Below are 144179 nucleotides of genomic sequence, written 5' to 3' on the forward strand. Positions count from 1 at the left end.
AAATCTGATCATAATACAAGAAACATGAAATATATATATATATGTAATTCCTACTTCAAAATCTTTCAGTGAAATTTAGCTATGACTGTGATACATGTTAAAGTTTTCAATCTGAATTAAACTCTTAAATGCATTTTCTAACTAAATCTAATAATCTTATATAAACATTTCTGTAATTATTTAAATTTCATAGGCAATAACATTGAAGCTAAGAAAGTTTAAGCAGTATCAAAGTTACATAACCAGTTAATAATGACTGGAACTGAACCGGAGATATATAAAGTTGAAATCTAGGAGAATATAAGACAACATCACTTTGCCATTGTTCTTATTGTCACCCCAAAGACCCATGGTCCTCTGCTTACATCATCAGCCTCAACTTTCTCTGCTCCTGTTTGTTTTGTGACTATTCCATTACTTACCGTATATGGCCTTTTGTTTGTTCCTCGGCTTACAACTTCCTTACTCTGACTAAATCCAATTTTTCAGATACAGTCATAAATACACCTTCCTTTTTTCCATTCATCTCAGACTATTGCAAATCTTGATCTTATTATTTCTTATAATTTGTTAGATTAACTTTCTGTGTTTTTTCATGACACACATTGAATTGTATTGAAATAAGTCCTTAAGTAGTTGTTTAACATCTATTTTTTACTCTTAATATAAACCTCATGAAAGCAGAGATTGCATAGAATTGTTCACTGCTATAACCTTAGTGCCTGAAGTACTACTTGGTGAAAGAATTAATATATGTTAATAAATGAGGAAATCAATAGATTACTTAGCAAGATATAGAATAATTTTTGATATTTAAACTAAAGAGACAGTATTAGAAATGTGCACAGTAATTTTCTAGAAGTAGATAGAGTATTTCTCAGGCTTGTGAGATGCGCTTGAATGCACTAATAAATTTGGAAAATATTCCATTCAATCATAACTGGAACAGAAGTTTCTTGTAAGTAAAAGTAGAAATGGCAATTATTTAAAATTTTGAAACTCCATACTATGGGAACAGAAAAGTGATCAAATCTCCCCTGGAGGTTGGGGTTAACATACAACAGTAACTCTCCAATATAATTAAAATAAATAATGACTTCCAAATAGGAACCCATCGGATCACTATTTCAATGATAGCACCCTCTGCTAAAGACTGTGTTACTAAACTCAATTTGATGACATTAAAATTTGAAATATTTTCCCATTTTTCTTCTTTCTAACCACACACTCTTGAAGAAATGAACTAGGGCTAGATAATTTTTCTCAAACTTATTTCATCATACTTCCCATGCTTAAAATACTGCAAATACATCAAAATACGAGGTTTGTTGGTACAAAAATCAACATTCATAACATTTCACCCCGTGCTTGCCTTGGCTCTGTGTGCTCCGGAAACCATGGCCTTTCCTAGTTTTTCTAAATCCCTTCTGCCACTAGACCTATGCACCTATTTTTCTTCTGCTTAAAGTAATTTCCCTTCCTCATCCCATCCTCTTTAGCTAGCTAGCTAGACTTCCTTCTTCTTTGCATCTTCACATCTTCCTGAATGCTTTCTTTGCTTTCCCTAGTAACTCAATTTCTCCAATTTTAAAACTTTGTACATTCCCTACATTTACTATAGAGGTTACTTTATTTGTGTATATGTTTTTAAAATAACTATTTGTCTCCTTCACTTGAATATAAGCATCATGTACATAGAGATTGTCTTTGTTTTCTTGCCTCCTTAATGTTCCTCCTAGCATAGTGCCTGGTACACAGCAATGTTAATATATATTTGTTCAGAAAATAAATTAAAAAGCTGACTATGATATTTGAGCTCCATGCAGTTCAATCATAGAAGGAGAAGGTGCTCTTTCAGTTTTGAGATTCTTTGGTCTACTGGAAAATTGTCTTGGAAATGTTAGCTATACTTCCAGTCAAAAGTAAATTCCCTTTCTAACTGTGATTCTCCTACACAGAACCACTGTCAGTGAAGCATAAACTTGTTTCAGCTTGAGGGAGAGTCAGGACAGCCATCAAGAGGCAGCCTGGTTAGTATCCAAAGAAGCTACCAATTACACAGGACTTTATGTACTAGAGATGCTGGAGTGATGCTCTTTCAGTAAAACAGTCAGGTTCTCTACCTCCTATATTTAAAATGCAAAATACAGAAAGGAGGAGAGAGTTGTATCCTTGAAATTAATAGGTTAGACATTTTAAGAGAAAAGAGGCTCAGTGTGAATGACAATGTGAAATACATGGTTAAGGCATAAGGCTACCAATAATAACAAAAATAATAGTAACTAAAAAGTATTGAATATTCTTGAAGCAACCTGCACTGTGCCAAAGAAAGTAACTCATCTCCAGATTAGAATAGAATCTTATCAGACTTTCAGCTCCAATTTTAATTCATTCAGTCTGTTTAAGCACACTAGAGTCTATAAACTAACCACATAAGTTTACAGAGAGGATGGATTTACAGAGAGGATGAAAATGAGAAAACAATCATCTTTTCTTCTAAAGGAAGAACAACTCTTTTAGCATTCAATAATGAACTCCATTTTATGTAAGAGGCCTAAATGGAACTTTTCTCTTTAAAAATAAAAGATATCCTTATAGAAATTTAGAAAGGAGCTCTGTATGTGTGTGGTGGGGTTGGAGGGGTAGAGGGGGAATTCAGTTTCTTACAAAACAGGTAGAAACACCTCTCTTGAATCAGATCAATTGTGATTGGGTTTCTAGACCAAAAATTGAAGTGATTTGCCAGCAGTTGAGTCTTTTTGGTAACCAATAGTCTACCTTCATAATTCAATAAATGTTTTGAGTGTCTCTCACTTTGTGTTGAAGTGCTTACAAGTGACTCACTCATAAATTTCACATATTGATACATTGGAATCTAAATATTATCAGAATTTTTACTCATTTTTATATTAATTTTATTTTTTTGAAGAATACAAATTTCTTAATTTTTAAAAGTGAGTATCTGTGCAAGCTCCATATATGTAAGGAACTGAAACTTCACCAGCACACAAATAAAGCCTTTGTTACACTTCTCCCAAACACTAGACACTATTTTATTCCCAAAGTAATCACTATCCTGACTTCAAATCTCAACATCATAGCAGGGTATCAACTATTTTGAATATAATTGCATGGCTTACAATATATGCATTATTTTGTTTGTTTTCTGTTAATCTATATTGTTTCAGTGATCCATGCACACTGTTACACATAGCTGAAGTTAATTTATTGTTATTACTACATAATATTCTATTTAATGCATATTATAGTTTAGATATCTATTTAATTCTTCATGGATATTTGTGATGTTTCCAAGTGTTTGACTAATAAATCACATTGTTATAAATGTATTTGAAATAAATCCATTCATTGAGTTAGTTTTAATTACTTAAGTCAATATTGTTTTTTCCCTATTCTCTCTTTAACCTCTGAGATACCAATTAACCTTATATTTTGACCATGTACCATGTATCTATTTCCTCATGGGTGCATTTTTCTAACTATATCCCAGTTCATTATGTCTCTCTATTTTGTTTTTAAATTTTCTTTTTTTAATTTAGTGAGAGGAGGGGAGGCAGAGATAGACTCCTGCAAGCACCCCCACCAGGATCCACCTGCAAGCCCACTGAGGGCAATGCTCTGCCCATCTGGGGTGTTGCTCCATTGTTCAGTAACTGAGCTCTTCTTAGTGCCTGAGGTGGAGCCCATGGAGCCATCCTTAATGCCTGGCACCAACTTGCTCCAATCAGACCATGGCTGCAAGGGGAGGAGAGAGAGAGAAAGAGAGAGAGAGAAAGAGAGAGGTGAGAAGGGGAAAGAAGTGAAAGGGGAAGGGGTAGAGAAGCACATGGGCACTTCTCCTGTGTGCCCTGACTAGAAATTGAACCTGGGACATCCACAAGCTGGGCTGATACTCTACCACTGAGCCAACCAGCCAGGACCCATTATGTCTTGTAATATATACCTGATCATTGCTATCTTCTTAAAATTCTGAATCACTATTTGATTCTAGTTTGTAGTTTCTAATTCTTTGTCAATTTTTTTTTTATCTGTGAATATATATCATTTTAATATTTAGTCAGATAATGTCATTGTTGACTGCATCGATTTCTATTGCCTTTCTCATTTGGTTTTATTTATATGTTTTTACCTACTCATATACATATTTATTTTTGATTGATTGCTAGATCAGATTTATTTTTACTCATGTCAGGCAGTTAGACTATAAACAAGAGCAATAATATAACTTAAATTCCACAGAGGTAAAAAAAAAAATTCCAAAGAGGTGATAGGTGAAAGTGATATTTATGTTTTATTAGTCCTGGAAATACTGTCATTAATTAAAATATTTAATGTGGATTTACTATAAATATTGAGAAGTATGAATTATTTAAGTTTATTATTTTATTATTTGTTAGCAATGTGTTTATTATTTTATATTGCTTTATTTCTCATTTTGTCTTTTCTGATTAATAAAGTATTTTCTACTACTGTTTTCTCCCTTCTATTAACTAGTGAGGTATATACATAATATACCAGAATATGTGGCTTGCATTCTTTATTTATTACAATAAGTAAATAAATTTCAAGATAACAAATAACCTTAAATGTTCTAATTCCTCTATTTCTTTAATATTGTTTGAATAATTCTATTTCTTCATTTATTTTAAACCACTATATATCATAACTGTATTATATTGTGACTATTCATTTTAATTTACCTATAAATGAGTGTTTCTGTATTATGCTTTTTTAAAATTTCTTTTCTATACATGACCATAATTAACCAGCCTGAAAACTGCTGTTCAATTATTTTAGTAATTAACAAATAAAATCTTTAAAAAAGTAAATTATTTGAATAAGAGTCTGATAATATTTAATTAACTCAGTTTTTGTTCTGGATCTTATTTCTCATTTCAGTTTTGAAAGGATTTTTTCTGGAAAGTTACATTTTCATGTTGACATTTTTTTGCACTTTAAAGATGGCATTCAATTGTTTTCAAGTGTCCACAGTTTCCAATAAAAATAGCTTAAACTCTTAAGGTTATACTTTTGAAAAAAAATTTTTCCCCGAAATATCTTTAGAGGTAACATTGTCTCATTGTTTTTGTTTTTAAGTGTTTTACTGTGGTGTTCCTAGGTAAGCCTTTTGTTGTTGTTATATATTGGTAGTTAAAGGAGTTCTTTTTAGTACTGATTGAAATTAAATGTATATTTTGAACCTGTCCCTCCATGGCTCAGCAGCTTTGGAAACTTCTTGGGCATTATATCCTCAAATATTATTTCTGGACAATTGACTTCTGTTCTTATTATTGGACTCTATATTACATTTATTATAGAATTTTTCACTCTGACTAATTTTTATACATACGTTTTATTAATCATCTTTGGCTTTGTCAGGTATACTGTCAAACCCATATATTGAGCATATATTTTCAGAAATTTTATTTAGTTAATGGATTTTTGCTTATATGTTTATATTTCTGTTCTGTGATAAATTGTACTTCATCTTTTTTTCTTAGTTATATTATAATTTGATGAAATATAATATGTTGGTCTGTTTCTATTAAATTTTTTTCCCACTTACTCTTATTTATTCATTCATTTATTTGACAGATTGCCTTATTGCTCTAAATATGTCTCCCCTGTCAGCATCAAGACTCTCTGCCATGTGACTTTAAAGGTTTTCCATTAGAAATTGAGTATAATTCCTCATTCTATTGATTGAGGGGTTGTTATGTGCTTTATTTTGGCCAATAAATTGTCAACAGAAATGACAATGTGTATTCTGAGCCTAGACCTTGAGACATCACACATATTGACTTGCTCCTCTGGTAAATTTTTAACTCAGTTATGAAAAAAGCAAACCTTTTATTTTAAGAGAATGAAGGACATGTGAATCTCTGACCTAATCTCCAGCAAAAACCAAGCAAAGATCACACTTACCAAGATTATCTGTAACAGAGTTAAAGGAAGAAAATTAATAACCTGTTTTAAACCATGGAAATCATAAGGATATTGCTTAAGCAGTGCTACTGTATAAATAGTTGACTGAGACAAAAATTAATACCTAAAAGTATGGTGTAACTGGAAGAATAAAAAATAAATAAAAATAATATATATAGTAGTGACTTTAGGACTAGAAGGCAACAGTAAGGAAACTTTTTGTTGAAATTGGAAAAGTTTAAGGCAGTGATTCTCAAAGTGTGCACCATGGCACACTGGTGTGCCTAGAAGATTTCTGGAATACCATTTCCAGAGAAATATGTGCCTGTTGGGGATCAAAAACCAACAGAGTTTTTTGAGTTTAGATTTTTGGGGGACAGAGGTGTGGGGAATTAGCTGTAAGCTGACAGTCTGCCCAACCCCCACCTCACTTGCCTGATTAGGTTGCAAAAGGCTGTTAAACTATGGTGCTGGATTGTTTACACTACCCCTCATGTCCCCGGAAAGACTGGAGGCAAGTTTCTTCTATCCTTTGTTTGGTGTAAAGTTAAGGTGATATGTATAGTGGGGGTTTTGGATTGATGATTTAACATAAGGAATTGTCTCTTGAAACTTTTTGGAATTCTATAAAAGAAGAATATGTGGCAATATCTAAAAAACTTTGAACATTTTACTACAATTTTCAACATCCTATTTATGTTTTGTGAATTATAATTTTCTACCCTTAACATAATTAAGAGTAAAAAGAGAGAAAGTCTTCAATGTATTGATGAGGAAATGAGAGTTTGCCTTTCAAATGTATGCTGAAACATTAAAGAAATCACTAGGACACATCAGGCTCATGTGTCTTATAAACAAATGAATAAAAACCTTAACACATTCAAGCAGGAACCTGCCGAATTTACAAAATCTTACTAAGAATGTATCTATATATACAAAAAGATAACTTTTTGTCATTTCTTAACCCCCCTTTTTTATGAATTCTAAAAAGTGTAACTCAAAAAATGTAGCATAAAAATCTTTTTTAATGTCAGAATAAATTTAATTTTGTCATATTTATTTAATTTAATTACTATAAAAGCATGTTTGGACTTTATAATTTTTTCTTTAATATTTGACTTAATTATTATAACATATTTCTCAGAAATTTGTATATAGTGCACCTACAACTATCTGTAGGATTTTAAATGTGTCCCGACTTCAAAAAGTTTGAGAACCACTGGTATAAGGAAACTATTATAGATGGTTGAAATATATGATAATCTTTATTATGTACTGTCAAATATTTGATATAATTGCCACTTGTGGTAACCTAAAAGAAAAAAATATATATACCTAATTAATTTGTCATATAAGGTGAGAATATTTTGAGGTAGACAGTTGAATGAACGTATAAGTTGGTTGTTGCTAGCTGCATTTCAAAACTACAAGAAACTTATGAGGTAAGGAAGAAAAATATCCAATTTGAAAATAAAATTTAGAAGGAATAAACAGTGCCCAGAAGATACACTGGAAAATTAATTTGTGTTTGATAAGATCAATGTACTGATGGTCTCGGTGTGTTCATGTGTGTGTGTGTGTGAGGGTGTGAGGAATACGTCCATAGGGCTCCATCACTGAGAGATGTTTTGAATTAAGTGGTTGAGAACTAAAGTGTGTGACTATAAACCTCTTTATTAATACCTTTGAGAAATTGGAAGTGATGTTTCAAAATTTTTAACTAAGTAAATTTTCTAGAAAGATAGATATGATCAGACTCAATCATTTTTTGCCCAATTTATCTACAAATAAATCTAGAAGGAAAGGAAGCTTGAGAAGAATTTTGCGTGTGGCTTTGACACATTAATTTAACTGAAATCTGAGGAATTAAAAATAATTATATTGGTACTACATATTAAAAAAAAAAACAGAACATGACTGAGATATAAAGAGATCTTCTGGAATCCTTCTTTAACAGGCAGGCCGCAGACTGACAAAAAGCTGTTAAGGTACCAAGCAAGGCATTTCCTTTCATGACAGTTCGGAAGTAGAGAAGGATAATGGTGGAGAAGGAAGAGTGGGTAGAAATAGATGGAAAAACAACTGGAACAAAAGATTTATTTTTAACTCCAGATTAGAGTACCAGAAAATATTATCACAGAAAGATTAGAATTGCTATTGACCAAGTCTGCTTACATGCTTCTCTTTTTTATTTCTTGCAAATCAGATTGTTTGTTACAGGTATCCTTTTTCAGTTCTAGAAATCTATTTAGGGGTGTATGTTATGTAATGGATACAAGCTTTCTTTTTGAGTTACCAGTTCTCCAGACTGAGAAACCTCATCCAGATCTGATATAAACCACAATATTCTGGAATTGAAGCATGATACAATGATCGAGTGAGATTTTTGAGGATTTGGGGATGGGTTTGAGTAAATTTTAATTGTGTCAGCATGGGAACAATTATAACTAAAATGACAGATGGTGGTAGATGAAATTGCTTTCCCCATTCTTTACATTCTCTGAATCCATGTCCTTAATCACTTGACTTCACACTTCCCCACGTTTTGATAGTAGGCTTGCTTTGTTACTATTTTTAGCTAATATATTTTAAGTAGAAGTTGCAATTTGCAGTATTATAGCCTATACTTTAATAAGCAACCTGGGTATCTGCTTGGTTATCTGGTAACTTTTTGATTTTACCAGGATAAAAACTTCCTTTGGGTAGATAATACTCCTTTATCATGAGCTCCAGTACAAACTCACATGTTGTAAAGACGTTCTAACCAAACATTAGACTGAAACACTTTGTCCGATTTGAGCCATTGATCAATGAACAAATGATAAATTATTATTGTGGTATGCTACAGAGTTTGGAGTTCCTTGTAATTTAATGTTTTGTGGATTTGTTGTTGAATACTAGAAACTGTATATAACAAATTGTAAGCCCTCTGAAGATACTACTTTATTACAGAGTAGGTTCACCAATCCTCTGATAAATGCCAGCTACCTTAATCTAATTAAATAAACTGCCTTAAACTAATTAATAATAAGATGCCCAATGATGGTTTTCAGTATTTGTAAGGTTTCACGTGTCTTTGGTTTGCTCCAAAGAAACATACTTAGAACCTGGAGAGTATCATAAGGGCTTTCTAAGTTTCTGATTTCTGTTGTTTTCTAAACCCATTTTTTGTCTCTATAATGAGAGTATAGTACAAAATTCTACTTTGCTTTTCAGTCTTTTTTTTTTTCTTGGTTTCTTACATTGTTATCAAAGTAAGACTACCTGCCTATGAATTCAGAAAATGCTTGAGGTAAAATTGAGTTTCATGCTTCTCGCTTTTCTATAGAATCAATGACCTCCAAATCCTGGCACAGTGAAAGTCAAGAAACCCAAATTTGTCTCCCCAGTCTTACAGAATTGTTAAATTTTCTGTTGCTTTCTCTCTTTTTTACTAGTTGTCCTTCTGTGCAGTTCCAAGAATCAGCAGATTCTTCCCCACAAAATGACACAAAGAGGAAATTGATAGTTTAGAATACTAGCTCACTTTTCACAAGTTTTCTTCTCTCCATGATGTCTCCCAATGAAATTCTGCCTAACTTGGCAGGTCTTTGGTGCCCTGAAGCAAATATCTTTGATATTTCATCTACATTTCTACTTGTTCTAAGAGAATTAGTCTCTAAAGCAGTTTTATCAAAGCCAGAAGTGATAACCCAAGTATGTTTTGTTTTTCTAAGTTTATTAGTTTTAATGTTCTTAAAGTTTTCATAAGGAAATTGTACCTTTAATTAGAAACATATAAAATAATCACTTATTATTATTATTTTTAAATTTTTTCTGAAGTGAGAAGTGGGGAAGCAGAGAGACAGACTTCTGCATATGCCTGACAATGATCCACCCAGCATGCCCACTAGGGGTCAATGCTCGGCCCACCTGGGGCATTGCTCCCTGCAAATGTAGCCTAGAGCCTGAGGCAGAGTCTATGGAGCCATCCTCAGAGCCAGGGCCAACTTTTTTTCTCCAGTGGAGCCTTGGCTGAGGGAGGGGAAGAGAGAAATAGAGAGATAGGAGAGGAGGGATGGTGGAGAAGTAACTAGAGACACTTTTCCTATATGCCCTAGTCAGGAATTGAACCCAGGACTTCCACAAGCTAGGCTGACTCTCTACCACTGAGCCAACTGGCCAGGGCAATCACTTACTTTTATATGTGATTTTGGAAAAATATTACTTTTTAAAATTAATGCGTTACAAAATTTAGTTATACCATATTTGAATATTCAAAAATAGTTATAGTTTTGTTTAACTTCCTTTAGCTTCTACTTCTAAGAGCTGAATTGTCATTAAACATAACCAAAGTATATAATATCAACTAAATTCTAGTCATATGATATAGTGTTCCAACTCATTCTAAAACATATCTGCATACATGTATTATATTTTTAACCTAGAATACACTATAATATTAAAAATATGTCATTAACGAGTTTATTAATATACTAAAAGCTAAATTCTATTTTTTATGATGTTAAAAGTTTAGAAATGTTTTTATGTAATTTTAATATTTAAAAGACATTAAAACCTGTCAATAGCAACGAGAGTCCTATCTTTCTTTCTCTCTTTCTGTAGTGAGGAAAATGGCACAACAGAAATAATTTCTATTTTTGCCTCAGAACAATATAAAATACTTATCCTATGAAGAATACTGATGAATATTTATTATGTCATTCTACATGCTGTTCTTTATCAGGAAGAAGTTTTTTGCATGTATACTGAAGCATTATGTAAATAATAGGATTTCATTACTGAAATCTCTGTAACCATATTGCAAAGAATTATATTATTATAATGTTCAATTTAAAGTTAATTTAAAGAAAAACTAATACCCTCATTTAACTGTATTTTCAAATCTAATTCAGTTTTTTCTTAAATAAGATAAATTCAAAATCTGTTTTTATTAGAAATGGTGACATGTTTTTTTTGTTTTTTTATCATGTTTGATTTTCTTTTCAATTTATATTCAAAAGAGCTCAGAATAAAAGTATTATAAACTCATCTTGAAATATCACTTGGTTATCTAATTTTATATTTTTCTCACAAACCAATGTCAAAAATATGCTTTGATTCTAATACATATTTAGTTAAAATTGAAAGTGTAAGCAGTACTCACATGTAATGACTGAAATGTCACAACGGTTATTTCTTGGTTATTTAAATTACACACATAAAGAGGACATTGACAGTTGAATTTATACACAATTGTGACTTTTTTATGAAATAAATTCTGAGCACTCACTGGGTTTAAGAGTACTTGTTGATCTGAGAATAATGGATATAAAGAGAAATAATATTTTTATTTAGCTTATAATGTATCATATCCAATTGAGCATTTAAACTAATTTTTCTTGGCCCGTGCCAGTTCGCTCAGTGTTCGAGCATCAGCCCAGCATGTGGATGCCCTAGGTTCCAGTCAGGGCACACAGGAGAAGCAACCATCTGCTTCTCCACCCTTCCCCCTCTTCGTTCTCTCTATCTCTCTTTTTCCCTTCTGCAGCTATGCCTTGGTTATAACAAGCTGGCCTGGGCACTAAGGATGGCTCTATGGCCTTACCTCAGGAGCTAAAAATAGCTTGGTTGCTAAGCAATGGAGCAATAGCCCCAAATGGGCTGAACATCTCCCCATAGGGGCCTTGCCAGCTGGACCCCAGTCAGTTGAGGGGCATATGGGAGTCTGTCTCTGCATCCCTGCTTCTTACTTAAGAAAAATCAATCAATCAATCAATAATTTTTATTTTCTTTTTAGTGAGGGATACAGAGACATGGAGGGAGAGAGATAAGAAAAATCAATTCGTACTTGCAGCACTTTAATTATTCTTTAACTGCTTCTTATACATGTCTTCACTGGGGCTTTCAAGGGTCTCTAGCCAAGAAAGTAACCCCTTGCTCAATCTAGCAATGTTGGCCTTCAAGTGATTAACCACTAGGCTCAAGCCAGTGACCATGGGGTCATGTCTATGATTCCATGCCCTGGCCAGTGAGCTTTTGCTCAGGCTGGTGAGCCTGATCAAAGCTGGATGAGCCCATGCTCAAGCTGGTGACCTTGGATTTTTAAACTTGAGTCTTCAGCATCCCAGGTCAACACACTAGCCACTCTGTTACCACCTGGTCAGTCTAAAATAATATTTCTTTTCTTTACCAATACTAAAATTATAGCATTACTCACTAATACTCACCATTCACATGATTCTATTTAGCCTATTTTTATTTCTAATGTAAGTCTGGAGAAAACATGGAAAGATTTCTGAACTTCTAAATTAAATTAAATCCCTTCAAAAAATTTGAAACATAAAAAATAAAATGTATGATATTTTGTTCTCCCAAGCCCACAAGAATAATCTACCCCTTGAAGTTTTATTATCACCTTTATTTGCTCAGGTGAAAGAAAAAAAAATAGGACTATAATTATAATGCCATTAAGGTCTTATTTATGAAAGTTTAGACAAATATAAGAACTACTCACAGATCTTCACAAGGTATTAATATTTTTAAAGTTAAGCATACCTGCTTAAACGTTGTTATTTGAGGAGAATTATATGAGCAAGATGTCAAAATAGGGAGCCCTAGACTCTTTCTCCCTACAGACACAATTCAACAATACATGGACAAATTTCCTAAATTTCCTCTGTGAAAAATCCAGAACCTCTTAATCCAGTTAAGAGGCTCCATATCTTGGGCAACCATGAAACCAGACACATCAAAGCTAGTAGAAAAATTGAAAACACCTCTCTCCATAATCCCTACCCCCAGCATAGTGTCATACAATTGAAAAGAAATTTCTAGCTTCCAGCTTATCCCTAGAAATGGAAAGAAGTGAATTGCAGGTCCAATATTACAACTTTTTCAGGGTCATCCAAGGGATTTGTTTCTGTGATTTTTGTCTTGCTGAGATGATGGACCCCAACATACTCTAGCATTCTAAGGATCCTTGAAAACAAAAATAACTGAACTAGCATGCAAGCAATCACTGTAGCTCCTTCACCCAGTCAGTGCAGAGTCAGTAAATGAAAAATCATAGATCACAGTTCTACTTAGAGAAGGGAAAAGTTGGACCACGTGTTTAATACTGCAACTTCCTTAGAGGATGGTTAAGGAGCTGGCTTCTATCTTATCTGAACCTGAGCATTGTTGAGATGTGGCATGCTCATGACTCTTGGTAGATGCTAGGAATAAAAGCAATAGTTTACACTTGCATAAATGAGAAATTCTCAGAGTCTCTAGAGAGGGAAGTGAGTGAGAGTCTTCTGTATGGGATCAGTTTATGAAGACTAAGAGAGGAAGCTGTTTGCTTTATTTTCTTCTAATATACAGATACCAATACAGAACCTAAAAAAAATAGAGATAAACAAAAATATGTCCCAAACAAAGACACAAAATAAATCTCCAGAACCCAAGAATAAGGAAATACAAATATAGGATTTACCCGACAGAAAAAAATTACTGTCATAATGATGCTTGATGAGGTTTGAAGAACAATGCTTGAACCAAGGGAGAATTTTAACAAAAAGACAGAAAATATTTAAAAAGTTCCAGACAAAAGTTCTGAAACTGTAGAATACAATACTAAACTAAAAAATTCACCAGGGAGTTTCAAAATCAGACTACAACAAGCAGAAGCATAAATCAGTGAACTCAAGGACAAGTAGATGAAAATTATCTAATCAATGGAGAAAAAAGTTAAGAGAATAAATAACAGTGAAGAAAGTTTAAGGGAGTTATAGAACACCAGCAAGTACATAATATATGCACAGTGGGAGTGACCATTCAAAATATATATATGTTGGCAAATAGTCTTAAAATAAATGACCAAATATCAGCATACACAGAATTTAAATGAAAGCTTCACTATATTAAAAATATTTTATAAATATATCTAGATTTATTATGATTAAAATATCTTATGTTGATAAATTATACTATCATATATTTATTACATAAGCTACATAAGCTATAAATCTGTATTTCAACACTAATTTTTCTTTTTTCATACTTTGTTCAACCAATCACTAACCAAATTTACCAAACCATGTCACTTGTCCTGATAAGTTTTTGAATTGTTTCTTTTTCTTACATGTGTCTTGGTGAGTGAGTGGGTGTGTTTGTAGTGAGATATGCAGAGGAGGTTTCTTATAAATGAATATAGGCATATAATAGGTTGAATAATGCACCTTCCCAAAATATCCAGGTCCTAACTACTTGAACCTGTGGGTATTACATGATATGTCAAAAGAGATTTTAAAATATAATTGATTTAAGGATTCTGAAATGGTGAAATAATATGTAGGTGTACCATAAAAGTAACCACAAGTGTTCTTATAATAAGCTTTAGTGGGAAATTTAACATAGAATAGGATAACATGATATGAGTGGAGTACAGAGTGATGCACTCAGACATCAGAGGAAACACAATCCAACCAATATAGGCAACCACTAGAAGCTAAAATAAGGGAAGGAAATAGAGTTGCTCCACAGAGACCCTGAAGGTGCTGACACCTTGACATTGACCCAGTGCAACTGATATAGGACTTGTAACTTCCAGAACTGTCATTTCATTTATATTGTTTTAAGCCAATATGGCTGATAATTTATTAAAACATATGTATAACTAGTAGTATAGCAGCAATAGTAAAGTAATACGTTTCTTGTCTTAATTCTTAATTTTAAATCACTCTAAAACGCAAATTTAATCATTTAATAGCTTTCAATTTTCTAGCAGGAAAACATACAAGATTCATAAACATGAATTTTCTGCCTCTCTAATCTCATCCTTATGGATCCTTATACCTTACCGTTTCACAACACCAACCTGTAGGAGTCTTTGAGCTTTTGCACACTTCCTGAAGTTGCTTGGCACACCTTTCTCTCTTCCCTAACAGTAATTGCATCTATCTACTATAGTAATTTTCACTTGGTCCTATAGTTTATTTGTTTTTATCCAGTACATAGTCATACTGGTGGTGACTGCTTTGAATTTGGCTCATTTTACAGAATTAAAAAAATTATTTCTTTTTTTGTATATATATAAATACAAAGTGATTACCCCAATAAATTTAGTATTCCTTTAATACCATACATTATAATATGATTATTATTTTTTAAATTTTATTTAGAAAATCAAATTTAATGGGACGACATTAATCAATAAGAGTGCAGAGGTTTCCGGTAAATATTTCTATAGTATTTGTTTTTTTGTTTGCTTTCTTTTTTTACAGGGACAGAGAGAGAGAGAGGGATAGATAGGGACAGACAGACAGGAACTGAGAGAGAGATGAGAAGCATCAATCATCAGTTTTTCGTTTTGACACTTTAGTTGTTCATTGATTGCTTTCTCATATGTGCCTTGACCATGGGCCTTCAGCAGACCGAGTAACCCCTTTGCTGGAGCCAGCGACCTTGGGTCCAAGCTGATGAGCTTTTTGCTCAAGCCAGATGAGCCCGCACTCAAGTTGGCAACTTTGGGGTCTCGAACCTGGGTCCTCTGCATCCCAGTCCAACGCTCTATCCACTGTGCCACCACCTGGTCAGGCTCTTAGTATTTGGACTGTTGATTTTATTATGTACCCTTCTCCTAAAGTCAAATTATTTTATGTCACCATATAAAGTGTGTCCGTAAATTCATGGTGCACTTTTAACCAGTCACAGGAAAGCAACAAAAGACAATAGAAAGGTGAAGTCTGTATCAAATAAAAGGAAAACCCTCCCAGTTCCTGTAGGATGATGTGGCAGCATGTGCACATGCACAGATGATTATGTAACACCATGTATACAGTGGAGCAGCTCACAGCTATGCCAGTCGAGATGTGGACGGTACAGAGGAAAGTTCAATGTGTTCTATGGCTTGCTAAATTCAAATCCGTGACCAAAGTGCAACGTGAATATTGGCACATTTATAACGAAGTGCTACCACGTAGGAATAACATTACTCGGTGGGATAAGCAGTTGAAGGAAAGTGGCAGTTTGGTGGAGAAACCCCATTCTGGTAGGCCATTAGTCAGAGACGAGTCTGTAGAGGCTATATGGGATAGGTACCTAAGGAGCCCTAAAAAAAATCTATGTGTGAGCTCACATCAAACTGCACTGATCAGATATGAAACTGGGAGAGTTTTCCTTTTACTTGGTGCAGATTTCACATTTCTATCACCTTTTGTTGCTTTCCTGTGACCGGTCAAAAGTGCACCATGACTTTACGGACACACTATATTTAACCTTCTTTACTCCATTTTTCCTACCCGCCTCCCAGACAAGCCCTCTCTCTGGTAATCATTTAACTTTTACCTATGTCCATGAGTCTCATTTTTATATTGCATCTATGTGTGAAATCATATATCTCTTAACTTTTTCTGATTTACTTATTTCAGTCAGTATAATGTTCTCGAGGTTCATCCATGTTGTTGTAAATGGCAATATGTCATTATATTTATGGCTGAGTAGTATTCCATTGTCTATATGTACCCCTTTTTATCCAATCCTCTATTGAAGAATACTTTGGTCATTTCTGTGTCTTGGCTACCTTGAATAATGCTGCAGTGAAATGGAAGTGCATGAATCTTTGCATACCAATGTATTCAAGTTTGGGGGGTAAGATACTCCATAGAGGAACTGCTGGGTCATTTAGTAGTTCTCTGCTTTTAATTTTTAGAAGGACCTTGTTGGCAGATAAAATGTATTATGCTCACTTTGTTAAAAATAGGCGCTGCCCACGTGAGGCCGTCGCCCAGGTGATATTAATGTGTGTTGAGAATCCTTGTAGCCTGGGGCTTGGTTTTGGGATTAAGCCTTTCCCACCCTTTTTGATGTTGGGTGGTACAATCCAATCATGCCTCAGAGAAGTGACTTTGTATTAGAGACTTCCCTATTTTGTATATTGGATTAGACATTAGAGGTTGTGAAGCTACAATATAAAATGGGGGCAGAACGAGAGTTGGCCCTCTTGGTTCCTGAGATTATCATTAGAGGAGAAAGCAGAAGGAAGCCACGTGGAGTAGGCCAGGAGAAGCAGCCAAGATGGCGGAGTGCTGAGTGAGATGCCAGTTTGTGCAGAGTTTGTATCTAGGATAAGGAAGGAGATGGGAACTGAGGAGAATAAGGCTGGTGAGCTAGAAACCTTTGATTCTAGGAAACTCGGATAAGTCAGAAGCTTTGTGAGCACTGAATGTGACTGGGTTTTGGAGCCCAGTGTGTATTTTTACTTGCCCGCCAGGTGCAAGCTAGAATTAAAGACTATGGCCCACCAGTTTTTGGCTCCGCTGTTTCTTTACCGACTGTCTGAATCCAATGCGAACCTGCATGGGTCAGGCTGCTCTGATAGTGGCCCTGGCCGTAGCTCCTGGCTTTACAGACCTCCACACTTTCTTCCATAACAGCTGTACCAGTTTATATTCCCACCAACAGTGTTATTTCTTCCCCACTGCCTTTCCAACACTTGTTATTTCCTGTCTTGTAGATAACAGCCAATCTAACAGATGTGAGATTTTATCTCATTAGTCTTTATTCTTTCACTCATTTATTTAAATGATATCAGATGATATCATCTCCTTTAAACTGAATTTATCTAACACAAAAAAGAAAAATCAGTCATTTTTATAATTTTGTACTTATCTGTATCAATAATATTTCATATAAAATATAAACATGTTAATATACTCTTATGGAAAAGTAGCTTTTTAAACATATTATTAAAAACTTTATCTTTTCATTAAAGGAAACTTTCCCTGATTTCACAGAAAATACCACATGTAGGGAATCACCCATTTAACCTTGAACCATCTATACCAGGGGTAGTCAACCTTTTTATACCTACCACCCACTTTTGTATCTCTGTTAGTAGTAAAATTTTCTAACCACCCACTGGTTCCACAGTAATGGTGATTCATAAAGTAGGGAAATAACTTTACTTTATAAAATATATAAAGCAGAGTTACAGCAAATTAAAGCATGTAATAATAATTATTTACCAAGTACTTTATGTCAGATTTTTGCTAAGTTTGGCAGAATAAATCTCTATAAAACAACTTACTATAGTTAAATCTATCTTTTTATTTATAATTTGGTTGCTCCACTACCACCCACCATGAAAGCTGGAACACCCACTAGTGGGCAGTAGGTACCAGGTTGACTACCACGGATCTATGCCTTGGATTAGGGAACTTGAGTTAAAACTGAGTGAATGTCTCTTGGATGCAAACACTAAGAAGCTGTGTGAGTGACCTTTGTGCAGACACAAAGGGATGCATGTGAAGGGGCTTTAGAGAATTAGCCTGAAGGTTCTAGATTGCCCTTCCTCTGTGCTTGTTAATTAGCAAAGGAAAGAAATGTACTGACAAAATTAGTCTTTTCTCCATGTCAGCAAAATGGTCATTAGTCATTCATTCCCCTTATCGCTTGATCTCCCTTCCTTATAATCTGTTATCTCTGTTCTGCTTCTGATAGTAAAAGCTAAGGGAGAAGAAGATTCAAGAGGTCTCTCTTTGTCTCCCTTGGCAGGCCTCCCCCTCTCCCTCTTTTTTTTTTATTTATTCATTTTTAGAGAGGAGAGAGAGAGAGAGAGAGAGAGAAACAGAGAGAGAGAGAAGGGGGAGGAGCTGGAAGCATCAACTCCCATATGTGCCTTGACCAGGCAAGCCCAGGGTTTCGAACCGGCGACCTCAGCATTTCCAGGTCGACGCTTTATCCACTGCGCCACCACAGGTCAGGCCCCCTCTCCCTCTTGACATAAGTTTGTGTCTTGAATAGGTTTCTTACACACAACACTGGTAGTTCCCAGCAGGCTGGAGTACTACAACCACATTCAAAGATGTTTTTTATTAAAATTACTTTTTCTTGACCCATTGTTTAAACAGACTAAAATACTTCTTAGATATATCATTAAACTTTTTCTGTGATACAGGAAGTGGTTATCATTATCCTCATTGTATAGAAGGAAGAAGAAGCATAAGAACTTAAGAGGTTTGACACAGAGAAGCAGCAGAAAATCAGAGATAAAAATAAGATCACTGGACATATTTTAAATAAATATGGATCTTTCTCTTTGTTTTCCTTTTATATATGAAAACCATACAAAAGTACTAAGAATATTTTTAATAAAGCACATGAAATATATGCCTATTCTCTTTAGAGTTTCATTAGTCCAAAATATTTCTAATAACTTAATCAGAGAGGTTGATGACTTTAATAACTATGGGATTTTGAAAAAATCTGCAAACACTTTAGCACAACATTGTGCTTTTTCTTTGATTAAAAGAAAGGTAATTGATGTTTATCAAAGCAGTGACAACTATTTGATCTCTGCTACTTGAACTAGGTTAAAAGTTAATTATAAATTATTTTAATATGATCATGTAATTGAACACATGCCAAAAGAACATTCATTTGGTTAGATATATAGGTTAGAGTAGGTAGAATATGTGGTTAAAAGGGTATAACTACTGAGACCCCTTCCATCTCCTGGGTGATGGGGTCTGGCTTTCAATGCCAGAATTCTAAGTATTCTAAAATGCTCATTCAATAAGTGCATAAATGTTAAAAGCAGAACAACAAAGCACTTTAAAAGGAAAAGGGAATTTAAGGACTTAGAGAATATTGCAATAGTTTATACACCTTACATCAATAACATTTTTGTACCTCTCCTTTGCTTTATATCTTGCCATGTATTATATAATTAGTTGCATGGTCTTTATTATATCCACAGTTTATTGAATATGAAAGGTGATTAATAAATATGTGTTCCATTTTGACTATTAGAACTGGGGTAAGACCTAGGGGTTTTGTCTCAGGAAATGAGTCCTTAGTCTAACCACTAAGGCAGTGGTTCTCAAAGTGTGTGCCAGGGCACACTGGTGCACCTAAGATTTCCAGGTGCTCCCTATAGTATTCCAGAGAAATATGTGCCTGTTGGGGACCAAAAAACCAACAGGATTTTTGGAGTTTACATATTTTGGGGACAGAGGTGATGGGAGCTGACTGTAAGCTGACAGTCTGCCCAACGCCCCACCTCAGTTGCCTGATTAAGTTGCAAAAGGCTGTTAAGCTGTGGTGCTGGATTGTTAATAAAATTATATTGTAAGCTTTGTACTAAAAATATTTTTAAATTTTAAATCTTAACAGAAAAATTTGAATAAAAATATTAGTAATAAATATCAGCATTTAATTGTTTCAGTCAAGCTAAAATTATTTTCGTAGAATCACTTTCACTTAATGTCTGGGTAAAGAGGAGTAGAGGGATTGAGCAAGAAATGGACAAAAATAAACACCTCGTGGACGTGGACAGCAGCATAGTGATTGCCAGGGGGATGCAGCTGAAGGAGCATATAAGGGGGATAAATGGCAATGGACAAAGATTTGATTTGGGGGTGGTAGGTGACACATAATATGGTTTATAGAGTATGTTGTAGAATTGGACATCTAAACTTTGTATAATTATATTAACCAATGTCACCCCAATAAAATCAACATATATATATTTAAATATATACACACATACATGTATACACACACACACACACACATATATATACTTATATATTTGTAAGTACATAGCAAAGTATATAGTACTTTATTTTCCTTATTTAAGATATAGAAATGGGGTCCTACTCTTTCTAATTTGTTGGAAATTAAAACTATCTTAGCTATGTTTTTTTTTCTGAGAAAATAAGGTCTCACATATAAGGAAGATGTAATATTTCTAAGAATGCTATCAATAAAATTAGAGATTTGATGACAAAAATTAAAATTTTAGAACATAGTCGATGTTATCCAAAACTGAATTAAGTTGCATTAAAGTTCAACCTTCTTTACCTAATAAATGATTAATCAGCTGATTTTACTTTCTCTCCAGCCTCATCTTTGTTATTTATTTATTTTTACTTTCTACTCTAGACTCCAGAAACATTGAGCCCTAACAGTTTATCGAATGTTCAGATGCACTGCTAATGTAAAAGTGAGTGCATAGGCCATTTTCTTAAGACTTGGGGTTTTTGCATACGTTAAAACTGCAGTTTCACCTGATCAACACCTTTACCTTCTCATTTCTTGTTAGTTTAGTTTAGTTTAGAGATGTTACTTTCTTTGGGGGATTTGCTTTGACTCATTGGTACATTAGTAGTTATTCCCTGCATCTGTTCTCAGACCACATAGTATTGTGATTACATCCATGTTTTCTTATTCTTCTTCATAGAATAAGAGAGCCTCAGTTGCAGGATCTCTGACTGTCATCCCCAGTGCCTAGTGCAGTACATTATGTAAGGCACACAAATAGGTATTTGATAAATGAATGAATGGTGAATATTAATTCTTCTGTGTATGGTTTAAAAGCATGTATTGCCAATCAAATTTGTGAATTAAGTTTTTAATTTATACTCCTGCTATGACAGTTTAAATTAAGTTAAATGGATTGTTTATAAGTGCATACATATGAAAGTACTGTTATTTGTTTTTTATTTATTTATTTATTTATTTATTTATTTATTTATTTATTTTACTTTTATTAAGTGAGAGGCGGGGAGGCAGGGAGACAGAGAGACAGACTGCCGCATGCACCCTGACCAGGATGTATCCGGCAAGCCCACTAGCGGGTGATTCTCTGCCTATCTGGGGCCGCTGCATCATTGCTTGTAACGGAGCTATTTCAGCACCTGAGGTGAGGCCGTATAGTTATCCTCAGTGTCCAGGATCAAATTGCTCGAACTATTTGAGCCATGGCTGCGAGAGGGAATGTGAGAGAGGGGAGAGAGAGAGAGAGAGAGAGAGAGAGAGAGAGAGAGAGAGAGGCAAGATAGGGAGTGATGGAGAAGCAGATGGGCACTTCTCCTGTGTGCCCTGACCGGGAACCAAACCTGGGACTTCCACATGCCGGGCCAACTCTTTACCACTGAGCCAACCAGTGAGGGCATGAAAATATTTATTGAATCAAATGCTTCTTGTGGCAAAGAAAATTTCATCTTAGACTCTACTCATACAGGAAACTAAATTTCCCAGCCTTCTTCACAGTTGTGTTGGGACCATAATAACCAAATTGTTGTGAATAGAAAGTAAGCAGAATTGAAATATACCACTTAAAAGCCTGGCCTCTAAAACATCCTTTCTTTTTCTTTATTCTTTTTTTTTTTGTTATTATGATTATTATTTCTTTTATTAAGACAATTAAATTTAACAGAGTGACATTGGTCATCCAGAGTACATAGATTTAGAGAAAACATCTCCACATCATTGGGACAGTCAATTATGCTCTATATCCATCACCCAAAGTCACATCATCATGTCATCCCATATTTTGTTTCTCTTTAAGCTCCTCCCATACCCCCTACCCCCTCCCTCTCTACCCTTCCCCTCCCCCAGGTAACCACTGCACTTTTATCTAAATCCATAAGTCTGAATTTTGTGTCCCACATATGTATGGAATCATACAATTCTTAGCTTTTTCTGATTTACTTATTTCACTCAGTATAATGTTATCAAGGTCCATCGATGTTGTTGTAAATGATACAATATCATCATTTCCTATGGCTGAGTAGAATTCCACAATATATATGTAACACATCTTCTTTATCCAATCCTCTATCAAAGAATATTTCAGCTGCTTCCATGTCTTGGCCACTGTAAACAATGCTGTGATAAACATGGCAGTGCATGTGTCTTTACATACCCATGTTTTTCAGTTTGGGGGGTTTATACCCAGTAGAGCTACTGCTGGGTCATATGGTAATTCTATTTGTAATTTTTTGAGGAACCACCATACTTTCCTCCATAATGGCTGTACTAGTTTACATTCCCACCAACAGTGGATGAGGGTTCCTTTTTCTCCACATCCTCTCCAACACTTGCTATTACCTGTCTTGTTGATAATAGCTAATCTAACAGGTGTGAGGTGGTATCTCATTGTAGTTTTGATTTGCATTTCTTTAATAGCTAGTGAAGATGAGCATTTTTTCATATATCTGTTGGCCATTTGTATTTCTTCTTGGGAGAAGTGTCTGTTCATGTCCTCTTCCCATTTTTTTATTGGATTGTTTGTTTGTTTGTTGCTGAGTTTAATGAGTTCTTTATATATTTTGGATGTTAGCCCCTTATCTGAGCTGTTGTTTGAAAATATCATCTCCCATTTAGTTGGCTATTTGTTTTGTTGACAGTTTCTTTTGCTGTGCAGAAGCTTCTTAGTCTGATGTAGTCCAATTTATTTATCTTTGCCTTTAATTCCCTTGCCTGTGGAATCAAATTAATAAAACATTCTCTACTGCTAAGGTCTATGAGTTTAGTAACTATGTTTTCTTCTATGTAATTTATTCTTTCAGATCTTATATTTAGGTCTTTGATCCATTTTCAATTAATTTTTGTGCAAGGAGACAAACTGTAGTCAAGTTTTATTCTTTTGCATGTGGCTTTTCAATTTTCCCAGCACCATTTATTGAAGAGGTTTTCTTTTCTTTATTGTGTGACTCTGGCACCTTTATCAAAGATTATTTTACCGTATATATGTGGTTTTATTTCTGGGTTCTCTATTCTGTTCCATTGGTCTGTGTGTCAATTTTTCTGCTAGTATCATGCTGTTTTGATTATCGTGGCTCTGTAGCATAGTTTGAAGTTTTCAGTTTTTACCATTTAGCTGATGGTTTGTCATAAAATGGCCTTCATTATGTTGAGGTGTTTTCATTCTATACTCATTTTGTTGAGTGTTTTAAACATAAAAGGATGTTGTGTTTTATTCAATGCCTTTTTTGCATACATTGATAGGATCATATGGTTTTTGTTTTTTATTTTATTGATATGGTGTATTACATTAACTGTTTACATATGTTGAACCATCCTTGTGTTTCTGGGATAAATCCCACTAGATCATGATGAATTATTTTAATGTGTTGTTGTATTCTATTTACTAGTATTTTGTTTAGGATTCTTGCATTTGTCTTCATTAGAGATATTGGTCTATAGTTTTCTTTTTCTGTGTTGTCCTTGCCAGGTTTTGTTATGAGGGTTATGTTGGCCTCATAAAATGTGTTTGGAAGTATTGTTTCTTCTCCAATTTTTTGGAAGACTTTGAGAAAGATAGGAACCAAATCTCATTTGAATGTTTGGTAGAATTCACTAGTACAGCCCCTGGTGCTGGACTTTTAATTTGGGGGAGATTTTTAATAGTTGTTTCTATTTCCTCCCTGCTTATGGGTCTATTTAGGCTTTCTACTTCTTTGTGATTCAATCTAGGAAGATTGTATTATTCTAGGAGTTTATCCATTTGTTATAGATGTTCATTTTGATAGCATATAGTTTTACATAGTATTCTGCTATAATCCTTTGTATATATATGATATCTGGGGAAATTTCTCCTCTTTCATTTTGGATTTTGTTTATATGAGTCCTTTCTCTTTTTTCCTTAGTAAGTCTTGCCAGGGGTTTGTCAATTTTGTTGATCTTTTCAAGAAAACAATTCTTTGTTGTATTAATTTTTTCTATAGTTTTTCTGTTCTCTATTTCATTTATTTCTGTTCTAATTTTTTTATTTTCTTTCTTCTGCTGATTTTGGGTTGCCTTTGTTCTTTTTCTAGTTCCTTAAGATGTGATGTTAGGTTGTTTACTTTGGCTCTCTCTTGCTTTTTTATATAAACCTGTAATAATATTAATTTTCCTCTATTACTGTTTTCGCTGCATCCCAGAGATTCTGATATGTCATGTCATTTTCAAAACATCCCTTCTGATTCTCCTCAATCTCTCTACCATTTGAAAGGAAACAGTCTATGTATATTTATAACCAGGTTAAGTCTCCCATATCCAACACTAACTTGAATTGGATGGTAACTGAATGGATTAAACTTTGTGTTTAGATACTGCAATCTTAGTGTGATTTGTTATATGAATTAGTTAGTTTGGCTAAAAGTTATCAGTAGATTGCAAAGTTCTCTGTAATGCAAGAAAGTGTGTTTACAATACTTGCAAGGAAATGTTGATATTTATAATAATAGAATGCTATCAAATGGGTTTAAACTATAAGATGCTTTTGAATTACAACTTCAACAAAAGTTAGAGATTATATTAAAAAAATTAAAATTTTATAGAAAGAATGTTATACCGACATTTCCTTTATGATTCTGTGTAAATTCATAAACATATACAAACTAGAAAGTGTTTTAATACACCCTCATACCTATTAAACAGATTCAACAATTATTAATGCAGTTTGAACAGTGTAGTACTTATCCTTTTTCCTTCTATGGTGGAATCCCTTCAGCAAGTCTAAGATTTCCATATGCCATTTTATTCATAAATACCTGAGGTATGTATCATCTTGACAAGTCTTTTTTGTGATATAAACCATATCATATTTTCTTTTTGAAAGAGAGAGAGGCAGAGAGAAAGAGAGACAGGAACATTGAGATGAGCCTGTATGTACCCTGACTAGGGAATCAAACCAGCAACCTCTGCATTCCTACATGTCACTCCAACCAACTGAGGTTGGGTAGAGAATAATTCTTCAAGTCATCATTATCATCATTACCATATCTTTGCTTCCTTATCCATTCACTACTTTCATCAACAGATCTATTTTAAACAGAATTAACTCTTTTGTTTTCTGGTTGTGTGTGTGTGTGTGTGTGTGTGTGTGTGTATATATATATATATATATATATATATATATATATATATATATATATATCGGCCCTGGCCGGTTGGCTCAGCGGTAAAGCGTTGGCCTGGCGTGCAGGGGTCCCGGGTTCGATTCCCGGCCAAGGCACACAGGAGAAGCGCCCATCTGCTTCTCCACCCCTCCCCCTCTCTTTCCTCTCTGTCTCTCTCTTCCCCTCCCACAGCCAAGGCTCCATTGGAGCAAAGATGGCCCAGGCGCTGGGGATGGCTCTGTGGCCTCTGCCTCAAGTGCTAGAGTGGCTCTGGATGCAACCGAGCAATGCCCCAGAGGGGCAGAACATCGCCCCCTGGTGGGCATGCCGGGTGGATCCCGGTTGGGCGCATGCGGGAATCTGTCTGACTGCCTCCTCGTTTCCAGCTTCGGAAAAATGAAAAAAAAAAAAAATATATATATATATATATATATATATATATATGCATTTGCTTTATACTGTATTTATTAATATATTTTAATTCACTACTTTTTTTGCTTTCCTCACTAGATTTTCAGTGCAGTGCCAGGATAACAGTAATTATTTCTCATCACTGTATATCATCATTCTTTCCAGAAATCTAGTTTTAGAAAATGGAATCATAAAAACACTAAAATTAACACATTTCATTTCTCTAATGCACTTGCTAGATATCTGATACATTCACTTGTTAAGTGAAAATAATGCTCATGGAAAGAACTTAAAATATAACTTTCCTTCATGAAAATTTTTCTGTATATTTTCCTGGAGTTATGTTTCTTGTCTTCTGGAGCTGCTGTGTTTCCAATGAAGCTAACTGGATTTTAGATTGTAGTGTGCAATCCTCGGAGCAAGATGACAAATGTGTTATGAAGGGATGCTGTTTACCAGAGGTAATGGAAAACTTCACTGAGAGGATGGTCTTAGAAAGGATAAAATATGAAAATAATTCTAAAACAATAAAAATTTCACACTAAAATGCCAGGGCATGACTCTCTTACACCAACTGATAGGATAAAAAATATTTACTAAAGTATTTTTTATATATTGTACAACACTTCTAAAAAACACATTGGAGTTATGTTGAAAACTGCATTACAAGTTATTGCTTCCCTGAGCTTCAATAACTTGTAAAATGTCAGCATGCACCTACTATAAACACATTAGAAAAACATCTTAGTACATTACTGCCTCCAGGAGTGGAGACCATGTTTATGGAATTGGGAAGTTATGACCCCATCTGTTATATAAGTTGAACAGCTTCCCTATTGTACAAAGACTGCCATGCAACTCCACACATATCATGCAGGAATAGTGGTAGTTGGCAGGGGTGATAAAACAACAGCATTTGTTTCTTAGCTCATTTTCATCACTCAAAATCTAGCTAATATACTACTGTTAAAATAACATCTCACGTAAAATATTAAACCTAGACAGTATTATAATTAAGTCAAATGTAAGACACAAGTAAATGAATCACTAATAAATAAAGAAGGGAGTGTTTCTTTTACAAATTTAAAATATCATTTTTTTTCTAATTTCTGTTTCCTGCTACTTCCTGTGGTTAAAACAACTGTGTTCTATGTGAGTTGCATTTTATCTTGTAATGTAAGTTATTGATGGTCAAAACTGTCCACAGACATACTAACATGACCTGAGAGCTAATTACAAATGCAAAATCTTGGCTCCATTCCAGACTTGCTGAATCAGATTCTGCAACTCAGCAAGTTCCTTAAGTGATCAATATACAGATTAAAATTTGAAGACCACTGCTCTACTGTTAAAGTAAAAATAGAAAAATTAACCTAAAATAGTTTATCACAATCTGTGCAGAGATACATGTTGGTATTGGTTATGAAGTGATGTGTGGGTGTGTATGTATATGTGTGTGTGTGTGTGTGTGTGTGTGTATTTAAGCATTTAAATGTTTGTGAAATGCTAGGTTAATGGAATAAGCAGCTGTCAGTCTCTACTTCCAGACTACAGTTCATAATCAGTCCATATGCACTGTCAGTCTCTTGGTGGGGCATTATATAGTAAGCAGGTATTTCTCTTCCAAAGAAATATCCAGTCATTCAATCAAATGAATTGATACTTGCAAATATATACTAGGAATAAATTAGTAAAGAATTTACTTTGAACTTATTTTCATGATTTTTAAAAATATATCATTATATAAAAATGTATTTATGCTACTGTTTTAGTAATGTAGACTTCTAGATATCTAGTCCATTAAAATAAACTAGATATTTTTATTTTGTGTTTGTTTGTTTTTTTACAGAGAAAGAGAAAGAGTCAGAGAGAGGGACAGATAGGGACAGACAGACAAGAAGGGAGAGAGATGAGAAGCATCAGTTCTTCATTGCAGCACCTTAGTTGTTCATTGATTGTTTTCTTATGTGTATCTTGAGTGGGGGGGCTACAGCAGAGTGAGTGGCCCCTTGCTCAAGCTAGTGACTTTGGACTCAAGCCAATGACCTTGTGGTTCAAGCCAGTGACCATGAGGTCATGTCTATGATACCACGCTCAAGCCAGTGACCCCACACTCAAGCTGGATGAGCCCTTGCTCAAGCTGACGACCTCAGGATTTCAAACCTGGGTCCTCCATGCCCTATTCCGACACTCAATCATCTGCATCCCCGCCTGGTCAGATGATATTTATGTTTTAATGTGAAACGATGTTCATGATATATAAAGAGAATAAAAAAATCTAAAAAAATTACACTATACACAGTATGAATCTATTTTATAAGGAATATTTTCAATATATTTTATAAATTATGATATATATACAGTACACATGCACACATACATATGGACAAAAACAAGTATAGGAATAGAAAATATATACAAAAATATTAATGGTTATCATGAGGGGTGCAATGAGATACTTAGAATGGGACCTTTAACTTCTTAAAATTTCTTAGCAATAGTATTAAAGGTAATATCTACTTTGTGGAGGTCTCAGAAGTTAAAAAAAATGCTTTCATTACCTATGCCACTATTTCTATTGTTAAGAAGCGAATTTAACTGTTTGCCTCTTATCTGTTTAGCAAGCCTTTTTTGCCTTTCTCCTGGGAACCATTTCCATTAAAAAAGATAAGTAATAGGTGAAAAACAAAATAAATTACCTCTTGATAACAGCTTAGACATATTTGTTAGAAGTAATATTCTAAATAGAGTTTCTGAATTCTCTCTATGCATAAATTATTTTATCATTTCTTGAAAATTAAAGTTAACACCATGGACTTTTAAAAAGCTTTGGTTTATCAGGATTTGTGCCAATAGGTGTTACCACCCTTTCTCCATGGATTAGTCATATTCCTGAAAATATTGGGGCTTTTTTATAAGGCATAGCAGAGCTGTCCTGGTTGCTATGGCTCCCCCTGATGGAGGAAAATCACATAGACTAGGAGAACTGAGGAGTAACCCACCAGGAATCTGTTGTCTGGAAGATAAATATGTGGCATCTTTCAGGTAACTTCTAAGATTGGAGCACTTTGGGATGAAAGTACATTTCAGTTACATTGATTGAGTGCTATAGCCTTCCGATAAAGGCAATGTCAGGCCCTCTGTGGTTCAAGCTTCTCTGTGCTTCCTGTGGGTTTTTAATATTTAGTAAAGCAGCTGTGCATAGTGAAGTTCAATAACCAGAGATATAACAGATAAGGTCAAAGAAAATTTAAAATGCCAAACTCTAGCATTAGGTGTGTGTGTGTGTGTGTGTGTTGACTTCAAATTTAAAAATTTTGCCCTATAATTTGTGATGTAATCTTACAGTCTTCAGAAGAGGTTACAGAAGGCAGAATTGTTAAGTTGCTACAAGCTCAGGCTTTGAAGTCAGACAAATGTAGACTGTGTGTTAATACATATCTTGATATTTTCATCTATGAAGTGCACAACTGAATCAACAGTTCAGAGAATTATAAGGTTTAGAGGACAATGCATATAGAGCACTTAATACGGTAGTGATACACAAAGGTTTTCCTTAGAATGCAAGTAAAATATTTTTTTTAATTTTCTTTAGTTTTAATACAAGAAAACTGAAAACGTCTCTCTTCTAATATATGAAAAATCAAACTGTACTAAATGGTAAAACATATAGAGAGATGTTTCTGTCAAGCATGTAATGATCATTTAGCAGGTTTTAAGTTACCCAAATTATCAATGGCTTAGAAAAGACTGTATTCTGATGATTAAATAGGGATCTACTGTTTCTCAAAAGAGAATGTCCCCCCTGTATTTCAATTTGTCCTACTTGGGGGCAGGATAGACATACTTTTAAAACCTCTCTCAGTTTTGAGATATCTTCCTGACTATGTTTCTGGGTTTTCATTCAAGTAGGTCAGGGAAGGGAGCAGCCCATCTCCCAAGAGCCAGGCTTATGGTTTGTGGCTGCAAAGCTCTAGTAATTGGAGTCAAAAAAGTACTGAATCAGCCCAAGTGGCAGACAAGGAGTCTCGGAGTATGGCTCTCCAAGCACCAGGCCAGCACGGTTAGCCATCTGTTGCAATTATATTGACAGCTGCAACCTCTTCACTGAAGAACACCTGAAAAGTCGCTCCTAAGGGGGCCAGCTGCATCAGGTTCTGCTGCAGAATCTTCTGAAAGGATGTTTATCCACGTTTCAGAAATGCAGTTTTTACTTTCCTTGCACAACCTTTTGCTGTTCAAGCACCCCTGTGTATGCTAATAATACTGGGGTTTTCTCTAAAACTAAATCAGGTGTTTCTGAACTGAAGTTATGACCTCTGAACTGAAGCACTGTTTTAGGGAAGGCTTTTTTTCTCAGTATTCAGATGTTCAAAATTCAGCAGTATGTTCTATGGATGAGCTAAAGCTCTCAACAGCTTTCCATTATAAATTACATACAGGACGGGGCAAAAGAAGGTTTATAGTTGTGAGTATGCAAAACAGTATATATATTCATGTATTGTTATTTATTAATTATTGTATTATTTTCCCTATGAACTGTAAACCTACTTTTGTTCCACCCTGTATATAGATATATAATATATATGTATAAATTTATATATATTTATATTTTAATTATTTTATATTTAAAAATATATATATTTTAATGTGTTTGTATAGTCTCCACTATACATAAGGCATATTACATCTGAAGAATAGGAACAATTTTTACATATATTTCCTATCAACATTCTTGGTTCCTGGCTCAATTCTTCCACTTTCTAAGCCATCAGTGACTATTAATATCTTATCATGCTGCATCCCACCCTCATTCTCTGCTTTCCTCACATCTCCTCTTCTGACTCCCTTTCTATTTTACTTCTACAGATATCTCTCCATCTCAATACTCTTACTCACATTTGCAAAATCCCATTTGTAAGGTAGCATATTCATGGATGTGAATATCTTTAGAGGGGTGGTTATTCTGCCTTACCATACCTGCTATCCTCATTCTCATTTTACATATGGGGAAATGGACACAGAGATGTAAGGCATCGGTCCAAATTTGCACAGTTAAGTAGTGGCAGAGTTTGACTATAAACACGGGCAGTTAGACTTTATGGTCTGCACTGTTTAATAATGGTGGACTGAAAAGGAGAAGAAAAGAAAAACATAGAAAGGAGTCATAGATATCTTTTATCTTTACAATAATGCCAGCTGGAATTTAAGACTTAAATTGTATTACTTTCAGTTAAATAATGATAACAACAAAACACTCTAAGGAAGAGAACTTAAAGACAAAAACAACAATGCCCAAAAATAATGAGTATGGGCTACTAAGACTGATCATGTTCACTGCACCTACTGCCTGAGCAAGACTGAGATACTAAGACAAAGGATCACAGTAAAAGGGATGAATGATATGTAATAACTTCGAAAAGCCGAAGAAAGCTAGTAGGATTTGAAGGGTAGCTCAGAGTTGCATAATAGAGTGTTGTATGTATGTATGTATGTATGTATGTATGTATGTATGTATGTATTTATTTTTACAGAGACAGAGAGAGGGATAGATAGGAACAGATAGGAATGGAGAGAGATGAGAAGCATCAATCATTAGTTTTTTGTTGCAACACCTTAGTTGTTCATTGATTACTTTCTCATATGTGCCTTGACTATGGGGCTACAGCAGAACAAGTGACCCCTTGCTCAAGCCAGCAACCTAGTGTCCAAGCTGGTGAGCTTTGCTCAAACCTGATGAGCCTGTGCTCAAGTTGGCAGCCTCAGGGTCTCGTACTTGGGTCCTCCGCATCCCAGTCCGACACTCTATCCATTGTGCCACCGCCTGGTCAGGCAATAATAGAGTATTTTAATTGACAGTCCAGTGATACATAGAAAATGGGAATATCTTAATCTACAGTTTCCATTGCTGAACTATACAATTGATTTCATGTGTGAGACTCTTCTGTGTCTTTGTTATAACATGTTGGAACTCCAAATTGAACTTGGAGTATAGAGATGAAGATAATAAACTGAAATCAGAAAATCAAGTGAGTAGCTAAGTAGCAGAACTCACCAGTGACATTAATAAGTTTGAAATGAACCTCATTAAAGTCAGAATTTAAATTCATCCTCTCCAGTTAACTAGAGGTAAAGCCATGATATATAAACCCAAATAGGAGAGCATTCCAGGCACCATTATGAGGCTGATATTTGTTACATTCTCCAATTATGTACCCATTTTCAGAAAATAAATAACAATCACTTTACCAAATGTATTTCCATTTATTCAATAATACTTAGGAAATCTTTTATATAGTAAGAATTGTGTTAGGATGCATAGATAAAGAATGTCATGTTCCCAGTTACATGCATATGTTTTAAACATGAGAATATTATTTCAAATAATATAAACATTTATGACATTGGTTTATTTCCAAAGTAATATGTATTCACTGTAGACAACTTAAGAAATATACATGAGTAAAAAAAAATAGTAATAATCTATTATTCTTCCAATCAATAACACATCTTGTTAATAAATGCTAATATTTTGAATTATTTCTATAGAGTTTTTCTACATAAATTTATCAGCATTTAAGAAAAAAAGAACTTGAACTTTATAAACTACATTTTAACAAGATATTTTGAACAAAATGCTTATGGACATTTTCCTTTATCATGAAATACTGCATTGTCTAATGGTTACATACTAATCCATTGTAAATGTACACCATAATGCATTTAGCTAAGCCAATTTTGTTTGCACTTTAGTGAAGAATTCAGTAATGGAATTGTAAATTTCTTTATACTGTTTGCTTCACAAACTCTGCAGTGACACAGTCCATGATATTTATCACTAATTTTTTCCAAACTGTATTGCAGCTTTTCCACTGTCTTAAGATTTCATTGCAATGACTAATATCTTTTTGTTAAAAATTCTTCCTGGCCCTGGCCAGTGGCTCAGTGGATAGGATGTTGGCCTGGCCTATGGATGTCCCAGGTTTAATTCCTGGTCAGGGCACACAGGAGAAGTGACTGTTTCTCCTCCTCCCCCTCCCCCATTCTCTCCCTTTTCCCTTCCTGCAGCCAGTGGCTTGATTGGTTCAAGTGTGGCCCCGGGTGCTGAGGATAGCTGTGTTGCATCACATCAGCCTCAGGCACTAAAAAGAGCTCAGTACTCCAGCATAGGCCCCAGATGGGGTTGCCAGGTAGATCCTGGCTGGGGCAGATGTGGGACTCTGCCTCACTATCTCCTCTCCTTTCACTTAAGAACTCTTCCTGAGTTCTATATCTAAAATCTTATTTTTAACAACTTATGCCCAGAGATATAATAATGATCATTTTAGAAAAGATATCTAAGATGTTATTTTTCCATTGTTTCTAAACATTGTGTTTGCATGATTTTTCTAAAATTACTGGCTATAAAATATACTCCAATATTCTTCCCCTCACCAACACTACTTTTTCCTCAGACTAATGAAAGATAACATGAAAAATGTGTTCTGAAACCAACAAGACAGATAATTTGCCACGAAAATATCTTTGTAGTACTCAACTATAGAATTCTTCTAAGCAGTAGTCAGAAATGAAATGTATCATGTGAGAAAAGCTTTAAATCATTAAATATTGATACTACTGTTACTGATTCATGTTGGATAGGATGGGAAACTTATCTTAAAATCCAGAAAAGAGAATCAACAAATGAAATTTTTTTGAAAAGAATTCCTCATTTATTACTGCTTGCCTTATAACCACAAGGCAATTAAGACCCATAAGTGAACATTGCTATGACCCTAGTCTATCTTTTTTAGAGCAGGAATATTCTATACACACAAAAGCCAAGTGTGTGTGTTTTTGTGTGTATATGATTAAACCTGACAGTTACTATGTATCAGACTTAGCATTTTTTCTTAAAAATACATGCATTTGGTATACTTATTTTAGACTAAAACTTAATTTTCAAAAAAATAAAAAAAAAAACATATTAACACACAATAAAGAGCCCTAAGTACTCAAACTTAAATTTGGAATCAATAATAAAAACTTTTAAAAATGCAAACAAGATTAAGATCTGTTTGCCTTTACAGATTATTTATATACCTACATAAAAGATCTTAAAATATAAGGTTCTAAAATCTCTTAGGAAAAGAAATAAAAACTCTTCAGCTCATAAAATCTATACTCCCAATATCAAATTATTTCATAGTCAAGTACTTCAAAAAGTAAAATTAAGATACATAATAATGGTAATAAACTGCATTTAAAAAAACTATTCCTGATTGGATTGCTAATAAAAGCTGCAGATGGTATTTCACTATTAAAGAGTGAGGACTAGGGATACTGGCAATGACTTTCAGCCACTTTTACTTGCTCTTCATATGAGAACAATCCTAGAATAGGACCAAGCTGAAAATTTGTTTTGTGTAAATGAGTAGGGTAGATGTTTCCCGAGTCCCTGACTGTCAATAAATGCATACTTCACAAAGAACCAGAAAATAATTGGTCTTTTGCTATATCAGAGCCTAGTGTCTGCATATTTTTGTATGTTTTATTTTTTGATCCAAGAATTACTAAGAAGATTTTTGACTCCTGAAAATCCTGTTTTTTCTTCTAATAGATAGAGCCTAATCCTTTAGTTAGCCATTCCCTGGTTCCAAGTATGTTTCATTTCATGAAAGCCCAAACTCCATGCTCAAATATCTCAGCCTCTGTGTCCTTGTTTAAAACAGTATGTCTGGACAGCTTAAGTAAGGACATTATTTACATATATCTTAATCACTAGACAACAGGCATCATCTACGTGTAAGTAGAAGTGGGCATCTTAGGGCAGATTTGGTGCTGCCACAGCAATGAGCTCTAATGGACTTTGAAATCAGGACCTGAGTATACAAAGAGCAGAGAACTAACCCTCTTTATATGCATTTAAAAACTAAATTAAGCACAATCTCTACTCAGAGAAATAGCCGTTGTCACGCTTTAATACTCCAAGATTCTGAAAAAAGCATATATTTTGTATAAGTTGAATTAGCTTTCCTTCTAGTATTAGGCAGGCATAGAATGATGACATGGTTTGGCTAATGAATTCCAAGGGACCACATAATATCACTCTGCCAATGCAGCTATGGCTACTGCTTTTGCTAATACTCAGGTTGTTATAAATGACCTCCATTTCTCAGATGCCTCTAATGCAACAGACGCTGTGCTAAGTGCTTGATATGCATTATCTCTGATGGATCTACAACATCAACGAGAGCTCTAAGTGCATTCAAAACGAAGGCTTCTAAAGGTGTTTCCAAGGCCTGAATCTGTTTCCAAGGCCTCTTTCACTTCACTAGGCTATCCCATCTCTGTCCACTTATACAAAACATGTGCTGTGCTCATTAATGCAATGTCCCTGCCCTTTTTTACAAATGGAAATCACCCAGCTTTGGGGACCTGCCAGGGCCACCATTGCAACCACACCTCTCCCTCTATGCATCGGTCACAAGAAGTAACTTGAAAGTCTAAATCTTCAAAGTTTCCTCATAGGGCCTTCTAGTCAAAACTTCTCAACTTCAGTAATACCTTATACAGTTTTCAACTTCACATCATTTATATTCCTGTCTTTATGTTAAAATGCAGGGTACATTTTAACATAAGGCACAATGATTCGTGCCTGTCATCCCTGTGCTCCTGTTCTTGATACATTGACTGGGAAAGAACAATTGTTTAAATAAGTAATTTTTGAATGAATTACTGTGTCTCCTTAAGGAAAATGGCTTACTGTGGAGAGATACGGGATGCCCCTGGCACTTCTAGTCTAGAAGGGATGTCTGACATTGCAAATTGTTTCTTAGAGCAATCACTTAATTTTGTGTAATTGTTTTAGAATTTCCCATTTAATTAATATTGTCTAACATATATATTACCTAATCTAATCTAGTCATCTCAAGATTTACTTCTGATATATCTCTCCTTGAAAATACCACATTTGAAGATTATAGAGATGGGGATTTGATCCCTGTAAGTCAGGGTCTGTGACGGTCAGAATTAATTGGTAGAAGTCCAGGAGAGCAAGAAAGGATGAAATTAAATTGTCTAAGGTTTTAGGGTTTATTCAAATGCAGTGCTGAAATATGTCTATGTGTATATTTGAGAGGGAGAAGGAGACAAAGAGAGAAAGACACCAGAAAAAGAGAGAAAAGGGGAGGGGTCAGGGAGGGGGAGAGACAGCAAGTAGTAAAACTTTTCATAAATTTTCCTAAGAATTAAGAAGTCTTGTAATAGTGAGAAAACACAAAAAAGGTAAAGTCTCCAGTAAAAGACAGTACTTGAAAAAAACATGTAATCAATTTACAAAGTTAAGCATGACCAGTAATGGTGCAGCGGATAGAGCATCAACCTGGGACACTAAGGTCCCAAGTTCAAAACCGCAATGTTACTGGCTTGAGGGCAGGTTCACTAGCTTGAGTGTGGGATTATCTAAATGATCACATGGTCTCTGATTTGAGCCTAACCATCACTAGTTTAAAGCCAAAGGTCACTAGCTTGACCTAGAGGTCATTGGCTCAGCTTGAGACCTTGATGATGGTACATATGGGTAGCAATCATTGAACAACTAAAGTGAAACAACTACAAGTTAGTGCTTCTCACCTTTTGGTCTCTCTCTATATAAAACAAAAAGAAATCGACAAAATTAATGCTGATCTAAACTAACTTCTGGAGTGATTAGCAACCTTGAGAGAAGTATATTTAATGATATTTATCATAATAAAACAAAGACTTTCTTAAATTATGAAATACATAGAGAATATTATATTTCTAAGTTTTTTCTATTTTTGTCATAAGACAGTATTTAGTTATTCTCAATTTAAAAATGTGGCACTATAGTTTTAATTGTATTAATTACTTTTGTGATTTGGGAAGGCAGAAAGATAGAAAGAAACCAAGATAGTTAGAATTATATAAAATAATGTCCCCTAAGCAGCTCTACTGTTACCTCTACTTTTGTTTTATCTATTAGACTTCCTGGTAAGTCTTTGTTTGAAGAAAGAAGAAAAAAAGATACTGTTGCCAAAACAAACAAAAAATAAGATCTAAAAAGTATATCTCTCAGCGTTCAAACAAGAAAATAGGTGGGAAGTGGGGGGAGAAAAAAAAACCTTTGAGTGTTCAAAATAGATAGAACAGGTATTATTCAGTAGGTGGATGCTAAGAAATCAACCAGTTTCAGGGAAGCAGCCGTACAGCTGGGAGGACCAAAGGGAAAAAAAAATGGGCTGAGAGAACCCACGACCTCGGACACCTGATCCCTTCTTCCACTTTCTGCATTTTCAGACTGGCCTTTTGATAAATCATTAAAAAACCCTTGTGAAGACTCTGATGAAATCAAATAAGCTTCTCTACCTGTCCCTGAAATCAGCACTGTGATAAAGAATGGGACTTACTGATAATTAAGGCTTAGGTCATGTGCCATGTGCTTACATGGACTCACAGACTAGAAGTAGATTATGTTTAAAGATAAGGGTATGCAATCCACTTTAACAATCTGTTCAGTGTGAGGATATCATGGTGTGGGGGTGGGTGGATGGAAGTTTTTCTCCAAAAGAAAGGGTTTTCATTACCTTTAGAAATATTAACGTTCACTGACCAAAGCTTAGATTACCTGAGAGTTATATTGTATTTACAGCACAAAAACAAAGTCAGCCCACTCAAAAAGCATATTGAGAAAGGAGATATTGAATGACTTTGAGTCCCCCTGACATGTATGTAAAAATCATTATAAACTTCTGCTTTTGTTGGTAAAGCTTTGTGACACTTGTATGTAACAGGTACCTGTGTATTGAGAACACAATTGAAACTTGATATTCTAGAAAGTCACAGTTGCAACCCAAGTCTTTTTGCAGCAATATCATCATTATGCAATGTTTTAAATGCATGGTGTTCAAAGTGTCAGAAATTAAGTACAGGGTACTTAATACTAGTACTTAATAAATAGGGAAATGGGAAGAAGTAGACTCCCTGGCTTACAGCTTGTCTTCAGCAAGCAGCAGCATTTACCAAATCAGAAAAAAAGAAGAGGGAAAAGATGAACGTAGGGAGAGTCATTCCTAATGTCAATCAATTGTTTGGAAGGGGCCACCTTGTTGCTCTTAAATGGAAAAAGAAAGAAGAGCTTTCATAAATGCATCAGCAGAAACTGGGTTTTCACCTAACTGAACAGTTATATAATATTTATGTGAAAGATGTTTACAATTCTGGTGATATATGCTGTAAATTCTGGTGATATATACTGTAAATAGCTGAATTAAAGCTTTACCTCTGAAAAATATGCACTATATCCAGTTATGAAATTATAGCTTATTTTCTTATATTGCAAAGTTTTCATCTTTAACAGTATTAGGAATTAGGATAAAAAAGCTGTAAAGAAGCTTCAGAAACAAATTAAAAATCAATGCTGTTACAGGAAAAAGCTCACAAAATTTGCTAACACTTTTTCATCACCTAAATCATACATAAATACTACAATAATAATACATATGGCTGAGAGCATCTGCTTAATTATCATCATGTTTCAATTTTCATAAGTTTTTCATTCTAAATTTTATTTCAGAGGAGTATAAAAATAATAGAGCAGTGAAATTCAATAGTAATGACAAGTATTGAGAAAAGAAAGGCATTAGTTCTATGAGCAGGAAAGTGTTAGAATGCTTTTTAGTGAGATCAAATTTGCAGCACATTGAAGATCAACAAGGCAAATAGGAAAAAGTTTTACTAAAAACATAAATTTTAATAGTTCATCAACCTTTTTTTGGTAGGTGGACAGAATGAAATATATAATTAAAAAATATAGGAAAAGAGAGTGATTATGTTTGAAAGCATATGTTGACTGCATTTACTAGCATTTCAAAAATAAAAGCTATTTCCAAAAATGAAATTGAATTCATCATCATTAATTACCTATAGTGTAAAATATTTTCAAATTAACAATTATTTCTCTATATTGCCTAAGCCACTGCCTACAGGCATTCACCTAGAATCATGCTGTAGAAAAATATGTTTTAATTCATAATCCATCCTTAACTTTGAGCTTCCACAGTATAGTATTCAGACATTGTTCATGAACATTGAGAGACTGAATTATTTTCAATACTTATTTGAATTGATACTGTTTGTTGCACATTGAGTTATTCTAGAGAAAGAGAATTTTATTCACATCTAGGGAACTAGTGAACTAATACTAAAATAGAAAGACATTGGTAACTAAAAACCATTTGCATAAATTTTGATGCCTGACTTCACACATACAAAAAATGCAGATCATAGTATACCACACTTTGAATCATATTTGAATTTGTTCTCTGAACTGATAATAAACTCTAGAAATAAAACAGATTTTTATGATTGAGCTCCAAATAGGATCAGCTATACTATTTTTATTTGCTTCAAGATATAGTCATGTTCTTATTTATTTAGTTCATATATTCAAATCAATATTTATATATCACATGATAGAATTTTAATTTTAATCAAATAAGATAACAATATTTGACAATTTTTTTGTCATCTAAAAGTTCACTTATTATTTCATACAGAAATCATCATATTAGCCTTTTCTTGGAATAAAAGATTACCCAAGTTGAAAATGACCATGAAGCTATTTCTCTTTTTGTTTTGCATTTGTTTTTGCACCATTACTTTCACCAATGAGGATCTAGTCTCCTTGACAAAATGTTCAGACTTCAGATTAAATCCCTCACAATAAAACTTCTCCCAACCTACATGACTTGTGGAAATGTTTGATATTTTTTACACATAGAATTGAAAATAAAACTAAATTTTGATTTATTTATTTATTTAATTCCAAAGAAACAACTGCCTATTCCAAAAAGTAAAGTATTTTGATCTAGAATTTTATTGTCACCATGAGAGTACAAAAAAACAAATACAGAATATGCAAAAAAAAAAGTACAAAAATATAAGAAAACATCAAAAGAATTTTTGAAACAGATTTACCTTGGTGAAATATTTGATAGAATACAAAAAAAGACTGTCATATTTCCTAGAAAATTAGATGCAAGTTTAAGCTGTCACTAAATTTGATTTATATTCATTTGATGTGGAAATTATTATAATGGGAAATTTCATATAAACAAATAACATTTCTGATAGTGCATAGTTATTTTCCAAAGGATGTAACAAAACTAGTTTCTAAATAAAAGAGTGAGCTACTAAAGATAATAAAGTACTAGAAATGACTTTTGTAGTGTGAACATATTTTCTTTAATAGAATAAACAAATATTTGTATAACACTAGCTTGGATTTGATAAAAAATAAAAAATCTGAATGAATAAAATGTAGAAAATGAAGACTGATTTGTAATTAACATAATTTAGGCTGTCTTGAAATAGAAATAATGTTATTATGCTTTGCACCTAGAGTTAAGCAATTTAGGTATTTCCCCATATAATATTATTAAATTTTAATTATTGAGTATTTGATCATTGATTGTTTATAAAGGGCAAATAATGCCATATTACCTAACTAAAGTCAAGAGAATTATATAGATAATTTTTGGTATTGCAATTTTACAAGTAGAAGTCATTTTGAGAACTGTTTAGTGGGTTAACACAAATAATTTACAATAAACTCATTTATTACATAAAGAGATATGTGTTATGTCAGGTGAATATTTTTGAAAGTTACGGGAGTATTTTAGTTTTGTTTTACCTGGGCATTGATTTAGGTCCTGAAAATATGAAGGTAAACACAGTTAAAAATTTTTTGTCAATTAGGTGGGTGAGTCAGAAAATATATAGTAAAAACATGTATACAAGTAGTGACAGATTATCTAAAAAACTAATTTTGGTAATTGAATGAAAGTAACAAAGTGCTAGATAAGCTACTTAGGTGACTTTTGAAGACTAGACTACATGAGAGAGAAAGCTATACTTGACACGCAAAAGCACACACCATGAATCACACCTGTTCCATGATGCTGAAGACCTCACTATCTCACTTACCTGAGTAGACCTGATAAGTGACAAAAAGGTCAGTTAAGGCCTCAGAAGAGATATATGGGGTGCAATAATTTTCATTTTGAGAAATGGAGGATTTTTATAGAGAGTATGGCATTGGTAAAGTGTACTGAAGAACATATGAGTGGAATCATTAGGTGGAAAAAGCCATATGGAAAGAAATATAGATACATAAAATAAAATATAAAGTACTATCATTAATAGCAAGCCAGTGCTGTAGACTACTGATCTCTTTTTTAGAAATGGCCAATATGAACCAGAGCAGTTCTAGCATGGTAGAATTGCTTTAGTCAAAATGAAAATCGACGAAAGCAGAAATGAGATTTCTCAGGTTGTTTTTAAATGGGTATAACTACGTTCCCTAATCATGTACTTTTTGTTTTTGTTTCCATTACCTGGACAGAGTAATCATGATGAAAAAAACTGTCACATGAGTAAAGAAAACGAAACAAAAAAAGTAATAAGGGGATATTTTCTTGGTAGAACCGTTACAGAAATAACCGTGACTATGAAGATATGTACTTAGGTTTTCTTAATGGAAAAAAGGCATATAGTTAAGGAAATTGTACTCAAAATTATGTTTACTTCCTTCTCTTTTTTAATAATTTATTTTTTAATTTATTATTATTATTATTATTATTATTATTATTATTTGCAGAGACAGAGAGAGTCAGACAGGAATGGAGAGGGACAGACAGACAGGAACAAAGAGAGATGAGAAGCATCAATCATCAGCTTTTCATCACAACACCTTAGCTGTTCATTGATTGCTTTCTCATATGTGCCTTGATTATGGGCCTTCAACAGACCAAGTAACCCCTTGCTCAAGCTGGTGACTTCGGGGTCTCAAACCTGGGTCCTCCGCATCCCAGTCCAACGCTCTATCCAATGTGCCACCGCCTGATCAGGCTGTTTACTTACTTCTAACATTAAATGAATGTATATATCTGTTTTCATGCTTTCTAGATTCTGGTCATAATAATTAACAGGAGTTATAGAACTTTTTAGGAAAAGACTAAATTGTACCCAGAGTTAGGTTTTAACAAAGATATCCAGTTATAATAAAGATATAGGTACTTGAAGTCAGGAGTCTCTCTCTTATAACACAGCCCAGTGCACGTGCAAACACTCACTTGAGGAACTTGAGCAAGGAGAGCTATTGCAAACATGCTGGTGATCATACTGTTTTCTGTACTCTGAGTAACAAAGTTCTCGTCTCTGACTCAGATATTATGGTATATCTTTTTTGACAGTATTCATGAAGCTGTGGCAGGTTAACTTGTAGGTAAGGTAAAATATCAGAGCCTTCACAGTTCTTGACATAAAGTTGAGAGGATACATGAATGGGTTCACAGAGTTACCTGATACACTAATACAGACCCACAGATCGCAGTCTCTAGCCATAGAGTCTGAAAATCTGAAATATTATCAAGCTTCTCAACTAATTAGTACAAATATACTCTTTTAGAAGCCTAATTTTAATGCACTGTTTTACTCTATCAGATATTTAAACAAGTTCAATGTCTTTTTCTTTTCAAAATGTAGAAAATCAGTGTGCAAACTGCACAGGGGTTGGCATGGCAAAGTGAGCTCTTTGTCCCAGATTTTAAGAATTTGGTTAGATTTTTCTCTGAACTAAAATGCTAGTTTTTATATATGACAAGCTGATGGCTCTCATTAACTTTGACCCATGAACCAGATGACATGAATCTGATAGACTCAATGTTTTTCTGACTTCATTTACTCTTGTTTTTCCACATTTTTTTCTTTTCTCCATTACCTTCTTTCACATACCCCTGTTTTTCTGGTCTAGAGTTAAATCATCCATTTTTCTATTTTCTCCTAGCAATTTTTATATCCATTACTTTTGTATATCTTTGTATATCTGTTTTTATACATTATGCCTATTTTGTTCTTGTTTACAGAAGGGAACCACAAATGTATATAAATAAACACAATCTATTCATCAGAAGGTCTATAATTTAAGAAGGAGTAGGAATTTCTCCTACCTATCAGAAACTTATTTGGAGAAGGTGAAATTAATGTTGTGGAGTCATGTGTAAAGTTATTCCCAAATGAAGACTTGGGAGATAAATATTGCCTATTGCTCTAAGAGAAAATCAATCTACTTAGTGCTCTAGATATTCAAATTGCTTATTCCAGCAACCTGGGCTGTCACCCCAAAGCCATTCTTCTATAGTTCTTTATGGCTTCAGTGCCTTTGAAATTAATACACTGCTAACAAAGAATATATTTACAATCTGCAGTGGATAAAAGGGAATCATTTAAATAGGATATTTTGGGGTAGAACAGATCGCATTTAATATAGTATGGTAAAGTACCACTAACGCATATCTCAATTATTCTTGGCAATTAAATTGGTAGTAAGGGTCACCAAGGTCTATTTTAATACCTAAAGAATTTTTAAATTATGGAAGGCATTATCTGATATGATCAACCTTCACAAAAATACTATAAGTGAATTAAAGTGAAAAAAACCCTGGAATGAATATGACTTTTAAGGTAAAATTGTTTCTGATAAGCTCAATTATGTATTTCTTTTTCAATACCAACCAGGTTTTGAAGTTCAAGACATGATTTTTTTCAAATTAATGCCTCATGAGGCTATAAATAAGAGTGAAAAGAAATGTAGATTTTCTGTCTTTTTTCAAAAGATTGCTGGAGCTTCTTTAATCATTCATGAGCCATTTCAGCAGTTTTTATCAGCTTTGCAGAGAAAGCAACATGCTTTGAGTTTAAAAGTAATATTTCAGGGGAAAAAAATCTTTAGCCATCTTTTCATTCTACCTAGCTAGGTAAAAGGATAAAGAGCACATGATTATTAATATGTGATCTGACGAAAGTTAAAGCTTCCTAACCTAGTTATAGTCCTAGAGCAGAATGGAACAGATTATGGTGTATTTAAAAGATTCTATGGAGTTTTTATGACAGATTAATCACATATTCTCAATTAGGAAAGGGAGAAAATAAAATAGGGCTTACCCTAAAGGTTAAGGAAAGTAACATTTTGTTTTCATTGCTTTGTAGTTGATGACTCTTTATATACTTCTAAATAATCAAATATAGAAATGTATCCCAACTACCTCCATGTAAGAAATCTTTTTCCTCCCTGGCCAGCTGGCTTAGTGATAGAGTGTGGGCCTGGTATGTAGAAGTCTCTATTTGGTCAGGGCACACAGGAGAAGTGACCATCTGCTTCTCCACCCTTTCTCCTCCCCTTTCTATCTTTCTCTCTTTCTCTTTCTCTCTATCTCTCTCTTCCCCTCCTGCAGTCATGGCTCAAGTGGTTCTAACAATTTGGCCCCGGGTGCCAAGGATAGCTCCATAGCCTTGCCTCAGGCACTGAAATAGTTCACTTGCCGAGAAATGGAACAGCAGCCCCAGATAGGCAAAGCATCGCTCTGTAGGGGTCTTGCTAGGTGGATCCCAGTCAGAGGCCCATGCCATACTCTGTCTCTGCCTCCCTGCCAATGGCCTTTAATAAATAAATACATAAGTAAATAAATAAATGGAAATATTTTCATTTACTTTATATGATATTATTACCATATGTCTATCATGTCTTCTACGAAAAACAATAATTGGAAAATGCTCCGATCAGTTTTAGTCAAGATGTTGATGTAGATAAACACAGTACTTGTATTGTCCTACAACCACATCAAAATTACAGATAAACTACAGGGCAATCACCATTCTGCACAGCCTGGAATCTAGTTGAATAGAAGTTCTATGACTAAGAATTTAAAAAGGAAGCCACATTAATCTAGAAAAAAGTGTAGAGGTGCAGATGGGATGATCCCACTCCCACGAATGGTCAATAATGCCTATCTGAGCTGTAGGCATCCCACCTGAGAGTGAGAGGTCTAAGTTCCTCCTCCCCAGCCCAATGTTTAAGGCCAGGAAGGGAAGTCCCCATAACTTCTGGCTGTAAAGACCAGTAGAAATTATGGCTAAGTGAAAGGGCGGGTTGCTGGAGTCCTGGGTATTCCTGCCAGAGGGTCCATGCATGAGCTTACTTGGACTTATGTGCTCTGAGCTCCAGCACTGGGTAAGCAGCTCCAGAGGCACCAGAGACACGTGGAGAGGAACTGGATTATCAGGCATTAGGACAATAACTGGAGGGGCACTTCTCCCAGTCAGAAGTGCTGGCAAAGGCCACTGTTTCTTTTCTAAGCCTGCCCCCCACAAAGCTGGCAGGTAGGCACCATATCTGCATCTTCATCAACCAGGCCTACATTGCCCTGCCCTGCTGATTCCCTGAGGCTCCGCCCCACCCAAGCTATTTCCATTGGCTTTACTGTACAAATGACCTGTTTAAGCTCATGCTTCGGATTTTCCTAAAATCTCTCAAACAAGCAGCATCTGGCCTCAGCATACCCAATGCCACTTACTGGTCCCCAACCTGGCATTAATGGCAACCTGCCTTGATTCACAGATTGGCCTCTCTTTAGCACCTCCAAGCCCAGCAGAAGTAACAGCCAGCTGCAGATTGTTTTGTAACTCCAGCCAGATGGCCCAGGTAAAACACAGGTGGTGGCTGACCTTGGCCTGAAACTTCCAAGAGACCCAAAGCCAGCATACCCTGCGGACAACTTCACACCATGTTGAAGCACCACCCAAATACATCCACAAGTAACACACTAAAGGGAAAAACCTAGTGGGCACCAGGCTTCTGTTGAGTAAGTTCTGCTCTTTGAGGTCAGCCCCTGTACAACCAATCACTCATTATAGTTGCAGCCAGTCTCTACAGTCAGTCCACCTGGGGATAAATCTCTCCCACTGGCATGACAACAACAATCAAAGCTCAACTACAACAAAAGGTTGTATAAAGCCCATATAGAGGTGGGGAGTAACACCTGGAGCACCCAGCTCAGGTGATCAGGGAGGCTGGGCCACTGGATCCAAAGGATGCTTACAATAAAAGGTCATTATACCAAGTCCAAGAGAAATAACAGCTCAACCTATTACATAGAAACAAAGATAGGGAGGCAACCAAAATATGGAGACCAAGAAATGTCCCAAGTAAATGAACAGAACAAAAGTCCAGAAAATAAAATAACAAAATGGAATTAAGCAATATATTATATTCAGAGTTCAAAACACTGGTTATAAGGATGCTCAGCAAACTTAGGGAAAGAGTAGATGAACTTAATGAGAACTTCATCAAAGTGATTGAAAATATAAGAACAGAACTGGAAAACATAAAAAGAGAACCAGTCGGAAATAAAGAATAAATTACATGGAATCAACAGTGAAATAGATGAAGCAGAGAATCAACATGGAGATTTGAAGATAAGAAAGCAGAACATACCCAATCGGAACAGCAAAAAGAAAAAAGAATTTAAAAAGTGAGAATAACCTGACCAGGCAGTGGCACTGTGGATAGAGCATCAGACTGGGATGCAGAGGACCCAGGTTTGAAACCCCGAGGTCACTAGCTTGAGCGCAGGCTGATTTGGTTTGAGCAAGACTCACTAGCTTGAGCCCAAGGTCTCTGGCTTGAGCAAGGGGTCACTCTGTCTGCTGTAGCTACCCCCCCTGGGTCAAGGCGCATATGAGAAAGCAATCAATGAACAACTAAGGTACTGCAACAAAGAATTGATGCTTCTCATCTCTCTCCCTTCCTGTCTGTCTGTCCCTATCTGTTCCTCTCTCTTACTCTCTTTGTCCCAGTCACAAACACACACAAAAAATGTGAGTATAAAATAAGGAGCCTCTGGGACAATTTTAAGCATACTAACATTGCATCATGGGAGTGCTGGAAGGAGAAAAGAGGGAAAGCAATGAACTGCAAACCTATGTAAAAAGTAATAATAGATAACTGTCCTAATCTGGTGAAGGAAATAGACATACAAATCCAGGAAACACAAAATCCCAAAAAAGATAAACCCAAAGAGGCCTACACTAAGATACAATGTAATTAAATTCCAAAAGACAGAATTTTAAAGCAACATGAAAAAAATAGTTACCTACAAATGATCTCTCCTAATAACATCAGCTGATTTCTCAACAGAAATAGCAGGCCAGAAGGAATTGCCAAGAAATATTCAAAGTAATGAAAAGCAAGAACTTACAACCAAGATTATTCTACTTGAAATAATTACTCATTTAAAATAATTACTATCATTTAGAATAAAAGATATACAAAGAGCTTCCCAGAGAAGAAAAAGCTAAAGGAGTTTATTACCATCAAAACAGTAATATATGAAATGTTAAAGAGTCTTCTTAAGAAGAAAAAGAAAATTCAAATATGAATAATAAAATGGAAATAAATATATCTCTATGAACAATTAAATCTTAAAAACAAAATAAACAAACCAGCAGAACAAAGGCAGTCTTAGAGATACAGAGAGCATTTTGATGATTGCCAGATGGGAAGGGAGTTGGAAGGATGAGTGTAGGAGATGAAAGGATTTGAAGATGCTCATTGATGGTTACAGAATAGTCATGGGGGTGTGAAATGCAGTGTAGGGAGCATAGTCAATAGTATTGTGATGGCTATGTATGGTGTTGGATGGGTATTGAATTATCAGTATAATCACTTAGTGAATTCTGTGACGTCTGATCACTGAAGTGTACACTGGAAAATAATATATTTTTGTACATTAACTGTAATTGAGAAATTAAAAAAGGAAAGTAAAAAAAGGAAATGCTCTGATTATAATTCAATAACCCTTTTTTTATGATTTAATTACCCAAAGTCTTGTTATGCTTTCATTATTAAGATTCTGTAATTATACTGGTATGTATTTGTACAGTTAAATACATATTATAGTCTTGTTAAACCTTAGGTTTTAACCTATTGGCATTTAGATGTCAACTGATTATTCCACTTAGTATAATTCAATTATGATTAAAAATCAGTTTAGGTAATGTGAGATGATTCTTTTAAGAGATATTCATTAAAATACATACTTTTTATCAATATACATTATTTATTTTAACTTAATTCTATAAAATCTGCTTATATTTTGTGAAGTATGGTAAACTCAGAGTTAAGATTCTGTGTTCTGATGTTACAAACAGCCTCTCTTTTTAATAGTAGGGACATTTTAGACATTTCACTTAAACTCTGAGTTTCATTAACCTTATCCATAAAAATGGTGTATAGGTGGTTTCCCTTTATCCATGTTGAATATATTCCAAGACCCCTAGTGGATGTCTGAAACTGTGAATACAACTGAACTTTATATATACTATGGTTTTCTCTATACATATATACCTATGATAATGTTTAGTTTATAAATTAGTCACAGTAAGAAATTGGCAATTACTAATGATAGAAAAATTATCACAATGTACTGCATAAAAGTTATGTGAATGTGGGCTCTCTTTCAAACTAGCAAATATTTCTTTTTCCTTCTTTACAGTTTCACAATAGAAGATTAGTTTTTACTGTAGATCTTAGGAACCTTAGCATATGATTTTTTTTTATTGTCAAGAAGTTTAATATTTTTACTTAAAGAAAGCACTTTATACAGAAAGCTGTTTCTGACCGTGTGCACTGACCAGGGATCTAACAGGCAACTTCTGTGCTTCGGGCCAATGCTCCAAACACTGAGCTATCTAGTCAGGGCTGTAGAATTATTATTTAAATATGACATTATCTCTAAGATCAATAATACTGCTGAATTTTGAAATAAATTTCTAGAATGTGTTGTGAAGTTTACTTCACCTATCCTAAACAGAGTTAGTATTTCCTTCCTTTTTGTTTCCATTGTGCATTTTGCACAGATTTATCACATGCTTAAGCACACACATTGCCACTTTATAAATATTGTGTTCGGTGTATCTATTTTATCATATTGTGAGTAATCTGAGAAAAGATGTCTTGTCTGACCAGGTGGTAGCACAGAGGATAGAGTGACGGACTAGGATGTGGAGGACCCAGGTTCAAAACCCCGATGTCTCTGCCTTGAGCGTGTGCACATCTGACTGAAGCATGGGATTACCAGCTTGATTCCAAGGTCACTGGCTTGAACCTAAAGTCGCTGGCTTAAGCAAGAGATCCTTTGCTCTGCTGTAGCCCCCCAGTCAAGTCATATATGGGAAAGCAATCACTGGACAACTAAGGAGCTACAACACAGAATTGATACTTCTCATCTCTCTTCCTTCTTGTCTGTCTGTCCCTATTTGTCACTCTCTCTGTCTCTGTCAAAAAAAAAAAGAAAAGAAAAAGATGTCTTATTCATTTATATCAGCTCACATTTACCACTCCCTTAAGTGCTATAGATTTTTAATAAATGTAATGGATTTGATATATGATTTGGATTTGCAATGCTAATAATTGAAAGTATGCGATTATTTCATTCTACTGCTTTAATTTTATCATTATTATTGCCAATCGCCAAACACTCTACAGCATACACAGGTACTTGTAGTCTCTGCTGTTGGAAGTGTATCTTTTATCTAGTGTTAGCCAGTAAGAAGACACGATGCCTGTCCACACTGAGCATTTAATTGTCAATCCAAGACCTTCCAGAGTTCTTGCATCTTTCATCAGGGCAGTCAGCAACGCTGTTTATGTGCTTCTCTGCCTCGGGCCCAGAGGGCTTAAAATTAACAGAGCTCCTGCTAAAAGTGCCTGTGGCCATATTATTAGAGAGAAAAATATTTTTGTATTAAACTCAGATTTTAGGTTTTTTCAACTTTAATTTAGCCTATGCTATATCATAACTGGTACAATGTTCTACCATATTAGATGGAATTACTAAAAGATTATAAATGTGACATAAGTTAAAATTGTGTAAATAAGAAAAACCATAACGTAAAAGGTAAAAGATTTAAGAAAAAGGCTACAAATATAGACTTCATGTAATTAAATTCTTTTTTTATAAAGGCCATGTGTTATTTAACTCTAGAAGGTAGGTAGACCCTCTTAGAGTTTTTTACGGTATGACTTTGAATAGTAGTCCAAACAGTAAATATGTTTGCAAATACAATTATATATTTACTAAAATATAAATTGTGTAGTAATGCTTTAAGAAAAATTTACATTTGAATATTAGAAGATAATCTATAAAAATGCAAATGGTTAGTAAAGGTGATAACCTTAAGGATGATATGTCAAAATTGCTGTAATAATGGTATATGGTTTTCTTTCTTAAATTTTTAAGTAAAGAGGGGAGAAAGAGAGACACTCCCACATGCACCCTGCCAGGGATCCACCCAGCAACCCCCATCTGGGGCCAGTGCTGGAATCAGCTGAACTATCCTCAGCACCTGAGGCCAATGCTCAAGCCAATCAAATGACTGGTTACAGGAAGAGAAGAGAAAGCAGGAGGAGAGGGGCAGAAAGAGTGAAGGGAGAGAGGGAATGGGAGAGAAGATTATGGTCACTTCTCATGTGTGCCCTGAACAGAAATCAAACCTGGAATATCCATGTGCTGGACTGATGTTCTATACATTGAGCAAACTGGCCAGGGACTAAAATTTATTTTTTTTTTCTTGTATTTTTTCACAAGTGAGAAGCAAGGAAGCAGAAAGACTCCCACATGTGCCCTACTGGGATCTACCCAGCGAGCCCATTAGGGGGTGATGCTCTGTCCATCTGGGGTGTGGCTCCATTGCCACCAGAGACATTCTAGTGCCTGAGGCAGAGGTCATGGAGCAATCCTCAGTGCCCAGGCCAACTCTGCTCCAATGGAGCCTTGGCTGCAGGAGGGAAAGAGAGAGATAGAGAGAAAGGAGAGGGGGATCGGTGGAGAAGCAAATGGGTGCCTCTCCTGCGTGGCCTGACCGGAAATTGAACCTGGGACATCCTCACATCAGGCTGACGCTCTACCACTGAGCCAACCGGCCAGAGCCACTGAAATTATTTTATTAATAGGTATTTTACAGCCCTCTTATTTGTTCTCCTAATACTTATAAAATATCTTTCTAATCTTAGGAATTTTAAAATAATACACTCAATCTGTGGAAAGAATGAGTACAAGTGTAAAAAAGGCCCTATTCTTTTAATATCACTAAAGTTTTATCTACATTTAAAATAACTTTTTTATTAAAATCCATACAAATTCATATTTTCTTCTAAAAAAATGTGTGAATGCCTTCATGTAGCTCAAATGTAACAAAGGAGAAAAGAATTAGCAAAACACCTGCCAGATTGTATTTTATCTGTTTTATATTTGTGACTTTAAGGAACTGTATATCAGAATTTATGTTTCTTCTTAAGCATTTCCAATTCACTTATTTAATTTAGGCTTAACATAGCAATATCTAAAATTATATAAAAGAGAGTAGATTTAGAGATCTTCTAAGGAAATATGTATAATCGGCAGAACACCTTATAAAAAAGGAATAAGTTAAATGTATTTAGACAACTACGTATTTTTAGCCTATAAACCTACTAAAATGTGTATCAGAAGGCATTCCCAGTTACCTATTGTCATATAAAAATGCTTTAAATAAATCACAAAACAATTGCAATCATTTATTTTGTTCATGATTCTGGGATTGACTGGACTCAGCTAGGGAGACTGGGCTCACCCTGGAGACTCACACAATTGCAGTCTGAAGGAGGCTGGAGTTGAGGACATCTTTAAAACTTTTCTACCCACATATCTGGCACCTGACCTGGAATGATCAAATAGCTAGTTGGGGCAAATCCTGCAGGAGCTTCTCCAGCTCCTCAATTTATATCTACCATATTTCCCCATGTATGAGACTTGCCCTTTTCTAAAAATTTTGGGATCTAAAAACTGGGTGTGTCTTATACTATGGTTGTAGTTTATATTTTATGTGCATTTCTCGCTTATTCACAAATGTTTTTGCGCTCATTGTTGCAGATGTTTTTACTTGTATTTCCCACTTTTTCGCACTTGTTGTCTGCACTCATTGTTTCACACTTTTACTAGTATATTACATTTTGTTACGGTAAGTTACATTTTGCCACGTTCTGCCCAGAAATGGCTCAGAAAAGATTTCGTACAGTGCTGAATTCAAGTTAAAAGTGATCCAGTTTGCAAAAGTGAATAGAAATCGTGCTGCTAAACGTAAGTTTGGTCCTTATCCAACTGAGAATTCAATCCTAGACTGGCTACAGAAAAAAGAAACCCTACTGAAAAAGCTACAGCAGAAGAAGGCCATGGGAGGCAAGTCAGCAAAATGCCCTGATTTAGGAGGGAATTGAAGATGTGGATTGAAGAGCAAAGGGCAATTGGAATTCCTGTGTCCATAGAGATGGTTCAGCAAGAGGCAAGAAGAGTTGCTGGTAAAAAAAAGAAGTTACTTATTTCAAAGGAGGACACAACTGGTGCTTCTGGTTCATGAAATAGATTAAGCATGCATACACGCACCAGACTTGCCTAAAAGATGCCTGGAAGCTATGAGAAGAAGCTCCTTGAATTTCATCGATTTATCATTCAATGTCAGAAGACATATCAGTTTGAGTTGGGACAGATTGTGAATATGGATGAAGTTCCCCTTCAATTTGATGTTCCAAGTAACAAAACTGCTGATAAGAAGGAGGTGAGCCTGACTAGGTGGTGGCGCAGTGGATAGAGTGTCGGACTGGGATGCAGAGGACCCAGGTTTGAGACCCCGAGGTCGTCAGCTTGAGCACGGGCTAATCTGGTTTGAGCAAAGCTCACCAGCTTGGACCCAAGGTCACTGGCTCGAGCAATGGGTTACTTGGTCTGCTGAAGGCCCATGGTCAAGGCACATATGAGAGGGCAGTCAATGAATAGCTAAGGTGTCGCAACGAAAAACTGATGATTGATGCTTCTCATCTCTCTCTGTTCCTGTCTGTCTGTCCCTATATATCCCTCTCTCTGAGTCTCTCTCTGTCTCTATATAAAAAAAAGGAGGTAAAACTATAACTGTGAAGACAAGTGGACATGAAAGGAGTCATTATACAGTTGTTCTAGCTTGTTGTGCCAACAGAACCAAGTTATCTCCTATGCTGATTTTCAATTGCAAAACAATGCCAAAAGAAGACGTTCCTCAAGTATTTATTATCCACATTCATAACAAGGGTTGGATGGATCAGGATGAGATGAAGATCTGGTTTGAGAAAGTTTGGAAAAGAAGACCAGGTGGGCTCTTATGCAAACCTGCCCTATTGGTGTTTGGTCAGTTCAGGGCACAAAAAACAAAAAGCACAAAGAAGATTGCTGCAGATCAAAAAACAAAACTCACCGCATACCTGGAGGTTTGACATCCCAGCTCCAACCACTTGATGTCAGCATTAACAAACCTTCAAAGCTGCCATGAGAGGTGAATGGAACCAATAGATGAAGTCTTCTGGGACAATTTGACACCAGCAGCAAGAGTGAAGAAACCAACTATAGGAGAAGTTTGTACCTGGGTGAAAAGATCCTGGGATAATATCAAGATTGAAAACTTTGTCAGTCATTTAAGAAGTGTGGCATTTCAAATGCCATAAATGGAATGAGGATGAGGTAATATCTGAAGACAGTAATTTGTCACTAGACACAGATGAGGACAAACAAATGGATGGGAATTCTGACAGTGATGAGGAGTTGTATGAATTTTATGATGAATAAAACTTGAGTCCAATAACTTTATGTAATACATTATTTTTTCCAATTTCAGGCCCCAGAATTAAGGTGCGCCTTATACATGGGGGAATACGGTATATGATCTGATTATGTGGTCTCTCCATGCAGCCTCTATAGCTGGACTTCCTCCATGCAGCAAATGACTCCCTGATCAAGCATCCCAAGAGAGACAAGCAGAAACTTTGTATCAGACCTTATCTAAATTGCTCTTGAAAGTCACAGAGCATCATTTCCACTGCATTCTATTTGCTGAGGCTTTCAAAAAGACTCTCCCAGTCTCAAGGAGAAGAGATATTGTTTCTGCCTTTTGAAGAAAGGAATGTCAAAGAATTTGCAGCATGTTTTTAAATTAATTATAGATACAAATCAGAATTATAGGATTAAACAGCCAGTACAATGAAAATAGAAATTTATGAAAATCACAATTCATAGTCTTTTAGAAGTTCAGTTTCACCTGAAATGAGTCACTAAAAGGTATTGTTCAGTGCACTGAAGCAGGCCTTTCAGAGTGATTTCCTAATGGCGTGCAGACATGTGACTGATCAAGTGACTTTGTATTACCTGATGCATTACCTCTGCTTCCTCAAGCAACTGAGACATCAATTGTCTTGAATTTCACTCCCACTCAAACCAATAAGGCTATTAACAGTGAGACATGCATGCTTGGCATTTAGAAATCCTGCAAGGCAGCTGTTTTTTGTGTTTTTTTCTAAACATTAAACTGATTGCAGAAGATTAAATATAATAGTTGTTTGAGATCAAATAATGCAGGACTTGCCGACTGTGCAATTAGAGCTTTGAAAAAAAGTGGTCAAAGAATATTATTCTGTTTGAATGGCAAAATGATCTACAAAGTGGGTTTTTTTTTACAATTCAACCAACATCTGAGCAAAGCAACTATTGATTTCTTTTAATTTGGCTGCCATTAAATTGAGCTAAGTTAAAAACGAAGAATAAGCAAATTCTTGCAATGCTACTTCTGTCTGCACACTGTGACTAATTTAAATCTTTAAAAAGACACTGATTCTAACTCTCTAGAGACAAAGTTCAGAGAAAATTTTCAGGGCAGTGAGTGTGCCTCAAGTTACAAGAGAAAACAAGTTCCTCCCAGATCTGCCTTTTAAGGCTAATAACATTCTAATTTTAGAGAGTCAATATCAGCTGAAAGCATTTTGTGGATTCCAAAAGCAAACTGAACTGAGGAAATATAGCTAATGTAACTGTAGCATCTATGATTCTCATAGGTTTTTACTCAGCCAAACCCAATCAAGGTGACCCAGACTGTGAGGGGCTGTGTTTTCTTTAGTATAGTTAAAAAATAATCATTTCAGAAAATGGCTTAAAAATTATTTATTCTTCATGTCCTGGAAAATATCAGCAAAAATAATTTCAAATAATTTTAGAAATAATTGAATACTGAGGTATTGTTAAGTGCTTCCAACACACTTAAAATTTGATAATATTGCCTCCTTTTCCACACTTTTTATATTTGACAAATTGAGGTAATTACTTTACTGGTATATTTATTACAACTTGTGCTATGAAGTTATTTTTAAAATAGAGTTTTCATGACTAGAAGTCTTGCTCTACTCAAGAGTTCTGCATTTTAAACCTTCTTCTGTAGTCTTGAAATGTCTCCTGACTTTCTAAACTTTGTTTCCCTTACAGTCTATATAAAAAGGGGGATTACCAAATTAAAGTTGGCATAAATTTTCATCATTTAAAAATACAAATAACTGTGGTATTTATTAATAAAATTGATAAAATGTGTTGTAAAAGCTTCTTGCCTCTCAATATGGCATTGCAATCTAAAGATCTGGATTATATGGACTAAAATAAAAAGAGTTGGAAACAAATGAATAGTTTTTAAAATAATTTACATGCCTTGCTTTTACCTTGTAAAATTGTTTATTTGGAGCTTCGAAAAAGAGTGGGAAAGAGCAAGAATGAGTACATAGTGTCCTTCCTAGGGAGGCTGAAAGGCAACATGGAAGAAAAGAAGATTCTAGTAAAAGTTTTAATTTTTTTCTCTGACGTCCTTCTGTTCTGAATTCAACATTTAAAGGATAACTATATAACTTAAGATTTTATCTAACAAATTTGAGAACTCTCTACAAATGGTGGTATAATTTGGTCATCCTGAGGTTTTTTAATGATCAAAGAATAGAGCCAGGGTGTTGGGAAAATATAATTAAAAATCAAAATCTTACAACTCTGAAAACCTCTCTATGAGGGTAGAAGAAAAGATGACAGTTCTGTCACTGAATAAGCATTAAAACCATAATACAATGTTTATCATAAGCAATACACTGAAAGATTGTAAAGCCAACACCATTTATATATGTTCTCAAGATAACCAACAATTAGTCCTCAAGTAGAAGAACTTCATAGCTATCTCTCACACACAGTTCATCCCCAAAACACTCGGCAGTTGAGGTGACCATCTGTGTTAGCTTATTGACTTCAACCAAAGCTGCGAAAACAAGAAAATGTCTCATATCTTTATGAGAATAAGTGTTTTTGTGACTTGGAGCAAAGGGCCCAGTACAGTTAGGCTTCTACACTCCCATAGAGACTGGCAGATAAGTGACACTATATCGTTGATGACTGCATTCCCTGCCCAAAAAAGAAAAAAATAAAGGTTCCCAAGCCCTTGAGAAAGATATTTCTGAGTCCTAAAGCTAGACAGAGACTTATTTAGCTTTTAGAAAGATTTGCATCATTTCAAAAGGCTTAGTAAGGACTTAGAAGTTTTCTAAAGTAAGTGCTCTAAAAAAAGAGAGTGTGGGTCTCTTCCTTTATTTTAAACAGTGAGAATTAAGTCTTAATATATATTTGCCCTAACAAAAGAAAGTACATTATTAGATCTGAGAGAGAAATGACCATGGTACAAATATGATACAAATTCATCATTTATGGATGAAGGGACTTAAAACCAAAGTATAAAAATGCATTTTTTTTTTCCTGGGAGGCTTGGCCCTGATTCCCACCCCAGTGTGCTTTCCATTCACAATGCTCAGTTCTAGATACAGGATTCTCAGTCACAGGAAGAGGTGATGTAACTGAGGGGGAACTATTCCCTCCTTTTTCATTATTATCTTCTCACTTTATGCCCCTGCTTCATATATGAGCTCTCCATCTCCAATGCTCATGTAACAGTAACCAATGAAAGGATTCAGTTTGTTCTTCTTTGGGTTATGGCAGTAAAACTCAACATGCTAATAACTTTACAGGCGAACTTTACAATGTGGGAAAGTAATAGGAATGAAAGTTATACAAGGTTTTCTACTGCATATAAATATCTTCATATTTATTCCCACAAAATAATTTTGTGCAAATAATTCAACTTTAACCTGCCCAAAGTAGAAAAGTTGGTTCTCTCTCCTATTGTGATGTTGCCATATCAACAACTTTGAGTTGTCATCCTCAGAGAAAATTCTAGTCCTGCTAGGGAAGTAGAAATAAATGTAGTGACATGAACAATAATAAAAACCTTACCTGTTCTTACCACTTGTTAAATAAGAGGTAGAAGTAATAAATTCAGAGGTTTACTTCTGAATTAGCAAAGCCCTATTTTATCTTGGCAAAATATATTTTAAAAGCCTTAATTTTCTTTTGTTTTAAAAGATTGAAGAGAATTTTATACCTCTCTGCCCAGCCACTGGGCTACTTGACATATAATGCCAGCAAAGCCACTAATATGGAACTTACATTTACTCTCTCAAGTGTCTACAAAGTTCTTTAAGCCATCTTCCAAAAAAAGTGATAGCTCAGACAAGGGCTGTATAAACTTACTGATTTTACTACAAGTGAAAACTTAGTTTTACTGCCAAATAGCCATTGAAATCAGAGTCAAAAGCAATACTGGATGACAAATCTAGTAGGTTAAAAAAAAATTGATCCTCATAATGATAGAATTCTTCTCCTCCTCCTTCTTCGTCTTCTTCTTTTAACAAGCTGAGTTCTATTTATAGAACCTGAGATCAAAATTAAAAGAGGTTGAAGTGTTTCTTAAGTCCTAGAGCCAGGAATACAGGCAGCCTCGGGAAACTGGAGTTCAGGGAATGGATTTTCCCCTAGAGCCTCTATAAAGAATGTGGCCTTCCTGACATCTTGATTTCAGCCCTGTGATATCCATTTCAGACTGCATACCTCCAGAACTATAAGATAAGAAAATCTGTGTTTTTTTAAGCCACTGAGTTTGTGAAAAATTGTTGATAATTTGTTATATCAGCAACAGGAACCCAATAAAGTAGTGAGTGTATCCCATATTGGGTGTGTTAAAATTACAAAGCTAGTTGGCAAGTTGGGAAAACGGTTCCTAATTATACTGAGACTTTTAGAATCCAAGTTGGAACATTTATGTTAGCATTTTCCCACTGAAGTAGGAGTAGTGAGTGCTACAGTATCTATTTATAAGCTCCTACAAGACTTTGGTTGATGATTACTCCTGGGTAAAGGGAGAAAGTATGATAAATACTCCCTTGTAGGTTGTCCTATGGTTTCCAGTTATATTCAAGAGATGAGAAAAAACCTGGAGGCAAATCAAAATAGGAGCTGATAATTTTAAGAAGAGGGACAGTATATTTGAAAGTAATAATGGCCCCTGAAACATTTAATTCACTCATGCCCTACATTAACTATCTTGTCATTGATTATTCAGTGTGGTGGCTAACCACAATTTCTTCTAAAAAAATAAAAAAATAAAAAAGTAAATGACTTGAACTAGAGGGTTTATGTGACAAGCCATACTCTTAGGGCTGAAATTGTTACCAAGGTCACAAATGATATTAATTGTCTGTCTCCTCTATAGTCCATTTGCTATTCTTCTTACCCTTGATCAGCACTTCTATTACTCTAGATTGCTTTCCCAGTAGGGTTACCAAGGGATGCACCCCTGAGAAATATGAAATTCTGTTTATTCTACCATTGTCTGGCCATGACTGCTACAATTTTCCATGTATAGTTATCACCATGCATGAAAGCACCCGAAGTACCTGTGGTGAACCCTTTGAATTCCAGTTGTACCCGTTCCTGATTCCATTAGGTGTCAGCAAGTTTATATCCTCATGAAAAGCAGGGATATTTTTAAGGTAGTGTCTGTTAATAGACTGCCATAAGGTGTCCACAATGACAAGGCAGAAGACATAACTAGGATTAATGAGATCTTTGTTGTGCTACATGATAGAGGCAACCCTTTTCTGCTTTAGTAAGCAGACCTCTGGATTCAGCAGAATTGAAATATAAAGAGGTGGTGTTGGGGGAAAGCCCTGAAAGTCCAAATGCAGGATCAATTTCAAAGAACTGACAGGTAGTCTTATCAAAATTCATAGGAGCTTTAATAGGAGAAACTTACATATATGGGCACAGGAGCGGCTCCAGTGGGGGTGAGCCAGATAAAATTCATCCCCTCCCAGAACAGGGTCCCTTTTTATAAGGGGTTAACAGCAAAATCATACTGGGTAGTCACATAGAACACCAGAAAGTACACTGCATTTCTAAGCTAAATGATAACATCAGATAGTTGTTACACTGCACATTCATTAACTTCCTTCCTGGGACATGATGTTTGTCTCTGGGAGGCAGCGTTCCAGCTTTGGAACAGTCAACCCAGCATGAGGTTGGATAGAGTCACAGAGAGCTCTGACTTGAGAGTGCAGCACTACCGAGACACCTCTGCTGTTGGAGCCATACTGAATCTCTATCGTGAGCCCCCTGCCCTCCACCTGCGATGCAATACGGGTCCTTCCGTTCCACATGCCAACATTCTGCAAACTCTCTCAGACCCTTCGCACCACAACCCTTTGGAGTTTGAGGGCACAGTAACATTGTATTCCACAGAGGACTAGCACAATCCACAAACTTGCAAATGACAGCAATGCCCGTTAGAGCCCCTTGCATGATAAAGTCTGAAACCAAGAGCACAGAGAGAACTCCACTGTGATCACTGCAGATCTCCAGCTAGCAAGTGCACACAGAGCAGTAAGGCTGGTGAGTGGACCTTCCATGGGTGTCCGTGGGTAGCAGAGGAGGGCAGTTCTCTGCAGACTCAGCACTTGCTCTCATTCTGGAATGCCTCCAACATGTGAGCCCAAGTGCAAAGAGGTTACCTGGCACATTGTGGGTATAGAGACAAAGAAGTGACAGGTACAAGCAATGGCAAATCATAATACTCAGGCAAATACAGGTTACTTGGTCATTTGTACTTAGAACTGTGCTGGGGAGTGGTTTCTGCCCTGGTTTTCAATACTATACCAAGTCCCCCGGCAGAGGATGGAGTAGTTGAGGGTGTTAATATAAGGGGAAGAATGATAATACTTCAAATCACTGCAAAGGGTGAGCTCTTAGTCAATGTTTGATCTGATGAGTTCTGCATCGCCAACCAATGAAGGGTGTTGGAAGTAACCAAGGGGTTATCTGCAAGTTAAGAGTTTGTTCCTCCCCGTAGGTTCCAATGATCCCAAACCATCTAGTGAGAAATGACCATACCCAAGGTTCTCAGAGGTAACTGGTCCCTGGTCCTAGGTCATGTGGAGCTGACAACACCATGGCATTATGCAGCCCCAGGTGTGAAGCCTGTTCAGCAGCCAAGCTCTACAGCTGCATCCTCATCTCCATCAGTGGTCCGCTGGTTAAGAGATGATATGCACTAGGACAGGCTTGTCTGGTGTGGTTGCTGAGTTCCAGCAGAGCTTCCAGAAGCCTGTGCATTCATCCCTGCAAGGAATGAGTTTCTCTCTGCAGGGCATGCTTCAGAAATCCATGCTCATCCTTTCAGTCAATCCAGAGGCTTTAGGATTATAGGACAGATGGAACTGCTATTTTATATTGTTGTCATTGGCCCATTCCTCAACCTAGTGACCAGTGAAATGAGTCCGCTGGTCACATTCAATGGCCATGGCCATCTGCATGTAGCACAAAATCATCTAAGTCTCTGTCTGGTAGCCTTCTGGGTTGGTTTCTTACTGAAATATGCTTGCAATGGGCCAGTGGCTGTGTCAACGCATGTCAAAGCATTTCTGCAGTTCTGAGACAGTAGCAGGGGCCCCATGTAATTCACCTGCCATCTCATGGCTGGTGCTTCTGCTCTTGCTATCTGTCTAAAATACCATGACAATGATCTCTTGCATTTAAGAAAACAGGGGGTACAGTCCTGGCAGGTCTCTTTTATATGGGTATGAGTAAGATCCATGCCCGTTTGGCAATTTCCCAAAAAGTATTTACCCTCTTGTGTCCAGTCTTCTAGGTAGTCAGTGGGTCACTTCTTGAGGATCACTGACTTCCCCTATGTATCAGACTCAGGCCAGCTGGCCCGCCTCCTGATTCCCTGGAGAGAACATAACACTATGGGCCAGCACATGGTACACTGTGACCGCCAGGCCTCTTGTCAGTTCTCAGATCTTATTCCACATTTCAGCTCCTCAAAGTAGGTGGTGCTGAACTTCTTAGTTGTTCTTTTTCAATTTTCCCATCTACAAAGTAAGAACTTTGTAAATAGCCCAGCTGTCAGTCACCATAACAACAGGGCTTGATTCATGCATCAGTACCATTCAAGCTGCTTGCAGCTCTGCCCATTGATTGCTTTGCTGGCTACCTCCCTCCCGCCATACAGCATTTGTAATTGGCTATATTGCCACTGTGGTCCATTGGCATGTTGCCCTTAGCAGATCCATTGGTGTACCAGGCAGTGGCAGGTAATTGGTACCTGACCTTTTTTAGTATGTGACTCTAATGGTGGGTGTGCCCATAGGCCCAATAGGCCCATGTTAGTGTCCTCAAGCATTTCACTAATATATGTAGTTGCGCACAGGAGGACATGCAGCTCAGCGCTGAGTCGACTAGTTGATAGAGCACACCACTGCTGTAGGTAAGCATACCACTTGTGCAGGGTAGCGAGCTGGGCTACCCCTACCTGGGTTTTGGCAAACTCCCAGACCCATCCACCAATAAGATATTTTGCCCTTAGTGTCAGTAGCAAGGCTTTCATAATGCTCTCCACATGTTGTAAATTAAGGTACACTGCCAAAAGTTGTTTCTCCATAGGTTTATACCTCTGTTCAGCTCCCTTTTATAATTGGGACCAGAAACCCAGAAGCACCTTCCTCCCATTTTTGCAATAAGTTCCACCCAAAGACTTCTGGATAAACTGAAACATCTAATTGATAAGAGTTGGTTGCATGCACTATCCCCGATCCCTGTGTTTGTTTTACTGCCACCTTTGCACTGGTAAAGGCATCACTCTGCTCTTGTCTCCAATTCCAAACTACTCCCTTTTTCACTAATCTATACAAGGGACGCAAAAGCTGTACTAGTGGAGGAACAGAAAAACCTCCAAAATCCAAGTCATCCCAAGAATGTTTGCAATTATTTCCCTGATTCTGGCATAGGATAATGTTTAATTTTATCCAGCACAGCAACTGGAATAAATTTTGTCTTACTAGACAGACAACTCCCAAGACTTTGACAGAGGATGCAGGCCTTTGCAGCTTGTTGCACTTTATAGCCCATCCCATCCTTCTGTGTGCTTTGGCAGACTCCCCCACACCTTAGGTAAAATAACATAATACCAGTTGCATAATGACATCAGTATAATGATATAATGCTGCCCCCACCCCACCTTCCTATACACCCTTTGCTACTAAAGCATGGCACATGGTGGGGCTATGCAGATAGTCTTGTGGTAACATCTGAAATGTCCAGTGTTCTTCATTCCAGCTGAAGCCAAACTGGTCTATGGGAATAATAAAGAAGGTGTTGGCAAGATCTAATACAAAGTACTATGTCTCCAGAGACTGACTGACATCATTTAGTAGTTGGGCAGTGTTAGGGACAGCAGTATGGATTGGGGAACTACTTTATTAAGCTCCTGGTAGTCCACTGTCAATCTCCATGATCTGTCTAGTTCACAGACTGGCCAGACAGGGTTATTAAAAGGAACACAGGTGGGATAAATTATGCCCATCCTGTATAGCTCTTTAACCATATTGGTGATTTCTGCATGCCCCCAGGTAACCAATGCTGTCTCACTGATATCATCCACATTGGCACCCGGACGTTCACAGGTGTCCATCTTTTTGCTGAAAGGGTTTAATTGCTCTTAATCAAGTGAAACTCTCCTATTGTTGTGGATTATTGGCCTAATTGAGCTAAGATGTCAACACCCCAAATGTATTCAGGCACGTGAAAAATAAAAACTTGATAGGACCTTGGAAGCAAGAGCCCAATCTGCATGCAGAGTGAGACTCGCTTCATCTTTACGGAACTACCTTCACAGCCATCTATAGTGGTAACAGATCCTATAAACCTGTGGATATTACCATAGATCAGTGTGCATTCTGCTCCAGCATCTACATGAGCCAAGACCTGTTGTGTATTTTGGGGCGTCCAATCGACGGTTAGTTCTATGTAGGGTCTCTGGTTCCCCTGCACCATTCTTATGGGGAACTTCAGCCATTTTTGTAGCCCAGTGACTCAGACTCTTCCTATAAAAGGGGGAGTGAATGAGGGTGTGCACAGCAATACCTGGTTCTTGTCTGTGCAAGCAAGATCCTTTCTCAGGTGGCAGCTTCTGAAATTGCTTTTCAGGCTTTAGTTTCCGCCATAGTTGTACCAAAACATCATTCAGCTGTTTAGTCAATTTTCTCAAGAGGAATCCTTGGTTTTATTAAATTAAAACACAGTTGTCAGAGGGATACCCTGATATAGCACTTCTCTTTGTACATCCCACCTCTTTTGCCAGTTGCCCAAATATGAGCCCGTCCCCTGGCTCTCTCAATTTCTCCTAAATTCGCAGTGGCCTGGGCCACATGATTGACCAGCTGTGGAGCCATGGTGCTCAGGATCAATAAGAGAGGTTCATACCACTGAGTGGGGGAAGATTGCAGTATAATGTCTTTCATGCTGCAGGTGAAGAGCTCATTATCAGCCCCCCCAAAATGCTGCATGTAAATTGCAGTCCTCATTTCTAGTTCTCTAATCAGTTACTGGAGTTCTGCTATGGTCTACCAATGAGGCAGGGAGGAGGGCAAGTTACCCACATTTGGCCAAGTTCACCGGCATGCCCCCTAAATCCGTGCCAGCAAGGACACCACCTGCTCATCCTTCACAGCTTCAGACATGCTATCTCAGAGGTGATTGCATGGTTACTGTGGCTAATTTCAATATTTCTCCCTCATCAGGAGGCTGCCTTCAGAACCTGAGTCCCCCTAGCAGAATTCAGCCCCTAGCTCTCTCTCTGCCTATATCTACCTTTTTCTCTTAACTCTACTGAGGAATATGCTATCACTGAAGTGAACGAACACCTTTACAGCTAAATGAGGTCTTCTAGGTTCAACCCCTGTGGCAATGACTGTTTTATCTTCATTTTATTATCCATACTGGCTAGGCTTATAAATCTGATATTTCTATCATATCCCCCTCTTCCTCTGCCAATAAGGAGAGAACGAAGGATGAATCCTCCATGGGTCCCAAATTTTGAGCTTTAAAAAAAAATTACGTACAGGCACAGCAGCTGTTCTGGTGGGGGCAAGGCCAGGCAAAATCCATACTCCTTCCAGAATGAGGTCCCTTTTTTCTGGGGGTTATTAGCAAAACCCTAAGGTAGGTAACCATCTAGACCAGGGGTCTCAAACTCGCGGCCCGCGGGCCACATGCAGCCCACCAAACAATTTTGTGTGGCCCGCAGACTAATCCACTAAGTTCAAAATATTTTGGATAAAATTAAGTAAGCCTAGGGGCCTACTTGTATTTTTCATTTCTCTAGCATCCTAGCTAGATATTAGCTTAGTTAACAGCAGTTGTGATGCGAACTACAGTTTCTGGTCGTTTTGTGACACTGAGTAAACTGCATGTACGATTGTGCTTGTTGTACTGATTTTTTTGTTTGTTTTCAACTGCAGTGAGAAAAGTGTTGCGTAACAGTTGCCTTTTGTAGACCTAGTGCGGCCCTCCGAACGGCTGTGATCTTGCTCTGCGGCCCACATGCTGAGTTGAGTTTGAGACCCCTGATCTAGACCACTAGAAAGAATAAAGCATTTCTAAGTTGAAAGATAACATTAGGCAGTTTTTATACTCTATACATTCATTAACCTCCCTCCTGGGACATGAGGTTTGGGTGACTTTCTGAGTAGTGAGCCCAATGTGATGTTTTAGAGAATCACAAAGAGCACTTCCCAGATGCCTCTGCTGCTGGAGCCATATTGCATCTCTATAGTGAGTTCTCCTACAGATAAAAGCACCTTCTCCTCAAGTAAATGACTGGTTGTGGCTTCCAAAACAGTCTGTCTTCTGTTACAAAGTACGATAATGTCTTTAAACATGGTCATTAAAGACTTATGGCTTTTACACCACCCCCTAAGTAATAAATTTCTTCTTTTCAGGCTTTTAACAATCAACATTTAACAATCAATTAATTCTTTAGTCCTCATATTCACCATTACCCTTATATCTCTCAAATGCTAGACATGTTGCAGAAGTCAATGTACCTCACTTGCCAGTATGAGGCATTTCAATTCTAGTATAAAAGCATGCCAGGGATTATCACACAATGGTGTTCCTGCAGCATTCTGGCCAGTAATGATCCAAATCCATAATTCCACTTGTGAATCCTACAACTAGTTGCAATACCAATTATATTAGTTTGGTTTCTTCCAGAAACTGACTCTGTGACAAATATTCAAATTTACTTGGGAAATGAGTCCTAAAACTACTCAGTGTAGGAGCCAGAAAGTGAGACAAGGGAATATAAGGCAGCTAGTAAAGAATCCACTAACAAACATGTTATCCCTGTGGGCATGGAGCTTAATCCAACTGAGAAACTCTAGGAGCCTATCGAACACATGATTTAGGTTATCCCACCAAGGAGCAATTGCTTGAAGGCTGCTCCAAGCATCATTAATTCTCTGGCACTCTGGGCTGACTAAGCTTAAGGAGAAAGCTCTGGAGTCCAGAAAAAATCTTCAGGAAAATGAGACTAGTGCTGGAAGTTTGAAATTGGGCCAGCAGTTAGAAATCAGGAAAGGGCGCTGACAGAACCTATTGGATCAATAATATTGCTTCTTAAAACCTGCCAGTATAATCATGTCCCTTGGGGATTTTGACCAATATATTGGTAAAAATATCTGCTGTAAAATTTTCTATGCATATGAATGCAGATATATTTTTGGCTTTAATTTTCTTGTAATGCCAGATTCATTAAAAAAATGTCCTGAGTCCATCTATAATTAAGAGTCCATCCATTCCAGCCTGTTTCTGTATAGATGATCAGGGTAGCTGTATTAGTAGAGAACTGTTGACTCTAACCTTAAGTATGTTTATCTTGGAACTACAGATTAAACTGGCATATGAATTTATTTTTACCTGGTTTCTTTAATTCCTTAGCCAACAGTTACCATCTTCTTACCTTAAACATTTTCCTTCTATCTACTTTCTTTTTTTTTATTTTTTCATTTTTATTTTTTATTTTTTTATAGTAATTTTATTTTTTTAATGGGGTGACATCAATAAATCAGGATACATATATTCAAAGATAACAAGTCCAGGTTATCTTGTCGTTCAATTATGTTGCATACCCAGCACCCAAAGTCAGATTGTCCTCTGTCACCTTCTAGCTTGTTTTCTTTGTGCCCCTCCCCCTCCCCCTTTCCCTCTCCCATTCCCCCCTCCCCCCTGTAAACACCACACTCTTATCAATGTCTCTTAGTTTCACTTTTATGTCCCACCTACGTATGGAATAATGCAGTTCCTGTTTTTTTCTGATTTACTTATTTCGCTTCGTATCATGTTATCAAGATCCCACCATTTTGCTGTAAATGTTCCGATGTCATCATTTCTTATGGCTGAGTAGTATTCCATAGTGTATATGTGCCACATCTTCTTTATCCAGTCATCTATTGATGGGCTTTTTGGTTGTTTCCATGTCCTGGCCACTATGAACAATGCTGCAATAAACATGGGGCTGCATGTGTCTTTACGTATCAATGTTTCTGAGTTTTGGGGGTATATACCCAGTAGAGGGATTGCTGGGTCATAAGGTAGTTCTATTTGCAGTTTGTTGAGGAACCACCATACTTTCTTCCATAAGTGTTGTACTACTTTACATTCCCACCAACAGTGTATGAGGGTTCCTTTTTCTCCACAGCCTCTCCAACATTTGCTATTACCTGTCTTGCTAATAATAGCTAATCGAACAGGTATGAGGTGGTATCTCATTGCAGTTTTGATTTGCATTTCTCTAATAGCTAAAGAAGATGAGCATCTTTCCATATATCTGTTGGCCATTTGTATTTCTTCCTGGGAGAAGTGTCTGTTCATATCCTCTTCCCATTTTTTTATTGGATTGTTTGTTTGTTTGTTGTTGAGTTTTATGAGTTTTTGTATATTTTGGATATTAGGCCCTTATCTGAGCTGTTGTTTGAAAATATCATTTCCCATTTAGTTGGCTTTCTGTTTATTTTGTTATCAGTTTCTCTTGCTGAGCAAAAACTTCTTAGTCTGATGTAGTCCCATTCATTAATTTTTGCCTTCACTTCTCTTGCCTGTGGAGTCAAATTCATAAAATGCTCTTTAAAACCCAGGTCCATGAGTAGAGTACCTATGTCTTCTTCTATGTACTTAATTGTTTCAGGTCTTATGTTTAGATCTTTGATCCATTTTGAGTTAATTTTTGTACAGGGGGACAAACTGTAGTCCAGTTTCATTCTTTTGCATGTAGCTTTCCAGTTTTCCCAGCACCATTTCTTGAAGAGGCTTTCTTTTCTCCATTGTGTGTTGTTGGCCCCTTTATCAAAAATTATTTTACTATATATATGTGGTTTTATTTCTGGACTTCTATTCTGTTCCATTGGTCTGAGTGTCTATTTTTCTGCCAATACCATGCTGTTTTGATTGTCGTGGCCCTATAATAGAGTTTGAAGTCAGGTATTGTAATGCCCCCAGCTTCATTCTTTTTCTTTAGGATTGCTTTGGCTATTCGGGGTTTTTTATAGTTCCATATAAATCTGATGATTTTTGCTCTATTTCTTTAAAAAACGTCATTGGAAGTTTGATGGGAATTGCATTAAATTTGTATATTGCTTTGGGTAATATAGCCATCTTGATTATATTTATTCTTCCTAGCCAAGAACAATGTATATTCTTCCATCTCATTATATCTTTTTTGATTTCCCTTAACAATGGTTTATAGTTTTCATTATATAAGCCCTTTACATTCTTTGTTATGTTTATTCCTAAGTATTTTATTTTTTTTGTTGCAATTGTGAAGGGGTTTATTCTTTTGAGTTCATTCTCAATTGTTTCATTGTTGGCATATAGAAAGGCTATTGACTTCTGTATGTTAATTTTGTATCCTGCGACCTTACTGTATTGGCTTATTGTTTCTAGTAGTCTTTTTGTGGATTCTTTGGGGTTTTCGATGTATAGGATCATATCATCTGCAAAAAGTGATACCTTTTTTCCGATACTTCTTCTTTTCCGATATGGATGCATTTTATTTCTTTGTCTTGTCTGATTGCTCTGGCTAGAACCTCTAGTACCACATTAAATAAGAGTGGAGAGAGTGGACAACCCTGTCTTGTTCCTGATTTAAGGGGGAAAGCTTTCAGTTTAGTGTCATTTAATATGATGTTAGCTGATGGTTTATCATATATGGCCTTTATCATGTTGAGATATTTTCCTTCTATACCCATTTTGTTGAGAGTCTTAAACATAAAATTGTGTTGTATTTTATCAAAAGCCTTTTCTGCATCTATTGATAGATCATGTGGTTTTTTTTCTTTGTTTTGTTAATATGGTGTATTACGTTAACTGTTTTACGTATGTTGAACCATCCTTGAGATTCTGGGGTGAATCCCACTTGATCATGATGTATTATTTTTTTAATATGTTGTTGTATTCGATTTGCTAGTATTTTGTTTAGTATTTTAGCATCTGTATTCATTAGAGATATTGGTCTGTAGTTTTCTTTTTTTGTGCCATCCTTGCCTGGTTTTGGTATGAGGGTTATGTTGACCTCATAAAATGTGTTTGGAAGTATTGCTTCTTCTTCAATTTTTTGGAAGACTTTCAGTAGAATAGGAACCAAGTCTTCTTTGAATGTTTGATAAAATTTGCTGGTATAGCCGTCAGGGCCTGGACTTTTATTTTTGGGGAGGTTTTTAATGGTTTTTTCTATTTCTTCTCTACTAATAGGTCTGTTTAGGCTTTCTGCTTCTTCTTGACTCAGTCTAGGAAGGTTGTATTGTTCTAGGAATTTATCCATTTCTTCTAAGTTGTTGAATTTAGTGGCATAAAGTTTTTCAAATTATTCTACAATAATTCTTTGTATATCTACGGTGTCTGTGGTGATTTCTCCTCTTTCATTTTGGATTTTGTTTAAATGAGTTCTTTCTCTTTTTTCCTTGGTAAGTCTTGCCAAGGGTTTGTCAATTTTGTTGATCTTTTCAAAGAACCAGCTCCTTGTTCTATTGATTTTTTCTATAGTTTTTCTGTTCTCTAATTCATTTACTTCTGCTCTGATTTTTATTATCTCCTTTCTTCAGCTGGTTTTGGGTTGTCTTTGTTCTTTTTTTTCCAGTTCCTTAAGGTGTGAAGTTAAGTGGTTCACTTGCGCTCTCTCTTGTTTGTTCATATATGCCTGAAGTGATATGAACTTCCCTCTTATCACTGCTTTTGCTGCTTCCCATAGATTCTGATATGTCGTATTGTCATTTTCATTAGTCTGTATATATCTTTTGACTCTGCACTTATTTCTTCTTTGATCCATTCATTTTTTAAAAGTATGTTGTTTAATTTCCACATTTTTGTGGGATTTTTTTCCTCTTTTTTGCAGTTGAATTCTAGTTTCAAGGCTTTATGATCAGAAAATATGCTTGGTACAACTTCGATTTTTCTGAATTTGCTGATGTTGTTTTTGTGGCCCAACATATGGTCAATTCTTGAGAATGATCCATGTACACTGGAGAAAAATGTATACTCAGTCACTTTGGGGTGAAATGTCCTTCCTGTAGATGTCTATCATATCCAGGTGCTCTAGTGTTTTGTTTAAGGCCACTATGTCTTTGTTGATTCTCTGTTTGGATGACCGATCTAGAGCCGTCAGCGGTGTATTGAGGTCTCCAAGTATGATTGTATTTTTGTCAGTTTTTCTTTTAAGATCAATAAGTAGCTGTCTTATATATTTTGGTGCTCCTTGGTTTGGTGCATATATATTAAGAATTGTTATGTCTTCTTGATTCAGTGTCCCCTTAGCCATTATGAAATGGCCATTTTTGTCTCTGAGTACTTTTCCTGTCTTGTAGTCAGCATTATCCGATATGAGTATTGCTACACCTGCTTTTTTTGGGACGTTATTTGCTTGGAGTATGGTTTTCCAGCCTTTCACTTTGAATTTGTTTTTATCCTTGTTACTTAGATGAGTTTCCTGTAGGCAGCATACAGTTGGATTTTCTTTTTTAATCCATTCTGCTACTCTGTGCCTTTTTATTGGTGAGTTTATTCCATTTACATTTAGTGTAATTATTGACACTTGTGAGTTCCCTATTGCCATTTTATATCTTGCTTTCTGTTAGTTTTGTGTCTTGTTTGATCCTTCTCTTTCGTTTTTCTATCTTTTGTTTTTATTTGGTTGTGTTCCATACATCTTTCTTCTGTTGCTATCTTTTTTATCTCATGTGCTTCTGTGGTAGTTTTTTCAATGGTGGTTACCTTTGAGTAATGAAAAGGGTCCCTACCCTGTTCATTGTAGCGAACTATTTTGTGAGTACTTTTGCACTCTATCGTCCTTTGCTACTGTTAATCTCCTTCTTCTCCCCCTCTTTCTTTTTGTTGTTGTCATAGTTTAAATTTGTTTTTTTTTGTGTTCTTCTTGGAGCTTTTACTTGTGGCTGTGTTTTTTTTTGTTCTTTGTATCTGATTGAAGAACCCCCTTTAGTAATTCCTGGAGTGCGGGTTTTCTGATGATAAATTCGCTCATCTTTTCTGTATCTGTGAATGTTTTTATTTCTCATTCATATTTAAAGGATAGCTTTGATGGGTAGAGTATTCGTGGCTGAAAGTTCCTCTCTTTCAGGACTTTAAATATTGGGGTCCACTCTCTTCTAACTTGTAGAGTTTCTGCTGAGAAATATGATGCTAATCTAATGGGCCTTCCTTTATATGTTGTATTCTTCTTTTCCCTGGCTGCCTTGAGAATTTTTTCTTTGCTGTTGGTTTGTGTCAATTTCATTATGATATGCCTTGGAGTAGGTTTGTTGGGGTTAAGAAAACTCGGAGTTCTGTTTGCTTCTGGAACTTGAGGCTTTAGTTCTTTCCACAGGCTTGGGAAGTTCTCATCTATTATTTGTTTGAGTATGTTCTCCATTCCATTTTCTCTCTCTTCTCCTTCTGATATACCTATTATTCTTATGTTATTCTTTTTGATGGAGTCATATAATTCGTGTAGGGCTATCTCATTTTTTTAAAATTTTTGAGTCTCTTTCTTCTTCTCTCTGTTGTGCCTCAAGTTGCTTGTCTTCTATTTCACTAATCCTCTCTTCTATCTGACCTGTTCTATTAGCTAAGCTTGTTACTTCATTTTTCAGCTTGTGAATTGAGTTTTTCATCTCTGTTTGATTTGTTTTTATACTTTCAATTTTCTTGAACATATATTCTTTGTGTTCATTGAGTTGTTTTCTGAGCTCCCTAAATTGCCTTTCTGTGTTTTCTTGTATATCTCGGAGGATTTTTAGGATTTCTATCTTGAATTCTCTGTCATATAGCTCCAAGGTTTCCAATATATTAAATTTTTTCTCCATATATTTTTCCTCATCTATCTGTGTTACCTCTATTTCTTTTGTATCCATGATATTCGATTTTCTCTTCCTTAATGGCATCTGAGGGTGGTTTTGTTGATAGTATTAATGAGATTTAATAAAGAATAAAAAGTTAAAAAAATAAAAAATCGAAGAGTTGTTTTTTTAAAAAAATTAATAATGAAATAAAGAAAAATAAAATAAAATAAAAATTTAAAGAAAAGGAAATTATTCCCCCCCCTCCTTTTTTCCTCTCCTCTCCTCTCCCCTCTTTCTTGAGAAAATCTTGTGGTGAACTGTGAATTATAACAAAAAATGCCTGTAATGTAGGGCCTTAATTGGGGAAAAATAATAAAGGGGCAAAAAAAAGAAAAAAAAAAGAAGGGGGTATGGACCCACAAAAAGCAAATAAGGAAAAAATTTGGGTCAAGAATAAAATGATTTGCTTTTAGGTGTTGGTTGACTAAGAGTTATGATGAGAGGAATAAGAGGAATACAGAAAAATGGGGGGACAAATTAAAAAATTACTATTGTATTTAGTGGAACAAGAACTAAATAAAATGGAGAGCCAGGGATGGGAGCACTGCTAGTGAGTTAAAAAGGTGAAGTAAAAAGCCCCCAAAATGCCACAAACATAAGTTTGAGTCCCAGATAAGATAATTTGTTTGTTATTGAGGTTTGAATGAGAGGAAATGTAAAGGAGAAAAGAAGAAACTAATATAGAGGGAGAAAAGAAAGAGAGAGAGAGAAAAAAAGAGGAAACCACTAAAAGAAGAAAAAAGAAAAAAGAGGAGAGAGAGAGTTAAGGGTTTTGGAGTGCAACCCTCATAGAGAGAAAGGAAGAGGAGAGAAAAGATAATGGGAGATGTAACACTTATGGGTAGTGTAGTTCAAGGAGAGGAGAGAGTAAGACCGGTAGAGAGTTAATCGGCCAAATTGGAGGAGGAAAACAAAAGTATCAAGAATGAAGATAAGAGAAACAAACGAACAAATATAATAAAATGGGATAGGTTATAAAGTCTGCAGATTATTCTTGATTTTGAGAGGTTATCTTCTTGCTTTTTCTTTTCTCTCCCTCTTTCTGGTCGGTGACTCTGTACCCCGGGTTCTGCCCCTTTGGCACGCTCAGGTAGAGGTTTGCAGTTGATAAGTCTCTATGGCAATGTCATGTATTGTGCTTTAGTCTCGTTGGCAGTCGAGGCTCATTAGCATTTATAGGCTCCGACAGTGAGAGAGTCTGTGTTCCTGGAGCCTTTCTCTTAGTCTTTCCTTCCTCAATTAGTATTCTGATAATCCAGCTATGGGGTTGCTGCTGCCTCTGCCTGGATAGTAAGAGGCTCAAAGAGCTGGCAACTCCCCACTCTATTCCCACTCAGCACAGGGCTCTGGGTAAGGCTCAGTCAGTCAGAGCTGCTAGCATAATCAGGCGGGGTTTCCGCCCACTCAAAGACCTTTGGCTCTGCCACTCTGTGGGATAACACGGGCGCGCACTCCTGGGGCTTAGGAAGAAATCTCTCGCCCACTATCTGCGCGCGCCGACCAGGAAATCGGGTAAAATGGCTGCCCCGCTTGTCTTTCTTTGTTTGGGTTTGGCACGAGTGTTAGTTTGTATTGCCCGGGTTGCCACAGGATCAGTTTTTCCTCGGCTTGGATCTCCGTGCCACAGCCTGGTTCGGCTGTTTGTGCCATGGCCTGGATCTATTCACCCCCTTTGCCCGCCTCAGTTTCTATATTCATGGATCGCAGAGAAAGCCGCCCTGTTTAGGTTAGTGAGGAAGGCGGAGCATTTCTTACTCCCTATTTCCTTCGGGGTTTGGTTATATATTTAGCCAATTTTTCGCTCAACCATACCTTCGGGTGTATTGCAAAACATCTGGAGGCTCCAAGGATAGGTTTTTCTGTTTCTGGTTGAAGATATTGTTGAGTTTTGGGGGAGATTTATTGGTATCGCTTCCTACCCCGCCATTACTCTGACGTCCTCTATCTACTTTCTGAAGAGATTTACAGTCATAGAGTTTATACTGGCCTGGACCTATTTTGGTTACTATATCAAAAGCATAGGATAAGTAGCTGTTCCTCAGGAGAACTAGATTTTGTCATTTTTCTTTTTAGTTTAACTTACTTTAATATTTGATATAATAGAAACAGACTTCCTGCAGTGCTATTCACCATGGTGGCTACTGATTCCAGTCCTTTATCAAAAGTATTAAAAGACATATTCACTGCTTGTCAAAGTTTTTTTTTTTTAATATTATCCCAACCTTTTAAAACCTCAAAGCCAACATCAATAACCTACAAAAGCACAGAGATGAACTTTGGAGAGCTCAAAACTTAAATATATCTTTGTTTTCAACAAAGACTTCATTTTTTAATTTCTATTAATTTTAATTTACTGTGTTAACATCTATTCAAGTGTCTTACTCAATATAACACCCTCACCCCACTCCCATGTCCTCATTACACCCTATTTATCCCCCCCTAAATTCCTCCCCCCTTCCCTTTGAAATTTGCTGTCCTGTTATCTGTTTCTATGTGTTATGTATATATAATTTCACTAATCCCTTCACCTTCTCTGGCCCCATCTCCTCACCTCCCTTCCCTCTGACAACTGTCCCTCTGGTCCCTGTGATCTTGCCTCTGCCTCTATTCCATTCCTCAGTTCACTTTGTTCATTAGATTTCACATATAAGTGAGATCACATGACATTTTTCTTTCTCTGACTAGCTTATTTCACTTAGAATAATAATCTCCAGGTCCATTCATGCTGTAACAAAAGGTAAGATTTCCTTCTTTTTCACAGGCATATAGTATTCCATGGTGAATATGTACCACTGCTTTTTTACTCACTACTCGAATAATGTAAACATGGGCTGTTTCTAGATTTTGGCTATTGTAAATAATGCTAAACCAAACAAAGGGGTGCATATGTTCTTTTGAATTAGTGTTTTGGGATTCTTAGGACATATTTTCAAAAGTGGTATAGCTAGGTCATAAGGCAGTTCCATTTTTAATTTTTGAAGAAACTCCATGTGGTTTTCCACAGTGGTTGCACAAGTCTACATTTCTACCAGCAGTGCAGGAAGGTTTCTTTTGCCCACATCTCTCAGCATTTACTGTGTGTTGATTTGTTAATGAGCGCCATTTTGACAGGTGTGAGGTGCTATCTCATTGTAGTTTTAATTTGCATTTCTCTGATGATTAGTAACGTTGAACATTTTTTCATATGCCTATTGGCCATCTGTATGTCCTCTTTGGAAAAGTATCTATTCAGTTCTTTTGACCATTTTTAAATTGGATTTTTTACCTTTCTGGTGTTGAGATTTACAAGTTCTTTATAAATTTTGGTTATTAACCCCTTATCAGACGTGTTGGCAAATATGTTCTCCATTGTGTGGGCTTTCTTTTTATTCTGTTCATGGTGTCTTTTGCTGTGCAAAAGCTTTTTAGTTTAATATAGTCTTATTTGTTTATTTTTCCTTTATTTCACTTCCCATGGAGATAAATTGTCAAAAATATTGCTACAAAAGATATCAGAGAGTTTATGTTTTCTTCCAAGATTTTTATGGTTTCACAACTTACATTTAGGTCTTTTATCCATTTTGAGTTTATTTTTGTGAATGGTGTAAGTTGGTGGTCTAGTTTCATTTTTTTGCATATATCTGTCCAATTTTCCCAACACCATTTATTAAAGAGACTGTCTTTATTCCATTGGATGTTCTTATTTCCTTTGTCAAATATCAATTGTCCATAAAGGTGTGGGTTTATTTTGGGGTTCTCTGTTCTGTTCCATTGTTCTATATGCCTGTTCTTATGCCAGTACCAAGCTGTTTTGATTAAAATGGCATTATAGTATAACTTGATATCAGACAATGTGATGCCTCCCACTTTATTATTCATTTTCAAGATTTGCTTAGGTGATTAGTGTTATTTTTGGTTCCATATACATTTCTGGAATATTTGTTCTATATCTTTGAAGTATACCAATGGTATTTTAATTGAAATTGCATTGAATTTATAGATTGCTTTGGGAAATATAGATATTTTAATGATGTTTATTCTTCATATTTGTGAACACGGTATATGCTTCCACTTGTTTGTATCTTCCTTGATTTCTTTTATCAATATTTTACAATTTTCCGAGTACAAGTCTTTAACCTCCTTGGTTAAATTTACTCCTAGATACTTTATTTTTTTGGTTGCAATAGTGAAGGGGGTTGTTTTCTTAATTTCTCTTTCAGACAGTTAATTGTTGGTGCATACAAATGCCACTGATTTCTGAATATTAATTTTATGTCCTGTCACCTTGCTGAATTCATTTCTCAAGTCCAGTAGTTTATGACTGAGACTTTAGGGTTCTCTATGTACAGTATCATGTCATCAGCAAATAATGATATTTTGACTTCTTTTTCAATTTGGATGCATTTTATTTTATTTTATTTTATTTATTTTTGTCTGATTGCTGTGGCTAAGACTTCCAGAACTCTCTGAATAAGAGTGGTGAAAGGGAGCACCCCTGCCTTGTTCCTGATCTTAAGGGAATTGTTTTTAATTTTTCCCCATTGAATATGATGTTGGCTGTTGGTTTGTCATAGATGGCGTTTATTATGTTGAGGTTTGTCCCTTGTAGTCTCACATTTCTGAGAGCTTTTATCATAAATGGGTGCTGGATTTTATCAAAAGCTTTTTCTGCATCTATTGACATAATCATGTGATTTTTATCCTTTCTTTTGTTTATGTGATAAATCATATTTATTGATTTATTAATGTTGTACCAGCCTTGCCTCCCCAGTATGAATCCCAGAGTGCCTCCAGAACCTCAGCTACAGCTTGTTCCTGGGAGGAGGACAGCCTTTTCCGAGTCTCCACCCTTCCTACCAGTCTCAGTGTGGCTTCTTCTGTAATCTTTGGTTATAGACACTTCTTTGCTTAGTCCAAAGTTGATTTTTTTATAATTTTTTTAAATTTTATTTATTCATTTTAGAGAGAGAGAGGGGGAGAGAGAGACACACAGGGGAGAGAGAGACAGGGGAAGGAGCTGGAATCATCAACTCCCTATATGCCTTGACCAGGCAAGCCCAGGATTTTGAACCGGTGACCTCAGCATTTCCAGGTTGATGCTTTTTCCACTGTGCCACCACAGGTCAGGACCAAAGTTGACTTTTTAAGATGATTGTTCTTAAATTAAGATGTAATTCAATTTGGTCCTGGGACGAGGCAGTTGGAAAGTCTGCCTATTCCATCACCATCTTGGAATCTCTACAAAGGCTTCTAAACTAGCTTAATAAAGTTGTATTCTGAAAAAGGATATATATATATTAAATTTGCTTTTTTAATTTATGCAGAAACTATACTGTCCACAAAAATAAGAGGATATTTCAAAAATAAAATGAAGTGATAAAATATCTCCTAACTTTTATGAGCTGTGTATTATTCTGCATTCACATTTTGCATATTTTTCCATATACACATGCCAAAAATACTAGCATATATATATATATATATAATTTGGGCATAATAAAATTATAAATTTTGTCTATACCTACTTATATTTTGACTTGGAAGAGTTTTCATCTTTTCTCCTGAATTTCTCTTTTATATTCTAAAAATTTTAAATATAAGAAAATCTACACAATGTAGATTCACAATGTTTGCATATAAATGCATAATGATATTTCTAGTTCAACACTATTCAACCAAATAAATACATTTGGGAGAGAATGTCTTTAGGCTAACACCTAATAAATATTTATTATATTAGTTATTATTAAAATAAATTTTTAAAAACATACTGAGTGACGTCAGAGAAATGGCGCCATGAGGAGTGATACTGATAACTCTCCCCAAAATTTCAAGAAGCTCTTCAACCAGAGACAAAAAAAATCTATCCTTGGAACATCTAGAAGTACCACACATTGAACACAAAGGTATGATCGAGCAAAAAATTGACTAAATATATAATCAACCCTGATGGAAATAAGAAGGAGAAAGGAACATTCTGCCTTCCTCACTAACCTAAGCTAGGGCTGCTTTCACTTGGAACTGAGATAGAGAGCTAAGGGTGTGGAGGAAGCTGGGTGGCGGCACAGACATCCAAGCTGAGGAAAGACTGTGCCAGTGGTGACTCAGCCAATGCAAGCTAATGCCCACACAGGACCCTGACAAAGACAGGTGGGTAGTGTCTGCTTTAGCTCTGATATCCTGGTCAGCAAGCATGAATAGTGTGAGAGAGATTCCTCCTGGCACCCTGGGAGTGGGTGACCATGTAACTGGGCAAAGTCAGAGGCTTTTGCGTGGGCTGTGACCAGAGTTTTGGTGTGGCCCCTGCACCCTGAACAGAGGCACATGGGAGTGCATGAAAGTGAGCTTCCCTATGCCAGAACTTCTCCAGGTGGGTGGGGCACCTCACCCTGGGCGAATGGTGAGGAGTGTGGACAGTGTGCAAAAAATTTCTTCTAGCACCCCAGGAGTGGACTCCTGTGTCCCAGACAGAGGGGCAGAGTAAGAGGCCTTCACGTGGGCTGTGCCAGAGTCTCGGTGTGGTTCCTGCACCCTGAACAGTGGCGCATGGGGAGTGCATGAAAGCAAACTTTCCTACACTCAAACTTCTCTGGGTAGGTGGGGCACCTCACCCAGCAATTTAAGCTAACAGCCCCAGGAAGGATTAGCTTAACTCATAGTCTGCTCACCTCCCAACTGACTTATGCGGCTCTAACTGACAAGATCTCTCTCAGTTCAGCGATCTAAGACAAGAGGCGTGATATTTTTTAGTGCCTCTTGCTATGCACGTAGGGGTGGGGGCAACTTCTGATTGGCAGAGCTTTCATACTCAGGGCTGTACGTTAAAAAGAGGGATTTGGTAGCTTGTAAGACTCCTGTTTTGCAAACAGTGACTAGGGCATCTTCTACCAAGCCAAAACAGGTTACAAAGTGCAAAAAGCCTGGGAAGAGTGGTCCCACAGAGTGCTGAGGCATACTGGAAATGCCTGGAGGTGCATAGAAAAGCACCTTGAGAGCAATTGGCTCCCAGCCCCGCCTGATTACGCTGGCGGCTCTGACTGACTGAGCCTTACCCAGAGCCCTGAGCTGAGTGGGGATAGAATGGGGATTTGCCAGCTCTTTGAGCCTCTTACTCTCCAGGCAGAGGTAGCAGCAACCCCATAGCTGGATCATCAGGCTGCTAATTCAGGAAGGAAAGACTAGAAAAATGGACTCTCTCATTGTTGGTGCCTGCAAATGCTAACAAGCCTCAACTGCCATTGAGACTGAAGCCTAATATATGACATCACCATAGAGACTTATCAACTGCAAATCTCTACCTAAGTGTGCCACAGGGGCTGAGCCTGGGGTACAGAGTCACCAACCAGGAAGAAGGAGAGGAAAGAAAAAGGAAGAAGATAGCCTCTCAAAATCAAGAAAAATCCACAGACTTTATAACCTTCTCCATTTTTTTTGTTTGTTTCTCTCATTTTCTTGTCTTGATTATTTTATTCTTCTTCCACTTTGGTCATTTTATTCTCTGCCCATCTTATTCTTTCCTCTTCTTGAACTACACTACCCATAAGTGTTACATTTCCCATTTCTTTCTTTTCTTCTTCCTTTCTCTCTATAAGAGTTGCCTTTAACTCTCTCTCTATCTTTGTTTTTTATTCTTGTTTTTGTTTTTCCTCTTTCTTTTTTCTCCCTCTATATTAGTTTCTTCTTTTCTCCTTTGCTTTTCCTCTCATTCAATCCTCAATGATGAACAAATTATTTTATTTGGGACTCAAATTTTTCTTTTTGGCATTTTGTGTGCTTTTTACTTCACTTTTGAACCTGGCCCTCCATTTTCTTTAGTTTTTGCTCCATTTAATACAATAGTAACTTTCTAATTTTTTTCCATTTTTCCTGTTTCCCTCTTATCTCTCTCATTATATCTCTTAGTCAACCATCACTTACAAGCAAATCATTTTATTCTTGACCCAAATTTTTTCCTTTTTTGCATTTGGTGGGTCCACACCTCTTTTTCTTGCCCCTTTATCACTTCTCCCCAATTCATGCCCTCCATTATAGGTAGTTTTTGTTCCATTTAGCACAATGTAATTCACAATTCAACACAATTTTTTCTCAAGGAGGAGGGAAGAGGAGAGGAGAAAAAAATGAAAATAATAAACTTTTTTTTTTACTTTTTATTTTTTATTAATTCTCATTAGTAGTATAAACAAAACCACCCTCAGATGCCATTAAGGAAAAGGAAATCAAATATCAGAAAACAAAAGACAGAGATGTAGCACAGATAGATGAGAAAAAAATCTATGGAGAAAAAATTTAATATATTGGAAACTTAGGAGTTAAATGAGAGAATTTAAAATAAAAATCCTAAAAATACTGAGAGATATAGAAGAAAACACAGAAAAGCAATTTAGGGAGCTCAGAAAACAAGTCAACGAACACAAAGAATATATCACCAAGGAAATTGAAACTATAAAAACAAACCAAACAGGGATGAAAAACTCAATTCACGAGCTGAAAAACAAGGTAACAAGCTTAGCTAATAGAATAGGCCAGATAGAAGGCAAGATTAGTGAAATAGTAGACAAGCAACTTGAAGCACAACAGAGAGAAGAAAGAGACTCAAAAGTTTAAAAAAATGAGAAAACCCTACAGTAATTGTCTGACTCCATCAAAAAGAATAACATAAGAATAATAGGTATATCAGAGGGAGAAGAGAAAGAAAATGGAATGGAGAACATATTCAAACAAATAATAGATGAGAACTTCCCAAGTCTATGGAAAGAACTAAAGCTTCAAATTCAAGAAGCAAACAGAACTCCGAGTTTTCTTAACCCCAAGAAATCCACTCCAAGGCACATCATAATGAAATTGGCACAAACCAACGACAAAGAAAAAATTCTCAGGGCAGCCAGAGAAAGGAAGAATACAACATATAAAGGAAGGCCTATTAGATTATCACCAGATTTCTCAGCAGAAACTCTACAAGCTAGAAGAGAGTGGACCCCAATATTTAAAGTCCTGTAAGAGGGAAATTTTCAGCCAAGAATACTATACCCATCAAAGCTATCCTTCAAATACAAAGGAGAAATAAAAACATTCACAGATATAGAAAAGATGAGGGAATTTATCATCAGAAAACCCACTCCAGGAAATACTAAAGGGGATTTTCCAACCAAAAACAAAGAACAAAACAAAACAAAACCATAAGTAAAAACTCCACCAAGAACAAATAAAACCAAATTTAAACAGTGACAGCAAAAACAAAAAATGGGGGGGGGGGGAGGAGACAGAGATTAACAGTAGCAAAGGACAATGGAGTGCAGAAGTACTCATAAGATAGTGTACTACAATGAACATGGTGGTACCCTTTTCATTACTTAACAGTAACCACTCTTGAAAAAACCACCACAGAAGCATAGTGCTTAAAAAGATAGCAACAGAGAAAAGAAGCATGGAATACAAACAAACAAAAACAAAGAATAGAAAAACAAAAGAGAAGAATCAAACAAGATACAAAACTCACAGAAAGCAATTTAGAAAATAAAAATAGGGAACCAAAAAGTGTTACAATAAATGTTCTCCTCTCTCTCCATTCCTGTCTGTCTGTACCTGTCTATACCTCTCTCGGACTCTCTCTCTATCTCTGCAAAAAAACAAAACAACAACAAAAAAAATCCTGACCAGGCAGTGGCAGAGTGGATAGAGCGTCGACTGGGATGCGGAAGACCCAGGTTCAAGACCCCGAGGTCACCAGCTTGAGTACGGGCTCATCTGGTTTGAGCAAAAGCTCACCAGCTTAGACCCAGGGTCACTGGCTCGAGCAAGTGGTTACTCGGTCTGCTGAAGGCACGCGGTCAAGGCACATATGAGAAAGCAATCAATGAAAAACTAAGGTGTTGCAATGAAAAACTGATGATTAATGCTTTTCATCTCTCTTTGTTCCTGTCTTTCTGTCCCTGTCTATCCCTCTCTCTGACTCTCTCCCTGCTTCTTTAAAATAATAATAATAATAATAATAATAATAATAATAATAATTACACTAAATGTAAATGGATTAAACTCATCAATAAAAAGACACAGAGTAGCAGAATGGATTAAAAAAGAAAATCCAACTGTATGTTGCCTACAAGAAACACATCTAAGCAACAAGGATAAAAAAAAATTCAAAGTGAAAGGCTGGATAACAATACTCGAAGCAAATAACATCCAAAAAAAAGCAGGTGTAGCAATACTCATATCTAATAATGCTGACTACAAGAGCAAAACTACTCAGAGACAAATATGGTCATTTTATAATGATTAAGGGGACACTGAATCAAGAAGACATAACAATTCTTAATATATATGCACCAAACAAAGGAGCACCCAAATATATAAGACAGCTACTTTTTGACCTTAAAACAAAAACTGAAAAATATACAATCATACTTGTAGACCTCAATACACCACTGATGGCTCTAGATTGCTCATCCAAATAGAAAATCCATAAAGATATATTGGCCTTAAACAAAACACTAGAGCACCTGGATATGATAGTCATCTACAGGACATTTCATGTCAAAGTGACAGAGTATTCATTTTTTTTTCTAGTGTACATGGAACATTCTCAAGAATTGACCATATATTGGGCCACAAAAATAACATCAGCAAATTCAGAAAAATCGAAATTGTACCAAGCATATATTCTGATCATAAAGCCATAAAACTATAATTCAACTGCAAAAAAGTGGGAAAAATCCCACAAAAATGTGGAAATTAAACAACATACTTTTCAAAAATGAATAAGTTAAAGAAGAAATAAGCACAGAGATCAAAAGATATATACAGACAAATGAAAATGACAATATGACATATCAGAATCTCTTGGATGCAGCAAAAGCAGTGATAAGAGGGAAGTTCATAACACTTCAGGCCTATATGAACAAACAAGAGAGAGCCCAAGTGAACCACGTAACTTCACACCTTAAGGAACTGGAAAAAGAAGAACAAAGACAACCCAAAACCAGCCGAAAAAAGGAGATAATAAAAATCAGAGCAGAAATAAATGAAATAGAGAACAGAAAAAATTAATAGAACAAGGAGCTGATTCTTTGAAAAGATCAACAAAATTTTCCAACCCTTGGCAAGACTCACCAAGGAAAAAAGAGAAGGACTCATATAAACAAAATTCAAAATGAAGAGAAATCACCACAGATATCATAGATATACAAAGAATTATTGTAGAATACTACGATAAACTATATGCCACTAAATTCAACAATCTAGAAGAAATGGATAAATTCCTAGAACAATACAACCTTCCTAGACTGAGTCAAGAAGAAGCAAAAAGCCTAAACAGACCAATTAGTAGGGAAGAAATAGAAACAACTATTAAAAACCTCCCCAAAAATAAAAGTCCAAGCCCAGACTGTTATACTAGTGAATTCTATCAAACATTCAAAGACTTGGTTCCTATTGTACTCAGTCTTCCAAAAAATTGAAAAGGAAGCAACAATTCCAAACACATTTTATGAGGCGAACATAACCCTCATACCAAAACCAGGAAAGGACGGCACACACACACAAAAAAACTACAGACCAATATCTCTAATGAATACAGATGCTAAAATACTAAACAAAATACTAACAAATGGAATACAACAACATATTAAAAAAAATAATTCATCATGATCAAGTGGGATTCCTCCCAGAATCTCAATGATGGTTCAACATACATAAAGTGGTTAATGTAATATACCATATCAACAAAACTAGAACAAAAATCACATGATCTTATCAATAGATGCAGAAAATGCATTTGATAAAACACAACACAATTTTATTTTTAAAACACTCAACAAAATGGGTATAGAAGGAAAATATCTCAACATGATAAAGGCCATATATGATAAACCATCAGCTAACATCATATTAAATGGCATAAAACTGAAGGCTTTCCCCCTTAAATCAGGAACAAGACAGGGTTGTCCACTGTCTCCACTGTTATTTAACGTGATGCTAGAGGTTCTAGCCAGAGCAATCAGATAAGATAAAGAAATAAAAGGCATTCATATCAGAAAAGAAGAAGTAAAGGTATCACTTTTTTCAGATGATATGATCCTATACAAGGAAAACCCCAAAGACTCTACAAAAAGATAACTAGAAACAATAAGCCAATTCAGCAAAGTCACAGGATACAAAATTAATATACAAAAGTCCATAGCCTTTCTATACGCCAACAATGAAACATTAGAGAATGAACTCAAAAAAATAATCCTCTTCACGATTGCAACAAAAGAAATAAAATACCTAGGAATAAACATAACAAAGAATGTAAAGGACCTATATAATGAAAACTGCCAAGCATTTTTAAAGGAAATCAAAAAAGACACAATGAGGTGGAAAAATATTCCTTGTTCTTGGATAGGAAGAATAAATATAGTCAAAGTAGACATAATACCCAAAACATATACAAATTTAATGCAATTCCCATCAAAATTCTAATGACATTTTTTAAAGAAATGGAGCAAAAAATCATCAGATTTATATGGAACTATAAAAAACCTCAAATAGCCAAAGCAATCCTAAAGAAAAAGAATGAAGCATTACAATACCTGACTTCAAACTATATTATAGAGCCACGACAATCAAAACAGCATGGTATTGGCAGAAAAATAGACACTCACACCAATGAACAGAATAGAAAGTCCAGAAATAAAACCACAAATATATGGTCAAATAATTTTTGATAAAGAGGCCAAAAACAGACAATGGAGAAAAGAAAGCCTCTTCAACAAATGGTGCTGGGAAAACTGGAAAGCCACATGCAAAAGAATGAAACTCGACTACAGTTTGTCACCTTTTACTAAAATTAATTCAAAATGGATCAAAGACCTAAATATAGGACCTGAAACAATAAAGTACATAGAAGAAGACATAGATACTAAACTCATGGACCTTGGTTTTAAAGAACATTTTATGAATTTGACTCCAAAGGCAAGGGAAGTGAAGGCAAAAATAAATGAATGGGACTACATCAGACTAAGAAGTTTTTGCTCAGCAAGATAAACTGACAACAAAATAAACAGACAGCCAACTAAATGGGAAATGATATTTTCAAACAACAGCTCGGATAAGGGCCTAATATCCAAAATATACAAAAAACTCATAAAACTCAACAACAAACAAACAAACAATCCAATAAAAAAATGGGAAGAGGACATGAACAGACACTTCTCCCAGGAAGAAATACAAATGGCCAACAGATATATGAAAAGATGCTCATCTTCATTAGCTATTAGAGAAATGCAAATCAAAACTGCAATGAGATACCACCTCACACCTGTTAAATCAGCTATTATCAACAAGACAGGTAATAGCAAATGTTGGAGAGGCTGTGGAGAAAAAGGAACCCTCATCCACTGTTGGTCTGAATGTAAAGTAGTACAACCATTATGGAAGAAAGTATGGTGGTTCCTCAACAAACTGCAAATAGAACTACCTTATGACCCAGCAATCCCTCTACTAGGTATATACCCCCAAAACTCAGAAACATTGATACGTAAAGACACATGCAGTCCATGTTCACTGAGGCATTGTTCACAGTGGCCAAGACATGGAAGCAACCAATAAGCCCTTCAATAGTTGACTGGATAAAGAAGATGTGGCACATATACACTATGGAATACTACTCAGCCATAAGAAATGATGACATCGGATCATTTACAACAAAATAGTGGGATCTTGATAACATTATTCTGAGTGAAATAAGTAAATCAGAAAAAAACAAGAACTGCATTATTCCATACATAGGTGGGACATAAAAACGAGACTAAGAGACATTGACAAGAGTGTGGTGGTTACCAGGGGTGGGGGAAGAGAGGGAGGGAGAGAGGAAGAGGGAAAGAGAAGGGCCCAATGAAAACTAGATAGAAGGTGACGGACGACAGTCTGACTTTGGGTGATGTGTATGCAACATAATTGAATGACAAGATAACCTGGACGTGTTTTCTTTGAACATATGTACCCTCATTTACTGATGTCACCCCATTAAAATTAATAAAAATAAAATAAATAAAATAATTAAAAAATAAAACCAGGGTGGCCAAAAACAAACAAACAAACAAACAAAAACATACTAATAGCATATGCGGTAGCCTAAATAATGACCCCCAAAGACATTAATGATCTATTCCTTAGAACCTCTGAATGTTCTTTATATGGCAAACAAGGACTTCATAGATATGATCAAATGTAGGATCTGGAGATAATAATATTATTCTGTATTACCTAAGTGGGCCCTAAATATAGTCACAAGTGTCCTTACAAAAGGAAGGCAGAGATTTGACCACAAGGAAAAAGAACCAGTGTTATACAAAGAAGAGGTCATGAACAAAAGAGTTGCAGGCTGTTCCTGAAGCCAGAAAAATCAAGAAGACAGGCTTTTCTGTAACATTTGAAAGGGAACCTACTCTGCTAACACCTCTTTTGGCATTGGAAGACTCATTTTGGATTTTTGGCCTCCAGAAATGTAAAATAATAAGTGTGTTGTTCTAAACCATTGAGTTTGCTAATTTCTTACTGCAACTATAAAATACAGACATGCCATACAAAGTCCTTCTGAAAACATACACATTAAAGATTTTAATTGCAGGAAATTTTTTGTGAAGATAAGAGATGAAATCCCCAGTGTATTTATCTAAGTAAAAATTACAAACTCAGAGGACACTTTCAGGTATGGCAAGCCTTCATATCAAACACATCTCTTTAATGCATTTTGTGAATAAAACCATATTACCATCCTATCTGTTAACTAATGTCCTAAAGCATTGCTAATTTTATGCAAAATGACAATAATGATGACACATGTCTTCTACAACTTTCTGTTTCAGCTGTCTTTTCTATAAAGCCTATGTATTCCACTTACTCTTTACTATTTTCGTGTTTAGAAAGAATGTGATAAATTTATTCTCCATAATATTCAAGTTAATGATGACTTGGTTTTGTTTTAATGTAGGTCATACCTTACTCTAGAAGGGAGGCATGGTTTATGTTTGTTTTTCTGTTTGTTTATTGAGAAGAAGGAGGGCAGGAATCTCTGACTGGAGATGTTTTCAAGGGTCTGTTAAATAACATTGAAAAATAAACTTCCAAATTTTCATTAAGTTCACTGATGGTCAAATGAAACAGAATCAGCTTACAGGACTCTGAGTGTTCAAGAATATGAAATGTTACAGAATCAAATACTTGTAAAGCCTTAAGTCACAGATTTCTTTCTGTCCAATAAGTTACACAGCACTGACATATATATTTCTTTCCTTCTTCTAAATGTGTGCCCCAAAGGAGTGAATCTGTACTAACTTTAATGTCATAAATGGAAAAGAAGCCAATGTGAAGGGTAGGGATGTGAGCAGTTGCTTTCCAGAACTAAATTTTAGACAACACCTATCTTAGCCAATGAAGTAACAAGAGCATGCTAGATCAAAAAGAACTGTTTATGGTGGATCAAATTTAAAGCTCCACTTCCTCCTAGGTCCACAGTGGATTTCTTTGAAATATCATACAGGAATTGAGGAATTTTTTAAGAGAAGGTCAAGAAGGTAAGAATAGTAGACAGAATAAATTCTAGGTTGGCTTTACATTTTGAGCTTTTTGTGATAAAGAAGAGACCATAAATCAGTTCATTACCTTTTATATCTATTGGGCTCACAATAGATTCATGACAACAAAGAACTATGGAAAATCAACACCCAGTGTGTCATTTGTAATCATGCTGAACCTAAGAAAATAAGATGTATGTGATATTCTGTAGGTTATATAAAGATATATTTTACTTCATGTATATGAATAGGAGGAACTCGGATTTGAAATCAATAATATGAGTGGATTGGGAGTATTACAAGTTGAGACCATAGTAAATTGTTATAAATTTGTGAATTTGAGCATGTGGATTCAGGAGTTTTCTGGAGATGGTGTTCTATCTAAGGAAAAATGTGCTTCCCTATGGAAGGTGGAAACTAAAGAATTTCAGAAACTAGAGACCAGTTGGGAATTTTATAATCAGGAATTCATGTGGTTCTCAGGCCATTAATACCTGTCACATTTTTCAGTTCTACTCTAGTTTGCTATATTCTTTTCTTTGATTTCCAGAAATAACTTATTTGTTTATTTTTTTAATTCTACTTTTCTTTTCATCCAGAAAATGCATGGTTAATTAGTAGGGAAGTAATAACAACAGGCAAAGCCTTGGTCATCAATTCTTTGTGTGAAATGCAAGAACTACTCAGTTATTCATTAATCTCTGCTAGTTAGTGGTTCTCCAGCTGCATGAGAGCATATGCCCATACAGAATCCACAGCAGACTTGTGAACTTAAAACTAAAAGGTGTATTGATAGATGGTGCTTCCATAAGCACGGAATATAAACTTATTCACAGAATTAAGATTGCAGTTATTTTTCCCTAGTCATAAATGGGATATTGAATTTTTCAGAAAAGAGAGTTCCACGAAGCCCCATACAAAAAGCAGCTCAAATTATGAAGTAATATAAATCAAGATGGAGAACAAGAATTAAATCTAAAATGATTAAAGCAGCTGCCAAAGAGACTACTTGTAATTCTAACAGTTGGAAAAGCTGCCCTGGACAGAATACTTCCCAAATTTCTACAAAAATTTGTATGAAGATAAAATAAAATTTTAAATAACATTAAAACCAAAACCTTTTACTTACCACCAACCTATGCCTGAACTTTAATCGAGTTTATGAAACTAACTGGTGTTATGCTTCATTTTACCCTAAGAAGGTAAACATAGATTTTGTCTTTCCATTGTTATTCCCTCTCAACTGCTGAATGCTACTAAGCTTTGTGATAAATAATAAAGAAGTAACTTATAGGTTGTACCTAAAAATATGCACTTAATTTAGTATGAGTTTAGATACATATTATTCTCACCACTTTTCACTGACTTCTGCCAAAAGCCTCACCTCTAATATTAATAAGTCTTTAGAAGCAAAAACCAGTTGGGAAAAGTTGCTAGCTGACAGAGAGAGTTTTTCTGCATCCTGGAAATAAAATCATTGCATTGAGAAAAATCTACATATTTATCCTTGGTAGATTTCATTCACATGATTAGAAATTTGAACTGGAGCTCTGCATATCAATTTCTGCTTCAGATACACATGTGTGGCCAGCGACCAGAACCAAGATCAATAACACAAACATACACACATATAGAGACACACCCAACTGATAAAGATTGTTATGGATTGATTTCCTCTCATTGAAGGATGAATAAACAAACAAAAATGTTGTCTAAGAAAAAAATATATTGTTCATGCAGCCTCCCCCCCAAATCAACATTATATGAAAGGATGCAAAGAGAATTTCACCAAGTCAGCACACACTCCCCTTGAACCCATTGCCTCCCAACTCAGTGATGCATGTCAGGCTTCACACAGGCAATTAGCACAGGTGCCCAGTGTAGGTTTGCCAATCACATAAGAAGAGTGACTAGTGTGTTTACTCTGCTTTTATGTTGAACAGAGAAAAGATGCAATTGAAATGGTTGGTTCTAATTGTAAAGAACTGGTTCACAATTGGAAGCAGTTGTCAAGAGCACTACTATAGCATTTGGGGGTACCCAGATTGCTGAATATATTAATTCTTAAACAGTTGCTTAATATTTAAACTAGTTACCTTATGGAAAGAGAAAGAGGGAACACCCATGTAAATACATGCTCTTTGTTTCTCATATACTTTTGCCCTAAGCTCTAGCAGTTTACTGTTGAGTCAACTGTGCCTCAGCAATGTTACTGACCCCTTATGCCTAGCCTGATTTTGGCCTAATGTCTAAAGCATTGCATATATTAAGATGACATCATTTACCTGCTTATACTAGGCCTCTATCAAAAACTTTTTAGCTCTGCATACCTTAGTACTTTCATACGAAATGAAAGTGAATCCAAACAAAAGCAGAGCTAACATTTCTGATCTAGGCATTCTTTAGCCAGTCTGCCTCTTGCTTGATGTTCTGAGGAGGTAGGGTGAGGGTCAGAGAAGTCTTGCAGAGAGCATCTTCTCAAGAGCAAGAGTCCTCCTGCCATCCTCTCACAAACACACATACTGTATTCTCAAACTATCAAATTCAATGAGAGATTATCCCTCCAGTGCCGAAAATGTTCCTGTGTTTTACTTAATCTTTCAGATAGAGTGGGGCTGGGAAAGCATAGAAAATTTTAACTAGAAAGGGCTGCAAATACATCTGGGCTGTTGTACTATCTGCAGAGTGGTGGATAGAGACAGATGGGGTGAGGGAGATAGGGCGCTCAACAGAAAATTAGAAATACCTCGACTGAACTTTCCTAAAGCCACTTCCTCTGAGTCTTTGTATCCTGCTGGTGTTAATGAGGTGAATCACTTAGCCCCTCAAGATATTTTGACAATTGTTAATGGTTTTTTCTCAGAGATCTTTAAAATTGATCAAAGTTGGATACTTTTTTTTCCCATTTAGTTTACCCCAAGGCCACATTGTACCTTCAGCTAAGTTAAACGCCATTATTTCTTTCATACAGCAAGTTCACAAACATGGTAATCCAATGAGCAGTAGGTTGCCACATAACTAAAACACACATACTTTCTCCTCCACCACCCACATACACTTTCTTCTCCACCACACACACTCTATCTATCTACCAAACTACCTCCTGTTTAGTATAAAATGCCTCATTTACTAAAATTTTATAAAAATCTAATAAAAACATTTGCAACTTCTTGATTCTACTGTAAATCACTTTCTTAGTCATTTCACCTACTCAATATGTCAAAAACTCTAGAATTTATATCTCCGAATTGTACTATACTATTATCTCATCTCATATGTCAAGCTATCTCTTTGACATCTATATATAGATGCCTAATAGACATCTCAAATCTAATGTAAGTTTGAGTTATTTAGTTTCCAAAGTAGGGCCACTGTATTACATCCACATTATTCATGTTTTTGGAGACCATATTGAGTCTGGGTAGGGTCATGTGATTTTGTTTAATCCAATACATGCAGAAGTAAGTGGTGCTAGTTTAAGTCCTAAGCTTTAAGAAAGCCTGGAAAGTTCTGCTTTTGTGGTTTTGGAGCCCTAACCCATCTTTTAAGTGGTCCAGCTACTATGTTGAAGAACTTATATGCAAAGAGTACATGAGAAAGCCATATAAAGAAGAGAGAAACCCACTTAATTTCTTTCCCAGATCACCAGCCATCCTTACCACAATACTAATATTTAAATAAAGCCATCTTGGACATTTAAGCCCAGTTATCAACTATCTATATCCTTATAAGAGACTCTCAAAGAGACACTATAAAAACCATACAGCTGAACATCAGTCATTCATCAGCATTAAGAAAAATAATCAAAGAGCTATTGTTTTAAGCCAGTGTAGTTTGGGGTGGTATTTGTATAACAATTGATAAACTCATCTTGCTGCTAAGGTACATACTCATGTGGATGCTTAAGAGACATAGTACTGACAGGCTTACGACTGAGTTTTCCCACTAAAACTTATTCCACACCCAGGAATGCTCTTTTCAGTTGATGGTAACCCTATTTTTTCTTGTTGATTTTTATTTCTCACAGTATATTTAACCTGTCAGAATATTCTCCTGACTCTATTTTCAAAATACATCTGAATTCCAACCACTGTTTGCTACATTCAGAGCTAACACCCTGCCCTAAAGCACCATCATCTCTACACTGGATTATGATAATAGCATTCTAATATGTCCCTGCTTCTACCCTTGCCACCTTGAGTCTGTTCACAACCCAACCTTTTTTTTTTTTTTTTTTTGTATTGTATTTCTTACTTATTTTCCTTATGTTCATTTTACTGTACTCCTATTGGACTCATGATGCTCTTCAAACACCTCTGGCACACTCCCAACTCATGGCCTCTTCACCAGCTCTTCTCTCTGCCTGGAATACTCTTTCCCTAGATATATGCAGCACTAATTTATTCTTATCTTTCAAGTAATGGCTCAGTGACACTATTTCTTTGTTCTACTTCTCATGGGCATTGAAAAAGTTTTAGTTTAAATATAGTATTAGTTTGATAAGACTGCCATAATAAATACAGGCTGGGTGGCTGAAGTGAAAGAAATGTATTGTCTCAGAGCTGTGCAGGCTGGAAGACAAAGATCAAGGTTCCAGCAGCTGTGATTTCTCTTTAAATCTTACTTCTTAGTTTGCAGATAGCCATCTTCTACTTAAGTCTTTACATGGTCTTTTTTTCTGCATACATTTTGTGTGTATCTTCCTTTTCTTTCTGGTGTTTTGTTTTTTTTGTTTTTTTTTGTTTTTTTTTTGTATTTTTCTGAAGCTGGAAACCGGGAGGCAGTCAGACAGACTCCCGCATGCGCCCGACCGGGATCCACCTGGCACGCCCACCAGGGGGCGATGCTCTGCTCATCCGGGTGTCGCTCTGTCGCGACCAGAGCCACTCTAGTGCCTGGGGCAGAGGCCAAGGAGCCATCCCCAGATCCCGGGCCATCTTTTGCTCCAATGGAGCCTCGGCTGCGGGAGGGGAAGAGAGAGACAGAGAGGAAGGAGAGGGGGAAGGGTGGAGAAGCAGATGGGCGCTTCTCCTATGTGCCCTGGCCAAGAATCGAACCCAGGACTCCTGCACGCCAGGCCGACGCTCTACCACTGAGCCAACCGGCCAGGGCCTTCTTTCTTTTCTTTTAGGGAAACAAATCATAATAAATTACGGCACTACCCGTATGACCCCACTTAACCTTAATTACCACTTTAAAGGTCTTATTTCCAAATGCAGTGACATTAGAGGTTAAGGGCTTCAACATAGGAATTCTGGGGAATGCAATTTAGTCCAGAACAGGAGGTTATTATTGTACATTGCTTTGTGATGAACATTTTGTTCTATATTTTAGTCATCAAATACACTTATGTTTGCTATGTTCCAAATACAGAAATTTCTGGATGTTAATGTAAATGAATACTCAGTTTTAATTGATCTTGCCAGACCGTGTTTTAAAGTGTCTGAAGCAATATTTCCTCCCACAAGAAGTGATATATGAGAGTTCTTATTCTTCCCCATCTTTAATCTATATTCATGTTATATAGTCTCTCATGTTCAAATTCTAATTACATGTGTTTTAGACTTTGTATTATATTCATTTGGTAAATAGAATTTTAAGGTAACTCTATGATACCTCCTTCTTTCTTTATGTAATTCCTTCCTCTTTTATGAGAATGGAAAAATAACTTATTTTTAGCCAATATAACATGGCAAAATTGATGGGAATGATTACTTTTGTATTTATGTTGCTTTAGACAACACTCCACATTAGCAAAGAAAGAGATTTCTCTGGCTGGCCTTGAAGAGCTACACTGCCACACTGTGAGGGAGGGGCCCACTGGTATAAGACCATGTGGTGAGGAATTGCAGAAGTACTCCAGAACCTGACAGCAGTCCCTAGCCAACATTCAGCAAGAAAATAGGGACCTCAGCTTTATTGCCACAAAGAACTAGATTTTTGCCTGCATGAGCTTGGAAGAGGACCCCAAGCTTCATAAATGAATACAGCTTACCAATGTCCTGACTGCCACTTTCTGAAATCCTTAGCAGAAGACCCAGTAAGAAGATGTTCATGCTCCTAACTTGTGGTAACTGCAAGATCATTAATGTATGCTGCTTTAAGGCATTGCATTTGTGGTCATTCATTGTGTAGCAACATATAACTAGTAGAATTACACACATCTCTTACATTTTTTAAATACTTTCATTCATTTTGATCTATATAGATTCTTTTATTCTAAACTATCATCCAGTTCACCAGTTTACCCTACATAATGACTAATACCTGTTAGCACAGCCATTAAGCAATTGGTAATTTCTATTTTTTGAAGCCATTGGTTTGTTTATTTAAAGATATATTATTTATTAAAGATATATTAAGTCTAAGTTGCCAATTTTCTTATTTCAACACTTTAAAATATCAATTTGTTCAACTCTGATAGCCATTTTTTTTCACTGTTAGCCATTTCTTAAGACACCAGTTCAATTTCACTTTTGTAACTTCAGAAGTAATACACCATTTTGTTTTGCCTGCTTTTTAGATTTACTCTTTGATTTTTGTGTCTTATTCTGTTCCTTTATGTGGTTTTGTTTTTATTTATTCTACTAAGGGTCTGTGGTATGTACTCAATTCTTTGCGTTGATATTTGATAGCTTGAGATTTTTTCTTTGAGATTGTCTTTTTCGATATTACTTGTACCATATTCTCTTTCTCCTCTACATCTTAGAATCTAAATACACACATTAGACTTTTTCAATATATCTTACATTCCTTTTGCACAATTTTCTGTATTGTTTATCCTTTTTCTCTGGATATTGCTTTCTGGTATGTCTTATAATGTCCTTGTTTTCAGCTATGGTTAATAGTCTATGCACTGGCTGGTTGGCTCAGTGGATACAGCATCATTTCTGCATATGAAGTTCTGATTTTGATTCCAGGTCAGGGCACACAGAAAAGCAACCATCTGATTATCTCCCCCTTCGTCTCCCCCTTTTCTCCCTCTTCTCCTCTTGTAGCCAGTGGCTCAGTTAGTTCAAGTGTTGGCCTCAGACAGGAGTCGTCAGGTGGATACGAGTCAGGGCACCATGGATACTATGCGGGACTCTGTCTCACTATCTTCCCTCTTCTCACTTATTGCAATTCTCATTTATACAATTTGGTACTTTTCAATAGTTTTTAGGTTTTTACTTAAATTCTCAATTTTGTTTTTTTATTTTCTTGAGCATCACAAGCATTTTTACCTTACAGTACATTTTTTAAATTCCCAGTAGGAATTTTTTTTTTTTTACTGTTTATTATTTCTCTCAATTGTCAATTAAAATTCATGTTTCTGTCTTGACCTGTGGTAGCGCAGTGGATAAAGCGTCAACCTGGAAACGCTGAGGTTGCCGGTTCAAAACCCTGGGCTTGCCTGGTCAAGGCACATATGGGAGTTGATGCTTCCTGCTTCTCCCTTTCTCTCTCTCTCCCCTCTCTATAATAAATAATAAAATATTTTAAAAAATTAAAAATATATATATTAAAAAATTCATGTTTCTACCTATGCTTGGTTATTTTTATTGAGCACCTACAGTTGCATATTTTCAAACTGTAGAGATAATTTGAGGTTTTTATGAAGTTAGCTCATATTTTGTGGCAAGCTTCTAGAGTAGATGTTATTGGTGACAGAACACATTAAGTATAAAGATTGCTCTCATTTAATGATTGAACACACTGAACCATGGTTGCTCTTCCTTAGTATGTCCGGAATTCCAAAATTTCCCCCAGTGTTTGAGTCCTCAAAAATATGACTCAGTTTTCAAGTTCTCAGCCATGATTTTGGAATTAGAAAAAGCATTAAACCTAAAGTAGCAACAAATAACAGGCCGGTTTTGTTTTTTCCCATACCTGTCTCTACAATTTATCACTGCTTCGATAGTAGCTCTTCAATAACTTTAAGAAAAAAAAAATTTAATAATTTCTTCTCATTTATCTACCTGTTGTCAAAGGGAGAGTTGTTTAAAACCACAGCCTACCAATGCTAGGAGAGGAAACTTAAAATAATCTTTAAAAATAAATAAATGACTAAATAATTTTTCTTAGGAAAAGCTGTGTTTCAAGTTAGGTAAAATAATTTAATTGTGCAGTTAAAGAAGTAGCTAAAGCACATGGTAAAAAAGAAAAAACAAAAAAAATTATGTTTTGGAAACCTTTCATAAAGAAACTAAACTTCATAAAATAGGAAATTTGAATCTGTTGAAGCATTAGAATATTATCAATATTTTTATGATACCAATATACCAGTTGTATTATATTCTTTTTCCATTTTTTATTGGACTTATTGGGGTGACACTGGTGAACAAAATTATACAGATTTCTGGAGCACAATTCTACAACATATCAAATATTGTATAAGGGAAAAACATTTATATAGATGTAGGCTATCTTTTGCCTTCATAAGTTCTACGTATTTAGTCTGGGCTAATTTATAAACACTCCCAAAAGAAAATGTTCTTCAATATAATTTTCTTACTCAGAAAGATATTTATAAATAATTAGAAATTTTTGTATTGAACCTTATACTCATACATTGTAGCTAGCTAGCATCAGACCCTATCATAATGTGGAAAACACAGCCAAACTCTTACTCTTTTCCTCTTTTAACATTATACATATATCAAAGCTGCATGAGACAAATAGAAAGAGAAGCAAAAAAAGTATTGATCATTTTAAAATTTGTAGGATTCTAAAGTGGATAGCTCAGCATTTGATTGAATAATTCCTTAAGACATGACAAAAAAGTAAGTGAAGTGGCTGCAGAATTTAGCTGTGTCTTTTCTTTGATAAGTGCCTAATCTTTGGTAATAGTAGCATTTTGAACTGTTACAGAGCAATTTAATAGCTATTATCTCTTTTTTATCCTCAAAATAGGAAGAAAAGGTATTATTACCCAAGGAAGATAGGTGAATTAAGAAGATCACAAAGCAAATTAGTTCAGAACAACATCTAAAGACAGGTTTTTCTGGTTTTTTGTTTTGCCATTACTCCGCATTTCCCCCTGTGATATTATATGATTCATGACACAAATATATACATAGAATAGTGAGAAGAACACTTTATCTTTTCCTTATATTCCAATTTTGTTAAAAACACTCTAATGCTCATAAAAACAACCTTAAGAGATGCATTTGACCAAAACTTCAAAAAGTGTTTTCTCGAAATAAACAACTGCTCAGATAATATTCCAAAGGAACAGGCGATATTACAAGGAGACACTGTAGAATAATGTGAAAAGAGAAATAAGGGAAAGAAAAGAGAAAACAACTGAAGCACATCATAAAAACAAGAACATTTCTGGAGCCAAAGAAAGGCTAGAAAGTCAATATATCAGGTCTGTAATATGCTGACCTTCTCCAAGGAGGCTAACTTTGTTCAGATTTTTTTCAGTAATGCCCTTTTGTATTGGTATGTTTCCATTAATCAATATATTTCTCATTCTCCTGAACTATTCACATACACTAGAATTATTTATATTTTATAATTACCCTCTTAATTCTTTCAACAATGCTACTCATTGGCCTAGGCATGTAGGACATAGAGTAATGGTATCAAATATTCTAGTTCTATCTTTTTTACAAAATCAAATATTAAGCATTATTACATTATCATTATGAAATATAAAGAGAATGTTCATTTGCATTAGCAAGTGTAATTATTAAAACTTTGATCACCATTTTTTCTCGCATCTTATAATTTCCATATGCAATAGTATTCTTTCCTAACTTGCATTATTAAAAAAAACATGTATTGAGAATTTATTTGGTTTAACTAAAAATAGTTTTATTTGGACTACAATAGCAAAATTATTTCCTTGGTACATAGTTCTAAATTTAAAGTTTATTTTAATCTGTTTGAATGGTAGCTATATGACTTCCTATTTCTATTGTTGCTATCGAGCAACTGTTGTTGCTATCGAGTCTTTCCTCTTTGTAAGCAATTTGTTATTTCTCTTTGATTTTAAGATCTCTTCATTGTTGATGTTCTTCAGTTCAACTAGCTGAGATAATCAATTAATGATGTCAGTTTATAAAATTTTTCCAAATGCAATTTGTATTCATTATTATTTTGTATTAGTTTCAGGTGTACAACATAATGATTAGAGAGTCATATTCTTGGGCAAAGTACTCTGCCCAACATTTCAAGTACCCACCTGGCACCATACATAGTTATTATAATATAATTGACTATATTCCTCATGCTGTCTTTTCCATCCCCATGACTTTTTTGTAACTACCAATCTGTACTTTTTTTATCTCTTCACCTTTTTCACCTAATTCCTCTTCCCTTCAGTCTGTTCTGTTCTCTGTATCTATGAGTCTATTTCTATTTTGTTTGTTCATTTTGTTTTTTAGATTCCACATATAAGTGAAATAAGATAGTATCTGTCTTTGTCTGACTTACTTTATTTAGCATAATACCCTATCATAGGTCTATCCATACTGTTACAAATGGTAGGATATCATTTTCTTTTTATGGCCAAGATTATTTTCTAATTATATTTCTACTTTTAGAAATTTCTCCCTTTTCAAATATTCTTGGCTATTTATGAGTTGATAGTTATGTTTTAAACCTTTTAATTTTATTAATATATAAAACATATTTATATGAGTAAATTCTATCATATGTATACAATAATAGATATGCAATCTTCTGTGTGTTATTGTGCAGTTGGTTACTTCTCTGGACTCACTCTTGATGGTTGGTTTCCCCACGTTATTTTTGTCTGTTTTATTGTGAACTTGTCTTTCATAAACTTCTATTTAGGGGATTATTTAAGCATGAATATGAAAGAACTCCTTCAAAGATTTGCTTCTGTTGAGGAACTGAGACCATTTTAAATTTTTGGCAGGGCACTATTTAGGAAACAGAGAAAACATAAATTCTGGAGGATTCCAGGTCAAGATAGTGACATAGATCTTGAGCTTACCTCCTTTCAAGGACATGTTAAGTCTACGGATACATATGGGACAATTTCTTCTTTAAAAAAAATCTAAAGGCTGGATGAGTGACAACTATGCATTAGAAAAACTAGGGGAAACCACATTGAAGTGAGTTAGAAAGACAAGAACAAATTCTTGCCATAAATCTCATCCCCAGCATGCATCCCCTAACTGGTAGAGAACTCAAAACTCAGAGCTTCTCTACAAGAAGCAAAGGTTTTACCTCCACATTGGACATTTCAACTTTTAAGACACACTTGAGAAAGGTGCGCTCAAAATATCTAACTTTGAAAACCAATGTGACTAGAGTCCCAAGACCCACAAGACCTCTAGCATCTGAGAAATCACTCTTAAAGGGTTCCTGGCCTCCAACTCACATGCCAGAGTCCAGCTCAGAGGCTGATCTCTCACTTCAGACTTAAACTGATAGGTATCTAATTTACACACACACATCGATGAAGCTGCTGGAATACTACCCTAGACAGGTTGGCATGAGGCATCTTTGTGCTCTCCCTTTCCTTCACTCCGGAATACTAATATCCCCAGGAAGGGAGCATTTACTGTTATCTGGTGCCTTGATTTTGGGAGCTGTCATCTAGGGTATGCCTCTTGGTTGCCTGGTTCTGGAGGCCAGGGGAGCTTACATGCCTGGTCTCATGGGATTGTAATTATTGGCATTTCCTAGAAAGAAGCTCAGACCCATGTCTGGCACCCCAATTTTTATGACTGAAGCCAGGAGACACCTCTAAATTTCTTAGTTCTGAAGGCCAGAGTCTGGAAAATAACCCTGGATTCACTTTCCCCAGAATGTTGTAACTTAAAGTAAATGTGGAAAATTATAAGACACTGAAGAAAGAAATTGAAGAAGATGCAACAAGTGAGACATATGCCATATTTATGGACAGGAAGCACTAACATTATTTTTTAAGTGAGAGGAGTGGAAATAGAGAGACAAACATCTATAAGTGTCCTAACTGGGACCCACTCAGCAACCTCCATCTGGGACTGATACTCAAATCTACCAAGCTATCCTCAGTGCCTGAGGCCAACACATGGGCCAACTGAACTATATTCAGCACCCAGGGCTGATATTCGAACCACTGGCTGCAAAAGGGGAAGAAAGAGAAAGGGGAGTGGGAGAGGAAGAGAAGCAGATGGTTGCCTCTTATGTGTACCCTGACCGAAGATTGAACCTGGGACTTCTTCATGCTGGGCCGATGCTCTAGCTACTGAGTCAACTGACCAAGTCCAGAATTCACATTATTAAAATGTCCGTATACAAGAAATGAGCTATAGATTCAACACAATTTCTATCAAGGCACCAATGGTTTATTTAAAAAACTAGACAATATTCCAAAAATTTATATAGAACCACAAAAGACCCTGAATAACCACAGTAGTCTTGAGAAAAAACAAACAAACAAACAAAATAAAAAACAAAGTAGGAGGAATCATGCTACATGATATTAATTTATACTACAAGGTCATAGTAACCAAATATCATGGTACTGGCATAAAAACAGACATATAGATCAATGAAACAGATAGAGAGCCCAGAAACCAACCTATGCCTATATGGTGAATTAATATTTGACAAAGGAGGCAAAAACATACAATGGGATAAAGACAGTCTATATAATAAATGGTGTTGAAAAAAATTGGACAAATACATGCAAAAAAAAAAAAACATATGAGACTGGACCACCTTCTTATATCATACATAAAAATAAACTCAAAATGGATTAAATACTTAAATATTAGACACAAAACTCAAAATCCTAGAAAAAAGCATAGTTAATAAAACCTACTATATCTTTTATACTCTGCTTGGCATTTAGTCTTTAGGGGCTGACAAATCTGATCATTGCTTGTACAGAGGCAACTTGTCTCTCAGGAATTTCACAATAAACCATTCTGATAACCAGTTATCAGATAAACATTAACATTATACCTTTGTATTTTTTTAACTTTTAAAAAATTTTATTTATAATTTTAGTGAGAGAGAAAGGGAAGGAGATGGAAATATCAATCTGTTCCTGTATGTGCCCTGACCAGGGATTGAACCAGCAACATATGCTCTCAGGATGATGCTCTAACCAACTGAGCTATCTGGCTAGAACACATCTTTACTTTAAGTTACTAGATTCTGGAGAGCAGTGTTTGGGAAGAGTAAGTCCAGGATTATGTCCCAAATATGGCCACCAGAGCCAGGGAATGTAGAGGGGTCCCCTGACATCAGTCATAAAAATTTAGGTACCAGACAGGGGTATGAGCTTCTTTCTGGATAACACTGGTAACTACAGCACCATGGGACCAGGCGTGTAAGCTCCCCTGGCCTCCAGAGCCAGAAAATCAATAGGCATACCCTAGGTGACAGCCCCTAAGTCAAGGCACCAGATGCCTGTAACATATCAGATATATCTCCTCAGGCAAGGAAATGAGAGAAAAGATAAACAAGTAGGACTATATCAAACTAAAAAGTTCTTGCACAGCTAAAGAAACCATCAACAAAATAAAAATAACCCACTGAATGGGAGAGCATATTCACCAACAAATCTGCTAAAGGATTAATATTTAAAATTTATAAAGATCCCTGGTTGGATAGTTCAGTTGGTTAGAGCATTGTCCTGAAGCAAAATGTTGCTGGTTTGATACAGTCAGGGCACATACAGGAACAGCTTGATGATCCTGTCTCTCTCTTTCTCTCTCCTCTTCTCTCACTAAAGTCAATAATTAAAATTAATTTATAAAGATCTGATAATATTCAATACCAAAATAAACAATCAAATAATTCAATTTAAAAAATAGGCAGAAGACCAGAAAAGACTCTTTTTTTATAGAGGACATACAGATTTCCAATAGACATGAAAAGATGCTCAAAACCAGTTATTATCAGAGAGATGCAAATTAAAACTATAAAGAGATATCACCTCATACCTGTCAGAATGGCTATCATCAATAAATCCACAAGCAACAAGTGCTGGTGAGTGTGTAGAGAAAAGGGATCCCTTGTAAAGTGTTGGTAGGAATGCAGATTGGTGAAACCCTGTGGAAAACAGTATGGGGTTATCTCAAAAAATTAAAAATGGGCCTTGGCTGGTTTGTTCAATGGAAAGAGCATTGGTCTAGCATGCAGACATCCCAGGTTTGATGAGAAGTAACCATCTGCTTCTTTACATCTCCCCCTCCCCTTTCTCTCTCTCTTCCCCTCTCACAGCCAAAGGATGCTCGATTGGTTTGAGCATTTCCTGAGCACTAAGGAAAGCTCGGTTGGTCCCAGCATCAACCCCAAATGGGGGAGTAACAGGAGGATCCTGGTTAAATCTGTCTCTCTATCTCCCTTCCTCTTAATTAAAAAAAATTAAAAATGAAACTGCTTTTTGATTGAGTGATCCCACTTCTGGGAATTTACCCTAAGAATCCCCAAAAACTAGTTTGAAAGAAGGTATGCACCCCTATGTTCATTGCAAAGTTAAATATAATAGCAAAATCTGGAAACAGCCCAAGTGCCCATCAGTAGATGATTAGATAAAAAAAGCTGTGTTATATTTACACAATGGAATACTACACGGCCATAGAAAATCTTACCATTTGCAACAGCATGGATGTACCTGGAGGTCATTTTGCTAAGTAGAATAAGCCCGTCAGAGAAAGACAAGTACAATATGATTTTAGTTGTATGTGAAATCTAGTGAACAAAATGAACTAAAATCAAAGTAGAAGGAGACTCATACATACAGAGCAGGCTAACAGCTGTTAGTGGGAAGGTGTTGAGTGAGGGAGGTGGAGAGTTACAGTAAAAAAAGGACAAGAAAAGAAAAAAAATTCATGAAAATGAACAACAGTGTGGTGATTTTTTCAGTGAATGGGAGGTAGAGGAGGATCTAAGGGGGATAAATTGTGATGGACATTGACCTGCCCTGAATGGGTGAACACACAATATGGTACACAGAAATGTGTTGTAGAATTGGGCACCTGAAACCTATATAATTATGTTTATCAGTGTCACCCTAATAAAATTCAATTAAAAAATAAATAAAAGCTACATTAGGGATATAGAAGAACTTTCCACTCAACTTTACTTTTTACAACTGAGGAAACCTGTGAGAAGGTAGAAAAATGCCTTGAACCTGAGATGTTGCAAGACCTCTTGATGCAACTGCTGTCTGGGTAGGTGCTATTTTGCCATTATGTGTCCTTTAAATGTAACAAAACTGGTGTTAGGTTCATATTGACTGTATTTCTATCACTTATAAACCTAAGAAACAGTTACATTGAATCAATGGCCATAAACACAGAGCTAGCAATGAATAGAATTAATATATTAAAAGAATGAATTACTTTTCTAAAGAAAAGAGGAATCAGTCACTTTTAAGTGTTGATAGAAATTTAGGGGCTGTTAAACTCTCACATTGATGCTACAACTACTTTCAAGAGAAATATCAATATAGTTAAACACCACAAAATTCTACTTCCAGGCATATGTTTAAGAATAGTAGCTTTCAATGTTCATGGTACAATGGACCTCAGGAGTTATAAACAGATACATATACGTATACACAGGATGTGTCACTTAGAGATGAATCTGTGGGCCAGACATGGCAATAAATATACATAAGTTTCTATATAAAGATATACACTAAATAATGTTTTAAAGCTCCCTCCCAATAGAATATAACCCAAAGTCCATCAATAATTTAAAAAATTGTTATATTTAAATCATAAAACACCTTACAGCAGCCAATATTAATAAATTTATCTATTGGTATCAATATGGATGAATCTCGAAATAGAAAGGAAGATTATGGGAAATATTTTAAAAACTATATTTTGTTTTAGGTGAGAGAAAAGAAGACAGACTCTCACATGCTCCCTGACAGGATCCACCTAGCAACCTCATCTGGGGCCAATGCCCAAGTATTGAGCTCTTTTTAGCACCTGAGGCTAATGCACTTCAACTGAGCTATCCTCAGCATCAGGGCCATTCTGTAATCAATTGAGCCACTGGATGCTGGAGGGGAAGAAGGAGAGAAGGAGAGAGGGAGGGGCGAGAAGCAGATAGTTGCTTCTTCTGTTTGCCCTGACTGGATATTGAACATGAGATGTCTGTATGCCAGGTCGATGCTTTATTGACTGACCCACTGGCCAGAGACAAAAACTATACATTTAGTGTGAAAAATTTAAATACACAAAACAATATGATATTGTTACTGAACTCAAGGTGTTTATCATTTGGTGTGTTGTATTTTGAAACAAGATGGTTTTATTTATTTACATGAAGTAAAAAAACAAGGGATTTATAATATATCCAAAACTCTGCCTTTCTGAAAAAGCTTAACTATTGTTTTTATACACTATTTTATCAATTACATGTTAATTTCTTCTTTGCAGTTGGCTATACTTAACTGGTTGGGTTCCTGTCAAACTTATTCTGTTTAAAAAAGGTCTGCAGCCTGACTGGGCAGTGGCGCAGGGGATAGAGCATCAGACTGGGATGCGGAAAACCCAGGTTTGAGACCCCCAAGGTCGCCAGCTTGAGCGAGGGCTCATCTGGTTTGAGCAAAAAGCTCACCAGCTTGAGCCCAAGCTTGCTGGCTCATGCAAGGGGTTACTCGGCCTGCTGAAGGCCTGCGGTCAAGGCACGTATGAGAAAGCAATCAGTGAGTAACTAAGGTGTTGCAATATGTAACGAAAAACTAATGATTGATGCTTCTCATCTCTCCATTCCTGTCTGTCTGTCCCTGTCTATCCCTCTCTCTGACTCTCTCTCTGTAAAAATAAAATTAAAAAAATTAAAAAAAATTTAAAAAGGTCTACAAAATACTGTTATATTTTAACATTTAGTGAAAATAGTATTTAGTAGGAACCACACAGACCTTGAGAGCTTTGTTCTATTGAACAATATCTTTTATGATTACATGTACAGAGTAAAATAAAATCATAGAATATTGCATTTTTAGCAAATCACTGATAATGGTTAGCTCAAAGTTAGTAGGAAGGAGGATGTATGGAAAGATAAGCTTTGGTGACTTTAACCTTTTCAGTATTGTTTTATATTTTGAAAAGAAATATAATGTAACTATGAAAGATATATTGACAACCACTATTCATAATACATGTATCCCTGGAAAGTTATTTGACATTTATAAGTTGTTCAACAATTATTTGTCAAATCTGTCTGACAAAATAATTCCAAATAACAGATAGAATATGTCCTTTCCTAAAAAATGGAGTCTAATCCTCTTTCCTTACTTGAGGGTGGGCTAGGTTATTTCAAAGAATAGACAATAAATAGGAAACATTGTCAGTTTTTAGTGAAGAAACCTGGCAAACACCAAATTATCCAAGTGATATTAGGTTAACATCACCAATCACATAATATGGACATCAGTAACTACATATAAAGTGAGGAGTAGGGCACTTCAATTCAGGTAATAGATTTAAAAAAAATCACAAACTGTAATCATAAGAAAAACATCACTCTAGCCTAGGCTAGAGGATATACTACACAATAACGAGCCATTACTGTTCAAGACTATAGAGGCTCATGAAAAATAAGAAAAGGCAGAGAAACTGTCACATTGGACTGAGTCCTAGAACAAAAAGAGAAAAATAATGAAAAAGTTGCTGACCTCCACTAATTTCCTAAAGAAGTTGTAAGAATTCTATTATAAATGTAATACTAACCAGTGATGTAGAGATCACCATCCAAAGTTAAGGGACTGAAATTGATGTTCGAAATGTTACTTGATTTATTTAAAATGACATCATTAGGCAATTCACTTACCTCATTTTCACACTGCAAAGGGAAAAGGCTAAGCCAGGTGATGTTTAAATTTTCTTCCTGCTCTAAAAGTAACCCTAGAACTTAATAGAATCTAGTTATGTTGGCAGACTAAAGGGGTCTGTTTGTCTGCATGCATATGAACAGGAGTTTGTAAGGTTGGTTTCTTTTAGGAAATGACCTGCCCTGGAGACAGATGAGTTGATGCTCAGATACTCTACTTCCTGATGGCTTCCAGAGGCAGAGTTATATAGTGGAAAATCATTAATTATGATGACTAAGGGAGTTAGGATCATGGGCTCCACAAATTGGTTGGTTCTGGGTAGGGGTAGTTGATCATTATATCTGATCTTGATGTCAGCCATGGCATTACTTCATCTGTTTTCACCTCTTTTCTGGGTCTGTAGTTGAAAAACAATTGAAGCCTTGATGTTATCTTTAGCATGAATGACTCTCTGTCTTTGTGGTCAATAAACCCGAGGCTTTGTTTCTAAGATTGCTTAATGCAGACTGGGACCTCCTGCTCATGATAGCTTAATGATTAAAGATGTGTCATTGGAATAACTTGAAGTTTTAAATATGGAGGTCAGAGTAGGTCTTATTGAATATGAATAGCAGAGCAAAATATGAACTAGGTGATAAAATTAAACAACTAGTAGGTAGCCTGTTGTATTTTAAATGATATTTTTTCAGCAAAGATGTGCCACAATAACATTACACAATTCATATGATTTATTCTGTTTGAGTAATCAATCCTAAAATAGAAATGCATACTTTCTTACTTTATCCTTAAAATAGAAATATAAACATTGAATGATGGTATAACAATTACTCACCAGCATAATTTCTTATTGCATGAAATAATCTTTTTTAACATTACTAGGAGAAAATTTCTTACCAGTATTAAATCTGAATTCACAAAGCATACTTTCTATAAAGTACTCAGAGCCCTCAAAAAAAAAATAAATAAATAAACTTGTCATCATGGTATTGGAGTTCCTTTATCACACCTTGCATAGTAACGGTATCTGAAGCTATAGACTTAGATACAGGTTGGGGTGGAAACAAATTATCCTGAAGGGCTATGTTTATGGATGGATTATATCCCCCCAAAATTAATAGATTGAAGCCTTGATGCCCAATGTCACCATGTTTGGAAATGGGGCCTTTTATGAGGTAATTAAGGTTAAATGTGATTATAAGGGTGGGTCCTAATCCAATATGATCACTGCCCTTATAGGAAGAGACACAAAGAGAGCATGTGCACATAGAAAGGGTGATTTGAGGACACACAAAACAGCAGCCATTTACAAACAAAGAAAAGAGACCTCTAGAGAAATCAAGGCACTGGCATCTTCTTGGATTTTCAGCCTCCAGTATCATGAGAAAATTCATTTCGGTTATTTAACTCACCCAGTCTGGAGTATTCTGTTATGGTAGCCCTAGAAGACATACACAGGGAGTATTAAAAGGATTATATTATTCAACATTTATACTGTATAAGACAGCTATTAATGTTCATTCTCTTATTATTTAGAAATTAAAATAGAAGAATTTTTTACACTTTTAGGGAAATCAGTTTGGTTCTGTCTCAAGAAAGTTTGACTGTACAAAAAAATTAAGAACCGCCTGATCAGGCAGTGGTGCAGTGGACAGAACTTCGGACTGGGATGCAGAGGACCCAGGTTCGAGAACCCGAGGTCACCAGCTTGAGCACGGGCTCATCTGGCTTGAGCAAAAAGCTCGCCAGCCTGGACCCAAGGTCACTGGCTCAAGCAAGGGGTCACTCGATCTGCTGAAGGCCTGTGTTAAGGCACATATGAGAAAGTAATCAATGAACAACTAAGGTGTCGCAACGAGAAACTGATGATTGATGCTTCTCATCTCTCTCCGTTCCTGTCTGTCTGTCCCTATCTATCCCTTTCTCTGATTCCCTCTCTCTGTCCCTATAAAAAAGGAAAAAGAAAAAAGATAATTAGGGACCTGATTTCCTGTGTTCGACACTTTCTCATATTGAATGGTCTAGAACGGTGTTTCCCAACGTGGGGCCCATGCCCCACAGGGGAGAAATTCGATAGTTAAGGGTGGCAATTTGAAAATGGACTCAACACGACTTTAACTCTTTCGCCCCGGGCCATTTAAATGCAATGCTAGATATCGGTGCCAAATTTAACAAAAAATGCAATTCTTAAATAATTGCGGTAAATACTTATTAAGTATAATTTCGTTTGACGAGACCAAAATATCAACTGGGTGATTGGCGTCGTCAAGTAAACTTCGTCCTGGGTTCACCGTGGAGCGTGCCGTCTGCCGTGGGGAACCCCGGACATTTTAAAAACTCGCTAAACAACGCAGTTATTCTCACCTAATTGGCCCATCGCAACTTCTGTAGTGTTTCACATCATTCAGTTGGTGTTACTTTGAAATAAGTGTCAGTCAAAACTGTTGTAAAAGCTCGTTGATTTAATAAATATACATATATATTGTATAGATATAATTGGTAAGTATTTGATTTTATTTTTATCAATATTAAACTCTTTATTAAGTACTTCTTGCATTGGGGCTAGAAAGCACTAATATTTTATAAATATTATTGGGGCTATAATAGTGTATGCACGACAATTTTAATTTTAGAAGCATAACTTTCCAGAAAATTTTGTCAAGTGGAAAAAATATAGATACCTTTAGATATGCGGTGGTAGTGTAGTAAATGTGTTATATACATTTAAATAAATATGAATTTTTAGTATACGTTTACTCTATGTCACATTGAATATATTTTAACACATATTTTAATATTAGTTTTTAATTGATCTTATTTTTATTTCTTATAGCCCATAGTAAAATGAGTGGTGCAAGCAAGAAAAAAACTCATCAATATTCAGAGGAATATTTAAAATTTGGGTTCATACCTGCTGTTCACGATGAGCAGATTCCTTTTTGTCTTTTATGCCAGCAATGCTTGACCAACAAATCAATGAAACGAGGTCGTCTTGAGGTGCATTTGAAGGTGAAACATAGTGCTCATATTAATTCAGATTTGAGTTACTTTAAAACTTTAAAGAAAAAATTTGAAAAAAGAACAACATTAAAGTCTCTATTTACTGCTAATAATAATTTCAACTAATAATCGTGTTCTTGAGGCTAGATATCAAATTTCTTTATTCATCGCTAAAACTGGAGAAAATCACACTATAGGAGAGAATTTAATAAAACCATCAATATCAGCATTTCTTAAAATGGTTCTTGAAAAAGATGACAAAGATGTAAAAGCTATGCCACTCAGTGACAATACTGTTAGCAGAGGAATAGACAAAATGAGTGAGGATATTGAAAAACAACTTATTGAAAAGCTGAAAACAAGAAAATTCTCCTTGCAAATGGATGAATCAACTTTGAGAGACAGTGAGGCAGTATTGATAACTTACATAAGATATATTGATAAAGGACATTTTGCTGAAGAAATGTTGTTCTGTAAAAGATTAGAAAGCAACACTACCTCCAAAGATATATACAATAAGCTAAAAAAACTACTTAGATGTCATTGATATACCAATGAAAAATATAACATCTTGTGCTGCAGATGATGCTCCCAATATGATGGGCAAGAAAAATGGCTGCTTAAAATTTTTTTTTTTTTTTAAATAAATTTTTATTAATGGTAATGGGATGACATTAATAAATCAGGGTACATATATTCAAAGAAAACATGTCTAGGTTATTTTGTCATTAAATTATGTTGCATACCCCTCGCCCAAAGTCAGATTGTCCTTCGCCACCCTCTATCTAGTTCTCTGTGCCCCTCCCCCTCCCCCTAACTCTCCCCCTGTCCTCCCTCCCCCCACCCCTGGTAACCACCACACTCTTGTCCATGTCTCTTAGTCTCATTTTTATGTTCCACCAATGTATGGAATCATGTAGTTCTTGTTTTTTTCTGATTTACTTATTTCACTCCTTACAATGTTATCAAGATCCCACCATTTTGCTGTAAATGCTCTGATGTCATCGTTTCTTCTGGCTGAGTAGTATTCCATAGTGTATATGTGCCACATCTTCTTTATCCAGTCTTCTATTGAAGGGCTTTTTGGTTGTTTCCATGTCTTGGCCACTGTGAACAGTGCTGCAATGAACATGGGGCTACATGTGTCTTCACGTATCAATGTTTCTGAGGTTTTGGGGTATATACCCAGTAGAGGGATTGCTGGGTCATAAGGTAGTTCTATTTGCAGTTTTTTGAGGAACCACCATACTTTCCTCCATAATGGTTGTACTACTTTACAGTCCCACCAACAGTGAATGAGGGTTCCTTTTTCTCCACAGCCTCTCCAACATTTGCTATTACCCGTCTTGTTGATCATAGCTAATCTAACAGGGGTGAGGTGGTATCTCATTGTAGTTTTGATTTGCATTTCCCTAATAACTAATGAAGCTGAGCATTTTTTCATATATCTGTTGGCCATTTGTATCTCTTCCTGGGAGAAGTGTCTATTCATGTCTTCTTCTCATTTTTTTATTGGATTGTTTGTTTGTTTGTTGTTGAGTTTTATGAGTTCTTTGTAAATTTTGGAAATTAGGCCCTTATCTGAGCTGTTGTTTGAAAATATCATTTCCCATTTAGTTGGCTGTCTGTTTATTTTTATATCAGTTTCTCTTGCTGAGCAAAAACTTTTTATTCTGATGTAGTCCCATTCATTTATCTTTGCCTTCACTTCTCTTGCCATTGGAGTCAAGTTCATAAAATGTTCTTTAAAACCCAGGTCCATGAGTTTAGTACCTATGTCTTCTTCTATGTACTTTATTGTTTCAGGTCTTATATTTAGGTCTTTGATCCATTTTGAATTAATTTTAGTACACGGGGACAGGCTGTAGTCGAGTTTCATTCTTTTGCATGTGGCTTTCCAGTTTTCCCAACACCATTTGTTGAAGAGGCTTTCTTTTCTCCATTGTGTGTTGTTGGCCCCTTTATCAAAGATTATTTGACCATATATATGTGGTTTTATTTCTGGGCTTTCTATTCTGTTCCATTGGTCTGAGTGTCTATTTTTCTGCCAATACCATGCTGTTTTGATTATTGTGGCCCTATAATATAGTTTAAAGTCAGGTATTGTAATGCCCCCAGCTTCATTCTTTTTCCTTAGGATTGTTTTGGATATTCGGGGTTTTTTATAGTTCCATATAAATCTGATGATTTTTTGTTCCATTTCTTTAAAAAATCTCATAGGAATTTTGATGGGAATTGCATTAAATTTGTACATTGCTTTGGGTAATATGGCCATTTTGATTATATTTATTCTTCCTATCCAAGAACAAGGAATATTTTTCCATCTCATTGTATCTTTTTCGATTTCCCTTAACAATGCTTTGTAATTTTCATTATATAGGTCTTTTACATTCTTTGTTATGTTTATTCCTAGGTATTTTATTTTTTTTGTTGCAATCGTGAAGGGGATTATTTTTTTGAGTTCGTTTTCTAATATTTCATTGTTGGCATAGAGAAAGGCTATGGACTTCTGTATGTTAATTTTGTATCCTGCAACCTTACTGTATTGGTTTATTGTTTCTAATCTTTTTGTGGAGTCCTTCGGGTTTTCGATGTATAGGATCATATCATCAGCAAAAAGTGATACCTTTACTTCTTCTTTTCCAATATGGATGCCTTTTATTTCTTTGTCTTGTCTAATTGCTCTGGCCAGAACTTCTAGCACCACGTTAAATAAGAGTGGAGAGAGTGGACAACCCTGTCTTGTTCCTGATTTAAGGGGGAAAGCCTTCAGTTTAGTGCCATTTAATATGATGTTAGCTGATGGTTTATCATATATGGCCTTTATCATGTTGAGATATTTTCCTTCTATACCCATTTTGTTGAGAGTCTTAAACATAAAATTGTGTTGTATTTTATCAAAAGCCTTTTCTGCATCTATTGATAAGATCATGTGGTTTTTGTTCTTTGTTTTGTTGATATGGTGTATTACGTTAACCGTTTTGCGTATGTTGAACCATCCTTGAGATTCTGCGATGAATCCCACTTGATCATGATGTATTATTTTTTTAATATGTTGTTGTATTCGGTTTGCCAGTATTTTGTTTAGAATTTTAGCATCTGTATTCATTAGAGATATTGGTCTGTAGTTTTCTTTCTTTGTGCCATCCTTGCCAGGTTTTGGTATGAGGGTTATGTTGGCCTCATAAAATGTGTTTGGAAGTATTGCTTCTTCTTCAATTTTTTGGAAGACTTTGAGTAGAATAGGAACCAAGTCTTCTTTGAATGTTTGATAGAATTCACTAGTATAACCGTCTGGGCCTGGACTTTTATTTTTGGGGAGGTTTTTAATAGTTTTTTCTATTTCCTCCCTGCTGATTGGTCTGTTTAGGCTTTCTGCTTCTTCATGACTCAGTCTAGGAAGGTTTTATTGTTCTAGGAATTTATCCATTTCTTCTAGATAGTTGTATTTGGTGGCATATAATTTTTCATAGTATTCTACAATAATTCTTTGTATATCTATGATGTCTGTGGTGATCTCTCCTCTTTCATTTTGGATTTTATTTATTTGAGTCCTGTGCCTTTTTTCCTTGGTGAGTCTTGCCAAGGGTTTGTCAATTTTGTTGATCTTTTCAAAGAACCAGCTCCTTGTTTTATTGATTTTTTCTATAGTTTTTCTGTTCTCTATTTCATTTATTTCTGCTCTGATTTTTATTATCTCCTTTCTTCGGCTGGTTTTGGGTTGTCTTTGTTCTTCTTTTTCTAGTTCCTTAAGGTGTGAAGTTAAGTGGTTTACTTCGGCTCTCTCTTGTTTGTTCATATAGGCCTGAAGTGATATGAACTTTCCTCTTATTACTGCTTTTGCTGCATCCCAGAGATTCTGATATGTCGTATTTTCATTTTCATTTGTCTGTATGTATCTTTTGATCTCTGCGCTTATTTCTTCTTTGACCCATTCATTTTTTAGAAGTATGTTGTTTAGTTTCCACATTTTTGTGGGTTTTTCCCCCTCTTTTTTGCAGTTGAATTCTAGTTTCAAGGCTTTATGATCAGAAAATATGCTTGGTACAATTTCAATTTTTCTAAATTTGCTGATATTGTCTTTGTGGCCCAACATATGGTCAATTCTTGAGAATGTTCCATGTACACTAGAGAAAAATGTATACTCTGTCGCTTTGGGATGAAGTGTCCTGTAGATGTCTATCATATCCAGGTGTTCTAGTATTTCGTTCAAGGCCACTATATCTTTATTGATTCTCTGTTTGGATGACCGATCTAGAGCCGTCAGCGGAGTATTGAGGTCTCCAAGTATGATTGTATTTTTGTTAGTTTTTGTTTTAAGGTCAATAAGTAACTGTCTTATATATTTTGGTGCTCCTTGGTTTGGTGCATATATATTAAGGATTGTTATGTCTTCTTGATTCAGTGTCCCCTTAATCATTATGAAGTGACCATTTTGTCTCTGAGTACTTTTTCTGTCTTGTAGTCAGCATTATCAGATATGAGTATTGCTACACCTGCTTTTTTTTGGGTGTTGTTTGCTTGGAGTATTGTTTTCCAGCCTTTCACTTTGAATTTGTTTTTATCCTTGTTGCTTAGATGTGTTTCTTGTAGGCAGCATATAGTTGGATTTTCTTTTTTAATCCATTCTGCTACTCTGTGTCTTTTTATTGGTAAGTTTAATCCATTTACATTTAGTGTAATTATTGACACTTGTGGGTTCCCTACTGCCATTTTATAAATTGTTTTCTGTTAGTTTTGTATCTAGTTTGATTCTTCTCTTTTGTTTTTCTATCATTTGTTTCTGTTTGTTTGTGTTCCATACTTCTTTCCTCTGTTGCTACCTTTTTTAAGTCATGTGTTTTTGTGGTGGTTTTTTCTAGGGTGGTTACCATTAAGTAATGAAAAGGGTACCTACCATATTCATTGTAGTACCCTATCTTATAAGTATTTCTGCACTTCATCGTCCTTTGCTACTGTTAATCTCCATTCTCTCCCCCCCTTTTTTTTTCCTTTGTTGTCACAGTTTAAGTTTGGTTTTATTGTGTTCTTGGTGGAGCTGTTACTTGTGGTGTTGTTTTCTTTTGTTCTTTGAATCTTGTTGGAAAACCCCCTTTAGTATTTCCTGGAGTGGGGGCTTTCTCGTGATAAATTCTCTCATCTTTTCTGTATTTGTGAATGTTTTTATATCTCCTTCATACTTGAAGGATAGCTTTGATGGGTATAGTATTCTTGGCTGAAAGTCCCTCTCTTTCAGGGCTTTAAATATTGGGGTCCACTCTCTTCTAGCTTGTAGAGTTTCTGCTGAGAAATCTGATGATAATCTAATAGGCCTTCCTTTATATGTTGTACTCTTCTTTTCCCTGGCTGCCTTGAGAATTTTTTCTTTGTCATTGGTTTGTGTCATCTTTATTATGATGTGCCTTGGAGTGGGTTTGTTGGGGTTAAGAAAACTCGGTGTTCTGTTTGCTTCTTGAATTTGAGGCTTTAGTTCTTTCCACAGGCTTGGGAAGTTCTCGTCTATTATTTGTTTGAGTATATTCTCCATTCCATTTTCTTTCTCTTCTCCCTCTGATATACCTATTATTCTTATGTTATTCTTTCTGAGGGAGTCAGATAATTCCTGTAGGGCTTTCTCATTTTTTATTATTTTTGAGTCTCTTTCTTCTTCTCTCTGTTGTGCCTCAAGTTGTTTGTCTTCTATTTCACTAATCCTATCTTCAATCTGGGTTGTTCTGCTAGCTAAGCTTGTTACCTCGTTTTTCAGCTCGTGAATTGAGTTTTTCATTTCTGTTTGATTTGTTTTTATAGTTTCAATTTCCTTGGTAATATATTCTTTGTGTTCATTGAGTTGTTTTCTGATCTCCCTATATTGCCTTTCCGTGTTTTCTTGTATATCTCTGAGTATTTTTAAGATTTCTATTTTAAATTCTCTGTCATTTAGCTCCAAGGCTTCCAATATGTTAAGTCTTTTCTCCATAGATTTTTCCACATCTATTTGTGTTACCTCTCTTTCTTTTGTATCCATAATATTCGATTTCCTCTTTCTTATTGGCATCTGAGGGTGGTCTTGTTGATAGCACTAATTAGAATTAATAAAGAGTAAAAAGTAAAAAACAAAAAAACAAAAAAACAAAAAAACAAAAAAACAAAAAAACAAAAAAAAAAAAAAAAGAAAAAACAAAGGGTAAAACACCCCACAAAAAAAAGCAGTAATAATTTATTATTTCCCCCTTTTTTTTTCCTTTGTTCTCCTTCCCTCCTCACCCCTCCTCAGGGAAATATCGTGCCTATAATGGAGGGCCTGGTTTGCGGTGAAGAGTTCAAGGGGGCAAGAAATTAAAAAATGAATAAAAATAAAAATAAAAAAAATAATAAAAATAAAAAAAAAAAGGAAGAAAATCTTAGGCAAGCATAAGTTGATCTGCCTGCGGGTGACGGTCAACCAAGAGATATAATGAGATGGACAAGAGGGAACCAGAAAAAAGGACAAAAAAAGGAATAATCAAGAAGAAAAAATAAAAATAATAAGTAAAAATACGTTGTATTAAGTGGAGCAAAGACCAAATACAATGGAGACCTTGGGTTGGGAGGACCCAAAATGCCACAAAAACAAACCAACCAGAAAAAAACAAAAACAAAACCGAAAAAGAAAAACAAAGCCAAAAAAAACCTTGAGTCCCAAATTAACTAATTTGTTCGTGATTGAGGATCAAATGGGAGGAAAGTAAAACGAGAAAAGAAAAAACGAATAGAAAGGAAAAAATAAGAAAAAGAGAAAAACGAAGGAAGAAATAAAAAAGGAAGAGAAAAAAACAAAATAAGGCAAAAAAAAACCAAAAGAGGAGAGAGTGAGAATTAAGTGTCCTGGAGTATAACCCCAAAGGAGGGTGAGGATGAAGAAGAGAAATAAAATGTAACACTTATGGGTAGTGTAGTTCAAGAAAAGGGAAGCATAAGATGGGCAGAGAATAGAAGGACTGAGGTGGAGGAAATAAAGGCAATAAGATAGAAGGAACAAACAACAACAAAACAAACAAACAAACAAACAAACAGTGGAACAAGCTGCAAAGTCTGTGGATTTTTCCTGATTTTGAGATGTCAACCTCTTCCTCCTTCTCCTCTCTCCCTCTTCCCGGTCGGCGACTCTGCACCCCAGGCCCTGCCCCTGCGCCACACCCAGGCAGGGACTTTCAGTTGATGGGGTTCTACGGCAATGTCACACAATTGGCTTTAGTCTTGTTGGTAGTCAAGGCCTGCCGGCGTCTGCAGGGTCTAACGACGAGAGAGTTCGCCTTCGTGGATTCTCTCTCCCAGTCCCCCCCCTCCCGAACCAGCAGCCTGGCGATCCAGCCACAAGGCTGCCACTGCTTCTGCCTGGGGAGAAAGAGGCTCAAAGAGCTGGGAAATCCCCACTCTATCCCCACTCAGTGCAAGGCTCTGGGAAGGGCTCTGACAGTCAGGGCCTCCAGTGTAATCAGGCGGGGGTGGGAGTCAATTGTTGTCAAGGTGATTGTTCAGCGCCTAGCATTCTGTTGGACCTCTCAACCCAGGCTTTCCACACTTTGTAGCCTGTTTTGGCTGGTAAGAAGAGGCACTAGTCTCTGCTTGCGACTAGTGTGGTATAGATCTTATTATCTGCCAAGTCCTTCTTGTTAGCGTTTATCCCTGAATATGGAGGCTCTATCAATCAGAAGTTGCCCCCGCCCCTTTAGCGAGAGGCACCAAAAAAATATCACGCCTCTTGTCTTGGGTCGGTGAACTGAGAGACATCTTATCAATTAGAACCGAGGGTGCGCAGATTTCACGGGTTAAGTTAATTTTAGTAATTGGGTCGCAGCTGTGCTCCCGAAGGTATTTCAGGCTGCCTGCGCGCGCCCCTCCCCCAAAGCTTGATTGTTAGCTTGAATGGCTGGGTGAGGTGCCCTGCCCGCGGAGAGAATCTCCCAAGTAGGGAATACCGCCCTGGGGCCTCTCCCGCTCCCCGTGCGCGGGCCACTGGGAACGTTAGCAGTGCTCGGTCTGCAATGCTCGGTCTGCAACCAGACCGGGAGCGCACCAGCGGCTGCTTGCTGCTCGTTCTGCAACCGACCCGGGCGCTGCTCGCGGCGGCTGGCGGCGGCGGCTGGCGGCAGCGGCGGCGGCTTCCGAGTGCGGGATGACTAACCACAGGCGCACTTTCTCGCGGCTTGAATGAACGTCCCTGCGGTAGCTTCCTCCACACCCTCGTCTCTCAGATTCGAGTGATAACAGTCCTTTTGCTTTCAGTTTGCTCCGAAGATAAATTTTCCTGTTTCTAGTTGATAAATTTGTTGTGATTTTGGGGAGATCTGTCGGACGCGCTGCTCACGGCGCCATTTCCGTGACATCACCCCGGCTGCTTAAAATTGATGAAAGATGTGAATCCAGAAATGATTCTTGTGCATTGTGTTATTCATAGGGAAAACTTGGTAGCTAAAAACATCTCACCTGTTCTGAACGAAGTATTACATACAGTAATAAAGTGTGTTAATGCTATTAAAGCTAGTGCCAAATGTGAGCGTCTTTTCAAGCTATTTTGTAAAGAACAAAATGAAGACCATGTGAGACTTTTACTTCATACTGAAGTAAGATGGCTATCTAAAGGAAACTGTTTGAAAAGATTTATGGAACTGTTTGATACTCTTAGTGATTTTTTAAGCCACAAACCTGAAATGAAGTATCTGTTAACAATAGATGGTAAAGCATTTGTGAGTTATTTAGCCGATATCTTTGAAAAACTAAATATATTAAATAAGCAACTTCAAGGAACAAATAAAACTCTTGTCGATGCAAAAGCAAAGATATTTGGTTTCATTACCAATATTGAGTTATGTCAGAAACATATTAACAACAAAAACTTTAAACAGTTTCATTGGCTCCAAAAATGTGAAGTAACTGATACCGCTTTACTTGTTATTGTCAATCATTTGAATATTCTATCGGCTGATTTAAAAGAAAGATTTTCTGATTTAAAACAAATTGATTTCCCAACATGGATGATATATCAAATATGCAGTATCAAGAAGAACTCGCAGAATTGCAAAATGATGAGTCAGTTAAAGCTTTATTTAATATCAAAGGAGCGATGGCATGGCTTTGTGAGGAAACAGAAATCAAATACCCAAATTCAACCAAATATGCAAGAAAACTATTGCTACCATTTCCATCTTCATTCTTAGCTGAATGTGGATTTAGTGCTATAAATGACTTACTGGTAAAAAAAAGAAATCGACTGGATATAACACAACGTGGAGACTTGAGACTAAAGCTAACCAAATTGGAACCTAATATAAATTCTCTGTGCAGCAAGCATCAAGCACAAGGATCACACTAAATTAAAATAATAAATTAATATAGAAAAATCTGTATTAAAATTATTTGGAATTTAAATTTCTGTTTTTCATTATATGTTTTGAAATTTTAATTACTGTGTTTTGTTAACAATTTCATAGTGATTTCTTCCTAGAATCTATCATTCATGTTTATTAAGTGAACAAATCAATTTTTTAATGTTAAAAATTATGTATGTTACATAGGGGGGACATAAAAATTTTAGAAAGGTTAAGGTGGGCATGGCACAAAAAAGGTTGGGAAACACTGGTCTAGAACAATAAGTAGTAGGATAAGAAATATTACTTAAATCTGTGGTGTTAATTCTAATGACTAGATATTTTAATTTAAAACATTGTTGCATTGAGTAGCATCATTCTGTATTATCATCCGTAAAAAGAGGTATAGCAGAATAATTATACTTTCACAAGGTTTTCTTTCTCTTGAACAACACACTCATACACACCAAATTTATAAACTACCACTGACAGAAATGATTCTGTATAGTTAGCGCAATGGTGATACTCCGTGAACGTGGAAAATTAACACTAAAGAAAAATATGCTAATTCATCAGAAATTTGGACAGCACACAGAATGTTTTAATTTGAAGACCTTACTTATACTGTGTATTGGGTAACTATTTTTCCATGTTTATATGCATTCTAATATGGGAAATACAACGAGCTTGCTGGCCAAATAAAATAATCTGGTTGAAGAAAGGAACTTACAGTGAGGAAAGAAAAATGAATAATTGAAGGCAAAATAACTTGATAGACAATAGTTAATAAAATACATTGAATAATTATTTAACAAATGTTAATAAAGTACTGTGTTAACTATCATGTTAGATTACAGGAAGAATTTTGTTGAAAGCAAGTCATTTTCAACTATATGAGCAAAGAAAGACATTTTGCTGACATTTTCAGGACAGTAAGATCACCTTTTATTCTGAAAATAGTACTTGCTGAAGAGTACATTATTTTTTTTAACTTTCTCTGAGGCTTTAATTGAATAAACTTATTTTATATAGTATCTTCATTTTTTTCTTAAATAACTATATGTGTACTGAATTATATAAATGAATTTTTGTAGAGACTTGTCAACTATTCATAAACTCAATTATTTTTGTTACTAGTTCACTCACACCAGTGGTCCCCAAGCCCCGGGCCGCGGACCGGTACCGGTCCGTGGGCCATTTGGTACTGGTCCGCAGACAAAGAATAAATAACTTACATTATTTCTGTTTTATTTATATTAAATCTGAATGATATGTTATTTTTAAAAAATGACCAGATTCCTTCTGTTACATCCGTCTAAGACTCACTCTTGACGCTTGTCTTGTAAGTTCGACAATTATATTTAAAAATACCAGTTTTTACGCTAGTCGCATAATTTTATTTTGTGCATTTATCCGTCCCACCCTAAAGGCTGGTCTGTGAAAATATTTTCTGACATTAAGCCAGTCCGTGGCCCAAAAAAGTTTGGGGACCACTGATTCACACCATCAGAGCTTGAATGTGGTTACCAGAGTTGCAACAAAAAGGAAGAAACCAGAAAAAACAATACCCAAAATGAGACCTTAGTCAGTGCTTGGCAAAAATATGAAAAAATTACTGGCAGGAAAATGAAAATCAAAGCCAGAGTTTTTCCAAAATGTTATTTTTAGGACTACTATAAAGCTAAAGTTCCCCCAAACCCACTAATCAAAGTTCTTTCAGCTGATACCTATTCAAAGAAGGCTCTTTCCTCTCTGTGTGACTTTGTACATGCTGGTTGTAATGTTAATATTTCTTGATCAGGTGGTGTTCATTTCATTTTTCTGGAATCGACTCAATATTAGATTCCTTGTGAAGACATCTTCAAGGTTAATTCTTTAATATTTCCTGATCAGATGGTATTCACTTCATTTTTTTAGAATCAATTCATTGTTAGATTCCTTGCAAAGACATCTTCAAGGAGAATTTTTTGTTTAGTGCCCCCAAGTCTCTTTGTACACACCTCTGCTAAAGTATATATTAGAATATTTATTCAACATTAAGTTTCTGTATTTGTCTCATTTCTGATTTTGCTACATTCCCTGAAAATAGGGTCTGTACAGTAGTCATCTGACACAAGGCTTATGTTGTATAAATGAAATATGTGCTGTGAAAAGTAAAATAATATAAAAATTGTTTGCCAATTCATGTGAAATAACAAGGAAATACATTCCTGATGAATTTTACTTATCTGCACTATGAAATTTATTGCAAATTTGTAGATTAATTTTAAATTTAATTTAACCAGTGCGAACATGAAATATTGAGGAAGAACAAAGAACATATACTCACTTCCAGAAGGGTGGAAGCCATAAGTATCCACAAATTAGATTTTAAAAAAACAGAATAGAATTAAAGGCATTATAAAGAGTTTCTAGAAGTTAGAAAAGGAAAAATACAGATCCTCCCCTCTCCAGTGTGAACATGAAATATTGAGGAAGAACAAAGAACATATACTCACTTCCAGAAGGGTGGAAGCCATAAGTATCCACAAATTAGATTTTAAAAAAACAGAATAGAATTAAAGGCATTATAAAGAGTTTCTAGAAGTTAGAAAAGGAAAAATACAGAGTCTCTAGCCTCTCCCCTTAGAGAATGCAGCCCTGTCAATTCATCTTAGATTTTTTAACTCCAGAGCTATGAGAAAATAAATTTGCATTGTCTTTAGCCATCAAATTTGTGAAAATTTCTGACAACTGCAATAGGAAATCAATACATTGTGTTATTAATTCCATTGATTTAATGGCACTGCCTAAGTGCTCTAAAGGCACAGCATACTATTCTAGTCATAGTAATTAACATGTTATATTAATTGTCTTCTTCCTCTTTGGTGCACTTAACTCCCAACACCAAGCAAAATGGTAAGCTCTGTAAACAAGATTTTCTCCATTTAATATAGTTTATTGTTAATGCATAGTCAAATATACTTTTTGGGCAATAAATATTCACTAGATAAATGATTAAATAGGGGTATTTATGAAGAAAGTATGGGTATTTTTTACTGATTTTAGGAAGAGAGAAGAAGGGAAAGAGAAAGAGAGAGACAGAGAGAAAAACATTGATTTGTTGTTCATTTATTTATGTACTTGTTGGTTAATTCTTATATGTGCCCTGACCAGGGATGAACCTGCAGCCTTGGTGTATGGAGACAATGCTCTAACCAACTGAGGTATCCGGCCAAGACTTCGTAACTAAATTTCACGTTTTTATTATTCATTTTAACATATAACTAATATCATTCCAAATGTTCTCTAAAAAAGAAGCAATCACTGTAGAAAAAATTTATAGAGAACTATTTGAATGATTTTGTTTATATACAGAAGTTTATCTGTGAATCAAATGAGATCAGAAGTTTTTATAATGACAAGATAGATTTGTGGCCTTTTAAATGTTTATTTTCACTGATTTTATTTTTGCCATTTATTTATGTATTTTTAATTTTTCAGTGATGGAAATTTAAAAAACAAACTCATGTAAACTTTTCATGCATATGCTATTGGAATGATTTGTCTTAGTCTATCATTGTTAAGAAAGTTTTGCACATTTTTGGCAAAGTTGCGGGCTGATCTGGTATAGGTTGTATTTTCTTTGAGGTTTATTTTGTCTATTCTTACACTGAAAAAAGTCTCCAAATGACCATATATTTCATTTTTACTTTTCTGCCATGAAAGGTTATATATATCCAATCTGTAACTCATCTACAGTAACTATGTAGGACTTAATCATTTGTATAAATAGAAGTATAGGGTCACATTTTTCTGAACCTATACTTCACATGAAACTATGTATGTAGTCAACTGAAATAATTTCTTGTCTTAAACAAGAACTATAAAACAAACCCCAAATTGATGACTAGTATAAAGCAAAGCTTTTGATGTCTACAGTTTGACTCATGTTTAGCTTTAATTTTGACAGTTTCACATTTTATTTTCTTCTCAAATATTCATTTTTACTTACAGAATGTAATAATTATCTAAATACATTAAACATTTATATACCTTAGTGTTGTTTTATATCATAGTTTTAGATATAATTTTTATAGTTTTAAAAATAATAAAAGCAATTGTGTTTTTTTAAAATAATTTGTAGAGAAAATCTTTTATAGACACCAATTCCTACTACAAAACATTTATTTTTACATTTGATTTTCATTTTCTAAAATATTATTTCTTGATTTTAGAGTGAGAGATAGATGAAGGAAGCAAGGGAGGGAAAGGGAGAGAGATAGTGACAGAGATGGATTTGTTGTTCCACTTATTTATTCATTCAATGGTTGATTCTTGTATGTGTCCTGACCCAGCGTTGAACCTGTAACCTTGGCATATAAGGACAATGATGCTCTACCAAAATGAGTAAACCAGTCGGCGCTTAATCTTCACTTTTAATTTTAAATTTTGTCATATTTAAAATGTGAGATCAAAGGGATAAAGAATGATGGCTCTGTTATTTTATTCATGGGCATTTTTTGAACTCAGATTATAGGCCAAAGACTGTCCACAAATTATTCAGATAAAAATAACTGTCACTCTACTTCAGAATACTCACAGGCTACTTGACAATTGCAATAAAGCAATTGCTGTGATAATGCATCTTAGAACATGATTCTAACTCTGGATCAACAGAAGGGCTGGAAAGGTATAGGAAAATTTTCCTTGAATCTATCATGTTCTCATTTGTATGGGTAATATCTATACTATACATTGTAAAAGGGATCATTAACTGATAGTAAAATTATATTACTTTTCTACTTTCCTGAAAGAAAACTTGATTCAAAGTTATTATCTGAGTGTTTAACTTCAATAAACTATTTCATTCTATTCTCATTTTTCTTCTATATAGAATTATTTTCCAAATTAACTTGTTTATTTTAAAAATTAAACCAGGCCCTGACCAGTTGGCTCAGTGGTAGAGCATTGGCCAGGCATGCGGAAGTCCCGGGTTCAATTCCCAGCCAGGGCACGCAGGAGAAGTGCCCATCTGCTTCTCCACCCCTCCCTCTCTCCTTCCTCTCTGTCTCTCTCTTACCCTCCTGCAGCCAAGGCTCCATTGGAGCAAAAGATGGCCTGAGCACTGGGGATGGCTCCATGGCCTCTGCCCCAGGCACTAGAGTGGCTAAGGTCACAACAGAGCAACGCCCCAGATGGGCAGAGCATCACCCCCTGGTGGGCATGCTGGGTGGATCCCGGTCGGGCGCATGTGGGAGTCTCTCTGACTGCCTCCCCGTTTCCAGCTTCAGAAAAATACAAAAAAAAAAAAAAATAAAGAACAGATTTTTTTTTTTTTTTTTACAGAGACAGAGAGAGAGTCAGAGAGAAGGATAGATAGGGACAGACAGACAGGAATGAAGAGAGATGAGAAGCATCAATCATCAGTTTTTTGTTGCAACACCTTAGTTGTTCATTGATTGCTTTCTCATATATGCCTTGACCGCGGGCCTTCAGCAGACCGAGTAACCCCTTGCTCGAGCCAGCGACCTTGGGTCCAAGCTGGTGAGCTTTTGCTCAAACCAGATGAGCCCACACTCAAGCTGGAGACCTCGGGGTCTCAAACCTGGGACCTCGGCATTCTAGTCCGACGCTCTATCCACTGCGCCACCGCCTGGTCAGGCACAGATATTTTTATAGCAGTTTTACAAGTGAGATAATTGAGGATCAAAGAATTTGGATACAGTACTATGAACAAGTTTACATAAAATATTAATTTATAGAATTATAATCAGCTATTACCACCATTTCTGATACTTATTATTTATTTATATTTTATTTTGCTTATAATTGCAAACATATATCTGTACTTAGTTTTTCCTTACAAAAAATTTGCTACATCTACATCTAATATATTCAGTCTATTATATATATATATATATATATATATATATATATATATATATATTACATGTACTACATATATATGTAACATGATTATACAGATATAAGTAGATACAGGTATATGAACACTTCCACTTGAAAATAATAATGGTAAAAAACTTGTATAAAACTGAATTTCCCATTTCTCTCCCATATTTAAGACACATATAATCTTTCTCATCTCGGTTATTGTCCAATTCATTCTTTTACTTGCTCAGGTCAAAATTTTGGAGTTGACCTTGAAGTCTCTCTTTATCTCACCTTATAGCCCTTCTATTCAAAAATCCTGGAGACTCTGAATTCAAAATGTGTCTGGTATTCTAAACACTTCTCACAATACCCCCACTATAGCCAATAGTCAAAGTGTGTCTTTAAAAACATAACACTGGGGAACAAAATTATTGTTGTATCTACAAAAACACTTGTTCTTACCTAATTCGAGTGTGCTGATCTCAAATCTGACATTAGTTTTCTTCTGTAAGCTACAGTTTTTTTTTTGCAATTCAAGATTTTAGATTTTCATCTTATAAAATTTTCAACATTTAGTTTAACATAATGAAGTAGAATGTCTTCTTGGGCATCATCTTTGTGAAAATATAATAATTTATATAATGCTATAAATACACGAATATACTAAAAGATATGATTGCATCAGAATTTGTCTACAATTTCAAAATAGAACATATTAAAACACTTACTTTAATCATAAAATTTGTGCAAAACTTACTTAAATTCTATTCAGACAAAAATTTGCATTTGTAGCTCTTGTGTTTGTGTACTTGTTAAAGACAAACTCATTTGATGCTCCAGCAGTAGTCTGCTCATCACTAACAGCTCCAAGATTTTTGGGAAACTTATCAAGGTGACTGTTCAGGAAGTGAATCTTTTTTTTTTGTATTTTTCTGAAGCTGGAAACGGGGAGAGACAGTAAGACAGACTGCTGTGCACCCGACTGGGATCCACCCGACCCGCCCACCAGGGGGCGATGCTCTGCCCACCAGGGGGCAATGCTCTGCCCCTCCGGGGAGTCGCTCTGTTGCGACCAGAGCCACTCCAGTGCCTGGGGCAGAGGCCAAGGAGCCATCCCCAGTGCCCGGGCCATCTTTGCTCCAATGGAGCCTTGGCTGCGGGAGGGGAAGAGAGAGACAGAGAGGAAGGAGAGGGGGAGGGGTGGAGAAGCAGATGGGCGCTTCTCCTGTGTGCCCTGGCCGGGAATTGAACCCGGGACTTCTGCACGCCAGGCCGATGCTCTACCACTAAGCCAACTGGCCAGGGCCCAGGAAGTGAATCTTAATGCTCATGTTATATCCAATGTCACGGAAAGCCAACAGCATCCTTTGAACCAGAAGTTCATAGTTTTCTGCTTTTTTGTTGCCAAAGAAGTTCGTTGTAATTGCCACAAAAGACTGCCATGCTGCTTTCTCTTCCTTATTCATCTTCCTGGCAAATTCTTCATCATATATGAGTGTTCGATTTTGAGGTCCATCGAATACACCTTCTTTTATATTTTTGAAAGACAAGGCAGGAAAAGCAGAAATAATGTGTTGAAAGCATTCAATTTCTCTATTCAGAGCCTGAACAAACTGCTTCATTAAGTCAAGTTTGATGTGAAGTGGGGGAAAAATGATCCTGTCTTGATTAACTAGAGGTTCATTTACAATATTTTGCATCCCTACTTCCAGAGTTTCACATTTCAACCACTCCTTCTGTGTCCAGTGTTTCTCCCGAGCTCAGCTATCCCACAAACACAGAAAGCAAGGATATTTTGTGAAACCTCTCTGTTATCCTAGCAGGAAATTTACCATTTTAAGGTCCACACAAATGATCCAGTTATACTCCTCATACTTCAGAAAGGCGAGGACAATTTTTATGTCATTATAATCTTCTTGCAGATGAGTTGAATAACCAATTGTAACCACTGCATAAAGATTACCGTTGTGTAGGAGAACACATTTCAGACTCTGTTTAGAGCTGTCAAGAAATAGCCGGCAGTCTGTTGGACTGTAAGTGGTAACACCTAGCTGGCTGAGAAGACTACAAGTATCATGACAGTAAACAAAGTGTTTGTCTTCGGAAAAAAAGTCCATAAAACTTTGTTCACGCTTCCTGAAATGGGATACTTCATCTGACCAGTAAAGTACATTCTAATCTTGAAGCTTGGAGGCTAATAACTCAGCTGCTTTCTTTGATAGGCCCAAATCTCTTACTACGTCATTCAATTCAGGTTGCTAAACTGCTGAGGGGTTAATGACTGCTTGGCATTAGAAGAAGACCTTTCAGATTCTACAACCATTTCCTCATGCATCTTGTCAAAATACACTTGATCACCATGTTCACTTTCTTTGTCCTTAGAAGAAATAAAACCATTGAAAACTGGAACCGGGAGTGTCTCAGAGTGTGGAATAGGTCGTATTGCTGAAGAAATATTAGGATATGCAATCATATGCCATTTTTTTCTTGCCAATGCCCTTTGTATGGATCAGACAGAAATAACAGTCACTGCTGTGGTCCTTAGGTTCACGCCAAACCATGGGAATACCAAAAGGCATTCCTTTGCGTTTTCCTTTTGTCCAGGCACGAAGCATTTCCTCATAATTATGACACACAATATGAGGAGCCCAATTCTTGTTTTGATCGCCAAGGGGAACTTGAAAATAGGCAATATATGCATGTGTCACAAATGATGAAATATTGCGCCTTTGACGTTGTTGTGTGTAACAGCCACATATATACAGGTGTCAGGACTATTCTTACAATTACGCCTACTTGAAAAAGCCATGATTCAATCTTAAAACAAAATAAGAGGGTGTTTTTTATCAGATAATAATTTTTACATTTAAAAACAACTACAATTATGTAAAAGAGATGTTTGTAAAACATTAATTGCCTTGTGGCTATGTTCAATCCAAGAGTTGCCCTTTAACTCCAATTTAAAAACCAATGCATGCCATTAACTTTAAAAAAAAAAAAAAAAAAAGACATTAAAATTGCATAAAAACTAGAGCATGCACCAAAAAACGGATTTCAGATTTTGAATCAGCGATGCAGAAATATATAGGAACATTTCTAAAACCTCATGCAACAGAAAATGAAAAAAAAAATTGTTCCCCAGTGATCAGATTAGGATACTCCTCTGAATACAACCCATTCTTATTCATTAATTCAATCTGAATAAGAGCCATTTCAAAGCCCTGCTCTTTCTTCCCCACTAACTGAAGTCATTTCCTAGTAGTCTCCTAATGGTTTGCTCTGTGCCAGCCAAAATGGTTTTCTTACACTTCCTGGAACCTGCCAAACACACTCCCTCCTTAGGGTCTTTGTATTCACTCTAGTTCTGCCTGTACCACCCTTCACCCTGATAACCAGATGCTAATTTCCTCCAAGTCTCTGCTCAAGTATCAACATTTCAATCATTCTATCTAACACTGCATTTACTATTGTATCATATTCCATGATCTATTTAGCATTTAATTTTGTCACATACAATAAAATGTATAATTTACTTACTATGCTTAGTGTAATCTTTATAAGGATTAAGATTCTTGTTTGGTTCTTTGACATATTCCAAGCATCTGGATTTTGCCTGGCATAATTAGGTTCTCTGTCTATATTGGAAGAATGAGCAAATTATAAAAGGTAGGGTATTGTAATGTGGTCGTGTCATATTGGTACTATTTCTGAAAAAGTGAATGGTTTAACTAAATATAAAAAATTCTGTTGGAAATTACATTCTATATAATGAACAGCATTTTATCTAAAACAAAGTATAGATCATTCTTTTAACATTAAATCAAATATATACCCATTATACTTATCTGACAATTTAAAAAATTATCTAACTCTATTTTTTTATAGCTCAATAAATGTACTTTGGCTATATTTTCTACTATATCTGTTTTCTTTATAAATAATAAAACTTACAGTTGCATCATTTTGACAAAGTGTGTGTGTGTGTGTGTGTGTGTGTGTGTGTATATATATATATATATATATATATATATATATATATAATATAAATGCATTATTTTCTTTATTTTTCCATGACAATCTTTTCTTTCCAAACTTTTGGATCAAAATAGCAGAGTGAAAATAACTCACATATATCCCGCCTTAAGAAACACAAAAACACAAAAAGACACCACTTGGTCCTTCGGGTCTTGTTATCCTTGTTGCCATAGTTTCAAGTAGTTTCAATAGCCACATCTGCCAAAATGAAGATAGAAAACCAATTCTGCCTGACCAGGTGGTGGAGCATCGGACTGGGATGCAGAGGACCCAGGTTCAAGACCCTGAGGTCGCCAGCTTGAGTGCAGGCTCATCTGGTTTGAGCAAAGCTCACCAGATTGGACCCAAGGTTGCTGAGTTGACTCGGTGTGCTGAAGTCCCATGGTCAAGGCACATTGAGAAAGCAGTCAATGAAAAACTACGGTGTCGCAACAAAAAACTAATGATTGATGCTTCTCATCTCTCTTCATTCCTGTCTGTCTGTCCCTATCTATCCCTCTCTCTGACTCTCACTGTCTCTGTAAAAAAAAAAAGGAAACCAATTCTACCTCCTGCTGTTGCTGCTCATAACTATTTGAAAAGACACCTTCCCAAAACAACATGAAGTAAACTGCATTCTAATATAAGAAAAACAACCCTGACTCTGAATGTCACTTCGTGGTGAATCTTATCCTTTGGGCTCTTTGGTTTATTTTGAATGAGTTCTTCAGAGAAAACTATAGATATAACCTCTCTCTGTCTCTCTGTCTCTTTTTCTCTCTTTCCATAACACACTCACACACACAAATATAACTTTGGGTAATATTGCGTATAATTTTGCATTTTAAATTCAAGTATGTAATGCTCAAAAATGAGGCACAAATTACCTCTCTCTTCTCTTGTTCCTTTTTAATCTTTTTGCATCATAAATAACTGAATTTAAGGACCTAAAATTTATTCATGACTGCAACATCTTATTTGCTTTGAAGTTTATATTGTCATGACTGCCAACAAAGCTGAAATATTGACTCTGTACTTGTTTGTTGAGGTTGTTTCCTCCTCAGACTCCATCATAATTATCAGCTATGTGTCTGCCTCTGCAGCACACATTGCTTTTTACTTGAATCATTTTATAGGAGTTATTTGCTGCTATTTGGATGTTTGAATGTTTGACTTGATAGCTTTATTTGTCAAATATTCAAAGGCAGTGCTGTCCGGTTGTTAGTATTTAGGTTATCTAAAAAGTATATTTTTGCCATATTCAATGTTAATAAATGATAAAATGACATTAGGGAAAACTCAAGACCTGTACAGGCAGTCCATGAATTATGAATGATATAGGTTACGTAGTTTTGTTCTTAAGTTGAATTTGTATTTAAGTGGGAACAGGTACATTCATCTATTAAAGGCAAGTTAGACAGATGTTTGTCTTAACATAGTAATTATTTATACCTTTCTGTGCATATAGATACTTAAACATTTTCAAACCTATCTTATCTCATTTGTAACCTGAGCACTGCCCATACTAAGAAAAATACAAACAGAAATACACTAAATTTAATAATAAAAAGTAAATATCTTAAATTAGAAAACACTATGGCGACCTTAAAATTGATAAGTAAATTTGATGAAATATCTGGCTCCAAGAATACTTTTAAAAGTATTTTTTACACCATCATAGCAAACACATAAACAACATTTAAAATACCAACAGAAAGTTAGAATACTAAAGTATTAATTTAACAAAGATACAAGATCAATATAAAAAATTATATTGAGATAACATAACATCTGAAAAAACAGCAAGATATATCATTCTTGATTGAAAAATCTAAATTTTAAAATGTCAAATTCTCCCAAGTTGATATATATACAATATTAGTAAAATTTCCATATTAATTGAAATATAGAATTAGAATTAGGTAAAATGAACTTAAAGTTCAAGATTTTTAGCCACCAAACAGCTTTAAAAATGATCATAAATATTAAGTGAGGCTTAACTTGTCATATCAACATACCTTATAAAGCCACTTTAATGTCTTGATAATCACAAAAGCATAGCAAACTGAACATTAGGAAAAAGATAATCTAATCTTTAAATAATGCTAATGTCACTAAATAACTATAGGAAGGTTAATAAACAACATTTTTATTTTATGTTACATAAAAAATTGATTACAGTATGATTAACAAATTAGATGACGAAAATTGGGTAAATCTTGCATGGGAATCTAAAAGACTAAATTTATAATATAAGGATAAATAATAATTTACTTCAAGGTTATAAAATTATAAGTTACAAGTAAATATATATAAATAATTTTAGAATGTTAAACATTAACTGTGGAAAATAAATCATAAACAATGTTAATATACAAGTTATACACAGGAAAATTTTTTTAATTCAGATGACAAAAGAAGCAATAATTTCTGTGATTATTTAATAGAGTGAAATTCTTCACTAAATAAACATTATGAATACGAGAGCAAATTTAAATGGTAAAATTGTATGAATATTCTCAGTAGGAAAGGGACATGCAAATTAAAACTAAATTATTAACATAGCGAACAATTGGCAAAAAATTTAAATGGCTACGCAAACTATGGACTGGAATGTGAATAAGTTTTGTGCATAGAAAAGTGCTTCTTTAAGGTTGTTTTAAAATATCAATTAAAATTTAAAAGATTTGGTCCTGGCTAGTTGGCTCAGCAATAGAATATCAGCCTGGGGTGGGGAAGTCCCAAGTTTGATTCCCAGTCAGGACACACAGGAGAAGCAGCCATCTGCTTCTCACCCAATCCCCTCTCTTCTCCTCCTGCAGCCATGGCTCGAATAAGCAAGTTGGTCCCGGACACTGAGAATGGCTCCATGGCTTCACCTCAGATGCTAAAATAGCTTGGTTGCCAAGCCGCAAAGCAAGGGCCCCAGATGGCGTTACTGGTTGGATCCTGATCTGGGTTCATTCAGGAGTCTGTCTCTTTGCCTTCCTGACTCTCACTTGATTAAAAAATAATAATTAAATTCTTAAATCATTATATATAACAATTCTATTCCTGGGCATCTATAGCATATATGGAATATATATATATATAATGTATATATAATTTTAAATATTTTCATTATTCTCAAAACAAACCTCATGTCCATTAGAAGTCACTTTTTATTCTCCTTTTGTTCAGCACAATATGACCACTAAACTAATCTACTTTTCATGTCTAAGATTTGCCTATTCTGGAGCTGTTATATAAATTGAAAAATGCAATCTTTTACTCAGCATAATGATTTTGAAGACCATCAATGTTATAGCATGTATGACTACTTCATTTCATTTTATTGCTGAAAATATACCACATTTTATTTATCCACTCATTTACTTCTAAATATTTAGATTGTTTTCTTTTTATTAATATATATTTTTTCTAATGAGTTCTATTAAATGTATGAATGTATGCTTATGGTTAACTTAACTATATCTGCAATCCTTTCATCACATGAAATCACCTGTTTCATGTAAGAAATCACTGTTTCACAGAAGACAGTCTATATTCTTGTCTTTTTTTTAATTTACTATTTTATGATTTTTTTAAATGACAGTGGCAACTATATTAGTAAATAGTATATCATTTGTGGTACATGCTAATTAAATAAGCTGGTTTCAAAACACAATTAAAATTTATTTTTTCTACCTCAGTGCTGTATCATAGAAATTGTTTATTTTAAATTTATTTTCAATCAAAGTTACGTTCAACAGCATAATGTTCAGACCAAATACAGAAATCCACAAACAAGTTGGCATACAATAATAGACTCAGGAACACTTCAAGAAGAAAAAAAAAAAGATTTATTTTTATCAATTTCATGATATTCTTTATTGCTACTTTCTAAATATAAATTGAATTTTGTGCTTATACTTTTTAAAAAAATGTTTCCATTGATTTGAGAGAGAGGAGGAAAAGGAGAGAGAGAGAGAAAGAGAGAGAAGCATCAACTCATTGTTCCATTTACTTGTTTCATTTAGTTGTACACTCATTGGTTACTTCTCATATGTGCTCTGACTGGGATGACCCTGAAACAATGGCACACTGAGATGATGCTCTACCCACTGACCTACCTGGCCAGACCCTGAACTCACAGTAAATAGTATTCTACATATATGAGGGGATTAAAATAAGTTTTTAATTGATCTGCTAAAATGTTCTGTTTAAAGCAATTTTTTATTTCAAACAAAAAGTAAGTACAGCTGTGCTGGTCTTCATGACTTTTTTCTCTATTCTACTGCAATCAGCATAACTATTTGAATTCAGCCAAGTTTGTATGTCTACTTTTAATAGAACACCAGACTAAGCTTACTGAATAAACAGATCAGCAAGAACTACTCAGTCAGAGAAAGGGTGTATGTCATAAAAAACACAGGAATGCACGATCATGAGAAAGGTGTGCCATCCTGGGAAGCAATATGAATGCCTCAATAACCACTGGCTACTTTGCATAATTGACTTCCTCAATAAATCTAAAATTTAGCTTTCAGTTTTTCATAACTGTACATTTATAGTACCATGCTTCAATAATTTTAAAGTAAAATGTAACCTATTGCTGTTAAAATACAATAAAGAATATGTTTTTACATTTAAATCACATTGAAGTACTCTAAGTCAGTATCTATACCAAGAGATAGCTCTACAGATCTCTATAAAAATTAGGGCTATATTAGAATTAAAATGCTACCTGGTTTGCATCACTTCCAGTTTAGCCATTTTAGTAAGTCTTGTCTGAATATTTATTTTCTACATGATGGACTTTCTGCTTTTAAAATCTCATGATATGATGTCTTTATAGTTCTATTGATATTTGTTGTTATTTAGTATCAACAACTTTAAATAATACTTTATTTATATTGAATAAGGCACTGATTGATAATTGTTATTTTACTTCAAGTATATTTATTTTTAATTTTTTAGGAAGGGAGGCAGAGAGACTTCCACATGTACTCTGACCAGGATCCACCCAGCAAGCCCACTAGGGGGCCATGCTCTGCCCATCAAAAGCCATTGCTCCATAACCAAGCCGTTTTTTAGTGCCTGAAGTGGAGGTCATGGAGTCATCCTCAGCTCCCAAAGGCAACTTGTTCGAAACAATCAATCCATTGCTGTGGGATGAAAAGAAAGAGAGAGAAAGGGGAGGGGAAGAAGTAGAGAAACAGATTGTTGCTTCTCCTGTGTGCCCTGACTGGAAATCAAACCTGGGACATCCACATGCCTTGCTGATGCTCTACCACTGAGCCAACCGTCTAGGGCCTCAAGTCTAAATTTAGTTTCAGAGAAAGTCGTGTTGTCTTAAAAGCTGGGACAAGGTTTTCTTTACCTTTTATTCCAGGAAGTTAGCAACAATTTTTGAGGTTTCTTAAATGATGCAAAGCAATAATGCCTTTGTAACATTCCCACTTGAAATTACTTTTATTTCTAGCAAGCTTTATTTGTAAATAGTCAAGGTAACCAATTCTCTCCTGTCATCCTTGATATAATGACACTTACATAGCTTATTTATTGCAAAATGCTGTTGGCCCTTGGATTAATAATTTTAATATTGTAGCTCAATTTATTAAACATTTTAGGAATAAATTTTATAATATTCTTGGAATGAAAATGAGTCCAAAATTTAAGGAAGTAATTTCATTTTTGAAATTCAGAATGTAAATTATTTAATTATTTTTTTATTTACTTTATTTTTATGTTGCAATAGAAATCCTGTGGCTAAATCTTTGTGAACACCCATGACTATAGGAAGAGATATATCATAAGTGAGGTAGCAAAGGATAGAATGCAGAGGCTTTTAGACCAGGCCTGGTATGGGGCTGTGTGTGGATTTGGAGGATTTTCTTCGATCAGTTTGAGAACACTTAATAAAAGAGTCTCACAAAGTTGAAAGTGTTCAAGTGGAATACGATTGATAAACAAAAGCTGTATAGTAGCAAATATAAATTAACTATCTTCATAATTTTGCTTAAGTTGCTCCTCTTTGGTTAAAAAATAACTCCTTTTTTATTTCTAGAACACAGAGTATTAACATTGCAAAATATTATAAGAATTTGTGAGTTTTAGTTTTAGGTGAGCTTTTTTTTTTTTTTTCCTCTATTTTTCTGAAGCTGGAAACGGGGAGAGACAGTCAGACAGACTCCCGCATGCGCCCGACCGGGATCCACCCGGCACGCCCACCATGGGCGACGCTCTGTCCACCAGGGGGCGATGCTCTGCCCCTCCGGGGCGTCGCTCTGCCGTGACCAGAGCCACTCTAGTGCCTGGGGCAGAGGCCAAGGAGCCATCCCCAGTGCCCGGGCCATCTTTGCTCCAATGGAGCTTTGGCTGCGGGAGGGGAAGAGAGAGACAGAGAGGAAGGAGAGGGGGAGGGGTGGAGAAGCAGATGGGCGCTTCTCCTGTGTGCCCTGGCCGGGACTTGACCCCGGGTCCCCCGCATGCCAGGCCGACGCTTTACCGCTGAGCCAACCGGGCAGGGTCTTAGGTGAGCTTTTATAAGTACAATGAACACAGAACCCACTTTTCTAATTAAGAAAAAAATAAATAAATGGAGAGATGGGAAACTGCTTTATTTCCAACCATATAGATTTAATATCTTAATAGAGTTTTGGATGATGAGATGATGACCATGTAGTCAGCGATTAATATACACTAAATTCATATGCATTGACTCTACCTGGTTTATTCCTATATTTAATATGCTCTTTCTCTCTTTTTCAATACATGGTTTGCAGGCCATTTGTGTTTGTTTTGGTCAAAAAACAAGGGAGTTTTGGTGTTTATTACAAATTCAGTTTCCTGGGCCCCATACTTAAGCTCTACAGAATAGGACATTTTAGACTAGGGTCTAGAAATATTACCCACCCTTAGGAATCATTTATTTTATTTATATTGTCTACCCTATGTTAGGTAGTAAGGGACAAAGGCAATGTAGTGAAAGGTAAATTGGTTAGGGCATGCCCTAAAGACAGTAAAATAGAATAAAATGAGTTAAAATAAATTAAGCAATTTTGATCAAGCAAGACAAGACAATTCTAAATGTTATGGCTACCTAATAGCTTTTTAGTTTGGATACTTGGTTATAGATTGTTAATGTCCCAAATCCATCTTATACTCTCATTTTATACTATAAAGGCAGTGCTTCATATTTAACTAAAAAGGATGAATAAACACTGTTTAGAATATCAGAATAAACTGTTATAAGATCTTATTTTTAAGATTATTCAAAGAAACTAATTATAAACTACTAAAAAACATTTGAAAACATTTGAAATTTTTATTTTCTTATGTGTCTTGATATTACCACCAGTGTTTTCTACTAGGATTTTTATGGTTTCAAGTCTAACATATAGGTCCTTAATCCAGTTTGAGTTTATTCATATGTATGGTGTAAGAAGGTGATCTAGTTTCATTTTTTTTGCATGTATCATTCCAATTTTTCCAATACCAGTTATTGAATAGACTATCTTTACCTCATTGTATGTTCTTGTCTTTTTTTGTCAAGTATTAATTGACCATAAAACTATGGGTTTATTCTGGGCTCTGTATAATTCCTTTAATCTATATATCTGCTTTATGCCAGTACTGCTGTTTTGATTACTAAGGCCTTGTAGTACAGTTAGCTATCGGTAGTATGATTTCTTTTTTTTTTTGTATTTTTCTGAAGCTGAGAACGGGGAGAGACAGTCAGACAGACTCCCGCATGCGCCTGACCGGGATCCACCCGGCACGCCCACCAGGGGCGATGCTCTGCCCACCAGGGGGGATGCTCTGCCCATCCTGGGTGTCTCTATGTTGAGACCAGAGCCACTCTAGCGCCTGAGGCAGAGGCCACAGAGCCATCCCCAGCGCCCGGGCCATCTTTGCTCCAATGGAGCCTTGGCTGCAGGAGGGGAAGAGAGAGACAGAGAGGAAGGAGAGGGGGGAAGGGTGGAGAGGCAGATGGACGCTTCTCCTGTGTGCCCTGGCCAGGAATCGAACCCAGGACTTCTGCATGCCAGGCCGACGCTCTAACACTGAGCCAACCGGCCAGGGCCCGGTAGTATGATTTCTTCATCTTTGTTCTTCTTTCTCAAAATTGCTGAAGCTATTTCAAAGTCTTTTGTGGTTCCATAAAATTTTTCAATAATTATTCTCATTCTGCAAAATATGCTATTAGTATCTTGAGAGGAATTTCATTGACTGTATAGATTGCTTATAGTAATATGGACATTGTAATGATGTTCATTCTTCCTATCCATGTGCACAGTATATGCTTTCCATTATTTGTATCATCCTCAATTTCTTTCTTTGGTATATTACAATTTTCAAGTAAAGATCTTTTACTTCCTTGATTAAATGTATTTCTAGGTACCCTATTTTAAATTATTTAACATGACCTATCACACATTAAAGATCATGATTTTTTTTTTTTTTTTTTTTTGAGAGAGGGGGACTGACAGGGACAATCAGACAGGAAGAGAGACAGATGTGAAGCATCAACTCTAGTTGTGGCACGTTAGTTGTTCACTGACTACTTTCTCATATGTGCCTTGACCAGGGGACTCCAGCTGAGCCAGTGACACCTTGCTCAAGACAGTGACCCTGGATTTCAAGCCAGCAACTATGGGGTCATGTCTATGATCCTATGCCAAAGCTGGCGACCCTGTGTTCAAGCTGGTCAGCCCATGCTCTCAAGCCAGATGACCCCGCAATCAATCCAGTAACCTCGGGGTTTTGAACCTGAGTTCTCAGAATACTAGGCCAATGCTCTATCTACTGTGCCATCACGTGATCAGGTTAAAGATCACTATTTTACTAACTGACCTTGACACAAGATGAGTGCATCAATATAAATCACGCTAACACTGAGACATTTCCTGAATGCTGAATATTAAGTCAATGTTGACTTTTTGCTACTTTCTTTTATTATTTTCTCTTAAAGGGTAAACAGAGGAAGGGCAGGAAATAAATGATCTTATTAAAGATTAGATGAAAGTATATTTAAATACTTTATAAGCTAATAAATTTAATAATTTTAAAATAGCCACAGTCGTTTATTACAGTAAAGGGCTCACTGCCAAGTGATCATAATTGGTTTTTGTCTCCTGTCAAGTTTTTACACATTATAAATCATATTTCCTTTTTTCCATCAAAATGATCAAGAAATATATTTCCAGATGAAAGAAACTGAAAAACCTATTTTCTGTAGCAAAAGCCTATGTTGTTTCTGAACAGTAACAGTGACAAGAAAAAGAGAGCAAAATAGCTATGTTGGAGAAAAACTTTTAGAAAGAAGGGTATATGTTCTGGCAAGAATCATCCCACTTCTAATCAGTATTGCAATTCAGAGTCTCAATCTAGATAGCAGTTTTAAATTAGTTGATGTGACTATCACTTGAGATAGTTGTGCTTACAGAGAACCAGCATAATCAGGAGAAATGACTGATGATTGATCTGGGTAGCTTGAAGTATTTCCTCAAGGAACAGGATGAAGTCTTTTTATGCCTGAAGCACCAAGCTACTCTGAGCAAACAATTGAAAAACACACATGTAGTTATGTCTACATTTGTTTCTATAAAGATTTAAGAAAATGAATTAATGTCTTTAGAATTTAAATATTTTTCCGCTGAAATCTTTAGGCAGGTCTAAAAAATTATTTAATTTGAAGGTCCAAAGAAATTTTCCTGTTCTCAAAATAACATATAGGTTAAAAACAAAACAAAACAAAAAACCACTGATTATGATGTATGTAAATGCTGACCTCATAATTTTATAGTAAAATGGGTCCCTGGAGCCAAAGTAATTTTTTTTTAAGTTTTAAATTTTATTTAGAAAATTAACTTTAACATGGTGACATGGATCAATAAGAGTACACAGGTTTCAGGTAAACATTTCTATAGCATTTGAACTGTTGATTATGTTGTATACCTATCACCCAAAGTCAGATCATTATTTTCCATCACCTTTTTTTTTTTTTTTGTATTTTTCTGAAGTTGGAAACGGGGAGGCAGACAGACTCCCGCATGCGCCCGACTGGGATCCACCCGGCATGCCCACCAGGGGGCGATGCTCTGCCCATCTGGGGCGTTGCTCTGTTGCAACCAGGGCCATTCTAGTGCCTGAGGCAGAGGCCATGGAGCCATCCTCAGCGCCTAGGCCAACTTTGCTCCAATGGAGCCCTGGCGGGAGGGAAAGAGAGAGACAGAGAGGAAAGAGAGGGGGAGGGGTGGAGAAGCAGATGGGCGCTTCTCCTGTGTGCCCTGGCCAGGAACCAAACCCAGGATTCCCGCACACCAGGCTGACGCTCTACCACTGAGCAAACCAGCCAGGGCATCCATCACTTTTTATTTGTTCCTTTCTAGGGGTAGTCAACCTTTTTATACCTACCGCCCACTTCTGTATCTCTGTTAGTAGTAAAATTTTCTAACCGCCCACAGTAACAGTGATTTATAAAGTAGAAAATTAACTTTACTTTATAAAATTTATAAAGCAAAGTTACAGCAAGTTAAAGCATATAATAATAATTAACTACCAAGTATTTTATGTAGGATTTTTGCTGTTTGGCAGAATAAATTTTTATAAAACAACTTACTATAGTTAAATCTATGTTTTTATTTATACTTTGGTTGCTCCGCTACCACCCACCTTGAAAGCTGGAATGCCCAGTAGTGGGCGGTAGGGACCAGGTTGACTACCACTGCTTTATACCCTTCCTCCCACACTCTTCACAGTCCCCCTCCCTCACATTCCCTTCCTCCTGGTAACCACTTTACTTTTATTTATGTCTATGAGTTTCAAGCCAAAGTAATTTTAAGTCATATATGAAGGCCTAGTAAAACCTTATTAAAAAGATCATAATAGGATAAAAAAAAAGGGTAAGATAGAGAATCAAGTCAAATTACCATTTATACAGTGACATGAGGAGTGTTTGTAACCTCCATGGGATTGTATATAAAATAATTAAAAAGCAGAAAAATAGAAGGTAAATCTAATTTTGTGTTGTGGCATGCAACATTTGGAGGTAAGAGATGAACATAGAAGTTCAAGACCTCCTAAACTTACTAATTATCCTTTTCTTAACCTATCATCAATATTCAATATTTTTGTTCATTTATCATACTTTGTTTGTAAGACCAAGAATCCCTGGTTTTCTTCTACTTTAAAAGTAACTCTTTAGTTCCCATAGTTGATTTTTATTTTTTTCTCTTATCCTTGATTTTACCTTTTTACCTACAGGGTATAGTCTTTTACTATTTCTTATCTACATTTGATAGAGACTTTCATCTTGTTAAATAAATTTACATACCAATGGCATATTAATTTTCAATTACCTCTTCAGCTTGATCCTCTCCGCTGAATTCCAGAATCTTTACTTTAACTGATTTTTATTTAATACCTTTACAGAGGTGTCTACATGAAATATTATCACCAGAACAGATCTTCTAACATCGTTCCTCTAAAACAAACAAACAAACAAACGAATAAACAAAACTCCATTTATCCTTCAGGTCTTCGCATTTTCACATTTTTAGTTACAATCTACTTAAAAGTTGCTTAGGATAAAAATTATGGAGTCATCATAAATGTTGATCTTCTCTCTAAGTCTTCAAACAATCTATCATTCTACTCTGTTGGTTCATATTTAGATTCTTATCATGCTTTACCACTTAGGCTTCTATCACATTTATCCAAACCACCATCACCTCTCTTGGGTACTGAGAGGTAATCCAAACATTCCCTCTAACTGCACTCATTGGTTTATGGTCTAATTTTATTTTATTTCACTGATTTTATTTATCTATTTATTTATTTACTTATTTTGCATCAAGTGAAAGAAAAATTTATTGACTAAGCAGGAAGAAAGAAGAAAGGAGACCATGGAGTCAGGTTCTAGGAATTAGCCCCAGACAAACTGCCCTGCCTCCATGGTTGTAAGTCTCATGGTGTCCCTTAAAGTTTAGGAGAAAGAGCGGGGAAAGGAAAACATGCCTATGGGGAAGAAGAAGAAGAGAAGGAGGAAAGAAATGGAGAAAGGGAAGGGAAGAAGAAGGCATAGTACGAGAAGGGAGAGAGCGTGCCCCAAGGCATCTATCCTAAGAATTTTAAGGGTGGGGATTTTAGTGGAGGTCCCAAAGGGAGGATTTCAATAGAAAATTTGTCAGCTTTCCAGGGTGTCATTTTTCAATGCAGCTGGCCTGAGGTGGCAGTAACTTTACTTTATCTAGTTTTGCTGCTTTCCTGAGGCCTGGAGCGGAAACACAACTGAAGCCTAGATGTTATCTCTAGGGGTTAATGCTTAAGCATTATTAAATTTTTGCTTGGAGCATCTAAAACTCACATGGCTAGTGATATTCCAGGGTGGAAGAGGTCAGTGGAGGGTCCAAATTCCATGGCCAATGATATGAAGTCAGGGGATTTAAACCATATGACCAGCTAAGGGAGGAAAGGTCACCCTGGGAGCTTGAGGTCCTTGATTTCCCAGTTTTGCCCATTGCTACGCACACAGGGCTTCCAGCCCTGGTGGCTTCTGTGCCTGTCCACAGTACTTGTTCTGCTCATGTCTGTCTAAGTACCTAACTCATAAATAGAGTACTTACTTTACTTGGTTATCACAGATTTGTCTTCTTAATGACAAAATCATCTTGTAACTTTCATTTCTCTAAGTAACCTTTTGCCCCTATTTTGATTTCCCAAGTGAGAGGTGAAAACAAACATTGCAATACTTTCAGCAGAAATATCTATCATTGTAAATTACTAAATTGGTTTTTTTACATTTCACTATGCTTTGGTGGTAAAAATGATTTCCCAGTGCTAAATCAGTCTGGGAAGAACATCACCAAGTCAATTCAGAGAACTAAAACCAGATATAAATAGGGACCTAAAATTCCAATATCCCCATAACTCATGTTATAATGTACAAGTTCCTTAGCATAGCAGTCCATATCCTTCATAATTTGCTTGATACCTACCCTTTTAGCTCTAATTTCTGTATTTTTCTACAATTCTACTATACTTCAGCTACTCTAACTTCTTTGCATTGGCTCATGTCCCATCCTATCCCACTCTCTAATCCCATCATGTCTAGCGAATCCAAGGTCCAGGGCAAATATCAACTGTTCCATGAAACTACTCCTAACCTCTAAGACTGAACTTTTACTTTCTTGATGTTGTCTCAGTAGTTGATTAATATCTCTAATGCAACATAGGTCACATTATATTATAGTTTTTGTATCTATCTTTCTCACTTAATTTTAAGTGGCTTGAGGACAAAGGACATGTGTCATTTATCTTGATGTCCAACCCCTAGAATCAGAGTTAACTCCTCTCTGTACTCCCAAGACTCTCTGGGCATAACCCTATTTTCACACACAATGCACAATATCAGAACCATTTTTTAACAAGTTTGTCTCTTAGATTGCAAGCTCTTTTAGATTATGAATTGTGTTTTGTTCATCCTTGAATCTTCAGCACATGAACAGAAACAAAGCAAATGTTCAATAAATATTCAGCAAAATGAAGTAAAACACAGACCTTAACATAATTTGCACAATGTTATGACCACTTAAGCTACCATCAAATGGGATATAGTCAACATTCACAATTTAAGTGATTATAATAAAAATATATTGATCAAACTTTAAAAGAATGATCCAAAAAACATAAATAGAGCCTACTGTTTTCTTTCCATTTAAAAAAGGAATCAAAGTAATTTAGCAGATATTTGTTGTGCACCTAATTCTTTGCCAGGAACTTTCTAAGTCTATTTGCTACACAAAGAAAAAGATAAATTCGTTGTATTTGTGGAGTTTACATTGTAGTGGGAAGAAAAAGACAAGAATAAATTTTAAAAAATTTAAAAATATAACATCTAACTAGAGGTGTCATGAAAAATAATAAAACAGTGTTATTATTCTGATAATTTCAATAACTCAAGAAAAAATATATTTGCTTCAATTATGTGACAGCTTTTTCTACTTCCATTTTTCTTCACTACAGGTATCTTCCTTTTCCTCTCTTATCACAAACCATCTCCCTCCAGGTAGTAGCAATTATATTTCTATGAAACTCTCACTTCTTAAGAAACAATACAAATCTCCATTACAGCAGATACCAAAAGTGCTAACAAACATGTTATTCTATGGTATTTCTGGAAAATGAAATAGTATAATTTTATCTTCTAATAAAGAAATCTTGCACTGTTATAATAGGCTTAGCTATAGTCTTCAAATCTTTACAAAGACATCAGTAAACTAAATTATTCAGCCAAGAAGGTATGTGTTTTGAGTAGACCATTGTCAACTTGCCATGCTATTTCTATATAAGTATTATGATATGAAAATAAGACTTTCATATACTTTTTTTTTAAAAGAGAAACAACAAATCAATGTTTCTCTTTCTCTCCTTCTATCTTGCTCCTTTTTTTCCTCATTCTCTTTCTTATTTTTATTTAGAAATTAAACTTAATAGCCTGAACAGACAGTGGCACTGTAGATAAAGTGTTGGACTGGGATGCAGAGGACCCAGGTCTGAAACCCCAAGGTCACTGGCTTGAGCATGGGCTCATTTTACTTGAGCGCGGGCTCACCAGCTCGAGCACATGGTTGCTGGCTTGAGTGTGGGATCATAGACATGACCCCATAGTCACTGGCTTGAGCCCAATGATCGCTGGCTTAAGCCCAATGTCTCTGGCTTGCGCATGGGGTCACTCACTCTGCCGTAGTCCCCCAGTTAAGGCACATATGGGAAAGCAGTCAATGAACAACTAAGGTGCCACAACAAAGAATTGATGTTTCTCATCTCTCTCCCTTCCTGTCTGTCTGTCCCTCTCTGTCCCTCTCTCTGTCTCTTTCGCTGTCTCTGTCACAAAAAAATTAATTAAATGGGGTGACAGTTTAATTTTAATATGGCACTAAATGCATCATTTATCTTATAACTATAACCCTTTTGCTCAAGGTAAAAGGCAAGATACCTCATAAGAAAAAAGAATATCTTAGATGATATAGCACTCTTTTTCTTCATCACCTCTCTGAGCTCATCTCTTCTTCACTATTTAAGCTACAGTGAGATACCTCTGTTAGAAAATATATATGAACATCTGCATACCTATGTGCTCTAGGACAAGAGAAAGTCATTGTCATTAAACTTCAAACCTCAAGTTATACAGAAAAACTTTTGGTGTCGTAAGTATTACAGAGTTTTTGGCATAAATCTCATAAGCTAAATTAAGATATATTAAATTTGACCTTACTCAGATGACTGATGAGGTTTTAATAGTTACAATTTTCAGAGAAATTTTACAAGTTCAGTAAAACCAACACAAGCAGTCCAGTGGATGAGCAAAAGTTATAAAGAAGCAATTCATAAATTAGCATAAATGGTCAAAAAAAAAAAAGTATATGAAACAACAAGCAACAGCAGCATAGTCAGGAAACAACATCTCCCTTCAAGTCTGTCCCACAGACATTGCTTTGTAAAGACCATTTTGTAATGATTTAGCAGCAAGTCTATTCATGCACATTGCCAATTTTGGAAAATAAACCTAGAAAAAAAGTAAATACTATTAATAAGGTAACATGTAAATATATATTTGGTAAGTTCTTGCCATGGAATATTCTGCAGCCATTAGAAAAGTGAATTTAATATTCAAGTTAACTTTATAATTTTTTTTTTCCCTAGAGTGAGAGGAGGGGAAATAGTGAGGCAGACTCTTGTATATGCCTGGACTGGCATCTACCTGGCAACCTCATCTAGGGCCGATGCTCATGTACCAGCTATTTTTAGTCCCTTGTTGCACTCTGTAGGAGCTATCCTCAGAGCCCAGGGCCACGCTAGAACCAATTGAACCATGGGCTGCCAGAGAGGAAGAAGGAGAAGGAGAAAAGTAGATGGTCACTTATCCTGTGTGCCCTGACTGGGAACCCCTAGACATTCATATGCCAGGACAGTGCTTTATCCTGTCCTGAGTTTTCATGAATCTTTGTTGAGTGAGAAATATAAGCTGACAAAACATATAATAAATTCAATTTTGTTAAATTAACCAAGAGCCTTCTATTTGTATGTATATGCATACATTATATATATGTGTGTTTAGGTAATTAGAATGTTATATATGACATTTTTACTTATTATATATTATTAATGATATATATGATTTTATAAAAAACATTAATAAAGAAGAATACATATTAAAATAACATGATTTATAGATATATTTTGTGGGGTTGATTTGCTAAGGAAAATATGCCACTAATATGGTAAAAGGATAAGGACAGGGAAAAATAGATATAAGAATAAATTAATATAACTAAACATAGCATGTATAGTATGATTTTTGATCCATATTTGTAAGTATGTGTGTATATTTTGTTGACATGTATAAATAAAATGTAAAACACAAGGAAAAATTAGGCTTAGAAATAAAAAGAAAAATATTATTAACAATAAATATTTAGTGTTATCAGATTATCTTCTCTGTCCTTTGAAATATTCATATCTATCAATATATTTTAAATAAAAAATGTTTAATCAATGGATTACAAAAATTAATAAGAGCCTGACCTGTGGTGGCGCAGTGGATAAAGCGTTGACCTGGAAATGCTGAGGTCGCTGGTTCGAAACCCTGGGCTTGCCTGGTGAAGGCACATATGGGAGTTGATGCTTCCAGCTCCTCCCCCCTGTCTCTCTCTCCTCTCTCTCTCTCTCTCTCTCTACCCCTCTCTCTCTCCTCTCTAAAAAATGAATAAATAAAATAAAATAAAAATTAATAAGAAACATGAGTTAACAGAACATAAAAGCATATGAAATATTATAAAATCAACAGACAGTGATATAGGCTCAGGATGATGGCAGAGAAAATTAATCACTAGTCTTACATTTGATAAAGTTTTCATAAATATTGTAATAAAAGTCAAACTTATTAACAAGCTCACCCAGACATGTTTTATGTATGTACACATAAAAATATTTTATATAATGTTTATATAATATATTATATTATTTCATCAAGTGTATGTAGTTATTTCCATAAGATAAGTCTGGTTTTATATTCCTAAATTTTGAATTCTAAAATGACATTAAAGCTTTTTTAAGAAATACAACCAGACCTCACCCATCAAATGATCTCTTTCTCCCTTGCCATGCTTAAGTGTTTGTTTTTTTTAAACACATATATAAATCCTAATATATCCAAACTCAATGTATTTATATTTAAAAATACTTTATTTCCACTCACACATGGCTTCCTAAGAAAAACTCATTTCAAAATCCAGGTACTATTTTAGAGAAGTATATGTTTCAATAAACTCTAATTAAACA

The sequence above is a fragment of the Saccopteryx leptura genome, chromosome 6 (assembly GCF_036850995.1).
Source record: "Saccopteryx leptura isolate mSacLep1 chromosome 6, mSacLep1_pri_phased_curated, whole genome shotgun sequence".
In the NCBI taxonomy this organism is placed as follows: Eukaryota; Metazoa; Chordata; class Mammalia; order Chiroptera; family Emballonuridae; genus Saccopteryx; species Saccopteryx leptura.